This window comes from Meles meles, chromosome 3, assembly GCF_922984935.1.
Source record: "Meles meles chromosome 3, mMelMel3.1 paternal haplotype, whole genome shotgun sequence".
NCBI classification, from domain to species: domain Eukaryota; kingdom Metazoa; phylum Chordata; class Mammalia; order Carnivora; family Mustelidae; genus Meles; species Meles meles.
In genome coordinates this window covers 33,445,700-33,589,878 of record NC_060068.1, presented here as the reverse complement: position 1 = coordinate 33,589,878, position 144,179 = coordinate 33,445,700, and the positions used below count along the sequence as shown (strand labels likewise).

Here is a 144,179-nt window from a genome sequence, read left to right as displayed (position 1 = left end):
GAAGAAATCCACTCTGCTGACACTTTGATCTCTGAATTGTGAGCATAGAAATTTCCGTTTAAGCCAAAAAGCAGTAATGAAGTATTAATACATGCTATCGCATAGATGAACCTCTACCATATAGCTGAACCTCAAACACAGTGTTCTAAGTGAAGAAATGAGACACGGAAGAGCACATATTATAATCGTTTGTTTATAGGAAATGTCCAGAAAAAGCAAATTTATAGAGACAAAGAGAACAGTAGTGGTTGCCTGTGAGTAAGAATGGGGAGTGACTGCAAACAGGCACAAGTTTTCTTTTTGGGTTAACAGAAATGTTATAAAAATTAGATTTTGGTGGAAGTTACATACTTTATAAAGTTACCAAAAATTCTTGAAGCGTAATCTTAATATAGGTGAATTTTATGGTGTGTAAATTATATCTCAATAAAGCTGTTTGAAAACCCAATGGTTGAAAAGAGTTATTCATTATGATATTTGTTGGATCACAGAAACATGATTATGTTTTACTTTAATGTGTCTATACTTAAGATTTATTTCTTCAATAGAGTAGTGGGTTACCTTTAAACCCACTACTAAAATTGTCATTTTTGTAAAATGATTTTACTACTATCATTTTACTAAAATGATAATTTTATTCATATTGTGGTAGTATCATGAATTTTTCTCTTATTTCACTTTAAAAAGGGCTTTGAAGCACAATAGGCTGATTAAACATTGGGAGGGTGAGAGGTCAATATTGTCAAAATATTCTGCTTAAAAATGATAGTCTCCAGCTCCCGGATTTTAGGACCATTTGTGTATCTCATTAATGTACAGCCTTTTAGATATTGGTTATACAAAATCGTATTTCCTTCTGTTTGCTGAGAGCAGTACAGACTGTAATAATTACTTTGAATACTTAATTTATTTATTTGAGAGAGAGCACAAGGGGGAGGAGCAGCAGAGAAAGAGGAGGAAGCAGGCTCCCCTCTGAGCAGGGAACCCAATATGGGGCTTGATCCCAGAACCCTGGGATCATGACCTGAACTGAAGTTATATGCTTTTCCAACTGAGCCACCCAGGCATCCCTGTAGTAACTACTTTGAAAAACTACCTGGCCTAATAAAATGATTAATAATTTAATTATTAATAATTAATAATCCACTATGTGATAATTATCCAAATGAAGGCAAAAGATTGAAAACAACAATGACGAAGTGGGGGTAATTATGAGAACATCAAAAACTCTGCCGTAGTCTAAATATTCTAATGTGTTCACCACTGAACTAATCATAGTAACTTGAGTCAGAATGTCTGTAGGGACTTCAATTTGGAGTTCCACCTTGAATTGCCAGGTCATCTTTCTTACCTCACAGACATAGACTTATTGGAAAAGAATGACACAAAGGCCCACAGGATCTGTTAACGTGCAGACAACAAATATTAAAATTACGGTAGAGCATGACCTTGAAAACAGGAATCCGATTTTAGGTCCCAGATATACTGTTCTGGTTTTCTCAAAAGACATTAAGTTGCTACCTCTACGTTCTGATACTTTTTTAATCTAATGGATTTTTTTCCCAATGAGATATAAATGACATGCCACATTAGTTTCGGATGTACGACATAATGATTTGGTATTTGGGGATATTGCAAAATGATCACTACGGAAAGCCTAATTAATATCTATCTCCATACAGAGTAACAGAATTTTTTTTCTCGTGAAACAACTTTTAAGATTTGATTGCTTAGCAACCTTCAAATATGCAATGCAGCATCATTAACCACAGTCACCAGACTGTACACCCCATCTCCATGACTTAATAATTTCTTAACTGGAAGTTTGTGACTTTTGGCTTCCCTCAACCATTTTGCCCACCCCACATGTTCCATCTCCCGTAGCTACCTATCTAGTCTCAGTAACTATGAGCTTGGTGCTTTTAAATTTTATTTTTTATTATTTTAGATTTTACATTCCAAATGTGAGATCCTATACTCTCACTGACTTATTTCATTTAGCATAATGCTCTTAAGGTCCATCCATATCACAAATGATAGGATTTTATTCTTTTTTTATGGCTGAAAAATATTCCATTGTGTGTAGATACCCATTTTCTTTTTTTTTTTTTTTAAAGGGGGGATTTTTTTTTTTTTTAAATTTTAAAGATTTTCTTTGTCAGAGAGAGAGAGCACAACTAGGGGGAGTGGCAGGCAAAGGCAGAGGGAGAGGCAGGTTCCCCACTGAGTAAGGAGCCTGATGCAAGACTCCATCCCAGGACCCTGAGATCATGACCTGAGCTGAAGGCAGACGCTTAATTGACTGAGCCACCCAGGCGTCCTGTAGATACCTGTTTTCTTTATTCAATCGTCCACTGTTTGGGTTCTTTCCATATCTTGGCTATTATAAGTAATGCTGCAGAGAACACGGGGGTGTATAAATCTTTTTGAATTAGTGTTCTTGTTTTCTTCAGGTAAATACCCAGAAGTGGCACTGGATATGGCTGTTTTATTTTTAATTTTTAAAATTAAATTAAAATGGTTTCCATAGTGAATGCACCAATTTATATTTCCAGGAACAGTGCACAGTACTACTCCTATACAAGGTTCCCTTCTGTCCACATCCTTGCCAACACTTAGTATTTCTTGCCTTTTAATTCCAGCCATTCTAACCCATGGAGCCACACAGGTGCCCCAATTCCAGCCATTCTAATAGGTGTGATGTGATAGCTCACTGAAGTTTTGATTTGCATTTCCCTGATGATTAGTGACCTTGAACATGTTTTTACATACCTGTTGGCCATCTTTGTCTTTTTTTGAAAAATGTCTATTCAGATCTTCTGTCCATTTTTTTAATTGGATTTTTTTGACTGTTGAGTTGTATGAGTTCTTCATATATTTTGGATATTAACCTCTTATCAGATATATGATTTACAAATATTTTCAACCATTCAGTTTGTTGTCTTTTCATTTTGTTGATGTTTCCTTTGCTATGCAAAAGTTTTCTATTTTGATATAGTTCCACCTGTGTACTTTTGCTTTCCCATCCAAAAAATCATTGCCAAGGCAGACGTCAAGGAGCTTACCACCTATGTTTTCCTCTAGAAGTTCTGAGGTTTAAGGTTTTTAATGCACTTTGATATAATATTTGTGTATGGTGTAAGAAAGGGGTCCAGTTCCATTCTTTTGCATCTGGCTACCCCGTTTTCCCAACACCAGGTCCTTTGTTGTAAATTAATTGGCCCTATAGGCATGGGTTTATTTTTGGGCCCTCCATTCTGTACTTTGACTTGTCTCTCTTAGGCCAATACCACACTATTCTGATTACTATAGCTTTGTAATAATAGTTTGTAGTCATTATGCCTCCAGCTTTTTTCTTTCTCAGGATTGCCTTGGCTCTTTGGGGTCTATAAGTTCTGATTTTATAAAATGTATCTAGAATCCTTGCTTCCTAGGAAAGGGGAGATAGAGACAAGAAGGAATACCTGGAAAGTAAAATTCTAGAGAAAGGAAAGAGGGTAGATTGGCGACTGCGCTCTGGCATCTCAGCCCTAGCCAGTTCCCTCTTGGGGTCCTCCCGCCTCCTGAACATTCAGGGGGTTGTACCATCCCTCAGGATCTGGACAGCACAGGCTCTGAGGGGCTTGGCCTCTGGGTATCAAGCCAGAGAGGAAGTACAGGTGGTGGGCCCCGATGCTGACTCTGAATCCCTTGCTTGGAGTGGGCACTCCTGAGCCTGGAGCGATTCTTGGGCTCTGGAACCGCGGTACTGTACGGTCTCCTAACGGAGCAGCAGGCTGGTGGCGTGAAGGGTGGCTGTGGCCGCTATGAGCTGGTCTACCTCGTGCCAATACCTTCGATGGGAAACAGGGGTTGGGAAGCAGGGGTTGGGAAGCGCCTTGGGTGCGTGCACCCTTCCCTCGCGCAGTACTCACGCGCCCCTTTCTTCGCTCACGCGTTCCAAGCACGCGTCATAGGCGGCACTCCTACCAGTGCGCGCTTTGCCTGGGACCCCTTTGGCAGCTAACGGAAACCTCTCTGAGCCACTGACTCCATTTGAAGGACGCGACCTTGCAGAACTGCTCCTTATGGGCAGTTACCTGAGCCGGCCTCGCCCTCGGCTGGCTGCCTCTCCTCTGCTGGGTGGGGAGCAGCCCGAGGCAACTGAGAGCCTCGGGCCCGGGCCCGCGCACCCCGCCCACGGTGTTCCCCGGGCTGGCCGGGCTCACTCGGCGGCCTCGACCCTGGACGTAGCTCGCAGGCTGTCATACGAGGATCTTGTGGCTTCACCACGTCGGCGGCAGCGGCGACACCGTCGGCGGTTTGCCATAACCCATCGGCGGCAATATCCAATCCAGCAGGCCCGGTGTTTATTTCTGGGGGTCTTTTCCTCTGTGCCCCCGACCAGCCACCCAAAGCCAGCGCTGTCTGCTTGCAGCTCCAAGATGTTCTGCGCCTCCGTGATCCTGAAGATGGTATCCGCTAAAGGCAAACTGACGCTCCGTTTGGCTCTGAAGCAGACGGTCATTTGTATGTGGTCCTCACTTTCTGGTCACTTCCCAAATCTGTGCGTAAGGGAGACCTTGGTGAGGGCCCTCGAAGAGAACCGCCAGGTGAGCGCCGAGGCCGAGACGGAGCTGGCCTCCCTGGCTGAGAGCAGGGAAGGGCTGGCCAAGTCAGAGGAAGGACACCCAGTCCCCGAGAAGCAGGATAATCTGAGAAGGGGTGCCGAGGGCAGTCGGAGTGTGCCGTCCGCGTTCAGACGGCTGATGGTCAATGGAGTCCTCTCTTCCTTCGTGCCCAGGCCTGGGCCTTTGAAGAGAGACTTCTGCTCCACGAGCTTAGAAGACAGGCTGATTAAGAAATCCCACACCTGCTTTCTGAGCTCATGCAGCAAACGCAATGCCATCACCAGTTCTTACAGTTCCACTCGAGGTGTCCCTCCGCAGAGATGCTGCCAATGCGCCGCCGGGATCTGGGGCGCAGCCTCCTCCCAGCCCCAGCCGCCCATGAAGAAAGCCAGCGAGGAAAGCGGCCATTCTAGCTCTTCAGCCTCAGTAGAACCAGAAAGGGAGATCAGGAACGAAAAGGTTGCGGAGGGACCAGATGGGCAGAAGCAAAGTTTGAGCAATCACTCACCTCCCCCTGACAGTTCCAGGCCCCGGAGGCGCAAGATTCCTCTACTGCGGCCGTCAAGGCGAAATGACCCACTGATCCTGCCCCCACCGCTCCAGCTAGGTTATCGAGTCACCGCTGAAGACCTTGACTCAGAGAAGAGAGCTGCGATCCAGTGGATCAACAAGGTGTTGGAAGGGTAAGACCCCTGAGCCTTCCTGTTTGTCTGCGCTCCTCCTCCCCACCCCCAGCACGAATGAAGAGCGGGAGAGCTTCTGGCAGGTGCAGAACTCACCAGGCCAGGGGGCCTTCCCATAATGGGATGGCGGGGCACCTCCATGGGCTGTTTTTATTGGTTCTCCCTAAACCTCTGCCTTGCGTGGCTTGGCTGTAAAAAATTGATCCTTTCCCCCTGGCTCACCAGGGTCTGTTCCTCAGTACTTTGTGCGGGACCTCACTGGTTCTTTGGAGGAGAATTGTAGGAAACCACCCAAGTCCAGCTATGCCCAGGGCACTGTACCTCCGGGTCCAATACACCCATCAATAGGTTAGCTGTCTCCATGGAGACAATGTTCCATTCCCATCGTCATTCTGCCAGATGGTGTCCCTAGAAATTGGGCGGCTGGAGCTTGTTAGGCTGGTCCACCCAGGGGTCAGGACCCCTGCAACAGAAGAGGGAAGCTTTGGACTAGTTTTTCTTCAGGCAGGAGCAGGCAAGACACCCACTGCTGCCGTAACTGCCCTTTTTCCCTCCTTCCCCCTTTGCTTAATTAGACCCTTATCAGTCTTTCTCCTTTCTACATGTGAATGCTTGGTGCTGCATGAACATTTAGGAGATGAACAAAGTTGTATGTGTCGCACACATATATAGTCATATGTATTTATATGTCACGTATAGTCATGCATATACATAGTCATATATATGTATTATATATTATGTGTATATGTATTATCTATTATATAACATAATGTACATGTAATATATAGTACATATACTACATATGTATAATGGATATGAATAATGTATATGTATATATAACACAATACATATGTATAATATATGTGTACATAATACGTAATTATAATGTATAACAGTATATTATACACACATGTGTAATATATGATATGCATAATAACGCATACATATATGCAACATAATATGTATAATATATTACATATAGAATATAAAATGTGTATTATATTACATATAACAATAGATATTGAATATATATGTGGTGTTTGTTAATCTGCCGAATGTTCCATGTCTTTGCTCTTCGAACTAGTGGAGGAAAAATCGATTTGTGTAAGTAGTTAGCCTCAGCTGTTTTCTATGGCTTCTCAGCAGGTTTTCTGTGGCTCAGCTGATGGGAAAGTAGCACCACTTTTTGTCTCTAGAAGCTGATTCCTGATTTTTGTGTTCAAGTCCATGGGAAGGCAGTCCACACGCTAGCCTTTTCCCACTTCTGCTTCTCACCTGTCCACCTGACATCATCATGGCTGGATCATGCCTAGTATATGTTAGGAAATGACGTGTGACAATTAAGTCTTTATTTAATTCCTAAATTTGCTGCAATTTTAGACTTACAGGACAGTTTACACAGATAGTAGAATCTCCATCTAGTCTTCATTGAGCTTCTCCTAATGTTACCATCTTACCAAACAATTACCGAAACCAGGAAACTAACAATGATATGATGCTATTAGCTGAACTTCAGACTTTAGTTGGATTTTCCTTTCTAGTTAAGTTTTCTTTCTGTCCCAGAATCAGTCCAGAATCCCATGTTGCATTTAGTTGTCATGTGCCCTTAGTTTCCTCCAAACTGACCATTTCTGTCTTAATGCCTTGTGTAGCCTTGATATGTCTGAGGAATACTGATGAGGTATTTTGTAGAGTTTCCCTGGATTTGGATTTCTCTGTTTTCTCAGAAGAACACTGAAATTAGGAATTTTTAAGATAAATCTCAGAGATGATGTACTCTTCTCAGAATGTCATCTCAGGGGCACATAATATCCATATGTCTTATGGGAAACGTTAACCTTGATTACCTGGTTACGGTGGTGTCTGCCAGGGCTCTCCACTGTATATTTTTCCCTGTGTAATAAATACTGGGGGAGGGAATCATACTTTGATGATACAAAAGAATCTTGTTTATCCTTAAACTTTGCATCATCAGTAGATCTTGCCTACAGCAATTATTATTGTGCTGTTTTAATGGTGATTTTCTACTTCCTTTGTTTCTACATTTAATTAAAAATTCTTCTCTAGGGAAACGTTCTCTTGATTTATTTGTTTATTCAGTCATTTAAATCTGGATAGGCTCAGCAATGTTTATTTTGCTCTTTGGGCTATTATCTAATATTTTCACTATTTTTTTTTGTTGTTGTTCAAATTGTTCTAAATTTCACCATTGTGAACGTATTTCAGGTTAGCTGGTAAGTAATTTTTAACATGTCTGCACATGCATACATTCCCCCCTTCCCCTTTTCTGTAGGATTTCTTTATCTTCTAGCCCCATAAGATGCTCCAGGATCATCTTGCCCTTTACCTATCCCAGTTCTGGAGTCACCTACTGCTCCAAGGAGCTTTGGTTCCTTTTACTGGAGAATAAAAGTTAAAAAACAAGATGTGGGCGCTTAGATGTGCTCATTGCTACTAGGAAGTCTCTGCTTCTAGGTTCTCTCAGGAGACAGAATTAGGAGGTATATGTTTCTGTTTATAATACTTACCTATATTTCTATATTTCTTTGTGTGTGTGTGCATGTGTGTGCACAAATGAATCTACACTGATACCTCAGACTATAATTCAGAACTATAGGTTTCATTCTGGAAACGTCCCCCTTTGCTTATGTGTAACTTCTTTCTCCAACAATTTCTCCAGAGAGACCTGGTCTAATCTATCTATATTATACTTATTTTTCCAATTTAATATTTGTCCAAATTCAAAATTCATCCGGTTTAATAGGCTTACATAATATCTATAATATATTTATTTAATTGCCAAATCCTATAATACATGTATTGTAGTTTTGGAATTGCCAACCCTGTGGGCAACTTATCAAAGTGTTTGTGTACAACTATTTCTATTTAACCTTACAGTACCCACTGCTTTAACTAAAACATTACTTTTAAAAATCATTGGGTTCAGCTTTCAGCTTCCTTTCAGTGAGGTTATGTGATCCATTTGTACCACACCAAGATTCATTTCTCACAATCTGCATTCCACTTTGGGTTCCTCCAACAATCTAGTTGATTTTAATTTACGAGCAGGAAAACTCACTCTTTTGATATACAGTTTGCTTGTATTTTGTTGAGTACCTTTTTTTTAAAAAAAGATTTTTTATTTATTCATTTTTTTAGAGAGAGAGCAAGAGCAGGGGCAAGGAACAGATGGGGAGAGAGAGGAGGAAGAGTGAGAATCTCCAGCAGATTCCACACTGAGTGTGGAGCCCGACTTAGGGCTCAATCTCATGATTCTGAGATCATGACCTGAGCTGAAACCAAGAGTCAGAGGCTCAACCAACTTGAGGCATCCAGGTGCCTCTTATTGAGAATTTCTGTGTTTGTGTTCATGAGAGACATTGGTCTGAAATTTTATTTTCTTGTGGTGTTTTTGTCTGGTTTTGGTATCAGAATAATACTACCCACATAGAAAGAGTTGGGAAGGGTTCCCTCCTGTTGTACCTGGAAGGATTTGTACGATTGTTATAATTTCTTCTTGAAATGCTTGAGAGGGTTTACCAATGAAACCATGTGGGTCTGGTTTTCTATTTATGGGAAGACTTAAAATGACTAATTCAATATCTTGTAAGTCCACTAAGGTTTTCTAATTCTTGAATCATTTTCTGTAATTGGTGTCTTTCTGGAAATCTTCCCATTTTATATTAATTGTCTAATGTGTTGGCATAAAATTATTCATATTTCCTTATCATCCTAATAACTATCATTAAGGTAGAAAATGATACTCTCTCTTCCATTTCTAACTTTGTGTCTTTTCTCTGTATCTCCATCTGAATGTCTCCCATTCTACATTCTTGCTTTCCTTTTGGTCAGTGTGGTTAAAGGTTGATCAATTGTGTTGATTTTTAAAAGAAATCAAATTTCATGGTTTTTCTTCCTCTGCCATTTTGCTGTTTTCTATACTTGTTAATTTAGTTTCCAATATTTATTATTTAATTCTTTCTGCTTCCTTTGGGTTTGCTCTCCTTTACAAGTTACTTCTTTACAAGTTTCTTAAGATGGAAGATTAGGGATTTGAGACCTTTCTCTTTTCTAATTTAGGTATTTTAAGCTACAAATTCCCCCTTTATTGGCACTGGAAAAATGTTGATTCTATGTTTGGATGACACTCAGTTCATTATATGTTCTAATTTTTCTTTTGATTTTTTTCTTTGACCCATAGTTTATAAGTATGTTCTTGAATTTCCAAATATTTGAGGAGTTTTACACATTTCTATCTAGTTTTGATTTATAATTATATTCTACTGTGGCCTTAAGCCTACATTTAATGATTTCAATCCTTTTATATTTGTTGAGACATTTTTATGGGCAACCATATGCTCTATTTTGGAAAATGTTCCACAGGTCCTTAAAAAATGGTATATTCTGGGGGTGCCTGGGTGGCTCAGTGGATTAAAGCCTCTGCCTTCCGCTCAGGTCATGATCCCAGGGTCCTGGGATCAAGCCCCGCAATGGGCTTTCTGCTCTGCAGGGAGTCTGCTTCTGCCTCTCTCTCTGCCTGCCTCTCTGCCTAGTTGTGATTTCTGTCAAATAAATAAAATATTAAAAAAAAAAGGTATATTCTGCTATTGAGGGCAGTGTTCAATCAATGTCAAGTTAAGTTTTTGGACAGCATTGTTGAAGTCTTTTGATTCTTACTAATTTCCTATCAGCTATTGTGAATGGAGTTTTATGATACTTAACTATAGTTGTCTTATTGTCTATTTTCACTATGAAATGTCCCTCTTTCTCCCTTGTTTTTTTTTAAGATTTAATAATTTATTTTAGAGAGAGTACATGCACGTAAGTGGGGGGAAGGGCAGAGGGAGGGAATCTTCAAGTAGACTCCCCACTGAGTGCAGAGCCTGTCATGGGGCTCAACCCGTGAGATCATGACCTGAGCCCAAGCCAAGAGTTGGATGCTCAACTGACTGATCCATCCATGTGCCGCACCTCTTTCTCCCTGGTAATATTTTTAGTCTTAAGGTCAGCTTTGCCATATATTGCTACAGTTACTACAGCTCTTTTATGGATACTGTTTGCAATTAATATCTTTTTCCATTTTTAAAATTTTCACTTATTTGTATATCTGAATCTAAACTGTATATCTTAGAGTCAGCATATAATTGAGTATTGTTTTTAAAAATCCAGGCTCTGCCCTTTTATTTGGGCATTTTAATCTATTCACATTTATTGTAATTATTGTCATGGTTGGATTTACTTTTTCCATTTTGTGACTTACTTTCTATTTTTCTCATTTGTGTTTTTTTTTTTTTTTTGCTTCTCTGTTCCTCCTTTACTACCTTTGTTTAGTTAAATAGATTTTTTTTAAGTGTGTCACTTTAATCTCTCTCCCCCCTTTATTTTTACTATTTTTTAAAAAGTTATTTTCATAGTGGTTGCTCTAGGAATTACAATATGCATCTTAAATTTTCAAGTATCTACTTCAGGACATGCAGATGGCAAATAAACACATAAAAAGATGTTTCATGTCTTTAGCTAGTAGGGAAATGCAAACTAAAACCACAATGATCTATCACTACACACCTATCAGAATGCCTAAAGTAAGTAGTGATAATACCAAATGCTGGTGAGGATGCAGAGAAACTAGGTCATTCATACATTGCTAGTCAAAATCCAAAATGATACAGCCACCCCAGTATTAATGAGGGCACTTGTTGTGATGAGAACTGGGTGTTATATGTAAGTGAGGAATCACTAAATTCTACACCTAAAACCAATCTTACCATATATGCTAACTAACAAGAATTTAAATTAAAAAGTTGAAATGCAAAAACATGATACAGCCACTCTGGAAAACAGTTTGGCAGTTCTTTTGAAAACCAAAAGTGGACTTATCATTTGACTCAGCAATTGCACTTGTGGGCATTTGTCACAAAGAAATGTAAACTTATTTCCATGGGGAAGCTTGTTCACCAATGTTTACAGCAGATTTATTCCTGATATTCCCAAACTGGAAACTACCTAATAGTGAATAGTAAAGAACTATGTACAGCCATACTATGAAATACCATTCAGCAATAAGAAGAAATGAACTATTGATATGCACAATGTAGATGAACCTCAAGAGAATTATGATGAGAGAATAAAACCAATACCTAAATGTTACATAGCATATGATTCCATTTATGTAACATTCTTGAAATAACAAAAGTATAGAAATAGAGAACAGATTAATAGTTGACAAGGGTTAGGCATGAGAGAGGGGAATGGATATATATGGTTATGAAGAGATGTCACAAGGGAGGCTTTTGGTGTTGGATTAGTTCTGTATATTGCTTGTGGTGGTTACACAAATATGCATGTAATAGAACTGCACAGAAGTAAACACAAATAAATTCATGTAAAATAGTGAAATCTGAATAAACTCTGTAGATTGTACCAATAAAATTTTCCTTGTTTTTATGTTGTACTGTAGTTATAGAAGATATTATCATTGAGGGAAGCTGGCTGAAGGGTACTTTGCTCCCCAATTTCCTGCAGATAAAAAATTATATAAAAATAAAATTTAAGGGGGGGCGCCTGGGTGGCTCAGTGGGTTAAGCCTCTGCCTTCGGCTCAGGTCAAGATCTCAGGGTCCTGGGATCAAGCCCCGCATCGGGCTCTCTGCTCAGCAGGAAGCCTGCTTTCCCCCCTCTCTCTCTGTCTGCCTCTCTGCCTACTTGTGATCCCTCTCTGTCAAATAAAAAAAAATTAAAAAAAAAATTTAAGGGGCACTTGGGTGGCTCAATCAGTTAAGTGTCTGACTTTGGCTCAGGTCATGAACCCAGGGTACTGTGATCAAGCCCCTCATTGGGCTCCTCCCTGTCCCTCTGAATGTTACTTTCCCTGCTTTTGTTCTCTCTCTCAAATAAATAAAATCTTTAAACAATTTTTTGATTTTTAACTAATAATGTGCTACAGGAAATGTATAGGGAGATCCTGTGTACTTTTTACCCAGTGTTAGTGCTGTAAATAACTATACCACAATATAAAAAAAATATAAAACCGGTAAATCAACATTGGTACAATCCACAAAGCTTATTGATATTTCACCAGTTATACATGAATTAGTTGTGTGTGTATATAATATAGGTCTATGCAGTTATAGCACATGAGCTTTATGTAAATGGCACATCTAACATACAAACTGCACCATTACCACAAGACTATTGTGCTACACCTTTATAGTCACCTCACCTCATCTCTAACCCCTGTAAACCACTGATCTGTTCTCCATTTTTATAATTGTTATTTCCAAATATTAGATAAGTGGAGTCATGCACTATGTATCTTTGATACACCAGCACCACCAAACTATTAACTCAATTATGACACAAGCTACCTGGAGATAGGATTAGAGCCCACAGATTAAAAGTTTAGTACCACAAGACTGTCCCCACTTCAGAATCCACTCATAAGTCCAAATTGTTACTGACCCCCTCCTCAAGTTCAATTACTTTGCTAGAGTGGCTCACAGAACTCAGGGAAACATTTAGTTATTTTTACCATTTTGTTTTAAAGGATAAAGGATATAGATGAACATCTAGATGAAGTATATAGGGTTGGCTCCAGAAAGGTCCTGAGCTCAGTAGCTTCTGTCCCCTTGGAACTGGCATGTGCCACCTTCCAGGCATCGCCTGGATGTGTTCACCAAACTGGAAACTCTCCAAATCCTGCCCTCTTGGATTTTTAATGGAAACTTTATTACATTGGAATAACTGAGTAAATCATTGGCCATTAGTGATTGAACTCAATCTCTAGCCCCTCTCCCCTCCCTAGTGATCAGGGGATGAGGATGAAAGTTCTAATGCCCTGGCAGTCAGCCTCTATTCTTAGATTACTTAAGAGCTTTCCAAAAGTCACTTTCTTAACATACTAAGGTATGGTGGGAAGGGACTTGTTATGAATAACAAAACATTCCTTTCACCTTTATTGCCCTGATTCTATTTCAGGAACTGAAGACAAAAGATAAAACATAACAAAAGATGCTCCCATTACTCCTTTTACTTAGGAAACCCAAGGATTTTAGGAAATTTGTGCCAGAAGTAAGACAAAGATCAAACATGTTTCTTATAAGTCACATCACAATATCTTTTAGAGACTGGCTTTATTCACTTAGCATAATTTCTTGAGGTTTATTCAAATTGTGTATGCCAATAGTCATTCCTTTTTACTGCTAAATCATATTCCATTTTATGGATGTACCACAGTTTGACTATTCACCCATTGAAAAATCTTTGGATAAAAGAGGTAAAGGATCTGTACTAGAGGAACTACAGAACACTCATGAAAGAAATTGAAGAAGACACAAAAAGATGGAAGACCATTCCATGCTCAAGGATTGGAAGAATAAACACTGTTAAAATGTCTATACTGCCTAGAGCAATCTATTTCAATGCCATTCCAATAAAAGTTCCACCAGCATTTTTCAAAGGGCTGGAGCAAACAATCCTAAAATTGTATGGAATCAGAAGAGAGCCTGAATTCCTAAGGAAATGTTGAAAAAGAAAAACAAAATTGGGGGCATCACGTTGCCTGATTTCAAGCTTTACTACAAAGCTGTGATCACCAAGACAGCACGTTGCCAGCATAAAAACAGACACATAGACCAATGAAACAGAGTAGAGAGCCCAGATATGGACCCTCAACTCTATGGTCAAATAATCTTTGACAAAGCAAGAAAAAATATACAGCAATAAGAAGAAAAAAGAGAGTCTTTTCAATAAATGGTGCTGGGAAAATTGGACAGCTGTATGTAGAAGAATGAAACTCAACCATTCTCTTACACCATAAACAAAGATAAACTCGAAATGGATAAAAGACCTTAATGTGAGACAGGAATCCATCAGAATCCTAGAGGAGAACATAGGCAGTAACCTCTCCGACATTGGCCACAGCAACTTCTTTCAAGACATGTCTCCAAAGGCAAAGGAAACAAAAGTAAAAGTGAATTTTTGAGACTTTGTCAAGATCAAAAGTTTCTGCACAGCAAAGGAAACAGTCAGTAAAACAAAGAAGCGACCCATGGAATGGGAGAAAATATTCGCAAATGACAATACAGACAAAGGGCTTATATCGAGGATCTATAAAGAACTCCTCAAACTCAACACACACAAAACAGATAATCATGTCAAAAAATGGGCAGAAGACATGAACAGACACTTCCCAAGGAAGACATACAAAGGGCTAACAGACACATGAAAAAATGTTCATCATCACTAGCCATCAGGGAGATTCAAATCAAAACCACATTGAGATACCACCTTACACCAATTAGAATGGCCAAAATTAACAAGACAGTAAACAACACGTGTTGGAGAGGATGTGGAGAAAGGGGAACCCTCTTCCACTGTTGGTGGGAATGCAAGTTGGTGCAGCCACTTTGGAAAACAGTGTGGAGATTCCTTCAGAAATTAATAATAGAGCTTCTCTATTACCCTGCAATTGCACTATGGGTATTTACCCCAAAGATAGAGATTAGGTGAAAAGAAGGGCCATCTGTACCCCAATGTTCATAGCAGCAATGGCCACAGTCACCAAACTGTGGAAAGAACCAAGATGCCCTTCAAAGGATGAATGGATAAGGAAGATGTGGTCCATATACACTATAGAGTATTATGCCTCCCATCAGAAAGGATGAATACCCAACTTTTGTATCGACATGGGTGGGACTGGAAGAGATTATGCTGAGTGAAATTAGTCAAGCAGAGAAAGTCAATTATCATATGGTTTCATTTATTTGTGGAGCATAAGAAATAACATGGAGGACATGGGAAGATGGAGAGGAGAAGGGAATTGGGGGAAACTGGAAGGGGAGATGAACCATGAGAGACTGTGGACTCTGAAAAACAGAGTTTTGGAGAGTTTTGAGGGTTTTGGAGGGGCAGGGGGTAGGAGATTGGGTGAGCCTGGTGGTGGGTATTATGGAGGGTGTGTATTGCATGGATCACTGGGTGTGATGCATAAACAATGAATTCTGGAACACTGAAAGGAAATTAAAAAAATAAATAAAAATTAAAAAGTTAAAAAAAGAAAAATCTTTGGGTAGTTTCCAGTTTAAGGTTATCAGGAATAAAGCTGCTATAAGCATTTATATAAGCATTTATAAATAAGTTTCTTCATGAGAAGAGCTAAGATGGCAGAGTAGTAGCAGGACCCTATGCTTGTATCATCCCTGGAACATAGCTGGATGATGATAAAATCATTCTGAACAACCAAGAAATTGATCTGAGGGCTGACAGAGCAAAGTGCACAACTAGAGGGAGAAAGAAGGCCACACCATGGAAGGTAGGATGTATGGAAATATGATTTGGGGAAGAAAAGGCCTGTGGGTGCTGTGGAGGGGAGGGAGCCCTGATCACAGAGAGAGGTGAGAAAGGAGAGGAGAGAGAGGAGCACATAAAGATCACACAAGGAAAATAATTTCCCAATGCCACTGACTGGGAAAAGGACAGGGGCTGTTTATTATGAGTTTTTACCATCAGCAGAGCTCAAAGATTGGTTTTAGAGATCCACACTCTGGCTGGTGTTGAATCTGGTGGGTGCCGCAGTCTCCTGTGGAAAAAGAGTGTAGAGACCCAGAAGCAGATCTGGGGATCCCCTGGGACACACTGGGAGAGACAGTTCCCCGTTCTTGGAGTGCACCTGGGAGAGGTGTCATTGCTCTGAGGGGACGAAAGAACTGTCAGGTGCTATTGAATTCTCCCACCCCTTAGCACTGGGGCAGAGATACCAGCTCAGGGTGGCTAACCTGGACATTGGCTTTTTGATGTGCTTTACTCTAAATTCCAAGCTCCACTGTGTTGTTGCAATGTCCCTTCTGGGACAAACCTGCCCTAACATCAGAGTGGCAAGACTTTTTCCCAGAGGACTGGTGTGGGTCTGTGCCACAATGAGTCCCTAAAATTTAGATTTTTAAAACTCATCTGGTGAAGGCAGGGATCTGAGGGATGCCTGGGACATATGAGGGGAGATTGTTTGCTCTTCTGTTAGGGCTTCTGGACATCAACAGGAGCAAATTCCCCTCTCTGGGGACAAGGAAAGGGCTGGTACCATTTTTTTCTCCCCTCTCCATCAGAATGGACTGACTACAGTGAACAGCACAGCAACAACAATGGAGGTCTGAGCCTCTTACACAAAGCCATGTCTTCCTGCATTCAGCAGGTGCTTCTTTACTAGGGTAAGTTTGCCTGGGAACCAGAGCAGAGGTCCCCTCCCCCAGAAGACCAGTACAAACCCTCTGCATGCACCAAGTCTACTGACCATAGAGTGGTATAAAGCTTTAGCTTTAGTGGAACTAGCATCAGATCTCTATTAATAAGCAGACCAGACCTAGTTAAAACTCATCACACTCTGGACAAGGTCCCAAAACTTCCCACTGTAGACAAGGAGAAACTCTGCAGAGGGTTGACCTGAGGGAAAGAGCAGGCAAAACACAGTAGCAGAGTGCACATAGACTACACCAGAAACACTTCCCAAAGAACTATGCCCTGGACAGTATATGACCTCTCCTTAAAAATCCATTATTCTCTTGAGCAGGAAATATAACAGGCTTTCCTAACACAAAGACGGGAACAGAAACCTAGACAAAATGCCAAGATGGAAGAATTTATCCCAAAAGAAAGACCAAGAAAGGGTCAAGGCCAGGGATCTAATTGAACAGATATAAGTAATACGCCTGATCCAGATTTTAAAACAACAACCATAAGGATATTGGCTGGGTTTGAGAAAAGCATAGCAGCAAGGAGTTGCTTACCGCAGAGATGAGAGACTGAGAAATTAGTTAGGCCAAAATAAAAAATGCTGTAACTGAAATGTGAAACAGCTGGATGTAGGGATAAATGGATGGAAAAAACAGAATATGAATAAGTGATACAGAAGATAAAATTTGGAAAACAATGAAGCTTAAAAGAAGAGGAAAAATATTGGATCATGAATGTAGATTTATGGAACTCAGCAACTCCATAAAGCATAACATTCCTATCACAGGAGTCCCAGAAGAAGAAGAGAGGGGAAAAGGGGCAGAAGGATTATTTGAGCAAATTATAGCTAAAAACTTCCCTTATCTTATGGAGGAAACAGACATCAGATCTGGGAGGCACAGAGAATTCCCTCAAAATCAACAAGAGCAGGCCAATATGAAGACATATCATAGTAAAATTTGTAAAATATAGAGATAAGGAAAAAAGTCCTAAAAGCAGCAAGACAAAAGAAATCCCTAAATTACAAGGGAAGACAAGTAAGATTAGCGGTAGATCTCTCCACAGAAACTTGGCAGGCCAGATAGAAGTGGCATGATATATTCAACATGCTGAAGAGGAAAAATAAGCAACCAAGAATACTCTATCCTTTCATTCAGGACAGAAGGAGAGATAAAGAAGTTCCTAGACAAAAATTAAAGGCATTCATGACCACTAAACCAGCCCTGCAAAAAAATATTAAAGGGGACCATTTTAGTGGGAAAGAAAGACCAAAAGTGACGAAGACCAGAAAGGAACAGAGACAATCTACAGGAACAGTGAATTTACAGGAAATACAATGGTACTAAGTTCATATCTTTCAATAAGCACTCTAAATGTAAATGGATTAAACTGTACAATCAAAAGACACAGGGTATCATAATAGAGAAAGAAAAATGACCCATGTATATGCTGCCCACAAGAGGCTCATTTTAGACCTAAAGATACCAGCAGATTGAAAGTGAGGGGATGGAGAACCATCCATCATGGTAATGGATGTCAAAAGAAAGCCAGAGTAGCCAGACTTATATCAGACAAACTAGATTTTAAACCAAAGACTGCAACAAGAGATAAAGAAGGGCACTATATCATAATAAAGGGGACAATCAAACAGGACGATCTAACAATTATAAATATTCATGCCCCTAACTTGGGAGCACACAAACATGTAAAACAATAACAAGCACAAAGGAACTCTTTGACAACAATACAATGTTAGTAGGGGACTTTATCACCTTACTTATAGCAATGAGAAAACTCACCAAAGCAGAAAACCAACAAGGAAACAGTGGCTTTGAGTGACACACTGGATCAGAGAGACTTCACGGATATATTCAGAACACTTCATCCCAAAGCAGCAGAATACACATTTTTTTCCAGTGCACATGGGCATTCTCCAAAATAGATCACATACTGCGTCACCAATCAGGCCTCAGCAAGTACAAAAAGACTGAAATCTTACCATGCATCTTTTCCAACCAGATTGCTATGAAACTTAAAGTCAACCATAAGAAAAAACTTGGAAAGACCACAAATACATGGAGGTTAAAGGACAGCACACAACAGAATGATGGATTAACCAGGAAATTAGAGAGGAAATAAAAAAATGTGTGGAAACCAAACTTTGTAAGTTCTTAAAACCAAAGGGACTTAAGTCTGGAACATTAAAAATCAATAGGCTCACTCTGTGAGAGCCCAGAGGATGATAAAAAGCTGAGTCCCTTTTCTTAAGGAGATAGCACAACAGCTTGTAGAGATATAGCTTAGAAGCAGCAGGTTTGAAAAATGCCCGAGGGAGAGTAATTTATTAATCTCAGAGTTCACTGAGGGATTTCTCCAGGAACAAAGGATCTGGCAAGTGCAATTTATGTCCCCTCCACCCCAGCATACACACATGGCCACCTTTGGTCACCAGTATGGCCCTAGAATTCATTTACCTAACTTGCTAATTGGTATAAGCTAGTATAAGTATAACTTGCTTATACTTCCCCCACATAGTTGGGCCTGCCCGTGTTCTGGTGTTGCCAGTCCCCACACCCAGAAGACCATGTAAATCTTGCCAGCACTGTCTCCCTACTGCTTTCTTTGTGGGGCCTCAGTCACTGTGATGGTGGCTGGCCACCACCTGGAGAGGACATGTGCACCTTGCTAAAACTGCATCCCTTGCCCACTCATGCTTTGTGGAGTGAACCTGGCCTGCCTCTTTCAGGAAGAGTTGATTCCTATTCTTCTCAATGTTTTCCAAAACAGGAAGAGGAAGGAAAACCTCCAAATTCATTCTATGAGGCTAGCATTACCCTGATTCCAAAACCAGATAAAGACACCACATGAAAAAAGACCCATAGGCCAATATCCCTGATGAAAATAGATGCAAAATCCTTAACAAAATATTAGCAAACTGAATCCAACAATACATTTCAAAAGTTGACCATGATCAAGTGGGATTTATTCCTGGGACTCAAGGGGTGGTTCAATATTCACAAATCAGTCATGATATATCACATTAATAAGAGAAAGGATGAAAACCATATGATCATTACAATAGCTGCAGAAAAAGCATTTGACAAAGTACAACATCCATTCATGATAAAAACCCTGAACAAAGTAGGGTTAGAGGGAACATACCTCAACATAATGAAGGCCTTATATGAAAACCCACAGCAAGCATAATAGTACATTTCCTTTCAGGTCAGGAATAAGACAACAATGTCCACTTGTACAGCAATCAGAAAAGAGAAAGGGATAAAAGGCATACAAATTGGTTAAGGCAGAAGTAAAACCTTTACTATTTGCAGATGACCTGATATTATATATTTAGAAAACCATGAGGATTCCATGAAAAAACTACTAGAATTGATAAATCAATTCGGTAAGGTCACAGGATACAAAATCAGTGTACAGAAATCCATTGCATTTCTACACACCAATAATGAAGCAGCAGAAAGAGAAATTTAAAGAGCAATCCCATTTACAATTGCACTAAAAATAGTAAGATACCTAGGAATAAATTTAACCAAAGAGGTCAAAGACATGTACTCCAAAAACTATAACACATTGATGAAAGAAATTGAAGATGAACAAAGAAAGGGAAAGTCATTCAGTGTTCATGGATTGGGAGAACCAATATTATTAAAATGTCTATAGTACCTAAAGCAACATACACATTCAATGCAATCCATATAAAAATACCAACAGCATTGTTTAAAGAACTAGAACAAACAATCCTAAAATTTGAATGGAACTACAAAAGACCCTGAATACCAAAGCAATCTTGAAAAAGAAAAACAAAATTAGAGGTATCACAATTCCATACTTCCAAGTTACATGACAAAGCTGTAGTCACCAAGACAGCATGGTACTGGCACAAAAAATAGACACATAGGGGCGCCTGGGTGGCTCAGTGGGTTGATCTCGGGGTCCTGGGATCGAGTCCTGCGTCGGGCTCTCTGCTCGGCAGGGAGCCTGCTTCCCTCTCTCTCTCTCTCTGCCTGCCTCTCTGCCAACTTGTGATCTCTCTCTGCCAGATAAATAAATAAAATCTTAAAAAAAAAATAGACACATAGATCAATGGAACAAAATAGAAAGCCCAGAAGTAAACCCATAACTCTACGGCCAATTAATCTTCAACAACTGAGGCAAGACTATTCATTGGGAAAAAGACAATCTCTTGAACAATAGGTGTTGGGAAAACTGGACAGCTATATGCAAAAGAATGAAACTGGACCACTTTCTGACACCATACACAAAAGCAAACTCAGAATGGATTAAGAATTTAAATGTGAGACCTGAAACCATAAAAATCCTTGATGAGAACACAGGCAATAATTTCTCTGCCATTGGTCATAATGACATCTTTCTAGATGAGTCTCCCGAGCAAGGGAAATAAAAGCAAAAGTGAACTTTTGGGATTACATCAAAATAAAAATATTCTGTACAGCAAAGGAAACAACCAACAAAACTAAATGACAACCTATGGGATGGGAGAAGATATTGACAAATGACTTATCTGATAAAGGGTTAGATTATATTAAAAATATATAGAGAATGGATATAATCCAACACTCAGAAAACAAATAATCTAATTAAAAAATGGGCAGAAGACATAAAAAGACATTTTACCAAAGAAGATGTACAGAGTACAAGAAACCATGAAACCATGTTTGAAATCATGCATCATCTAGGAAATGGAAATCAAAACCACAATGATATCACCTTGCATCTGTCAGAATGGCTAAAATAAAAAACACAAGAAACAACAAGTGTTGGTGAGGATGTGCAGAAAAGGGAAGTCCCGTGCACTTGGTGGGAAGCTGATACAGCCACTGTGGATAATAGTATGGAGAGTCCTTAAAAATCTAAAACCAGAACCATCCTATGATCCAACAATCACATTATAGGGTTTACCCAAGGACTACAAAAACACTAATTCAAAGGGATACTTGCATCCCTATGTTTATTGCAGCATTATTTACAATAGTAAAACCATGGAAAACCTAATTGCCCACAGATAGATGAATGGATAAGAGAGATGTAGGTAGGAGAATGGGTGAAACAGGTAAAGGGATTAAGAGATACATCTCTCTTTTATTTTTTAAAGATTTATTTATTTATTGGAGAGAGCCAATTTGGGAGGGCCAGAAGGAACAGGAGAGAGAGAAAATCCCAAGCCGACTCCACACTGAGCCCTGAGCCTGATGCGGGGCTCCATCTCAGGACCCTGACCATGAATTGAGGTGAAATCATGAGTTGGAGAACCTTGCTGGAGGGGTAATGGTGCAGGACAAAGTGGACAGGATTTTGGATCTAGGGAACAGAAAATAATCCACTTTTGCCAGATGAATGACCTTGGGCAAATCAGTTTAATTCTGCCAGGCTACATTTTGGCATCCAAAAATTGGATATAAGTACCTGAATGCCTCATGTGAGGTGAATATGTATTCCTCTGTGGAAGGTTTGTTGGTTTTTAAATAGATAGCACTGTGTAAATGTAGGTTATTGTTTTGTACTGCCAATTGCCAAATATACTACTTAATTCTATCCAACTACACAAACCAGTATAGCCTGCCAATGGTCTTTTCAATAGTCAAAGATTTATGAATAAAGTGATTTTCCTAAAAAAAAAAAAAAAAGAGTTGAACGCTTTAATTGACTGAGCCACCCAGATGCCCTTAAGAGTACAAACTGAGCACTGAGTAGTATATGGAATTGTTGAATTACTATATTGTACACTTGAAACAAATGTAACACTGTATGTTATCTATACTGGAATTAAAAACAATTAAAAGAACCCAACAAACAAAACAACCTATAAATGAATTCAGGAAGAACTGACATCTTTATTATTTTGAGATTTTTGGTCCTTGCATGTGGTATGTCTCTCCAAGAACTTCAGTCATCTTTGTTTTCTTTCATTTGCATTTTGTAATTTTTATCACACAGATACTGTTCATATTTTGTTAGATTTATACGCGAGGATTTCATTTTCTCCAAAGCAATTACAAGTGGTACTGTGGCTTTGCTTTTGGTTTCTACCTATTCATCATTAGTATATAAAAATGCAATTCATCTTTGTGTGTTTATCTAGTATCTTGAGAGCAGGCCAAGCTCAATAATTTTGTTTAGGAGCATTTATTTTGCAGATTCTCCTGGGATTTTCTACATAGACCATCATGCCATTTGGAAATGGATTTATTTTTCTTTTTCAATCAATATCCCTTCTATTGCTTTTAAGTGCCTTATTACAGTGGTTAGACCTTTCCATGTTGAATAATAATGAGAGCCAAAATTCTTGCCTTGTTGCCAAACTTCAAGGAAAAGCATTCAGCCTTTTACCATTAATTATGATGTTGGTTGTAGATTTTTTTTTTTGTAAGCTATTCTTTATGAGGTTGGGGATGGCCATTTCTATTCCTACTGTAGTAAGATTTTTTTTAAAAATCAGGAATATGGCTGTTGAATTTTGTTAAATACTTTTTCATACAAGATTTTTCTTGTTTAGTCTGTGTAGATATGGTGGATTATATTGATTGGTGTTAGAATAATGAATCAGTCTTACATACCTAGAATAAATTAAATTCTACTTCTTCATGATGTATTATTATTATTATTAAAGAATTTATTTATTTATTTATCAGAGGGAGAGAGCACGCACAAGAGGTAAAGAGGAAGGCAGAGGTGGAGAGAGAAGCAGGCTCCCTGTGGAGCAAGGATCCCAGTGCAGGGCTCGATTCCAGGACCCTGGGATCATGGCCTGAGCCTAAGACAGCGGCCTAATTGACTGAGCCACCCAGGTGTCCCTTCATGATGTATTATTATTTATATACATTGTTGGATTTGATTTGCTAAAATTTTGTTGAAGATTTTTGTACCTACATCCATGAGAGATTTGGTCTTTTATGTACTGTATTTATCTGATTTTGGTATCATACTCACAACACTGGCTGCAAAAAATGATTTGAAAAATATTCCCTTCTTATATTTTATGGATAATATTGTACAAAATTGGCATTAATTCTTCCTCAAATATTTGGTAAAATACTTCGGTGAAACTATCTGGGCTCAAGGATTTCTCTTGGGGAGACTTATAGTTACAGATCCAATTTTTTAGTCGTTTTAGGAATAGTCATGTTACCTACTTCATCTTGGCTTAATTTTGGTAGTTTGTGATTTTGAAGAATTGCTCCATTCCTTTAGGTCGTCAATTTTATGAGCATAAATTTGTTCATAGTATTCCCTCATTATTCTTTTAATGACTGCAAGATCTGTTGTGATATTTTCTTTAATTACTGTCAATTGGTTAATTCCTTATATCAATCTTGATAACATTTGTTGATTTTTTTTCAGAAAAGTGAGTTTTGTTTAATTAATTTTATCTCTTTTCCTGTTACAATTTCATTGACTGCTGCTTTTATTTTTATTCATTCCCTTTGATTGCTTGGTCTTTAATTTTTGTTCTTTCTCTAATTTCTGGAGACAGGAACTTAGATTATTGAGTACTGAGTTTGTTTTTTTTTTTAAGATTTTATTTATTTATTTATTTATTTTTTTAAAATTTATTTATTTGACAGAGAGAAATCACAAGTAGGCAGAGAGTCAGGCAGAGAGAGAGGAGGAAGCAGGCTCCCCGCCAAGCAGAGAGCCCGATATGGGACTCGATCCCAGGACCCTGAGATCATGACCCGGGCCGAAGGCAGAGGCTTTAACCCACTGAGCCACCCAGGCGCCCCTATTTATTTATTTATTTATTTGACAGAGGGAGATCACAAGGAGAGAGGCAGTCAGAGAGAGAGAGAGAGGGGAAGCAGGCTCCCCGCCGAGCAGAGAGTCCGATGCGGGACTCGTTCCCAGGACCCTGAGATCATGACCTGAGCCGAAGGCAGCAGCCTAACCCACTGAGCCACCCAGGCGCCCCTGAGTTTTGTTTTCTAATATAAACATTTATTGCTTTAAGTACCTCTCTGAGCTCTGTGTTAGCTGCATGCCACAAATTTTGGTACCTTGTGTTTTCAGTTTTATTTTTTGTGGCACTCCCTCTTTGATGCATGCATTATTTAGAAGTAAGTTGCCTGATTTTAAAATATTCGGAGGTTTTTTTTTTTTTTTGGGTTGTCATTCTGTATTTGATTTCTTGTTTTCGTCTAGTATGGTCAGAGAACATACTCTATGATTTCTACCCTTTTACATTTGTTAAGGCTTGTTTTAGAACCCTAGATTAAGGGTTGTCTTGATAAATGTTCTATGGATGTCAGAAAAGAATATGTATTTTACTGTCTTGGAAGTGTTCTATAAATGTCAATCAAATTCTTTTTGTTGATAGCATTGCTGAGTTCTTCTGTTTTGCTGATTTTCTTTGTTAATTTTATCAATTGATAAATGAGGACCGAAGTCCCCAACTATACTTGTGACTTTGTCTATTTCTCCTTTTAACTTTCAGATTTTTAGGGCATGTATTCTGAAGCTTTATTGTTTGGCACATACACATTTAGAGTTGTATCTTCTTATTGGACAGATCCTTTTGTTATTATGTAACGTACCTCTTAGTGGATAGATCCTTTCGTTATTATGTCTTTGAGCCTACTAACAGATAAAGCCTACTTAATCTGATATTAATACAGCCTTTCCCAATGAAAAAAATGTTTGCACGCTTTCTTTTTTTTTTACTTTTCAGCCTATGTATGTCAGTCATTATGTTTGAAGTGAGATTTTGCAGGCAGCATACACTCAGGTCTGCCAAGCTCTTTCAGTTTGTGTATTCAGACCATAGGCATTTAAAGTAATTATTGGTATAACAGGGCACACTTCTGTCATTTTCTTGTTTGTTGTCTGCCCCCTATATTTCTCATTCTTCTATTTTTTCCCTTCTATTCTGTGAGTTACCTGAGCATTTAGAGTTCAATTTTGATTTATTTATAATGTTCTTCAGCACATTACTTTTTCTGTAGTTTTCTTAGTAGTTGCTTGGTATAATCTTACACATGTGCAACCACAGCCTACCAGTGTTGATGTCTTACCATTTTAAGTGAAGTGTAGAAACTTGACTTATCACCACTTTTAAAATACAAGTATTTCCACTATATACATTGAGCACCAGATTAGATGATGTTACGTTTGCTTCAACCATAAAATGTGATTAAAGAAACTCATGAGGTAAAGGATTGTGCATTATATTCACTTCTTTTATTTATTTATTTATTTGACAGAGAGAGAGATCACAAGTAGGCAGAGAGGCAGGCAGAGAGAGAGGAGGAAGCAGGCTCCCTGTGGAGCAGAGAGCCCAATGTGGGGCTCAATCCCAGGACCCTGAGATCATGACCTGAGCCGAAGGCAGCAGCTTAATCCACTGAGCCACCCAGGCACCCCTTCACTTCTATTTTTACCCATTCTGTTTCTTTTCTGAAGGTCTCAACCTCTCTCTGTTACTATTTTCTTTCTATTTGGAGATCTTCCTCTCTGTTAACAATAAATTCTCTTAGTTTTCTTTTGTCTTAGAATATCATTATTTCCCATTCATTCCTGAAGGAAGGACATGGGATTCAAAACTGACAGGTTTTTGCTTTCAGCACTTGAAAAATGCACCATTTCTTTTTGGACTCCATTGTTTTAGATGAGAAATCTGTTGTCGTTCAAATTGGCTCACCTTTCTATGCAATATCTTCTTTCTGGCTTTTAAAAAATTGTTTCCTTGTTAGTTTTCAAGAGTTTGTTAGCTTTTAGAAGTTTAATTATGTTGTGTGTTGGCATGGATTTTGGGATTTGCTCAGCTTCTTGAATCTGTAAGCTTATCTCTTTTGCCAGATTTGCCAATGGGCTTTTCTGCCATTATTTCTTCCAGTATATATTCATTTCCACACTTTGTCCTCTTCTACTTCTGGGGCTCTCCTAATATGAGTTCTGTGAATGCTAGACCTCCTTTTTCTATAGTCTTTTAGGTTCCTGAGGGTCCTTTGTTTGTGTCAACTCTGTTCTCCCTGCTCAGACAGGGTAAATTCTACTGATTTGTTTTCATGTTCATTGACGCTGTTCTCTGTCATCTTCACTTACTATTAAGTCTATCTAGCAAGTTTTAAAATTTTATCGCATTTCAGTTGTACAATCTCCACTTGGTTCTTTTTTCCCATTTTGTTCTTTATACGTTCTCTTTCATTCCTTAAAATTTTATTTTTTTATTTGTTTCAAGAGAGAATTTGTAATTGATTATTAAAGCATATTTATGACAACTGCTTTAAAATCCTTGTCCATTGGGGTTGCTGGGTGTCTTAGTTGGTTGAACGTCTGCCTTCAGCGCAGGTGATAATCCCAGAATCCTGAGACTGAGCCCAGCATCTGGCTTTCTGCACCCTGCTTCTCCCTCTTCCTCTGCTTCTCCCTTGCTTGTGCACTCTCTCTCATTCTGTCAAATAAATAAATAAAATCTTAAAAAAAAAAAACCCAGCACACAAACCAACCCAACAAAATCCTTGTCCGACAATCCATATTACTTGTCTTGGTATTGGTGTCAGCCAGTTGTCTTTTTTTTTTTAAGATTTTATTTATTTTATTTATTTATTTGTCAGAGAGAGAGCATGAGCAGGAGGGAGCGGCAGCAGAGGAAGAAGCAGGCTCCCTGCTGAGCAAGGACCCTAATACGGGACTTGATCCCAGGACCTTGGGATCATGACCTGAGCTGAAGGCAGACGTTTAACCGACTGAACCACCCAGGTGTCCCTAGATTTTATTTATTTTATTTGACAGAAAGAGATCACAAGTAGGCAGAGGCAGGCACAGAGAGAGGAAGGGAAGCAGGTTCCCCGCTGAGCAGAGAGCCTGATGCGGGGCTCGATTCCAGGACCCTGGGATCATAACCTGAGCTGAAGGCAGAGGATTTAACCCACTGAGCCACCCAGGTGCCCCCAGTTGTCTTTTCTTAACTAAATTGTGGTTTCATTGGTTTTTGGTATGAGGAATGATTTTTCTGTTATGTCCTCAGTGTTTTTGTCATGATGTTGAGATTTTTTAAAAAAAGATTTTATTTATTTATTTGATAGTCAGATCACAAGTAGGCAGAGAGGCAGGCAGAGAGAGAGAAGGGAGGAAGCAGGCTCCCTGCTGAGCAGAGAGCCCGATTGGGGGCTCGATCCCAGAACCCTGGGATCATGACCTGAGCCGAAGGCAGAGGCTTTAACCCACTGAGTCACCCAGGTGCCCTGATGTTGAGATTCTTTACCCTATTTTAGTCTTCTGTTTAGCAGGTGGTTTTGCTGTTTAGGGTTAGCCTTTAGATCCGACCTATTTTTCGTGAGCTTAACAGTGTAGCTTCAGTCTTGCAATGCTGTTCTGATCTGCTTCATTCTTCTGGGGCTCCAGGGACCCCTGCTCAGTTCCTGCTGGTGTTGTCTGTGGGGACAGGGAGTGTTCAACTGGATTATCTGGTGTCCCTGGGCTATCTTCTGTTGAAGAGGGGGGTTGGGTCAGAGGCCATTTCTTTTGGGTCTACTTATGCCATGGGTGAAGGGCAGGGAGACCCAGGGCTTTGCTGCTGCTGCTGCTGCTGCTGCCGCCATGGGCAGTTGGGGCTGCTCCCTGATGACTCAGCTGTGGAGTGAGGATTGAATTTCCTCAGTCTCTGTTGGGATTCTCCTTTCTTGTCCATTGGCCAGTGAAAGCAGGATTTTATTATTGTTACTGTTTTGTATACACCCATTGGTAGTTCCATGTTCTAAACCTCTCTGACACTAAGTCCTGGATATATATGAGAGATTAAGCACACACACACACAAGGAACTCACGTGTCACTCCTCAAATCATGAGGTTCCTAGTCAGTTCACTTTCATTTTTCCAGCCTTTAGAGTGTCTTTTTACTGCTGTCTGCATAATAATTTCTGAGGTATTTTGTTGCACTAGAAGGGAGAAGCAGGAAATAGTAAGTTTATATCATCTTGTTATGGTGCTGGTGTCTCTAACATTGCCTTTGAGGAGAGGCTTTGCTGACCACCTCACTCTGACATTCTGGAAGTCCCATCCCCAAATCAGTTTAATTGTACATTTTCTGACAAAAGTCTCATTTATCCCATACTTGTATCCTCTTCTCAAGGGTCCTAGCATAGTCCCAATACCCCTCAATTATTCCCATGAATTTTAACTGTTACTTAAAATCTGCTTTTTAAATGGGTAAAGAAATTAATTATATTACATAAACATTTGGGGGATCATTTTTTCCTGTATTCCTGGTCTGTTCTCTAGGTTCACCTTTGTTCTTGCTGAAATTATTCTTCAATAATTTCTTCAGTGAGGCTGTATGGGAGTAAGTTCTCTTGATTATTTTGTATCTTCAATGACTTTTTTTTTTTCAAAGATTTTATTTATTTATTTGACAGAGATCACAAGTAGGCAGAGAGGCAGGCAGAGAGAGGGGGAAGCAGGCTCCCAGGGAGCCTGATGCAGGGCTCGATCCCAGGACCCTGGGAAGAGGCTTTAACCCACTAAGCCACCCAGGCGCCCCTCTTCAATGACTTTTTTAGACCTTACTTTTGAAATATAGATAGGTATAAAGTTTTCAGGCTGATACATATATCCCCTTACCACACTGATATTAGGGCATGGTTATCTGAAGACACTGTAAGTTTGAGTCTTTGGGCAAGTACTTTCCCATGGACAAGATTTTGTATTCTGGTGCCACAGTCAGCAATCGAAATGTGGACTCCTATGTGTTGGGTAAGTTACTAATCCTGTTTCCTCAAAGATAAAAGGGGGTTAATCATAAGAGTTACAGAATGCTTCTATAAGTCTTCCATGATGTCAAGTGCTTTGCCATTATTACCCTTTTTTATTCCTCATGTAGTCACTATTATTTTTGTCTTTTATAGATGATGGAGCTAAGATCCAGAGCAAACTTGAGGACCATGACATCATGACTCATCCGCATATGAGCTAACCCTCAAATCTGAGTGTCTAGACTTTACTCTGTGCTTGTAGTGCAATATTACATCCCATGTAGGGTCATTTTGATACTTAAATAAGATAATCATCTAAAGTGCTAACTGTGGTATGTGCCTTTTACTTGTGTTCGGTACATTTTATCCCTTATGATTTCTTCCTCCTCTGCTGGCCACAACTGTGACCCCACACTCCCTTTGAAAATCCCCCCATTCCCCTTGGCTGTCATGGGAATGCTCATGTATTGGCCGAGGCTGACCAGATAGATGCTTCTTAACTTCTCATTCCTCAAGGTGCCAACAGAGGTGCTGGCCTTCAAGTAGAGCCCATGGGAAGCACTGCTTCCTCCTCCCAGATCTACAGTCTGTGTCATGACATGGAAGCATCTGCATTTATGTCCAGAGCATCATAAAATCTCTCTTCAGTAACACCATCAGCTTCTCCAAAGGTGCTCAGATCAGTATATGGGACCAAGTTGAGGAGAGATGTCAATCTGTTGTCCCCAGACACCCTCCTCCTCTCTTGCCTCTATCCCCTCCTCCAAATTTCCCTTGTCTTCTTATCCCATTGTCCCACTCCCAGCCACTCATCTTCTCCATTGGTAGCTTTTTTGAATCAAACTTGGTTTCCTGCTTGAGGATAGTGAGAGACGCAGGGCAGAGCTTCAGCAGTTCAAAATAAAGGAGAACAAGGTGCCTGAGACCTGAATCAGAGGTAATTCCTGAAAGACGAGGGGGGAAGTTGAGGCAAGGTGTGCCAACAACCCCAGAACAGAGAGCTCTGTGAGGGCAGTGCCAGAGGAGGGCTACATTGTTCTAGATTGGACACAGACAGATCTGCCGAGAGGAGAGCTTAGTGTTAGAGAGAGAAATGATCCCCCAAGTGCCTTTTAAGGGTATTAAGGAGGGGGAGGTCCCATAGCAGCATCTCTTGGGCTGTTCACTGTGGAATGACAGACATATGACAGGCACAGTAAGACCCTTACTGCATTTGTTTACTACAACCGATGCTGAGTCCCAGGGCGTGGCTGTATCAGGGGACTGGGAAGGTTGACTGTGTCCGGAACTCCTGGTCCTTCCCCTAGCAGTGATCAAATAGATACACAACAGACTGGCCCTCAGCTCAGGGCCTCCAGATATAATGGATGATTCAGAGAACATGCCAAATGCCACATGGCTTATGTGCAAAGGGCAGTGTCTAGCACAGCTTGAGAGATCCTGGGTTCCTGGAGGGGCAGAGGCTGACCTGAGGCAGGAGTCTCCCCTGCTGCCACTTCTGAATGGTCTCCTGAAAAAACACAATGCTCTGGCTTCTGCAGGTAGACACTCTCCCAGAGGCCTTAGGTTTATTATCTGAGATGCTGCATTTTGCCCTGAGAGGCAGGGCCTGGATCTTTCCTGAAGGATGTGGCTACCCCACATCTTATAAACCAAGATGTCCACGGACAAGTGGGTGGGTATAGAATGGTAGATGAGAGCCAGGCAAAGGAGGGAAGCCTGGGGACCAGCGCTTATTTCCCTGTTAAGTCAGTAGAGTCAAAAGAGGTAGGTATGCAGCTTTCAAAAAAAAAAACAAAAAAAAACAACTTCTTTTCCGCCTGCATTTATCCAATGTTAACAACATTGTCAAATGAACGTATATGTATATACATAAATGGCACACAGAAAAAGTTGGTCACCACCTATTTTACAAAAACGGGATTTTTAAAAAAAATTTTATTCATTTATTTGACACAGAGAGAGAGATCAACAAGTAGGCAGAGAGAGAGAGAAAGAGAGCGAGCAGCAGGAGAGGCTGATGCGGGGCTCCATCCCAGGACCCTGGGATCATGACCTGAGCTGAAAGCAGAGGCTTTAACCCACTGAGCCACCTAGGTGCCTCCCAAAATGGCATTATAATATATATATTTCTCTGCCTCTTAACACACCTAAGAGATCTGCACCAATCAGTTAATAGGGATCTAGCACATTCCTTTTAAGACCCTAATCCTGAGTGTCACCTTAACCCTAAAGGACCAACCCAAGTCCTAACCTTCAGATCTTAAATTTAAGGCCCTAACTCCAATCCTAACATTAAGGTCCTCACCAGAACCCTAATCCCCACACCCTAATCCTACCAACCCCAACGGTGCTAATCCAGGGGGGAGAGAAACTGCAACGTACCCCCTCACTATTAAGGAACACCAGGATTTTTGTAATAACTTCCTTGCATGTGATCTTAATTAGTTATTATTTCCTCAGAATAGATATCCAGGAATGAGATTGGAGGGCCCAAGGGTAGATATATTCTATGAGGCATTGTCAAATTGTTTTCAAGGGTCTGAAAATGTTTCCTCCTGTGATGTGTGAGAGGACCCATTTTTCCTCATCACCAACCAGATATAGGATTCATCACTTCCAACTTCTTCGCATTTGAAATAGCCATTGACCAGGGGAGCTGGGTGGGGAAACAGGTCGCACTCATTCATTCCTAAACCTAAAAGGCTTGGAGGTGCCCAGGACTCTGCTCCCTCCTACCCCTCTGGTCTGCTTTGGAAGAGGAGAAGCAGACTTGGGAAGAGGTGGCTCTGAGCCCTGTGCTAACGTTCTCAGAGCATCCCAGGGCCGCCCCCCCAGAAATGATTGAGGCCCTAGAAGACTGTCAGACCAGGACAGGCTGTGGGATCATTAAGGGAGAGTGATGGTGTCCTGGCCACCCAGGCCAGGGAGTGCTCACTGACAAACACCCCATGATTTCCGCGATGTGAGTTGGAAATGCCGGTCTGGGGGCACTGTCTGCTGCCCTGTTTCTTAAACATCGGTACAGATCTGTTTCATTGGGGGTGGGAAAGCCAAGGTGGGAGACTTTGGCAACTAAAAACGGGAGGGTGGGGGGCAGAGGGTGCAGAACAGGCAAAGCTGGAAAGAAACCAAAGGGAGCATGGAAGGGGACTCAAAGAGCGCTAATGGGGATTACAGGAGAGAGGAATGGGACAGACACAGAAGGAAGGAAGGTGGTTGGCAGAGCACCCCGAGCCTGGTCCGCATTCAATCTGGAGCCACCAGTCTGCCTGCGGGAGCTCCTCTCCAGCTGGACCTGGGGATGGAGAGGCACCAATCTGGCAGGCCATTTCCGAGCTCATTTGCATACACACTGACCCCTCAGGGGCGATTCCTGGGGGACCACCTCTGTGCTAACTGAACTGTAGTTGGGGAATTTCCTGTTATAGCGAAAGCCGAGCTCCCAGTCTGAGGTGCTCTCCCAGAAGGACCCAAGGACCCCAACAGGGCAGACCCAGGACAGCAACGCCCCTTGCATTAAGGCACAGAGCAAACCCATTTAAAAAGCCTTGTGAAAATGGAGAAAAGTGGAGAATTTCTAGAGAAGATGGGGGGAATAGGATAAAAGGAGGGTGAGATTGTGAACAGGGCAGGGAAAAAAAATAAAGGTCCCTGTCCAGGATGCAGTAACAGCCCTGGGGGGAGGGGTTGGGAGGCTTGGCCAGCTCATTGGTCCTGCTCTCTCTCGGGAGAAAGGAAGTCAAGGACAATAGCGAGTTGGGGTCTGGGACAGAGGGCCGGTTAGTCATTAGTCCTCAGCACTGGGGGTTTTAGGAGGTTGGGCTCAGCTCTAAGCGCAGAAGAGAGCTCGGGAAGCAGAGCAGGGGCAGTTCCAAGATGTGGACCCGAGGGGACTCTTGTCTAGTTCTGCTTGTCCAGAATGCAACCAGTCAACCCTGGAGGGAGATCCTGGAGAGGAAGGCACAACCCCCCAGGAATACTCTCCCACTCCCTCCCTGGTCCTTCATTGCAGCGTTACTCTCCTCTGGAAGGCTAAATAGTTCTAATGTATTGGCCAGTCCTGCACCATGGTACAGAGATTCTCTCCTGTTGTCCATAGCAGATTCCAAGGTGCTTCTAAGGTTTGGAAGCTGAACACTGTCTTACCCATCTTTAAACCAACACCCTCATCAGGAGACCTTGGTTTCCTGGCGGCTTGAATGCATTTCTGACCCCCTCCACCACCTCAAGTCCAGCTGGGTGTCCCACTGGCAAGGCAGCTGCGGACCAGCAGGCAGGGCCTGGCCAGTTTGCCAAGGCCTGGGGCTCTGCTGGTTCGGAGTGGAGAGAGAAGGGCAGTGACCACTCCTCCCTGAGCCCAGCTGCCAGGAACAGGGAGCTTTAGGGCAGATCAGAGGGACTGGCATCCGGGCACCTCGAGGGGAAGAACATTGCTCCCCCGGGGGAACGTGTGTTTCCTGTTGCCACTGGACCAAAGGGCCACCAGCTTAGTGGCTTCAAACAACACACATCATTTAGCTTTACAGAATGCTTGCTGAGCTTCCCCATCTCAGGAAACCATGAGATCCTGAGGCCCTGCTGGCTGGCGCACTGGGGGTGGGGTGGTGGTCTCTGTAACTGGAGTCCTGTGGAAAGCAGCCTTTGCAACCAAGGAGACCAGGGGGCAGAGGGCACAAGGCAGAGATGTCTCACAGGGGCACAGGTTAACAGAACGGCAGTTGACAGTCCCTTGGCCAGCACTGGTCTCACGGACTCTCTTTTTCTTCCCGGGCAGAGGGCAGTTAGCTGGGGCTCCAGTATCTGACTGCACCCACAGGCTGCACGTTTCTACCCCCAGCCAGAGAGAGGGCAGGAACGTAGCTCCCCCCACTCCCTCCTTTTCCATCTCCACTTATTCCTCTTTTCTTCCCCTTCTAGACATTCCCATCTGGACCTTCTCATCTTCTCCCTCCCCTGAGGCCTTGATCCTGCTCCTGGTCCCACCTCTATATAAAGCCCCTACCTGCTTCCACTACCAGGAGTGAAAACAGGGAGATCCAAGTCCCAGGGGAAGAACTGAAGGCTCTTGGACTCAAGGTCCCCAGGAACTCAGGAGGAACTTTTGCCACTCTCACCGCCAAACCGGACACCCTGCTTTTGCTTTCTCTTCTTTCAAGCACCACACAGACACACTCAGGCCCTGGGATCCTGAATCTCCATCTGGGGTCAGGCGCGGGCCCAGTCATTAGTCCTCATATGACCTACCAGGTAGAACTGCCGTGTCCCCTCCTATACCTTTAGTCTCTTCTCCTGCAGTATCACTATTGGGTTTGCACATTGGAATTCTTCTCCCACTGCCTTGAGGGCATGGACTCTGACTCATTCACTTTTGTATCCACAGTGCCTTGAGGACTCCATTAGAGGCATGGGGAAACTGAGGCAGGGGGTGGGGATCTCATGGCCCTTGGCAGTGTTCTGCAGGACACCCTTTCCTGAGATGTCTGTGGATCCCTTTATTCTGGGTAGTCAGGAGACTTTCTGCTTGGGGCAGAGGAAAGGGAGGGAGCATTGGACCTGCTCAGGCAGCAAGACCAAAGGCCTTGAACAGAGAGCATTGCCTGGAGATGAGACTTCTATGTGGGGCTGGTATTCAGGACCCACTCTGGTGGGATGGTCCTCCAGAGTATGGATACCAGGGGCTGCCTGGAAGACAAAGGGTGCCTCTCTTAAGCCTCACTGGAGCACTACTCAGTGGGACAGACCAGCTTGTAATAGGAGGCTTAGTTTCAGGCTTGACTTGGCTTTGAGTCTATCCCTCCTCAGTCTCTTCTGGTCCTTGGCCATCTCACTAGGTTTAACCTCCTGGGAGCAAAATGCTGCAGCTGCCAGGTACATTATGGGTGCCTCACTGAAGGATGAGTAATAATATTTGCTCCGTGGATGCCTGGGGTCTTGTATTAGGAGTCTCCAGAGAAACAGACCAACTGTGTGTGTGTGTGTGTGTGTGTGTGTGTGTGTGTGTGTGTGTAGCTGGTATTACAAGGAACTGGCTCACATCATTATGGAGTTTGAGAAATCCCACCATCTATCATCTGCAAATGGGAGACCAGGAAAAGCTGGTGGTGTAACTGAATTTGAGTCTCAAGGCCAGAGAACCAGGGAATCCAATGGTGCAGAGTCTAGTCTAGGTCTGAAGGTCTGTGACCCAGGAGTCCCAGGGGCGGGGAGCAGAAGACAGATGTCCTAGCTTAAGCAATGAGGTGGAAAAGGGGTGAATTCTACCTTCCCTTACCTTTTGTTCTATCCAGGCCCTCAAGGGACTGGGTGATACCCACACTGGGGAGGGCAATCTACTTTACTGGGTCCTCTGATTCCAATGTTAGTCTCATCCAGAAACACAGCCATTCACAGCCACACCCAGACACAATGTTTGATCTGCCTACTCCATTGATCAGGGACCAGAAGGCGAGCTGAGGGCAGAGCACAAGCTGACACCACACTCCAACGTCCTCCCCCCCCCCCCCCCCCAGGTTGGCTGTGTGTGGCTGGCATTCCTCAGGCACTTCCGGCTGCCAGAAAGCTAAGGGAAAGGAAAAACAAACGGTGAACTGATAAAAATTAGAGGACCCAAGTCTTCATCAGTTTACCAATGTCTTAGAGATTTACAAGGAAGAAGATTTCTTAACCAATCACCTAACTTCCAGAGACCCATAACTCAATTTCCTGGAGCCCTAACATCACCCTCCCCTCCACTGGGATGTGGGAAACAGAGGCAAAGGGAATGTAAACAAAATTACTTTATATCCTGCAGCCTATTGACAAGGACTTGTAATACAGTATAGCATTCCTCAGACATTTCCCAGCTGTCCTATTAATGCCTTACGGAAGGAAAAAAACCCGTAACTTGGCAAGAGCAACACCTCTGTAACTGAGTCTTCAGCATATGAAAGTCCTTTTGGACACCTCCCTTTTTCTTTCCTAAAGATCTGGCCACCGTGTGTTGACCTAGCCAGCTCTCATGGGTCGTGCTTGTTCCGGAACCCCTGTTGGCCGGCTGAGCTTCTGCTGAGCCGGCATTACCGTATCACGTCCCCCTCTGCCCAAGCCTGCTTCGCTGACTTCTTCCATAGATGTGTATCCCTAATTGCTGCTTCTCCTCCCACCCACGGTCTCTCCATCATCTGCTCTGAGTAATCCGACCTGAGTAAACCCTGTTTTCAGTTAATTTAGCAACGTTTGTAGTCAATTCAATGACAAAATAGTCACAGTATCATTTTTAATAACTGCACAGTGGCTTAAACAATTGCATATTTTTTCTTAATGTTGCTATGATAAGCAATGCTTCTGTGTAATCCTTTCACTTACTACCCCCTTTCCTACTTCAAGATTAATCCCTAAAAAAGGAACAGCTAGATCAAAGCAAACGCACTTTTTTTTTTTTTTTAAAGATTTTCTTTATTTATTAGAGAGAGAGAGAGAGCAAGCACAGGCAGAGGCAGAGGGCAAAGCAGGCTCCCTGCCAAACAAGGAGCCCGATGTGGGACTCGATCCCAGGACGCTGGGATCATGACCTGAGCCGAAGGCAGCCGCTTAACCAACTGAGCCACCCAGGTGTCCCAAAGCAGACGCACTTTTAAGAAAGCCTTTGGATTCCTTGATCCTAAAGGCTCCCGGGGAGGGCATCTCATTTTTAATTTCCCACCTGGCAGCTTACGACGGCCATAACGTTTCCCGGTCTGGTGGGAGAAACAATGTTTCCGGCTCGAATTCACTGGTCCCGCCATCTCTGTGATTCGCCCATTACAGACTTTCACCGATTTGGGAGGGTTTCTCATCATCCTCGAAGACACCACACATTGACCACAAAGGGGCGCTGCTCCCCTGTCCATGTTCCGGGGCGGCACACTCTCCAGCTGCCTTTCCGGGCCAGGAATACAAAGTTCCAAGCAGGGTTTACAGAGAATAAGGAACAGCCTCGATCCCAGGACGCGGGGACTCCGGCCTCTTACGTCGTTTTCCCGCAACTCGTTTTCAACCCCAGTCAGTTGCAGCTCCGGCGGGGACCCCGAGCCGGCAGAAGGGGGATGTCCGCGCCTCCCGCTCGGGATCCCTGGGGCACCTGTAGGGCAAGCCTCCAGAGAGAACCCCAGAACACCACCCGCCAGATGCGAGGGCGCCCCCAGGGGTCGTGTGTAGGTGGCAGAACCAGGAGCAGCAACTACAGATAATTTGCCATCGGCAGAAAAAGTATTTTTTATCTATGGAATATTTTGTGCAAACCTCATGGGAACCACAGAACCACACTCCAGCGCAAAGAACAACAGCCTAAAACCAGCAGGAGGGAGGGAATGGTCAAGCTGAGAGCACGGAACAGCGGTTCGGAGAGAAGTCTTCGGAGAAGCGGGCCAACCGCAGCTCCAAGTGGACACTTCCCGTGATTAAATACTGAACATTCAAATACAAACCACAGGCCAAACCCGGTGGAGAGGGTCGGCATCCTCCGTGCCACACACACACAGAAAGGGCTTTGGGCATTACAAAGCCCCACTTTGGGGGCGCCTGGGTGGCTCAGTGGGTTAAGCCTCTGCCTTGGGCTCAGGTCATTATCTCGGGGTCCTAAGATCGAGCCCCACATCCGACTCTCCGCTCAGCAGGGAGCCTGCTTCCCCCTCTCTCTGCCTACTTGTGATTGATCTCTGTCAAATAAACAAAATCTTTAAAACAAACCCACTTCGTGGCCAGGGCCCAGCCCCCTACTGGGACCGTGGGGGACCGTGGGTTTCCTGCCGGAGAGCTTCTCCTGCTCTATCCCAGGAATCCAGGCACGGCTGAACTGAAGTCCCATGACCTTAGGATGTCCCCTGACCTTCGCCTAACCTGTCCTTGCGTGGGCTGGTTGCAGCTCGCTGCTGGGTGTGTCACGTGGGGATTAGAGCAGGTGGTCCAGGGAGGCGCGGGAGAAGACAGATGACCCCTCCAGGGCTGTCTTCGCCCGGGGCCCAGCAGGGCTGCCTCCAGGCTGAGGGCGCAATGGGTCTATTTATTGTGAGACAGGCGTGAAGCGAAGGCGTTCAGGGACGTTGGCCCTCGGAGGCCCTAGGGTCACTTCCCTGCTCTTCCCAGGAGAGGGAGGACCCCGGGTGCCTGGATGGGTCGCCCTCCCAATGCACCGAAGAGCGGCCCAGTCTCCAGCCCCGGAATCCGGGACAGGGTGGCGGAGGGTGGCGGAGGGCGCCGGCGTAGCCCAGTTTCAGGAAGACTGAGACCCGCTCCCAGAAGCTGGGCTGAGTGTTCGGCACTAACTGTGGGTCTTTCCAAAAGAGGCCACGCGCCCCCAGACTGCAGGCTCTGCGTCCTGGGTCTAACTTGTCATGGCTGACCTCGGCGAGGTGGCTATACCTCTTACAACCCCAAAAGCAACGTGGAAAGCGGCGGAGCTGAGCGGGAGAACCAAGCCCCGCCTGGACCGAACCCAGAGCCGCAGAACCCACCACCACCGAGGAAAACGCCGCGCAGGCTTGCTACATACTTCCGCCAGAAGGGCCGGGAAGGCGGAAGTGGCCGCAAAGGCCTCTGGGGAGTGTAGTCTTTGCGACGGAGGAGTCAGAAGAGGATGGGCTTCCCTTGAGAGCCCGCCGGCGGCTTCGTTTTGAGAAAACAGCAAGTGAGCCACCAGGGGCTGTAGTTCAGGAGGCGGGGCCTCGTCCTCTCAGGGGCGGGCCGAGCCCTCAAAAGTTTCTGGGGACTGTAGTCCTGGTGTCTCCGTTAGTGGGTCCGTGAAGGGTGCTGGCCTGCTCACTGTCCTTCAGGCGTGGGGCGTGAGCGACGTGGGGGTGGAAGAGAGTCAAGAGAGGCTGCGTTGGGGCGGGGGGTCTCTGGCAAGGCTTAGGGTGGCGATCTCGATTGTTTCTCGTTTTGGGAGAGAATGGGGGTGAACAACTCGCAGCTCGAGGAGTGAATTAGAGGAAGGAATTAGAGGTGGCGAGGCTTGGTGGTCAGTCCTTGGGTTGCGGGGCGTGCCTCGAGCAGGGCCCCCAGGACTGCCAGGCCACGATTTCTCTTTTGGGGGGCGGTGCGAGACTGTTCTGTACTGCTGGTAGTGGTGGCCCGGCTCTAGTTTTCTCTTCACGTGGTGTGTGGGGCTTAGAATGGAAGACCCCAGGTTTTTTGTGGGGTTGTCATAGTCTAGGTGGTGGTGAGCGGGGGGTAGGACTCCCCAGAGTTTTTAATGGGAGAGGAGGGGCCTGAAGCCTAGGCGGGGTGGTGGTGGGTTGGAGCTACAACCTGGATGAAGTCAAGGTGTTTGCTAGCTTGGTGCTAGGAACCATTCCCCAATTGTGGGGCATTTTGGAAAGTGGGACAAGATTTAGCTTAGAAATCTGCGAAACATTCCAATGTGTGAATGGGTTGGGGTGGGAGTCGTTGGGGAGTATGTAGTGTGTTTCTGCGTGGTTAGGGCAACTTACCTTCTACAGGTTTGCTGTCCTCCTCTTTGCTTCCGGTGGGGAATATTGGCTTGGTTCAGAGGTCTTTGGGTTTGGCTGGAAACCCGAGTGACCAGTTTTGTTTGCCTGGTTCCCTTTTAGACAGTGGGTGTTAATTGGCTACTTTCAGGGTTGGGCCTGAGGACTGTGAATTCAGGGGTGGGTGAGGGGGGCAGTTACGGTGGGAGCCACTGGGTCTAGGTGTCTTTGTCACAGCCCCTGGTGGCTGTTAGTTGACACCTGATTCACTGATAGAGGCATCTCTGGTGGACCTTAGGCTTTGGGACATTTATTTTGAACTTTATATTATGACCTTTTTTTTTTTTTTTTTAAAGTAGGCTCCACACCCATCTTGGGGCTTGAACTCCATACTCTGAGATCAAGAATGGTGTGCTCTACCCACTGAACCAGACAGGTGCCCCTGAACTTTATATTATGGAAAAAATTCAAGCATTCACTTTAGTAGAGAAAATAATGCAAGGTACCCTTGTGAATCTATCTCCCAGATCCCACACTTACTGACTCACGGCCCGTGGTGCTGTATCTAAGCCCCCAACCTCAGCTGACTGGCTTACAGCTAGGCTGACTGGTTAAGTGCATGACCTTCTACAGCCAGAATTTAAAGCCAGGTTAAGCCACTTTCTAGTCTAGCTACTTTGAACAAGATACTTGGCCTTACTGTGGCTTGGTTTCTTCATCTGTAAAGAGATTGGATGATACAAAGAGCAGTTGAGAGGCCTAGATGAGGCAACTCATACAGCAACTGAACAGTCTTTGGTATATAGTAAGTCCTCAAAGAGTGTTAACTCCTATTATTAATAATAAACCTTGAATTCCTGGAGCCACAAAGAGAATGGATTCTACTCTGTAGCACATCCAAGAAGGCTGTGTTTCACGGTGCCTAGTCCTAACTAGTCTAGAAGCTTTGAAGGGCTTTATCCTTCTGTTGTAGAAGGATCCCTTGTGTTCCCCCAAACCCCTCACTTTCCCCAAGGTTTCGCTTGGAGATTTCCAGCCTGGAGTCTAGAAAGCCAGTGGCGATCCTGGGGCTAGCACCATGTATCTCTTCCCCAGGACAGCTTCTCGGCCTCCTGCCTTCCTGGAAAGAATGGCTTGTTGGGAGGGAAGAGCCCAACAACCCACTCTAAGGTATGTATTTGTGGTCCTCTAGTGTCTTTTTTGCTCCAAAGAGTAGTTGGACTGCTTTTGTTAGTCCTCGACTTCTTGGGCCATGCAATGCTCTATTTGGAATTTGGAGCCCTAGGTGATCTGCAAGAAAGAAGACCATTCAAAGACAAAGGCCTTCACAGGATATGGTTCCCCAAACCTGTGGCCCTTGCATGGGGTTCCTCCATCCCCCAGCCCTTCTCCCACTCCCTCCAGGTGGCTGCATTCCCAGGCTCACTGGTGATGTGAAGCGTGTGTCTGTCTGTGTGACAGTACCATGCTGTTTTGATTACTACAGTTTTGTAATGTAACTTGAAGCCTGGAATTGGGATGCCTCCAGCTTTGCTTTTCTTTTTCAAGGTTGCTTTGAAACTTGACTTCAAGTTTCAAGCATTGTGGTTAGAAAAGATGCATGGTGTGATCTCATTCTGTTTGTATTTCCTGAGGTCTGATTTCTGACTAGTATGTGATCTTTTCTGGAGAATGTTCCATATATAGTGGAAAGGAATGTGTATTCTGTTGTTTTAGGATGAAATGCACTGAATATATCTGTTATGTCAACTGGTCCAGTGTGTCATTCAAAGCCATTGTTTCTTTGTTGATTTTCTGCTTAGATAATCTGTCCATTGATGTAAGTGGGAGTGTTAAAGGCCCCTACTATTATTATTATTATTATCATTACTATTATTATTGTATTATTATCAATGAGTTCCTTTCTGTTCAATTATTTTATATATTTGGGTGCTTCCATGTTTGGTGCATAAATATTTACAATTGTTAGATCTTTTGTTGTATAGTCCCTTCAATTATGCTATAATACCCTTTTTTCATCTCTTGTTACAGTCTTTGTTTTAAAGTCTAGTTTGTCTGATATAAGTATGGCAACACCAGCTTTCTTTTGATGTCCTTTTGCATGATAAATGCTTCTCCATCCTCTCACTTTCCATCTGCAGGTGTCTTTAGGTCTAAAATGAGCCTCTTGTAGGCAGCATCTAGATGATTTTTGTTTTTTTAAATCCATTTTGATGCCCTATGTCTTTTGATGGGAGCATTTAGTCAATTTACATTCAGAGTAATTACTGATAGATATGTATTTATTGCCATTTTGTTACTTATTTTGTGGTTGTTTCTGGAGATTTTCTGTGATCCTTTCTTGTCTTTGTCACTTTTGGTCTTTCCTTTCCACTCAAAGTCCCCTTTAGTATTTTTTGCCTAGCTGTTTTAGTGTCATGAGCTCCTTTAGTTTTTGTTTGTCTGGGAAACTCTCTCTATCTGTTCTGAAGGATAGCCTTGCTGGATAGAGTATTCTTGGCTGCAGATTTTTCCATTTCAGCATGCTCAATATATCTTGCCATTCTCTTCTGGCTTGCCAAGTTTCTGTTGAGAAATCTGGGTCTTCCCTTGTAAATTAAGGACTTCTTTTGTCTTGTTGCTTTTAAGATTTTTTTCATTATCACTATAGTTTGCAAATTTAATTACAATATGTTTTGGTATTGGCCTGGGTTTGTTGATTTTGATGGGAGTTCTCCGTTTATTGGACCTGAATGTAGGTTTATTTCCCCGATTAGGGAATTTTCAGCTAGGATTTCCTCAAATCAATTTTCTGCCATCTTTTCCCTCTCTTCTTTTCCTGGGTTTTCTATGACATGAATGTTATTACATTGGATAATAAAACATCACTGAGTTCCTTAAGTCTATTCATGACATGTTCCATAATTTTGTTCAGCTTACTATTTTCCATTATTTTATGTTCTGTATCACTTATTCTTTTGTTTCTTCCAGCTTTTTATTCATGCATCAAGCCTGTTTCCAATCTCAGTTACTGTATTTTTCATCTTTTTTTAACTCTTTTATCTCAGTGATCAGGGTCTCCCTGATGTCTTCTACTGTTATGCCTGAGTTTTTGCATCCGAGAGACCACCAAGGAGCCAACACCGATGTAATCACACGAGGGTTTATTTGACAAGCTTAAGCTTGGGCCCAAGTATACCCGACACAGCGGAGTAGGGACTTGGCCCCCAAACCAGACTACAGTCAGAGTTTTTAAAGGCAGAGTAGGGGTGGACTTAGTGGTGGTGAGGACAAAGGGGATTATGGATGATGTAAGTCTCTAAGGAATCAAGGTCTCCAGGACCTTTAGGGACTAGCTATTGTTGTTTTATTACCAATAATAAAAATCTTCTCATGAGACCCTTTAGATGTATATCAGTGGGCCATATACTTGGGAATGATCCTCGACACTATCTTGGAGGTTTAGAGAGAAAGTTTCCTAAAGGAATTGTTAAAGTAGACTTACAGGATCCTGGTTGGACCTGTCAGGGTAGGGGGTCAGTCAGGCTAGGATTGTCCTTAGCAAAACCTCAAGGTGAGGACAGTTGAGTCCCCAGGGGAGAGCCACTCTGTCTGTTTCAAGGGTTTGTCAGTAGGTAAGGAATTTTAATGATTTTCTTCTGCCTGTGTTTCCCACATCAGCTAAACTTGAGATGGGATGGCCTTAATTTTCTTGGCCTCCACACTACTCTTTTCTTAAGCCCAGTGAACATCCTTATGATTGATGCTTTAAATTCTCTATCAGGCATATTATTTAAATCTGTTCCACTTAGATCTCTGGCTATGTCCTTATCTGGTTCTTTCATTTGGGATGAATTCCTCTGTCTTGGCATTTTGTCTAATTCTCAGCCTTTTTCTGTGCTAGAAAAGCTCATTATGTTTCCTGATCTTAGAATGATGGCTTCCTGAAGAACAGGCCATATAGTGTCCAGGGTCTGGCACTTAAGGAAGGGTCTCTGGTGTGTGCTGAGTGCCTTCTGCTGTTGTGTTTTGGCTGCTCTGTCCTTCAGACCCCATTGTCTGTAGAGGATCTCCTTGCCTGAAGTGCACAATGTCTGGTCCTCTGCCAGAATTTGGTGTTAAGTGGTTTGCTTTGGTCTGCTTGTGAAATGAGACGCTGAAGCCCTGCAGAACACTGTGGTTGGGCTATGTGGTGTGGGCAGGGTTTTGGCTTGTCTTCTGGGGAAGGACCCGTGGCTCTAGGACTATCGAGAGCTTGACTGAGAGGGGCAGTCCCACGAGAGCTCAGGCATGTGGGACTTGGTGTAAGCAGGTTAGGCAGCCAGTGTTGGCACTGCACTGCTTACATCTGGGAGCTCTGGGTTTTTGCTGAGTGGCAAGGGAGGGAAATGGCACCAGCTGGCTCTTTTGTCCCGGGAGAGGAATCTCCCTGATTGCTTTCCCTCTGGGAAGCACTCTGAGCTAAGTGAATAATCTTCCTTCCCTCTGTGTGTCCCAGGTGTTTTTCAGATTGCTGTTTCCACACTGCCTGCCTCTGGGTTGTTTGCCTGATTGTCCCCAGGAACGCTAACTTTTAAAACTCCAGGTTTTAGGGACATGGTGTTGCTGAGAGTCTGTGCAGGACTTCTGGGGGAGGGGCCCACTGTGCTGAGCCTTAGGCAAGCTTGTCTGAGAAAGGCACTCTTGGGGCAGTAAGCAGCCAGTGTCATGCTGAGCTATTTCCAGTAGGTGGCTCTGTGTTTATGCTGAATGGTTGGGGAGGGAAATGGTGGCTGCTGGCTCTCTTGTCCCCAGAGATGCATCTCTGTGAAACTTGACTCTCTGGGAGGCACTCCAAGACAAGCGAACAATCTCCTCTCTGTGTGCCCCAGGCATTCTTCAGATTGTTTCCAAGCCATCTGCCCACGTCTGCCTGCCTTCACTCCAGGAGCAGGATAGCACTCTTGAGGCTCTATCCTGGCAAAGCCAACTGACCAGTGTTTAAGTCCTGGTGGTCGTAAGAACTCATGGAAATTAGCTCTTCATATTTTCCCAGCTGGTGGGTCCGGGGAAACGTTCTTTGTGCATTCCACCGTGTGCTTCTCTCTCTCTCTCGGTTTCTCTCTCTCCCCTGTCTCTGCAGCTTTGACTTTCTCCCCTCCACAGCGCCAGGGATCCATTTCTCCCCCAAACCAAGGCTCTGCCGTTAACATCTTGGATGTGGTGACTTCTCTCCCTTTAGTTTGGAATTTCAGTCTTGATTTCTGGGGTATTTAGAATGATTTGCTAGTTATCTCTTTGTGTTTGAGTGAGGAGAGGAACCTAGGGTCCTCCTACTCACTCACCATCTTGGCTTCTTCCCCCATTCTTTTTTTTTTTTTTTTTTTAGAATTGTTGTGGCTATTTTTAATTTTTTTGTGGTTCCACACATATTTTAGGATTGTTTCCCAAAAGGGTAGCCCCCTTCTACTTCTCCTGGTAGGTATGATGTGGGAAACAAAAGCAGAAGAAAAATTATTAAATTTCCTTACTACTTACAGCCCACTGACAAGTTCTTGAAACAAGCAGAGTGACATTCCTTTAGGTACTCAACTATCTAGATGTTGACACTTGGCTAAGGGCAAAAGGCATTCCTAGCCTGAACCCCTCCCTTCTTCCTGTGAGTCTACTTTAACATATAAAAATTCTTTTAGAAATTTCCTTTATCTCTAAACCTGGGAAGATATATGTTGGCAATCATCTCCCAAGCATATGGCCCACTGATACACATCTTTTTTTTTTTTTTTATTTCTTTTCAGCATAACAGTATTCATTGTTTTTGCACCACACCCAGTCTCCATGCAATATGTGCCCTCCCTAATACCCACCACCTGGTTCCCCCAACCTCCCTCCCCCCCGCCCTTCAAAACCCTCAGGTTGTATTTCAGAGTCCATGGTCTCTCATGGTTCACCTCCCCTTCCAATTTCCGCAACTCCCTTCTACTCTCCATCTCCCCATGTCCTCCATGTTATTTGTTATGCTCCACAAATAAGTGAAACCATATGATAATTGACTCTCTCTGCTTGACTTATTTCGCTCAGCATAATCTCTTCCAGTCTCGTCCATGTTGATACAAAAGTTGGGTATTCATGCCTTCTGATGGAGGCGTAATACTCCATCCACTGATATACATCTAAAGGGTCTCATGCCTAAGGTTTTATTAGCAGTAATTAATGACCTTTTCCCAACAATAGCTAGGCCCCTCAAGGTCCTGGAAACCTTGCTTCCAAAATTCCTTAGAAACTTATGCCATCCCTAACCCCGTCCCAACTTGAAAGTATATAATGGGCCATTCCTCATGACCCCAGTGCAGCTTTCTGCCCATGGATCCTGTCCCCATACTTTAATAAAACCACCTGTTTGCACCAAAGACATCTCAGGAATTCTTTTTTGGTCATGGGCTTCGAACCCTAATGTCTTTCCTACATCACTCATAATATCAAGTGCCCTCCTTAATGCCTGTCACTCAGTTACCCCATCTCCCCATTCTCCTCCCCTCCACCACCTTCTAATGTATATATGTGGATATCTCCAAGGTCCTGGCATGTTATGCAGAAGAATCTTTGTTGGGTTATGTATGACTTAGTAGTTATAAATTGAAGAAGAAAGACACACAAGGCGATTCACACTGCCATGGTGCTGTCACTCATCATCCTAAGTGGTGGCCCAGGAGAGACATCCAACACTATATTAAAGCCCATTGGCCAAAATTAGTCACATGACCAGGCTGGCTGCAGGGGGCTTTGGGTGTGGTCTCCTGTGTTCCCAGGAGGAGACTCATAGAAGCCGGTGAGTGGTGATTGGCGGTCTGCTGAGGATTAATGCTGGGAGTTCTTTTAAAATTTTTAAAAATTTACTTATTTATGAGAGAGTGGGGGAAGGGAGAAGGGCAGAGGGAGAGAATCTCAAGTGGACTTCCCACTGATCATGGAGTCCCATGCAGGGCTAGATCCCACAACCCTGAGATCATGACCTGAGCCAAAATCAGAGTCAGAAGTTAACTGACTGAGACACCCACGTGCCCCTGCTGAGAGTTCTTATAGCTGATGTGGTCAGAGGAGGAAAGCCCTGACAGGTGTATTTTCTTACCTTCTGCCTCTCCAACATGTTTGGACAAAGGCCAGAATTAGGCCTGTAATCAAGATGTTACAAAAATATAATTTCAGGGATGGCAGATGCTAAATTTTTATCTGAAAGAAGTGTTCAGTTGCACCAAGCACACTGGTCTGATTGGGATAAAGCAAGTTGCTGAGCCATAGCTGAGGGCATTGTCCACAGGGTGGGACCTTGGTCCTAGGCCAAGGAGGTCAGGACTCTGAGCACAGTATTCAGGAACCAAGGTCTACCAGAGTGCTAAGCTATTGGGTATTAGCAGACACTGTGCTGGAGTTAATAGGTGGTTATACGAAAAGATGCTGTAAGATAATGGAAAGATGCAGGCTATGGCCAAAGTGGGCTGGTCAGATGCAATGCTGTGTCCGGGAGATCAGCAGACCTTTAGCTGGTAGCTGAAAGTGGTGACAAGACATGAGTCTGTGAGCTAATGGTGAGTCAGCACTGGGAGACTGGTCCTGCCCCACTTTGAGCTCTGTCTTCAAAATATAGAGAGGCCAGGTTTGAAGCAAGAAGTCCTGGATTCAAAGGGCTCAGGTAGTGACTTGTCTCTCCAGGTGGGGTCTTTATGTCTCCAGGGACCCTCATCAGTGCCCTCTGGCCCCCCAGGTAATTCCACCTTTGGCCAAAGCCACACTGCCCCATCACTGGAGTGTAGGTGGGATACTCCATGATGCTCAAGTTGGATCAACATGGCCTGGGAGCCAAGAACCTGGGTTCCAGGTAGGGCTTCTCCCTCTGTGGAACTCAGTCTCCCCACCTGAGTTATAACCAGGGGATGGCAGATCCAAGCTTCTTCAGACACCATCTGATATTACAAGAGGCACCTGGGTCTTCATCAGCTGTCCTTTTCAACTTCTGAACCTTATCATTTTTATTTGTAATAAGAATAGTAATACCCCTTTTGGTAAAGCGTTGTTAGGAGAATAAGATGGATAAAACACAGAAAAAGTACCATGTTATATGTCAGTTATATTTCAATAAAAATAAAATAAATGGGTTACTAAAAATGATGAATATTCTGAAAATGTAGATAAATTGAAGGAAATGTTTTATTTTAATGTTTATTAATCACAAAATATTTCAGACTGACAAAAGTTATAAGGAAGAAATACCTGTGATGGTTAATTTTATGTAACAACTTAAGTGGGCTTAGGGATGCCCAGATATCTGGTTAAATATTATTTCTGGGTGTGTTCATGAGGGTATTCCTGGAAGAGATTAGCATTTGAATTGGTTGTAAAGTTGATAGCCCTTCCCAGGGTGGGTGGATATCATCCAATACACTAAGACCCTGAATAGAACAAAAAGGTGGAAAATGTTGAATTTGTTCTGCCTGACTACTGAGCTGGGATATCAATTTTTTTTTGCACTTAGTTCTCCTGATTCACTTGCCTTCAGACTTGGATAGATACCTATGCTATTAACTCTCAGTCTTTCAGGTCTTCAAACTATACCACTAGTTTCCTGGGTCTCCAGCTTGCAGACAGTAGATCATGGGACTTCTCAGCCTCCGTAATCATGTGATATTATACCTTATAATCTTTTTATATAGGAATGTACACACACATACACACAATAAATATCCTATAAATTCTGTTTCTCTAGAGAACTCTAACTAATGAAACAACTAGACATCATGATCTAACTATTTAGATGAAAAACATGCAGTTCCAGATGAAACACCCATTATTAACCTTCTGATCATATCCTCTTTCCATCCCAACTCTAAAGCCCACTCCCAAAAGCAACCACTCTCCTGAATTTTGTGTTTATCTTACCTATGTTTTTCTTTATTTTTAAATTTTCTTTTTCTTCCAAGTTTTTATTTAAATTCATTAGTTAATACACAGCTAGTTTCATGTGTAGGATTTAGTGATTCATTACATAAAACACCCAGTGCTTATCACAAGTGCACTCTTTACTGCATACCTCAACCATCTAACCCTTCCCCTCAACACCCTGACCCACCTCCCCTCTAGCAACCCTCAGTTTGTTCTTTATAGTTAAGAGTCAGCTTTATGGTTTTTCTGGTTTTTTCCCCCGTATGTTCATCTGTTATGTTTCTTAAATTCAAGATACAATTGAAATCATATGGTATTTGTCTTTCTGTGACTGATTTATTTCCCTTGCATAATACTCTCTAGCTCCATCTACATCATTGCAAATGGCAAGATTTCATTCCTTTTTATGATTAGGTATATATGTGTATCATATATATATATACACACCACATCTTCTTTATCGACTCATCAGTCAATGGACACTTAATTTGGCTATTGCTGAAAATGCTGCTATAAACATTGGGGTACATGTGTCCCTTTGAATCAGAATTTTTGTATCCTTTGGGGAAATACCTAGTAGTACAACTGCTAAATCATAGGGTTGTTTTATTATATTTATTTTTGTGATAGCTTATGTTTCCATATTTTACAAAAGTATAATTTATACCTTAAATTTTATAAATATGTTGTACCATATGTATTCTTTTTTGTCTATTCTATGCCTTCAAAAAGTTTGTAGATTACTTCTATGTTGATTTCAGAATGTTATTCTAGTAAAATAGGGGTCATAAATAAACTCAAAACATTTCCAATAATTTGTTCTTTTTTTTCCTATAAATTATTGCCAAGATTCTTTAGGCGCAGAAGAAAACTGTTCCTTCAAAAGGGGAATTCTGACTTTTGAATGGGCATAGATGGAGATCCTACTTTTCAGTTTTGATCAGCAAGTTTTGATCATCAGGCTGTTTTGATCATCTGTCCAAGGGCAGATATTTGGGTAGCAAGATGAGAGAAAAACCATGATATTCTCTAGTCTCAGGCTTTTCTATGCTGGACTACCTTGTGCTGTTTGTAAAAGAGCATTAACATGTAGACACTGATCTAAAACATGAAGAACACACATAGGAAATCTCATAGGAATATGGCATTTAGGAATGTATTGCATGGTCAGGTCCAAACTACTTGGTTTTATAAGTACTGTGATATCCAGGAGCAATATTAGTAGTGCTGCTATAGTTACTGTTGTTTTAATCATCTTGATTTAGATCAGCATGTTGATGATTCAGAAGAAAAGGGAAGAGGGCCGAATCCATGTTAAGATTTTCAGTTTGAGGGGGCGCCTGGGTGGCTTAGTGGGTTGAAGCCTCTGCCTTCGGCTCAGGTCATGATCCCGGGGTCCAGGGATCGAGCCCCGTGTCAGAGCCTGCTTCCCTTCCTCTCTCTCTGCCTGCCTCCCTGCCTACTTGTGATCTCTCTCTGTCAAATAAATAAATAAAATCTTAAAAAAAAAAGATTTTCAGTTTGAGCTATCCCCACTTACAGTTACTGGGACTGATACCAATGGCCTGAAAGCTACATAGAAAATAAGTTCTTCACAGGAAAAGACCCCAGGAAATGGAAAGAACATGACAACCTCATAACCGAAATTATTAACAATGTGTCTAATTTTGAAGACCGACATTCTTTCTGTCATGACAGAAATGTCATGGCATTTGTCTGTCTGACAAAGTTAGTGGCTGAGATCATGTCTGCAGGCCTCCTTTGTATGGCTGACTTAACAAAAGTTAATATGTATCACAAGAAGTGCAATGAGTTTCCCAGGAACCCAAGGTCAATTTTAGAGATGGAGAAAATCTTCAGAAACACATTCATTGAAAACATTGTCCTCATGGCTTCCTTAGATCTTTAGAATGCAGGCAGCACAACCTAAAAAGTCATTTAAAGATTTTTTTTTATTTTTTATTTTTATTTTTTATTTATTTGACAGTGAGAGAGAGAGAGATCATAAGTAGGCAGAGAGGCAGGCAGAGAGAGAGGAGGAAGCAGGCTCCCTGCGGAGCAGAGAGCCCGATGTGGGGCTCGATCTCAGGACCCTGAGATCATGACCTGAGCCGAAGGCAGCGGCTTAATCCACTGAGCCACCCAGGCGCCCCTAAAAAGTCATTTAAAATGAAAAGTTAGAAGTAACTAAACCTTGGGAAAAAAAAAATGAGACTTCTTTAGTGCTTCATTATTCATGCAAGATTTCTGCAAGATTTCATGCAAGATTATTCATGCAAGATTTCTGTACATTGACTTTGTATTCTACAACTTTACCAAATTTGTTTATCAGTTCTAGCAGTCTATTTGTTTATCAGTTTGTCTATCAGTTTATTGTTTATTTGTTTATCAGTTTATTTGTTTATCAGTTCTAGCAGTTTTTGTTTGTTTGTTTGGGTGGAGTCTACTGGGTTTTCTACATAGAATATCATGTCATCTGCAAACAGTGAAAGTTTTACTTCTTCCTTGCTCATTTGGATGCCTTTTATTTCTTCCTGCTGTTGGATTTCTGAGGCTAGGACTTCCAGGTCTATGTTACCTAACAATGGTGAGGCTGTTCTGTTTGTGACCATAAAGGAAAATCTCTCAGTTTTTCCCAACTGGGGGAAAACCATATTAGCTATGGTATTTTTGTATATGGCCTTTATTATGTTGAGGTATGGTCTCTCTATCCCTACTTTGCTGAGGCTTTTTATTAAGAATGGATACTATGCTTGGTCAAATGCTTTTTCTGCATCCACTGAAATGATAAGGTTCTTCCTTTTTTATTTAAGAATTACTTAACTTCTTGATAGTTCACATGTGATATTAGTTCAGGTGTACAATTCAGTGATTCAGCATTTCCATACAACACAATTTACTGATTACAATAAGTGAATTCCTTAATCCTTATCAACTATTTAACCCATCTCCTGGCCCACCTCCCTTCTGATAACCATCAGTTTGTTTTCTGTAAGTAAGAGTCTATTTCTTGGTTTGCTTCTCTCATTTTCCCCCTTTGCTCATTTGTTTTGTTTCTTAAATCCCACATATGAGTGAAATCATGTGGTATTTGTCTTTCTCTGACTGACTTCTTTCACTTAGCGTAACACTCTCCAGATCCACCCACATCATGGCACCCACATCATGGCAAATGTCCAGATTTCATTAACTTTTCATGGCTTAGTAATGTTCCACTATATCTATCTATCATCTATCTATCTATCTATCTATCTATCTATCTATCTATCATCTATCTATCATCTATGTATCTATCTAATCTATCTATCTATCTAGATATCTATCTGTCTCACATCTTCTTTATCCTTTCATCCATTGATGGGCACTTAGGCTATTTCCATAGTTTGGCTGTTGTAGATAATGCTGCTATAAACATTGGAGTGCATGTATCCCTTTGAATTAGTATTTTTGTATTCTTTGGGTAAATACCAGTAATACAATTTCTGGAGCATAAGGTAGTTCTATTTTTAACTTTTTGAGAGACCTCCATAATGTTTTCCAGAGTGACTGCACTAGTTTACATTCCTAGCATAGTGCAAGAAGGGTTCCTTTTTCTCCACATCCTTGCCAACACCTGATGTTTCTTGTGCTGTTGATTTGGAAAACTGTCTATTTGTGTCTTATGCCCTTTTTAAGTTGGATTATTCATTTTGGGGGTTAGATTTTATAAGTTATTTTTAATAAATTTTGGATACTAACCCTTTGTCAGATATGCCATTTGTAAATATCTTCACCCATTCCATAGGTTGCCTTTTGGTTTTGTTGATTTTTTCTTTTGCTGTGGAGAAGTTTTTTATTTTGATGCTGTTGCAATAGTTTATTTTTGCTTTTGTTTCCCTTGCCTCAGGAGACCTAGCTATAAAGAAGTTTGATGTCAGAGAAATTACTGCCTATTTTATTTTCTAGGGTTTTTATAGTTTCAGACCTCACATTTAGCTCTTTAGTCAACTTTGAATATATTTTTGTGTATGGTGTCAGAATGTGGTCCAGTTTCATTCTTTTGCATATTGTTGTCCAGTTTTCCCAACAGCATTTGTTGAAGAGACATCCCCCCACCCACCACTGGATATTCTTTCCTGCTTTGTTGAAGATTATTTGACCATATAGTTGTGGGTTCATTTTTGAGTTTTCTATTGATTCCATTGATCTATGTGTCTGTTTTGGTGCCAGTACCATACTGTTTTGACCACTACAGCTTTGTAACATGAAGTCTGGAAGAAAAGAAAAGCTTTGCTTTCTTTTTTTCCAGGTTGATTTGGCTTTTTAGGGTCTTTTGGGGTTCCATACAAATTTTGGGATTGTTTGTTCTGGCTCTAAAAAAAAATGTTGTTGGTATTTTGATAGGGATTGCATAAATATGTATATTGCTTTTGGGCAGTAGAGATTTTAACAGATGCAAAAAAAGCATTTGACAAAGGACAACATCCATTCATGATAAAAGTCTTCAACAAAGCAGGGCTAAAGGGAACATATTTCAACATAATAAAGGCCATCTATGGAAAGCACTCAGTAACATCAAACTCAATAGGGCAAAACTGACAGCTTTCCCTCTATGGTCAGAAAAAAAGACAGGGAGGTCCACTCTCACCATTGTTATTTAGCACAGTACTGGAAGTCCTAGCCTCAGAAACCAGACAACACAAAGACATAAAAGGCATCCAAAATGGCAAGGGAGAAGTAAAACTTTCACTATTTCTAGGTGACATGATACTCTATATAGAAAACCTGAAAAACTCCACCAAAATTTTGCTAGATGATACACAAATTTAGTGCAGTCACAGGATACAAAATCAGCATACGGAAATCTCTTGCCTTTCTATAAAACAATAATGAAGGAGTAGAAAAGAAATTAAGGAATCAATCCCATTTACAATTGCACCAAAAACAATAAGATACTTACAAATAAACTTAACTAAAGAGGTGACAAGCATGTACTCTGAAAAATATAAAACAATGATGAAAGAAATTGAAGACACTAAGAAATGGAATGATGTTCCATGCTCATGAAGAACAGACTTCTTTTGGTCATTTTAAAATATATTGGCATAAAGTTGTATTTTTTTATTAACATATAATATATTATTTGTTTCAGGGGTACAGGTCTTACAGGTCTATGATTAATCAGTCTTACACAATTCACAGCACTCAGCATAGCACATACCCTCCCCAATGCCCCATCACTCAGCCACCCATCCCTCTCACACCCTTCTCCTCTAGCAACCCTCATTTTGTTTCCTGAGATTAAGAGTCTATTCTGGTGGGATGCCTGGGTAGCTCAGTCGGTAGGTTCCTGGGATCAAATCCCTCATTGGGTTCCTTGTTCAGCAGGGAGCCTGCTTTTCTCTCTGACAAATAAATAAATAAAACCTTAAAAAAAAAAAAGGAATCTCCTATGGTTTTTCTGAAGAACAAACTGTTAAAATGCCTATTTTACCCAAAGCAATCTACACATTTAATGCAATTCCCATCTTCTTTTTTAATAGGACAAAATTTTTAATTCATTTTTTCACGTGTAGATTTTCCAAATTTTGCACCATCTTGCCTTAGTAAGTAGTACAATTAAAGGGCTTTCTATGGTCAAGTATTGTGGAGAAGCTTCAAGTAAGGTAACGTTACAGATGTTTACTTACTGAATCAGTTGGGATAACTAAGTTGTTTAAGGTTATAACAATCAAAATAAGGTATTTTACATGCAGAGAAAATGATATATTTTATTCTCCAAAAATTTCTGTTAATTACCTTTGACCATCATAGTTCAATATGCTTTGGATAAACTAGTTAAAACCAGATCAACAGGGTTTTCCCATTCCTAGGTTTGAAACTAAGTGTTTTGTTGTTTTTTTTTTTTTTAACAACATGATAGTGTAAGTGAAGTAAGTCAGTCAAAGAGAGGTGAATACCATATGTTTTCCCTCATATGTAGAATTTAAGAAAGAGAACAAATGAGCAAAGAGAGGGACAAGCAAAAAATCAGACTCTTAAAGTAAGCGCCTTCTCTTTAACAAATATTGAACTGAAAATCTGATTCCTGAGGTACCATAGAAATTCAAACATTATTCTCAATTGTTTGGTTACTTTCTACTTAGCTTCCTAGTCTCTTTCCTTAAACATTGCAAGGACTGATTGATTCCTTAGGAGAAATATGAATTACTTTTCATGGCCTTCCTACTCTTTGGAACCTGTCACTAAAATCCTGAATTTCTTAGGAGCTTGACCTCCACTTTGTCTCTTTGGTCCTATGAAGTCTCCAAAAGCTCTCCTGGCTTCTCTATTCCTTGGAAAAATGTTTTCAGTGCATCCATAGTTTTTGTTTCATGTCAATGGTTGGAATAAGTCCCATGGGGAATTTTTCTTATATATTATTAGACCACAACCATGCAGTTTTTCCTACTCTATGATCTTGGTTTTTCAAATCTTGGTCATGAACAGTTTCCTCAAAGATTTGTTTTGTTTTCCTTAAATTTTAGCTTTCCTGGATTATAGTTTTGTTCTTCTAAAATTTCTCTTATCACAGCCAGAAACAGAAACCTGTATTCATTATTTCTGATGAACAAATACTTATTCTGTTTTAGGTATTTAGTTATTTTTCAGTTTTTTACTTCCTTTCTAATAACAGTACAACAAAATTGATTTTCGGTGATGTGATATTCAGAATTTTCTTCTAAAATTACATAGTTTTGGTTTTGGGGTAACTCATTGAGGCTTATGACCTATACTGATATCTTATTTGTGTTTAACAAAGAATTTGTGTTTAACAAAGAACTCCACAGGTGAGATTATGTGAATTTTGGCTAATGTGTTAATTAAAATTTTTAGGAGAACACACAGATAAAGTATTCTTTTAGACTAAAAAATATTCCAGATGGTGGCTATAATGTAAATTTCCCAAGAGGCAAAGGAATTTTCTATCTGCCCAATATATTTATTGAACATCTTGCAATCCCAGTAACTCCCATTGAGCACAGATCAAACCAAAGCATCTGTGTTTATTTTTATTTTCCCCTTGTTTCTCTTGTTTTGGATTATCAACATGCTAAATAATATCCCAGACATACAAAATAGCATGAATATAAACATCTCTTGTTGGGTGTAGTTATCTAGGAAATATTATATACCAGCAGGGAATAATGTTCAATTATGAGAAGCATAGTTATTTGTAATTTCCTCTTTGTGTTCTTCATGGTCTGGGCCAGTTTCTATGGGGTGATTTTTTTGTACAAACACTGAAAGAAAATTCAAGACATGAGCAAGAACAAGCACACACAGATATCCCCCTCAAAGTAGAAAGCCTCCCAAACTATCCTCTGCCTTGTGGTTCTGTTTTTATTTCTTTAGGCAATTCTTTCTTAATTGAACTTTTGGTATTTACACAAGAATCTTACTTGGCAGGGCATCAGCATCTTCTCTGCAGTTACCCAACCCTCTGCCCTTTGATACTGATCCACAGTAACAGGATCATTCCTAAATTCTGAGCTGCTCTTACTCAGATTAAAGCCTCTCTGCTTATAAAGCAATTTTGGATGCCATCCCCAGAGTTTTTTTTGCATCTGAAGATCCCATAAGGAGAAGACTTCCATTTCAAAGTGAGAGCCTGCTTTGAGAATTTAATGTAGACTGGCTTCTTTTACTTACAAAATATGAACTTCAGCTTCATCCATTTCTTTGCATGGGTTGATAGCCCTTTAAAAAAATTGCTAAACAGTATTCAACTGTATGGATGTACCACTTTATTTATTTATTATTCATCTATTGAAGGATATCTTGTGCACTTCTCATTTTGGATGGTTGTCCATAAAGCTGGTAGCAATAGGGATGCCTGGGTGGCTCAGTCAGTTAAGCATCTGCCCTGGGATCAAGTCCTACAACAGGCCCCTTGCTCAGTGGGGAGCCTGCTTCTCCTCCTACCTGCTGGTCCCCCTGCTTGTGCTCTCTTTCTGTCAAATGAATAAATAAAATCTTAAAAATATAAAGCTGGTATCAACAATCACATGCAAGTTTTTGTGTGGGGCATAAAGTTTGAAACCTGTCAGGTAAATACCTAGTACATGATTGCTGGGTCATATAGTAAGTCAATGTTTAGCTGGGACTTTTATGTTTTAAGCTGAATATATTAATTTACTGAATTCAACTGAATTTTTAAAAACCAGATGTCTACATAGTGAATGAAAACTATGTCCCTAGTCTCAATCCAGAGGAATTTACTGTATGGGAATGAAGAGTATGCTAATTTTTATTGGGTAAATTGAAGGATGTAACAGAAAACATTTTGTAGCCTAGCTTTATTTTATTGTTTATCTCTCAAACTGTTTTATTGGTGTAAATTCAGCCAAAATCACTGCTATAAATACCATATACCTTAATCATAGTAGTAAGAAAATGATGAGCTATTATGAATAGGGAGTCTGCTCCTTCGTTTTTCGGTTCTTCCTTTTATTCTGTTCCCCAAGAGTATCTAGTTTATTCTTCTTTCTATTCAGACCAATAAAAAGCTGGGGACTATATAAATACTCCTAAGCATTTAATAACACATTTATTAACCTAGATATTTTTAAACTTCAGAGGAGATGTGGAGAAACAGGCTTTGGTGCCTCAGTAAGTTCATCCTCCTTGCTACTTATTCCTTCTCCCCAGGCTCCTCACCATTTCATAATAATTGATCACTTAGGGGCCCTTCCTTCAGAGACGTTTTTGCAGAGTAAACAAGTGAAGATTGCAGTGGATGTGAAACACGGGGTCATCACACTTCTCAAAGCTCCCTGGGCACTTACTATAAAAGTTGCCTGCAACCATGAACTAAGTCTTTTGGAGGGGAAGAAAGAAATCCCAGCCACTAGGTTAAATCAACCTCTTGGGGGTCGTTGGGCACAATGGACAGGCTCTCAGCTGACAGGTGCCAGAAATTGACATAGCTTATAGAAACCTAGGTGTACTAGATATTACCCTTGATCCATTACAAACTCTTTTGTTTGTTTGTTTGTTTGTTTTTAAAAGATTCAGGATCATGTCTTTGCCTGCTTCTGGGAGGAAAATGAGAAGAGGATGAGGACACGATTCGGGGGCATATAATCATTTCTGAGAGTGGGACACGGTCAAATAGTTCATGAGTTAAAGCAGAAAAGAATGGTAAGAAGAGAAGCAAAAGGAGGTGCTGGCAGGTTTTGCTAAATCCCACCTTGTGTTCTTGGTCCCACTATGCTGTTGTGGCGGATAGGTTTTATTCACTCTGAAGGCTTGATAGCCTTGGCAAGGAGAAAACTCAGTTCTGTATCTTGCTGCTTGGGCAATTACTTTGGTTGTGGTAGGGAGATGAGACCTGTGTGTCTGAGAGAGCCCTAGCATAGCTTCCCTTCTCTACCCAAGTGTTTAGATTTCTCTACCCACACTAGGACTTCACGTGGATGATAAATAGTGTGACAGGAACATGACTTTTAACACATCAGATGGAAAAATGTGTGTGAAGGTGAGTATTGTTTCTTCACCCTCAATCTCTCTAGATGCAGGGTTGTAGCTGGGAGGGAATGAAAAGCGAGGACATAGTTCTCATGAGTGCCCAAATTAGACTTTCCACACTGGCATAAAACTGGGTCATTAATGCCTTTAAGGTTCTACAAAGTTTTTTTTTTTTTTAAATTAAAAGGTCACTTCTCTATAATAAAGATGACTCCTGGGGTTGAACGCTTGATCTTTCCTCCCTTCTTTTTACAGTCCTGAGTGGTCAGGACTGGCGATGGTTTTTGTTGAATAACTGGCAGCTCCTCCTCTACTCCTTACCCTTTACTCAATAAACAATTACCAATTGCCTAGTATGTGCCAGGCACTAGGAGCGATAACTACAAGGGGGTTATATGCATAGTCACCTACAATAATACAGGCACCATTGTATTACAGTTTAGTGATCATGAACTTTGGAACCAGTTAACAGTTTAACTTTCATGTATATAATCTATAATTTTCAAGATAACCCTATGAAAAAATATTATGATATTGTCATTTTTAAAAATTTTTTAAAAGATTTTATTTATTTATTTGACAGAGAGAGATCACAAGTAAGCAGCGAGGCAGGCAGAGAGAGAGGGGAAGCAGGCTCCCCGCTGAGTAGAGAGCCCGATGCGGCGCTCGATCCCAGGACCCTGAGATCATGACCTGAGCCGAAGGCAGAGGCTTAACTTCACTTATAAACTGGCTCTCCCATTACATCCTGTATGTATTCCCATTGCTTCTGTGCAATCCCAAATTACTCCCAATCAATTTTCCTTCCCCTGTCTCCTCACCTTGTTTTAATTCATTGTGAGTTTTTAAATTTAAGGGTAAATTTGTAGAAAATTATTTGCTCTTACAGTATATAAAACCTTCCTTGTTAAATTTGTTTAATCATTAGTTCTAATGAAGCAAACTGTGGACAAAGACACAAAGAATATTTTATATACACCATTGCCCCACCCTTATCATCTCAATACTCTCAGTCCAAAGGCATGAAGAGTGCAGTTAATAACCTGCATACTGATAGAGAGATAAGATACTGTTGCAAGGAGGGAGGCCAGAAGCTCTAAGAAAAAGTCTTTCTTAATTCAATATGAGTAGTGAAGGGGAAAATACAGTTTGAAAGACCCAAATATCTCAAAACTTATTGAAGTCAGTGGCACTCTATCTTCAAGGCAATTCTAGGAAGTATTTCTGTTTAACAGAAGAGGGACAACTGGAAAAGTCAAGAGAAAGAATCGAGGTAGACATTTTTAATGATACAGATGGAGATAACCTTTTGCTTCACTGTCTGATTTCTCCTTTAACTTCTGTTCCAATAGAGTGAATTTGTTATCTAATTTTGCTTTCTTTCTTTGTACCTTTATTTATAATTCCTATTCAAAGTACTTAAATTACTTTGCCTTCTAGCAGATTTATTTGAGAACTATTGCCTTACGATCATTCAGTTTTCCCAAAGGTATGGACAGGAGCTACTCCAAAAAAGTGGGTGTCCCACAAAATTTTGTCCCACAAAACTGAGTGTCCCACTGCCTCTGGTACATAAGAATAAAAGGAATCTGGTTGCCTTATATTTGACTCAAATTAAAAAGGGTGTGAAACATACAATCATCTGTATAATTTATAAGAAAATAATTTTTTAAGTGATTTTATGATTCTCAGACTAGTCATCCAGAATAGTTTCATCTACATGAAAAATTAAATATGTCAAGAGCGTAGAGAGGAGGGGTGACCTGGGTGGCTCAGTCAGTTAAGCGTCTGTCTTTGAGTCAGATCATGATCTCAGGGTCCTGGGATGGAGCCCTGCATTGCTCTCTGCACAGCAGGGAGTCTTCTTCTCCCTTTCTCTCTGCCCCTCACACCTACTTGTTCTCTCTCTAAAATAAATAAATAAATAAAATCATTTTTAAAAGGGAGAGTAGAGAATTAGAGAATTTGTGAAGAATCATTTGGAATGAACAATAGTCTGAGTCTGAAACCATCCCCTTCAAACAGGAAAGGGTGTTTTGAAGAACTTGCCCCATCACATCAATAGGTATGATGGTGGGAGACTTCAAAAGAGCTACTTGGGGATTTCAGTTAAGTGCATAATTTAGTTGGGAGAGAGCAGAGTGGACTAGGTCAGAAATTCTGGGGGATGAGAAAAGAGCCAACAGATACTACAGTGTGGATTCAAAAACATCTTGGCTGCTGCAATGGTTTTGAGACAAATGATGAAAGGGACCTTCCTCTGTGTTGGAGAAGGGCCACAGGAAAAGGGAGAGCTAGTACAGGGTTGTCCCAAGTCTCAACCAATAGGGCCATCAAAGGGACAAAGGGATCAAATAGCATGATGCTGGGAGAGAATGCTGGATCTCCAGAGGCTGCAGAAGTTGATGGAAGCTTCATAGGAGGAGATGCACCAGCCCAGGCTGGGAACCTGCCAACTTCTTGTCCCAGTAAGGAAGCTTCTAAGAACCTGAACTTTTCCCATGAGAGAAGTGTCAGCTCGTTAAACACCTCCCAGGCTCAGATTTGGAGAGTGAGAACTGTTTTGTAACTCCTTCCCTTTCCCCATGCACTGCCCAAACAAGAGGACCCTGTGGTCAGGAGCAGGGAAAGGGGCAGGGAGAGAGAGAAGCTACCCAGATCCTTTCCCTCAAGCACAAGGGGAGCACCAGGAAGGAGTCCAACCCGGGGAGAGGATAAGACTGAATGTTAAATCAGATTATGAATTTTTAGTATTCATGAGATCGGGCTTTCAAATTAGTGAATTTAGATACTGTTTATGTTTATAACAGAAATTGGTTGTGATGCATTTATTATTGTGGAGGTCATGTACCTACAGGAGTTTTCATCCAATTGCTGGGAGAAATAAGATAGAAAGGAAAATAAGAAACAAAAATGCAGAATTTAGGTCACATCTAAGGACCATCCTTAAATCCATTATGTGTATTAATTACCCACTTATTCTTAAATCCCACTGCAGAGGGTGTGGGATCTCCTGCAGTGATAGGGCTGAAGAGGAGATGGAAACAGCTAATGACAGCACAGGTGGGGATTTCATCTTAGTGGGCTTCTCTGAGCGTCCCGAGTTAGAGCTGATTCTCTCCCTCTTTGTCCTGACATTCTACACGATAACCCTTGTGGGCAACGTGGCCATCATCTTGCTCTCGATCCTGGACACTGGACTCCACACACCCATGTACTTCTTCCTTAGAAACCTCTCTGTTCTTGACCTCTGCTTCACCACCAGCATTGTCCCTCAGATGCTGGTGAACATGTGGGGAAGCAACAAGAAGATTAGCTATGCTGGCTGCATGGTCCAGTACTGGGTGGCCTTGGCACTTGGCTCCACTGAGTGTGTTCTCCTTGCAGTGATGGCAATAGACCGCTATGTTGCAGTTTGCTGGCCTCTGCGCTATGCCTCTATCATGCACCCCAGGCTGTGCCACCTCCTGGCAGCAGCTTCCTGGTGTTCTGGTTTTGCCAACTCCTTTTTACAGTCCTCAATGGCCATGGTGCTGCCTCGATGTGGAAACCGGCGTGTGGACCATTTCTTTTGTGAACTGTTGATCATTGTTAAACTCTCCTGTGTGGATACTGGCCCGACAGAATCTAAAATGTTTATCGCCCGGCTAATCATCCTAGGCATGCCTGTCTCCATCATCCTGACCACTTATGTGTGCATCACCAGAGCAGTAGTAAAAATGCACTCAGCAGAAGGAAGGAAAAAGGCCTTTGGGACCTGTGCCTCCCATCTAATGGTAGTCTCACTCTTCTATGGGACCATTATGTTTTTGTATCTGCAGCCCAAGGACAACTACTCCCAGGACCAGAGCAAAGCACTGGCAGTGCTCTACATGATCCTTGCTCCCACACTCAACCCACTGATCTACACACTGAGGAATAAGGATGTGAAGAAAGCAGTCAGGAGGTTGATAGGGAAGGAGCAGGTATAGGGAATCAAGAGTGGGAAGAACAGGTGAGGCAACCACTGGAGACGTATGTGGGGTGTACCTGTTTTAACTGCACTTCATCTTTCTGTGAGGCGGTTGGAAAATCTGCTGTGTTCTAACCACTAGCTATTCCTGGGATCCTTATAGGGTGGGCACTCACCAGAAGGAAACTTGACCATTCCTTAAAGTAACCTCTGGCCAAGGCAATCCTCACTGGCAAGTAATTCTGTGACCCACTGTTGATGCTTTCCACTAACTTATTTCCACTAACTTATTCAAATGCCACCAAATATACATTTAGATATTATAATAATACCAGTGATAATTCTACTACATTTATTAAGCTGCTACATGGCCATAGAAGCTTCTTAATTTTCTCCATCACCACCTTCACTGCAACATTATCAGAACAGTCAGGCATATGATTTAGTCAGTAACATACAGTGCAGTACTTGTCCATCATGAATAAATATATGAGAACAAGAACAAAAGAATATAAGATGAGTAGACAGAGTTTACACAGTGTACCAAGGATTCCTGTTTCTCAGAACTGGAAGGAATACCATGACTATTCAAGGCCAGGTTGTAGAACATGTTAAATTCCATCCAGTTTAGGACAGTTTTAAAGATGTTTGAATAATAGGAATAAACATATTTGCTGGCTGGATATGTAGAGAGTCTATAAATTTCAAAATTACAAAAATTATAAATGAACAAGGGGACTGTTATTATTTATTAAATGGAGATAAGTTAACTGATATCAATGAGATTCTAAAGGGAATCTCTGCTTACCTTCATAGAAAGAGAGAAGAGGAAAATCCAAGTGACCACAAAGGGAGTCAGGGGACTTGATCTGCATTGCTACATCTACATGGTTTTCAGATGACCGTGATCCCATGGTTTCTAATCCACATTGCCATTAACAGGTTGCTCAGTCATTCATTCTGTGGCCCAATATGGGACCCAAGTGCATCCTATCTTTCTGACATTTGGCTCAGCCTATAATGACATATCCTTGTAAGAGGAGGTCTCCATTAATTAAAGCAGGACTTGAGAAGAACAACCTCTGACTTCCAGAAAAGCGGTCTCATCTTATATGGCAGCTCTTGATGACATGAAATTATGCCCTGCTAGGACAGACTGAAAGCATTACTTCTGAACTTCTTAAATTGCCAATCTATGTGCTTAGAAAAGAGCTAACACTCTGTAAATAATCAATAAATATGGGTTGAATGAATGAATGAACATGGCACGGTATCCATACAAGATGGCAGCACAGTTCAGAATATCTCTGAGACATATTTGTGGAGTCATATGCAACATTTCATTCTATAGGATGGACACTTTGTATTGGCAAGTGACTGAAGGTACAGACTGAAAAAAATAAAATTATCATACATATAATGGGCTACAGCCATGTCTATTGAACTCTACTGTAATAACCACACTGAAACACAATAGTCAGGCATTACTCAAAATATAAATCATTGCTTTAAAGGAGAAAAAGAAATAACTGCAGTGTTTTTCATCAGTTTTTCGATTAAAGCAGTGGTTCTCAACATGAGGCAATTTTGCCCCACATCCTCACTGCGGGAGACACTTGACAATGTCTGGAGACAGTTTTGGTGATCATAGCCTAGGAGAGAGGGACTACTGGCATCCAGTAAGTAGAGACCAGGTATTTTTCTAAATATTATATGATGCACAGTATAGTCTCCTTCAACAAAGGATTATCCAGCCCAAAATGTCAACAGTGCTGAGGTTGGAAGCCCTGAATTAGAGAAATAAATATTATGGATGTTCTGATCAAAGGTATAACATTTATGAAGGCAACAATAATCATAACAGTGAAATAAATTGATATTATCTAGATTTTTATGAAGTCATTGATCACCCTGTGTCAGAAAGGATCTAATTATGAAAACAGAAACAACTTATTGCTATTTATAAGGGAGGCTATTTAATGCAGAGCATTGGTGTCCCAAGTGATAAATGGGTTGCAAATCCAAACAGGAGATATTGAAGAAACCCTGAGATTTGTAACAGTATGAAGCTGCTAACATCCCTACACTTGAGATAAAAGAAGTTGGTGTTAGTAGAACCCAAGGAGTAGGATTATCTGGAAGAAATGGCAGCCAGGATGGCAGACTGGTCTTGCAGGAACTCGAGCAGCTGTCCACTGCTACTCCCTGAGGTGACACCTGAAACAGTATGGGAGACAGTACTAGCTTGCCTTATCCCTTCATTCTTTATTCCAATATTCTGTGGATATGGGAACCAAGAAGATGCAGCCTGCAGGGTCATTAGCGCCTCATTGTACTCCCTCAAAATGACTAGATGAGGGGCACCTGGGTGGCTCAGTGGGTTAAAGCCTCTGCCTTCAGCCCAGGTCATGGTCCCAGGGTCCTGGGATGGAGCCCCACATCGGGCTCTCTGCTCAGCAGGGAGCCTGCTTCCCCTCCTCTCTCTCTCTGGCTGCCTCTCTGCCTACCTGTGATCTCTGTCTGTCAAATAAATAAATAAAATCTTTAAAAAAAGTGACTAGATGAGGAAGGGCAATAAATGTTTCCAGAGCCTAACAAATATCATATTATATTTGTCTTTGTCTGACTGACTTATTTCACTTGGCGTAATACCCTCTAGTTCCAGCCACATCATTGCAAATGGCAGATTTCATTCTTTTTGATACCTGAGTAACATTCCAATATATATATATAATATATACTTATCATATATAATTATTTTATATTATATATTTATATATTACATTACATATATTATATATATATTTATCACATTTTCTTTGTCCATTCATTTGACTATGGATATCTGGACTCTTTCCATTTTTGGATATTATGGACATTGCTGCTATGCATGTGCCCCTATTTTCACTACATCTGCATCTTTGGGGTAAATACCTAGTAGTTCAATTGCTGGGTCACAGGGTAGCTCTATTTTTAGCATCTTAAGGGACCTCTATACTGTTTTCCAGAGTGGATGTATCAGCTTGCTTTCCCATGAACAGTGTAAGAGGGTTCCCCTTTCTCCACATTCTCACCAACATTTGTTGTTCCCCATCTTCTTAATTTTTGCCATTCTAACTGGTGTAGGATGGTATCTCATTGTGGTTTTGATCTGTATTTCCCTGATGGCTAGTGATGCTGAACATTTTTTCATGTGTCTGTTAGCCATTTGAATGTCTTGTTTGGAGAAATGTCTGTTCATGTCTTCTGCCGATTTCTTGACTGGAATATTAGCTTTTGGCTGTTGAGTTGGTAAGTTGTTTATCGATTTTGGATATTAGCCCTTTGTCTGATGAGACACCTGCAAATATTTTTTTTAGGTTTGTCAACCATTTTCTTTGTTGTGAAAAAGTTTTTGATCCTGATGAAGTCCCAATAGTTGATTTTTGCTTTTGTTTCCCTGGCCTTTGGAGACACGTCTTGCAAGAAGTTACTGCAGCTGAGGTCTGTTGTTCTCCTCTAGGATTGTGATGAATTCCTGTGTCACATTTTGGTCTTTCATCTATTTTTAATTTATCTTTGTGTATGGCCTAAGAATGTGATATAGTTTTGTTTTTCTGCATGTGGCTGTCCAATTTTCCCAACCCCATTTGTTGAAGAGACTGTGTTTTTCCTGCTTTGTTGAAGATTAGTTGGCCATAGAGTTGAGAGTCCACTTCTGTGGTCTCTATTCTGTTCCATTGATCTATGATCTGTTTTTTGTGCCAGTATCCTACTGTCTTGATTTTTATAGCTTTTAATAGAGCTTGAAGTCGGGCATTGTGATGCCACCAGCTTTGATTTTCTTTTTCAACATTCCTTTGGCTATTTGGGGTCTTTTTTTGATTCCATACAAGTTTTAGGATTGTTTGTTCCAGCTCAGTGAAAAATGTTCATTGTATTTTGATAGGGATTGCATTGAATGTGCGGATTGATTGAGTAACATAGACATTTTAATAATATTTGTTCTCATCTGTGGGCATGAAATGTTTTTCCATTTCTTTGTGTCTTCCTCAATTTCTTTCATGAGTACTTTATAGTTTTCTGAGTATGGATCTTTTCCTTCTTTTGTTATATTTATTTCTAGGTATCTTATGGTTTTTGGTGCAATTGTAAATGGAATTGATTCTTTGATTTCTGTTTTTCTGCCTCATCTGCCTCATGTTAGTGTGTAGAAATGCAGCTGACTTCTGAACATTGATTTTATATCCTGCCACTTTGTTGAATTCCTGTATAAGTTCTAGTGATTTTGGGGTGGGATCTTTTGGGTTTTCCACGTAGAATGTCATGTCATCTGGGAAGAGCAAAAGATTTATTTCTTCTTTGCTGATTTGGATGCCTCTTATTTCTTTTGTTGTTGATTGCTGAGGCTAGGACTTCTAGTACTGTTTTGAACAACAGTGGTGAAAGTGGACATCCTTGTTGTGTTGCTGATCTTAGAGGAAAAGCTCTCCATTTCCCCCTCATTGAGAATGATATTGGTTGTTGGGGTTTTGTATATGGCTTTTTTTTTTAAAAGATTTTATTTATTTATTTGACAGAGAAAGATCACAAGTAGGCAGAGAAGCAGGCAGAGAGAGAGAGAGAGAGGGAAGCAGGCTTCCTGCTGAGCAGAGAGCCTGATGCAGGGCTCAATCCCAGGACCCTGAGATCATGACCTGAGCCAAAGGCAGAGGCTTTAATCCACCGAGCCACCCAGGCACCCCTGTATATGGCTTTTGATATTGAATTTTGTTCCCTCTGTCCCTACACTGAAGAGAGATTTAATCAAGAAAAGATGCTGTATATTGTCACGTTTTTTTTTAATTTAATTTTTTTTTATTCGTTTATTTGTTTATTTACAGCATAACAGTGTTCATTGTTTTGGCTTCACACCCAGTGCTCCATGCAGTACGTGCCCTCCCTATTACCCACCACCTGGTTCCTCAACCACCCCCCCCCCCCACCCCTTCAAAACCCTCTGGTTGTTTTTCAGAGTCCATAGTCTCTCATGGTTCATCTCCCCTTCCAGTTTCCCTCAACTCCCTCTCCTCTCCATCTCCCCATGTCCTCCATGTTATTTGTTATGCTCCACAAATAAGTGAGACCATATAATACTTGACTCTCTCTGCTTGACTTATTTCGCTCAGCATAATTTCTTCCAGTCCCGTCCATGTTGCTACAAAAGTTGGGTATTCATCCTTTCTGATGGAGGCATAATACTCCATTGTGTATATGGACCACATCTTCCTTATCCATTCATCCGTTGAAGGGCATCTTGGTTCTTTCCACAGTTTGGCGACCGTAGCCATTGCTGCAATAAACATTGGGGTACAGATGGCCCTTCTTTTCACTACATCTGTATCTTTGGGGTAAATACCCAGTAGTGCAATTGCAGGGTCATAGGGAAGCTCTATTCTTAATTTCTTCAGGAGTCTCCACACTGTTCTCCAAAGTGGCTGCACTAACTTGCAATCCCACCAACAGTGTAAGAGGGTTCCCCTTTCTCCACATCCTCTCCAACACACGTTGTTTCCTGTCTTGCTAATTTTGGCCATTCTAACTGGTGTCAGGTGGTATCTCAATGTTGTTTTAATTTGAATCTCCCTGATGGCTAGTGATGATGAACATTTTTTCATGTGTCTGATAGCCATTTGTATGTCTTCATTGGAGAAGTGTCTGTTCATATCTTCTGCCCATTTTTCGATATGAGTATCTGTTTTGTGTGTGTTGAGTTTGAGAAGTTCTTTATAGATCCTGGATATCAACCTTTTGTCTGTACTGTCATTTGCAAATATCTTCTCCCACTCCGTGGGTTGCCTTTTTGTTTTGTTGACTGTTTCCTTTGCTGTGCAGAAGCTTTTGATCTTGATGAAGTCCCAAAAGTTCATTTTTGCTTTTGTTTCCTTGGCCTTTGGAGACATATCTTGAAAGAAGTTGTTGAGGCTGATATAGAAGAGGTTACTGCCTATGTTCTCCTCTAGGATTCTGATAGATTCCTGTCTCACGTTGAGGTCTTTTATCCATTTCGAGTTTATCTTTGTGTACCGTGTCAGAGAATGGTCAAGTTTCATTCTTCTACATATCGCTGTCCAGTTTTCCCAGCACCATTTATTGAAGAGACTGTCTTTTTTCCATTGAATATTTTTTCCTGTTTTATCGAAGATTATTTCACCATAGAGTTGAGGGTCCATATCTGGGCTCTCCACTCTGTTCCACTGGTCTATGTGTCTGTTTTTATGCCAGTACCATGCTGTCTTGGTGATCATAGCTTTGTAGTAAAGCTTGAAATCGGGTAACGTGATGCTGCCAGTTTTGTTTTTGTTTTTCAACATTTCCTTAGCAATTCGGGGTCTCTTCTGATTCCATACAAATTTTAGGATTATTTGCTCCAGCTCTTTGAAAAATACTGGTGGAATTTTGATTGGAATGGCATTAAAAGTATAGATTGCTCTAGGCAGTATAGACATTTTAACAATGTTTATTCTTCCAATCCAAGAGCATGGAACAGTCTTCCATCTTTTTGTGTCTTCTTCAATTTCTTTCATGAGTGTTCTGTAGTTCCTCGAGTACAGGTCCTTTACTTCTTTGGTTAGGTTTATTCCCAGGTATCTTATGGTTCTTGGTGCTCTAGTAAATGGAATCGATTCTCTAATTTCCCTTTCTGTATTTTCATTGTTAGTGTATAAGAAAGCCACTGATTTCTGTACATTAACTTTGTATCCTGCCACGTTACTGAATTGTTGTATGAGTTCTAGTAGTTTGGGGGTGGAGTCTTTGGGGTTTTCCATATAAAGAATCATGTCATCTGCGAAGAGAGAGAGTTTGACTTCTTCCTTGCCAATTTGGATACCTGTTATTTCTCTTTGTTGTCTGATTGCCATTGCTAGGACTTCTAATACTATGTTGAACAAGAGTGGTGAGAGTGGGCATCCTTGTCGTGTTCCTGATCTCAACGGGAAGGCTGCAAGCTTTTTGCCATTGAGGATGATATTTGCTGTGGGTCTTTCATAGATCGATTTTATGAAGTTCAGGAATGTTCCCTCTATCCCTATACTTTGAAGCGTTTTCATCAGGAACGGATGCTGGATTTTGTCAAATGCTTTTTCTGCATCAATTGAGAGGACCACGTGGTTCTTCTCTTTTCTCTTATTGATTTGTTCTATCACATTGATTGATTTGTGAATGTTGAACCAACCTTGCAACCCAGGGATGAATCCCACCTGGTCATGGTGGATAATCTTTTGAATGTGCTGCTGGATCCTGTTTGCTAGGATCTTGTTGAGAATCTTTGCATCCATATTCATCAGTGATATTGGTCTGAAATTCTCTTTTTTGGTAGGGTCTTTGCCTGGTTTGGGGATCAGGGTAATGCTGGCTTCATAAAAAGAGTCTGGAAGTTTTCCTTCTGCTTCGATTTTTTGGAACAGCTTCAGGAGAATTGGTGTTAATTCTTCTTGAAAAGTTTGGTTGAATTCCCCAGGGAATCCGTCAGGTCCTGGGCTCTTGTTTTTAGGGAGGTTTTTGATCACTGCTTCAATCTCATTACTAGATATCAGTCTATTCAGGTTGTCAATTTCTTCCTGGTTCAATTTTGGGAGTTTGTAGTTTTCCAGGAATGCATCCATTTCATCTAGGTTGCTTAGCTTATTGGCATATAAGTGTTGGTAATAATTTCTGATGATTGTTTCTATTTCCTTGGTGTTCGTTGTGATCTCTCCCTCTTCATTCATAATTTTATTAATTTGGGCTTTCTCTCTTTTCTTCTGGATTAGTGTGGCCAATGGTTTATCGATCTTATTGATTCTTTCAAAAAACCAGCTTCTAGTTTCATTGATATGTTCTACTGTATCTCTCGTTTCTACCTCATTGATCTCTGCTCTAATCTTGATTATTTCCCTTCTTGCATGTGGAGTTGGTTTGATTTGTTGTTGATTCTCCAGTTCTTTAAGGTGTAGAGACAGCTGGTGTACTCTGGATTTTTCAATGTTTTTGAGGGAGGCTTGGATGGCTATGTATTTCCCCCTTAGAACCGCCTTTGCTGTATCCCATAGGTTTTGGACCGAGGCGTCTTCATTCTCATTGGTTTCCATGAATTGTTTAAGTTCATCTTTGATCTCCTGGTTGATCCAAGCATTCTTAAGCAAGGTGGTCTTTAGCTTCCAGGTGTTTGAGTTCCTTCTGAACTTTTCCTTGTGATTGAGTTCCAGTTTCAAAGCATTGTGATCTGAGAATATGCAGGGAATAATGTCAGTCTTTTGGTATCGGTTGAGTCCTGCTTTGTGACCCAGTATGTGGTCTATTCTGGAGAAGGTTCCATGTGCACTTGAGAAGAATGAGTATTCTGTTGTTTTAGGGTGGAATGTTCTGTATATGTCGATGAAGTCCATCTGGTCCAATGTTTCATTCAATGCTCTTATTTTTTTATTAATTTTCAGCTTCGATGATCTGTCTATTTCTGAGAGAGGTGTATTAAGATCTCCTACTATTATTGTATTCATATCAATATGACTCTTTATCTTGCTTAATAGTTTTCTTATGTAATTGGGTGCTCCCATATTGGGGGCATAGATATTCACAATTGTTAGATCATCTTGGCAGATAGTCCCTTTAAGAATTATGTAGTGTCCTTCTGTATCTCTGACTACAGTCTTTAATTTAAAATCTAATTTATCTGATATGAGAATCGCTACTCCGGCCTTCTTTTGAGGCCCATTGGCATGAAAGATGCTTCTCCATCCCTTCACTTTCAGTCTGGGTGTATCCTTAGGTTCAAAATGGGTCTCTTGTAGGCAACATATGGATGGGTCCTGTCGTTTTATCCAATCTGCAACCCTGTGTCGTTTTATGGGCGCATTTAGGCCATTCACATTGAGAGTGATTATTGAGAGATAGGTTTTTATTTGTCATCGTGTTGCCTTTGAAGTCTTTCTGTCTGTAGATTGTTTCTATATTTCTGTTCAATGATATTCTTAGGATTTTTTCTCTTTTATTGGACCCCCCTTAATATTTCCTGCAGTGTCGGCTTGGTGGTTGCATAGTCTTTTAAGCCTTGCTGGTCTTGGAAACTCTTTATCTCTCCATCCATTTTAAATGTCAGTCTTGCTGGATAGAGCATTCTTGGTTGCATGTTCTTCTCATTTAGTACTCTGAATATATTTTGCCAGCCCTTCCTGGCTTGCCAGGTCTCTGTGGAAAGGTCTGACGTTATTCTAATGGGCTTTCCTCTGTACGTAAGGAGCTTTTTTGTCCTAGCTGCTTTTAAGAGGGTCTCTCTTGAAACATAATTCCTCATTCTAACTATAAGGTGTCGTGAGGAATTTCGAGAATTTAAAATCTTGGGAGGAGATCTCTCTGCCTCTAGTACATGAACGTTGTTTCCATTCGTGAGATTGGGAAAATTTTCATAGACAACTTCTTCCACTATATCTTCTAGACTTTTTTCTTTTTCCTCCCCTTCAGGGATTCCAATAATTCTGACATTGGAACGTTTCATGGAATCGTTTATTTCCCTGATTCTGTTTTCGTGGCTTCTGATCTGTTTGTTCCAGGCTTCCTCCTGATCCTTTCTCTCTATCTGTTTGTCCTCCAGATCACTAATTCTATCTTCTGTCTCAGTTACCCTAGCTTTTAGAGCATTTAGATTAGATTGGAACTCATTGAGAGCATTTTGAACATCATCCCTGGTGGCTTTCAGTTCTGCCCTAATCAATTCTGTTTGGTCATCCATGGCTTTCTCCAGCCTAGCTATTGCCTGGATAATTGTTAGTCTGAATTCCTTTTCTGACATATTGTCTATGTCGATAGCCATTAGCTCTGTTGCAGAAGGCCCATCCCCTGTATTTTTCTTCTGTTGGGTATTCCTCCTCCTAGTCATTTTGGAAAGAGATGACTGAACAGATGCAGCTGGACTTATCGATTGTGGTGCAGTCAATGTGCACCCTGGAACGCTTCTGTGCAATCAGGATTCCCCACCCAAATGAGAGAAAAAAGAAAAGAAAAGAAATAGAGAAGAAGAAAGAAAAGAAAGGGGAAAGAAAAAAGGAAAAAAAAAAGAGAGAGAGAGAGAGAGAGAGATAGAAAAAAAAGGGAAGATAAAAGAGAGGGCTCAGCCCAAATGGGCCACAAGGTAAGATTTATGAAGTATACAAACAAAAACAGACAAACAAAAACACTGATAAATGTATATGACAAGAGAAAAAAAAATATATATATAAGCAAAAAAAAGGGAAGAACCTCATCAGAGAGAACCCCAAGTATAAGATTTATATATTATCAGGACAAACACAAATTCACAGAAACACTGACAGAAGGAAAAATTGGGAGAGTGGTTATAAATTCTCAGTGTGGGTGAGGAAGTTTATTTTGATTCTTCCTGAAGGTATCTTGATGTTTTTGTTAAGGGACTCAACTTTCCTAAGTTACATGGGGATTAGAAACTGGTTTGCCTATAGGGGTAGCATTGATTGGGGAAAGGGGATTACCTTGAAGTTTAACTCTATATGTATAGTAGAAAATAAAAATTAAAAAAGAATAAACTAGACTAAACTAAGTTAAAATTAAAAAAGAATTAAAAAAATAGAAAAGCAAAAGAAAAACACGGGTGTATGTATCAAAAAGTTCAGGTTAGAAGGTTATTAAAGAATTTGATGTACTGGACATCTCAGTGTGGTGGTAAATAGGTTAAAAAATTATCTGTATGTATAAAAAAAAAAAAGAACCAGAATATTGGTAAAGAGTTAAAGATAAAAGTTGTATTTATGAAGTAGTGGTGGTGGTTCTCTTGTAGTCTTTTTTTTTTTTCTTCCTTCCTGGTTGATTTTCTGGGGGAGGGGCCTGCCACGTGGGTTTTCAGACAATGATGTTCCCTGAGTTAGGTCCTCTCGCTCCCCTCAAGGGGGTGAGCTCTGAGGAAAGTGTTTTTTTTTTTTTTTCAGCCTTTTGTTCTCTGGGGGTTTTTATGTTCTTTCATCTGCTTTCTCTCGCCTTGACAGCTTTTGATGGTTTTTGGAGGTTTAGAGGAGAGCAAACTGCACCCCGACCTCCCTCTCAGAGAGAAGCCCCAGAATGTTTTGGAAAAGCTGCTGGCTGAGTCGGTTCTGAGTCACTGTCCCTGGGGATGCCGGAGCTCCTCGTTGTACCCAAAACCAGGGCAGCAGTGGCTGTCTAGGCAGCTCCAGACCGCCAGAGAGGTTCTGAGCAGAGATCGCACACTGAGATTTTCCCGCTGTCCCGGGCTGGGAATGTCAGGTTTTTCCGGATGTCAGAGCTCCAGGCTAGCGCCTACGAGCACGTATCCCAAGGGAGGGTGTGGAATGCGCGCGTTTCAGGATTGCCATCTGGCCAGGCTCCCAGCCCCTCACGGGAGCCAGACCCCACTCGTTCTCGGGTGCGCTGGCATTCAGGCGCACTGGTGGCTCAGGGATGGAGACCTGATTTCTCCGCCTCACTCTCTCTGGCTCAGCGCCAGGGGAAGCTGTCCTGGGTCCGGGGACTTAGGTCCCTGACCCTAACCGCTCAGGTTCCCACTATTACCCCCCGTGATCCTTTGCTCTTTGTTTTTTGAGTGCTTTCAACCAGACTCCAAGTTAATGCTGGTCCCCAGAGGCAGAGCACTCTTGTGCTGGGGTATTACTTTCCAATTGGTCACCTCTGGTGGCTCCCTCCCCCTTTTGTTTATCTTCCGATATCAGTCTGACGCTCCCAGTCTGCTTTACCTGCCACTGGCGTCTTCTGCTCCTGTAGAGATCCAGACGTGTATAATTCTGATCTCAGGCTGATTTCATGGGTGGTCGGAGTTCTTTGGTAGGTAATCAGCTCACTTTAGGGTACAGGTTGAAATCGTGCCTCCTCGTACTTCCCCGCCATCTTGACTCCCCTGACACTCATAATTTTTACTGTCATTCACCAGAAGACTTCATCCCCAGAGATGCATACAATCATTAGGCTCTGTAAATACCTTTTCCTGACCCTACTCCTCATGCTTCCCCAACTCCAAGACTCTACCAATCACACACTGAATATATTTCATTTTAGCACATGGGCAGTTCATTGGATTCCTTACCTAAGTTCTGAAAATTTGCTTCATTTCTTTATTCTACTCTGAAACCACTGCTTCACTTGAGATTCTTTCAGGTAGTGGGATCTTTGTCTCTCCTCTCCCCTGTTTCACCAGGCTTATATGAGAAAATGTTCTCTTTGATCCTGAGTGCTTGCAGATAATTTTCCATCTCTCCAGCTTTGAAAGATTTGCTATCAATCTATATCCATAAGTGTCCTCGTGGAAATAATCACTGACCCAAGTCACTCACCTCCCTAGCTTCTGACTACTATAAGGACCTATTTAGAAACTGTCCCTGCTCCCCTTCCCCCAGGGAATTTACTTGGAAACAAGTCCTGGAAACCAGTTACAGGTAACAAAAGCCCAGATACAAGGGTGGGTCAGGCCAGGTGGAGACATCCGATCAGTGGGGGAGTTGCATACTCTCAAGGAGTAGGGACCCCCGCCCTCTGGGAGCCTTTTTGGCGCCAATCCTAATCAAAGTGTATAGGCTGGTTCTAATGTCTACTAGGGTAAATTGTAATTCAGTTGGTCACCTAGCGTCACTGTGGAGTTTCCTGTGTGTGTTACAACTTCATTGGCCACTGTGCATGGCCAGGCCCAACTGCATGGCCTTTGCCCTTAAAAGCCAGTCCGTATTTAAGCTCTATTACAAAGCTGTCATCATCAAGACAGCATGGTCCTGGCACAAAAACAGACACATAGATCAATGGAACAGAATAGAGAGCCCAGAAATAGACCCTCAACTCTATGGTCAACTAATCTTCGACAAAGCAGGAAAGAATGTCCAATGGAAAAAAGACAGCCTCTTCAATAAATGGTGCTGGGAAAATTGGACAGCCACATGCAGAAAAATGAAATTGGACCACTTCCTTACACCACACATGAAAATAGACTCCAAACGGATGAAGGACCTCAATGTGAGAAAGGAATCCATCCAAATCCTTGAGGAGAATGCAGGTAGCAACCTCTTCAACCTCAGCCACAGCAACATCTTCCTAGGAACATCGGCAAAGGCAAGGGAAACAAGGGCAAAAATGAACTATTGGGATTTCATCAAGATCAAAAGCTTTTGCACAGCAAAGGAAACAGTTAACAAAACCAAAGACAACTGACAGAATGGGAGAAGATATTTGCAAACGACATATCAGATAAAGGGCTAGTATCCAAAATCTATAAGGAACTTAGCAAACTCAACACCCAAAGAACAAATAATCCAATGAAGAAATGGGCAGAGGACATGAACAGACATTTCTACAAAGAAGACATCCAGATGGCCAACAGACACATGAAAAAGTGCTCCACATCACTTGGCATCAGGGAAATACGAATCAAAACCACAATGAGATATCACCTCACACCAGTCAGAATGGCTAAAATTAACAAGTCAGGAAATGACAGATGCTGGCGAGGATGCGGAGAAAGGGGAACCCTCCTCCACTGTTGGTGGGAATGCAAGCTGGTGCAACCACTCTGGAAAACAGCATGGAGGTTCTTCAAAATGTTGAAAATAGAACTACCCTATGACCCAGCAATTGCACTACTGGGTATTTACCCTAAAGATACAAACGCAGTGATCCGAAGGTGCAGATGTCCCCGAATGTTTATAGCAGCAATGTCTACAATAGCCAAACTATGGAAAGAACGTAGATATCCATCAACAGATGAATGGATAAAGAAGAGGTGGTATATATACACAATGGAATACTATGCAGCCATCAAGAGAAATGAAATCTGGCCATTTGCGATGACGTGGATGGAACTAGAGGGTATCATGCTTAGTGAAATAAGTCAATCGGAAAAAGACAACTATCATATGATCTCCCTGATATGAGGACATGGAGATGCAACATGGAGGGTTAGGGAGATAGGAGAAGAATAAATGAAACAAGATGGGATTGGGAGGGAGACAAAGCATAAATGACTCTTAATCTCACAAAACAAGCTGGGGGTTGCTGGGGGGAGGTGGGTTTGGGAGAGGGGGAGTGGAGTTATGGACATTGGGGAGGGTATGTGCTATGGTGAGTGCTGTGAAGTGTGTAAACCTGGCGATTCACAGACCTGTACCCCTGGGAATAAAAATACATTATATGTTTATTAAAAAAAAATTGGAAGGGGAGGCAAACCATAAGAGACTATGGATTCTGAAAAACAACCTGAGGGTTTTGAAGGGGCAGGGGTGGGAGGTTGGGGGAACCAGGTGGTGGGTAATAGGGAGGGCACGTATTGCATGGAGCACTGGGTGTTTTGCAAAAACAATGAATACTGAATGCTGAAAAAGTAAATAAAGCCAAAAAAAAAATAAATAAAAGCCAGTCCGTAAAGGAGAGCAGGGTCGTCCTCTCTTGTAAGAGGTGCATCCCCGAATGTTCGGTTAGATTCTTGATGCTTGGCATGAAATAAAGCTTTGCTTGACCTTCGCTTTATATCAGTCTCGCTCCTTTAATCACGGACCCATTATTGGGGCATAACTACCACATTCCCTAACTCAACTCATGCTATGTATTAGTGCTTGTAGATCCATGCCAATGGATTAGCACAATAACCTCAGCCTCTTACATTTGTGAACTCTCTTCCAGCACTCCTATCCCACTCCCAACCTCATCCACTCTCTCCTGCTTACGCATTAGCTGTTGTCATTATCAATGTCGTTTTCAAGCATCTCACGTTCTATTACCACTTATTTCCAGCTTATTCTACCTAGCCTCTAACTTTAATATTACTTTGTCATCATCAGGATGTGAAAATTTGTACTCTCCATAACGTTTTCAGAGCTTTTCCTCCTTGCCTAAACTTCCACAATCCAGCATCATCACACCTGCAAAAATATGTGATTACATCACTTTTTTCCTAATTCATACTCCTCATCACATAAAGACAACCCATGTTAAATCTACTATTTTGCTTCATCCATGGCATCCTGGTCAGATAAACAAAGCTGGAGAAAAACATAAAAAAGTGTATATGAATTTATATCAAATTCCTCAATAGTAAGTCCAGTGAGTTCTACCTCAGTCTAGAAATAATAGTAATTTTCTAAACCATTTACATTGTGTTCACTTTCCCACTTCTCTTGATGACTACTTCATAACATTTTCTCTAGTCTCAAACCATCAACATATACTCTGTCAGTGTTATATTGATGCCACGCTGCATATTTTTATTGACATATAATTGATGTGTAATATTGTGTCAGATGTACAATATGAAATTTGATATTTGTATATTTTGCAAAATGATTACAATAGGTCTAGTTAGCATCCACCACCACACATAGTTACAAATTTTCCTTCTTGTCATGACATTTAAGTTCTTTTCTTTTAGCAACTTTCAAATATATAGTACAGTATTATTAATTATAGTCACCAGTTTACATACTAGAGCTCCATAATTTATTTCTTTTATAACAGGAAAATTTACCCTTTGACCATGTCACCTATTTCTCCAAACCCCTGACCCCAACTTAGGCAAACACCAATCTATTCTTTTTATCTATGGGTTCAGTTTATTTTTTTTTTTCTGATTGAACATATATATGAAATCATACATACCTGTTTTTCACTGTCTGACTTATTTTACATAGTGTTACACCAAGTTTCATCATTATATATATGTGTATACATACACATATTTTACATATATAAAATATAATATGTATATATATTTCAGGCATTATGCCTTTCATCTTGCTCATCCTCTAATAAGTGAGGGTGTTTCATGTGCATTATGCCTGAAATATATATACTATTATATTTTATATATGTAAAATCACTTCATTTTCTTTATTCACCCATCAATGAACTCCATATTTCACTTAGAAAACTAAGCAATAAAAAGACTAGTTCACAAGATCCCACCACTACATCAATCCCTTTTAATATCCTTGCTCAGAAATGTGCCCTTCTCCCTGGGTATTATGAATAAATTGTCTATGTTTCTAATCATAACTAATCCATCCACCATGCAATAAGTCTGGAACTCTCCTTCTTGCTCAAGACCCTCTCTTCTGTTATCCTTTCCCTCATGCATTATAAAAAATTTCTCCATAAACATGCAAATATACTGTCTTTCTTCCACATTTCTTGAGTCATTGCTTTCTAGAGGGGCAATACTCCTCTATGTAATTTTCTCTACTCTCTGTCTCCAGTTGCTCACATCTCAATGGCTCTTGATCCCAGAAGTGCTGGACTATAAAAATGCCCATAAATTCTTCCCTTCCTTGTATACATTATAAAGGCACTTTGTAGCTCCACTCGAGAGATGGCCCTTTTGTCCATACATTGAATATACGTTGGCCTTTGACATGCTTTGGCAAGTCAGTGTGGAGCAAGTATGACATGAACAGCCTCCTGATCAAAGCCTTGGGTCAAGCCTTGCCTTTTGCTTTGCTGTGAACCCACCATACCAGTACATGAAACACCCTCACCTATTAGAGGATGAGCAAGATGAAAGGTCCATGATTAAAGGAGTGAGACTGATACAAAGTGAAGGTCAAGCAAAGCTTTGTTTTGCACCAAGCATCAAGAATCAAACTGACCATTCGGGGCTGCCTCTTGCAAAGAGGCAACCTCTCTCTGCCTTACAGACTAGCCTTTAAGGGCAAAGGCCATGTGGTTGGGCTTGGCCACGCACAGGTGGCCAATGAGATTGTAACACACAGAGAAAGCTGCACAGTCATGCTAGGTCACACATAAGTGACCAACTGAATTATAATTTGCCCTATAGTAGATATTTGAACTAGCCTATCACATTGGTCAGAATTGGTGCCCAAAAGGCACCCAAAGGGCAGGGCCCACACTCCTTGGTAGCTAGGGAGACAGTATGCACCCCAACTGATTGGATACCTCCACCTGGTCTGACCCACCCTTGTATTTGGGCTTTGTTACTGGGACTAGTTTTTGGGACTTGTTTTTAAGTAAGTCCCCTGGGGGGAAGGGGGGCAGGGACAGTTTAAGTTTTACTGTATAAACAACAAAGTCATTGTTTAACCAGATGGAATCACTCTGGCTAAATAGGCCCTTACACAAGGCACATGGAAGAAGTTTTCAGCCAATTTCCAGAATTTTATGTGAGCCTATTGCATCCTAAGCAAAATTTGACCCATATGGGACACCAGCCTTTTTCTAGACAACTCCTAACATGACCACACTTGCATGACTGCACACTTGAGAGAGTCCAGCAAAGGGAAAAAGTCTAGACTCAAAAATCACAGATCATCTGACTCTATATAGGAAATATCCCCAAATGCATTAATCTGTAGACAGAAAGCAGACATTTGTTGCCAGGGAATGGAGAGAGGGACAGAGGAGTGATTGGGGATTCTGTGGTTTTCTTTGGGGGTGATGAAATGTTCTGAAGCTTAATAGGATTTGTGATTGCACAACATTGCAAATGTTAGTTCCATTGAATGACACAAAATAAGATGGTGAATTTTATGTTCTATTAATTTCATCTCAATAATAGATGTAAATATACATATAAATAAGGTAGACTATATGCACCAAGGTCTAAAAAAGGGTAAAATATTATAAGCAAGATAAATTTTCCCAGAAATGCTAAGATAGCTCATCTTTAAGAAATCTCTTTACATAGTTATCTATACTAATATCTAGAAGACAAAAGGCACATAACATTTTAGTAAATGAGAAATCTACATTCATATATATTTAACATGCATTTATGATAAAACAAAACCCTACAGTGTATTATAGATACAAAGGAGATTTTAAATTCATGAAAGGTAACTAGCTAATGTAAACATAGACAAACCAATAAATTATGAAACTCAACTAATTCTCTTTTAAGTGAGAAATGTAAAAAGTGTATCACTACCATGTCCCCATTTTTAATTGCCTTTTAGCTCCTAACATGTGGTAAAGAATTAAAAGAAGGATAAGCATTCCCAAAACCAAAAGTGTGACTGTTATTATTCACTGATGATGATGATGAGGGAACAGAAAGCAAGCTGAGGACAAAGCAGAAGCTGACACCCCATAATGCCCCCCCCCCCGGCCACCCCCGGCATATATGTGACATACCTCATGTATTCCTGGCTGCCCTAAAGCTAAGAAAAGGAAAAAAAAATAGTTAACTTTTAGAAATCACAATCCTGCAAGACCTGAGTCAGGTTAAAAATGTCTTACTAATCCATAAGAACAAAGCATTTCTATCAAGGGCCTAGCTTCCAAGAGGAAAGGTAAATACAATTAAATGTCCTTATAACCTGCAGCCCATTGCAGATACTTGAAGTGGGCAGAGCGTAATATTCCTCCAGGAAGTTCCCAACTATATTCATGTTAATGCCTTTCTAGATGGAAAACAACCTTAACTTGACAAGAGCAAGACTTCTGGTATCCTGTGAACCTTCTTTAACATATGAAAGCTCTTTCTCAAAACCTCCCTTTTTCCTTGCCTCCCCCAATCCTGTAGTATATAACCAGTCACCCCTTACAATGCCAGTGCAGCAGCTCTTTCTCCCATGGGTCCTGTCCCTGTGTGATGAGGAAATGGAAGGCAAGCTGAGGACAAAGCAGAAGCTGACACCCTGCAACCCCCCCTCCCCCCCAACTCCTGGGTAGGACACGTGTGATATTCTTCCAGGAATCTCCCAACTATCTTTTTTAAAAATTTAATTTCAGGGGGAATGATGAGGGAGCAGGAGGCTGGCTGAGGACAAAGCAAAAGCTGGCCCCTTGCACCCCCTCTCCACTCACCCCCCTCGGTAATATGTGTAGCATTCCTCAGGTACCCTGACCACCATAAACAAGAAACAAATAGTTCCCCTTGGTTTACAAATGTCCTAGAGATCTACAAACAAAGAAGTTACCTTGTGCTATTGATAATTTCCAGAGGCAAGCCCTAGGGCTGCCCTCCCCTCCATACACAAAACTGAAGGAGGATGAGTAGAAGGAAATGTAAATAAAGTTAAATCTCTTCTGAACCTAAATCTCACTAACAAAGATGCTTGATAGCAGGATTGTGACATCCCACCAGGAATCTCCCAACTATCTTGATATTAATGGCTTGCCAAAAGACAACATTGATCAAGCTGGAAGACCTCCGGGTATCCCCAACCTCTGGGATACTCTGGGATACTCCCTGCACCTTGTAGGCCCTCTTTAGCATATGAAAACACCTTTGAAACCTCCCTTCCCTTCACCTTCCCCCTACCCCAGGGTACATAACCTGCCATCCCTCACAACCTGGAGCAGAAGCTCTTTCTGCCCACGGGTCCTGTCCCCTTGCTTTAATAAACCACCATTTTGCACCAAAGATGTCTCAAGAAATTCTTTCTTGGTCATCGGCTCCTCAGCTCACCTAGGTTCTAGAACTTCATCACCAACTATCTTTTTTTTAAATTAAATTTTTTCAGTGTTCCAAGATTCATTGTATATGCACCTCATCCTGTACTCCATGCAATATGTGCTTCCTTAATACCTACCACCAGGCTCACCCAACCCTCCATCCTTCCCCTCTAAAACCCTCAGTTTGTTTCTTGGAGTCCACAGTCTCTCATGGTTCATCTCCCCCTCCGATTTCCCCCAATTTACTTTTCATTTCCTTCTCCTAATGTCCTTCATGTTATTCCTTATGCTCCCCAAGTAAGTAAACCATATGCTAATTCACTCTCTGTTTGACAGATTTCACTCAGCATAACATCCTGCAGTCCCATCCATGTTGATAGAAAAGTTGGGTAATCATCCTTTCTGATGGGAGCATAATATTCCTTTGTGTATATGGACCATATCTTCTTTATCCATTCATCTGTTGAAGGGCATCTTGGCTCTTTCCATAGGTTGGCGATTGTGGCCATTAATGCTATGAGCATTGGGGTACAGATGGCCCTTCTTTTCACTACATCTGTATCTTTGGGGTAAATACCAAGTAGTGCAATTGCAGGGTCATAGGGAAGCTCTATTTTTAATTACTTGAGGAATCTCCACACTGTTCTCCATCAAAGAGGTTTTTGCCTGTGTTTTTCTCTAGGATTATTATGGATTCCTGTCTCACATTTAGGTCTTTCATTTGTTTTTAGTTTATTTTTGTGTATAATGTGAGAACATGTCTAGTTTCATTCTTCATCATATGGTTGTCCATTTTTCCCAACACCATTTGTTGAAGACATTGTCTTGTTTTCACTGGATATTCCTTCCTGCTTTGTCGAAGATTAATTGACTATTGAGTTGAGGGTCCATTTCTGAGTTCTCTATTCTGTTCCATTGATCTATGTGTCTGTATTTGTGTCAGTCCCATATTATTTTGATGATTACAGCTTTGTAAAACAGCTTGAAGCTGTATTTTGATGCCCTCAGCTTTGGTTTTCTTTTTCAACATTCATTTGGCTACTTGGGCTCTTCTGTTTCCATATAAATTTTGGATTGTTTGTTCCAGCTCTGTGGAAAATGTTAATGGCATTTAGATAGAAATTACACTGAATGTGTAGGTTGATTGGGTAGCATAGACATTTTAACAATATTTTTCTTGCTTCTTTTAAGATATTTTCCTTATTGCTATATTTTGCAAATTTAATTACAATTAAATGGGGTTGATCTGTTTTTGTTGAATTTGGTGGGAGTTCTCTGTGCCTCCTGGATTTGGATGTCTATTTCCTTTCCTAGATTTGGGAAGTTTTAAGCTATGATTTCTTCAAATAAATTATCTGTCCCCTTTTCTCTCTCTTCTTCTTCTGGGACTCTTATAATACAAATGTTACTATGTTTGATGGAGTTATTGAGTTCCCTAAATCTCTTCTTGTGTTACATATTTCTTTTTTTAATTTTTGTTCAACTTCATTTTTTAATCTTCCTCTTAAAAATCTTTTGCCATTTTCACTTCTTTTTAAAAATTTTTTATTTTATTTTTTTCAGTGTTCCAAAATTCATTCTTATGCACCACACCCAGTGTTCCAAGCAATACGTGCCCTCCACAATACCCACTACCAGGCTCACCCCTCCCCTCCAAACACTCAGTTTTTCTCTCAGAGATCAGTGTCTCACAGTTTATCTCCCCCTCTGATTTCCCCCAACTCACTTCTCCTCTCCATCTCCCAATGCCCTCTGTGTTATTCCTTATGCTCCATAATTTTGTTTTATCCTCTTTATCCCTTATTCATTCCTATCTTTCTTCTACCCTTGTATTCACTGCATCCAGTCTGTTTTGAATGTCAATTATTGCATTTTTCATTTCTGTTTTTTAACTCCTTTATCTCTTTGGTATGGGCTTCCCTGAAGTCTTCCACTCTTTTCTCAAGCCCAGTATGTTTGTGATTGTCGCTTTAAATTATCCATAAGGCATATTACTTATATGTTTTGATTAGATCTCTGGATGTGACCTCCTCTTGTTATTTCAGGTAGGATGAATTATTCTGCCTGGTATTTTGTCTAAGTCGCTGTGTTCTTCTTCTCTGTGTTAGAAAAGCCTGTTATGTTTCTGCTCCTGAGAGTAATGGCTTTTTGAAGTGTCTATGGCCTGGTGCTTTTTGGTATTCTCTGGTGTGTGCTGCATACACTCAGCTACTGTGTTTTGGCTACTTTGTCCTTCCAGGCCTGTCATCTGCAGAGGCTCTCCTTTCCTACAGTGAGCAGTGATGAACCTTTTCCAGAGTGTGGTGAGCTTTAACTAGGTGTGCTCTGGTCTATTTGCTAAATGAGACCTGATGCTACTTCAATGAGAACTTGTAAAAGTCTCTGGTCTAGAGATGCAGTGTGTGTGGTGGTTTCTGTTTGTCTTCTGGGGGAGTGGTGTGCTGTATTGGGGCCAAGGCAAACTTCACCAAGATGGGCCGTTCTGGTAGAACATGGGTTTGTGGGACCCATGTAAGTAGGTTAGGCAGCCAGTGTTGATGCTCAGTTGTTTAATGCAAGTGATTCTGTGTTTATGCTGGGGGCCAGGGCTAGGGAAATGGCTCCATCTAGCTCATTGTCCTCAGAAAGGATTCTTCATGCTACTGTTCTCAGGGAAGTACTCTCAGTAGAGTGATGTCTCTCCCATTTGTGTGTCCTAGGCATCTTTCAGATCACTGTTTTCCTTTTTTTTTTAAGATTTTATTTATTTATTTATTTATTTATTTGACAGAGCGAGAGAAGAGAGATCACAAGTAGGCAGAGAGGCAGACAGAGAGAGAGGGGGAAGCAGGCTCCCCACCAGCAGAGAGCCTGACTCCAGGCTCAATCACAGAAACTTGAGATCATGACCTGAGCCAAAGGCAGAGGCCCAACCCACTGAGTCACACAGGCACCCCCAGATCACTTTTAACTCTATTTCTGGGTCATTTGCCTGCCCTCCTTACAGGAGAAATTCAGTTTCCTCCCAACTCTATCCCAACCAAGCCACCAATCTTAAGCTCCAGTCTTTGAGCCCCACCAATTAAAAACTTTACAAAAATCAGCCAATGGCTTTGGGGCAGTGTCTTCCTTATGCATCCCCCTGTGTGTTCCTCTCTTTGTTGCCTTTCTCTGTGACCAGAGAGACCAAAATGGTAAATATAATTCTAAGTTGTAAATCTCCCTGAGAGCTGGCAGCAGTTTGGTAGGACCCTGATTACAAATGGAGTTTAACACACATTTCTCTCCAACCATATCTAGTAGAAAATAGGGGGCAACTCACATTTTTGTTTGGCATTATTTTGTGGCTCCCAACCTCACATAACCAAGTCAAGTTATTCAGGACACACAAAATAGTCTTGTAATTTTTATAGCTTCCAGAACCATAGTTCTTTTTCCCCAAGTATGTGTGTATGTATGTATGTCTATATTATCTATTCCTTTGTTAAGTGTCTTTTTTTCCATTAATTTCAGTTAGCCAACATCTAATACTTCATGGTTTTTGATGTAGTGTTCAATGATTCACTAGTTGTACGTAACACCAAGTGCTTATATTCCAGTTAGATACCATACTATATAATATTAGTTTCAGGTGTACAAGTAAGTAATTCAACACTTACATACGGTACCCATGCTCCTCATGACAAGTACACTCCATAAACCCCACTGCCTATTTATTCCACCCCCATCCATGCTTCCCCTCTGATAACCATCCATTTGTTCTCTATAATTAAAAGCCTTTTCCTGATTTTCTTCTCTATTTTTTCCTCCATGATCATTTGTTTTGTTTCCTAAATTCTACATGAGGTTGAAATAATATAGTACTTTTCTTTGAAGGATACATATAGCATATGTGTCACATAGCTATACTACTGTCTCCATCCACTTCCTTGCAAATGGCAAGATTTCATTCTTTCTTTATGGTTGAATAGTATTTCATTATATATATATATATATATATATATATATATATATATATATATATATATATAAAAGCAGGTTCCCTTAATGAAGACTGCAGGCAGGAAATGGGGGAACATACTAAGCCAGCAAAGATCAGTAAATACAGACTGTGGGCTGGAACTGGGGAAGGGATTCCAATGTGGACTTCTGGATTGAACTAAGGGTGAAGGATGGAAGTTCTGTCAGAGCCTTCTGTCAGTGATAGATTGATCCATTAACCCTAAAGTCAACTCAGTCAGGAGCTCTAAGGCAAAAGAGATCATAGTTCAAAGCAAGATGGACTTACAATGGTCCTTGGAAATGTTGAAAAAGACAGTGAACTCAAAAGGATTCATGGGACTCCACACCTGTGTTTCTTGTAGTCTCCAAATACAGTCAGAAATTTGCTTTGGATCTAGACACTGCCACCAAATTTGTTTAAAAAAATTGAAACAATAAATTCTAAAGACTTCATTAGCTTTATTAAATAAGTTTTGAATTGGGTAGTATCCCAGCTAGCAAAAAGAAAGGATCTCCACTGAGCTGCAAAAATGAAAAGGTTCTTAGGTAAAGAAGATAAGAAAAAAATTATTAGCAGAGAATCCATTGCTCTAGGCAATGTTGTCCTTCTAAGAGAAGAGGAGGAGGGAATCTGTCAGTATAGGTTTTAGTGCTGACCAGGATATGACCATGCTGACTGCTGAGAGATTACATTCCTGGGGGTTAGGTACCAAACGTGCTGTTAGGTACTATTTCTTGGTTTACCAGCTTGGAGCTTTGAATTAAGTAGATCCATTATGGCCCTGTGGCTTTCTTTTTAACACATCTCTTCATGGAAATTAAATCTTGTGTGTTTCACACTGACTTCATTTTAAGTCCTCTGCTCACCATAATGTGTGTTCTGTCTTTCCTTCCTGAGACAGAACTCTGCCCTTGGCAGAGGGCCCTCACCTTGAATCCTAGCTCTGAGCTTTGCTAATGGTGGGATCCTCATTGTCTGTCCCCCAACCTCATCATTTATTTGATGCTCAATTCATGGTGGAAATGATTATAATGTCTGTGTAGGGTTGTAAAGAGAATGACATGAGAAATATATGTACAGGTGCACATCTAAGGTTTGTTGGCATGGATTTCTCACATTTCCTTCCATTTCTATCCCAGCTGCAGAGGACACACTGCCAGAGGATGGAATACAAGTTCCCAGGGATTCCATCGACTATTCTGCACCTGCTACCCCTGCATGGCTTTTGCAGCAGAAAAGAATCAATAACAGAACTTCACATGCAACATCAGGTAAATTATGGAACCTTAAAAATAGGGCATGGGTGTGTGTGGTTGAAATTGGCTCAGCACACAGAATTTTGTTGTCCATATCTGCTTACCCTCTAATCCTGTCATTTGGTTCCCTTTCTCTTTATTTGTGCCATTCCTTAGGACCTGTCTCAGTCAGATTTCTTCAACCTCCTGTGTATTCTCCCCCACCCTTGAGAATGCACAGGCTTCCTGGCCTAAAAACTGGTCTCAAACTCTTTAGGGGGCAGTATGCAAGTCTTTCACATTATTTTTTAATCCTGGGTATGTGATTTCTTCTGTTGCACCATCTCAAAGTATAAGACCCCAGGGATCAGATAGATTCAAGATTCCAGATCATGCTGTTTGATCATCAGAGAAGGTGACAGAGGAACCTCTTTATCATGGCTGCCTTACATCCTAGTCAGCTCCTGCTTCAGTCTTTGCTAACACCATCTTTTGTTCCAATGACACGTTATACATCAGTCAGTCCCCTAGTGGATTATCTTCCTGACTTGATATCTGTCCCCTTTTATGCACATGCATGAAGCAGGTGATGGGTGGAGTCTCAGGACAGTTGGGGTGGCTCATAGCAAGTCCCAGGTGGATAGTCCAGCATATTTTTTTAAAACATGGGAATCCATGCCCCCTGCTGTTTCTGCTCTAGGGAAAATAAAAAGAGTCCTTTTAACACTTTGTTTCATGAGCCAACATACTTTCTAGATAAAAGAAAAGACATTTGCAGTCATTAAAAGTTTCTACCTCCGAATGTAGATGTACAGTATCTTTTCTGAGAAAGAAAGGAGCCACTCATCTTTATTTAGCTGCTCCTTATGAGAACCAAAATTTATGACATGAAGTTGGAGGTGATAAGAAGTGGATCTTCTAAAGGGTCTCACACCACAGGTGGGAAGGGTTGTGGGCATAAATGCTGGTTTTGTCTCCTTAGGTTTCCAAGAAGAAGTACTATTTTCATAACATTACAGATAAAGAAAACTGAAGCAAGATAAGGAAAGAATAATGTAGGCAGGAAAGTTTGGAAAGAAGAGTCAGGCTTTGAAATAGGTCTGGAAGAATGAAAAGTCTCTTAAAGAAGAAGGGCTTTCCAAGATAAGGGAAGAGACTAAGCAAGGACAAATGTTATATCCAGGTCAGAAGTTCACACAATGCCTGGACAGAAAGAGAAGGGCACCTGACTATAATATTATGGCCAGGACTGAGGTTCTCCCTACCCATAATAGTATATCTCAAGCCACCCCTCTTTGTGGTAACTCTTTTTCCTTCCTTCTTCTCTCCTCCCCGTAGTGTCTTCGGTTCCAGCCATGGGTCAGGCGTCTTCTTCCACACCCTCTCATAGAAAGGGTGGTGATTTGTCCTCCAACTTCGAGGATTTTTTTAAGGAATTCAAGATGGAAAGAAAAATCCTCTCTCAGGAAACCATCACCTCGATTCAATCATACCTGGTGAACGGGGACCTTCGGAGAGCAGTTTCTGTAATCAGTGATGCATTGAGAGACATGGAGGATGTCCCAGTAAACACTGCTGTGACTGGGGAGTCTGGGACAGGGAAGTCAAGCTTTATCAATGCCCTGCGGAGGGTGGATCATGAGGATGTTGGGGCTGCCCCCACTGGGGTAGTGGAGACAACCTTTGTGAGAACTCCATACAAACACCCAAAGTTTCCCAATGTGACACTCTGGGACCTTCCTGGTGTGGGGACCACTACCTTTCCACCACAGACATATCTAAAGAAAATGAAATTTGGCGAATATGATTTCTTTATTATCATCTCCGCTACACGCTTTAAGGACAATGATGTATTTCTGGCCACAGAAATTAGAAAAATGAAGAAGAATTTCTGTTTTGTCCGAAGTAAAGTGGACAGTGATTTGCATAACCTAGAAATTAGTAAATCGAGCACATTTGATAAGCATGAAATCCTGCAACAGATCCGCGATGACTGTGTGACACATCTGCAGGAGGCCAACGTGGGTGATCCTCAGATCTTCTTAGTTTCCAGCTTTGAGTTGTCTGGCTATGATCTCCAAAGCCTGGAGACCGCCATGCTGAGGGGGCTCCCCGCCCACAAGCGCCACATCTTCATGCAATACCTGCCGAACGTTACCGAGGCCGATATTGACTGGAAGAGGGATGTTCTGAGACAGAAGATATGGTTGGAGGCCCTGAAGGCTGGACCATCGGCCCTGATGCCTTTCCTGATCTTTTTCAGTGATAAAGATGTGAAAAAGCTGGAAGAGACTTTAACCCTCTACAGATCTTACTTTGGACTGGATGATGCATCCCTGGAAACCATAGCCAAGGACTTGCATGTGTCAGTGGAGAAACTCAAGGCAAACCTCACGTCTCCCCATTTGTTATCAGTTGAGAAGGTTGATGAGTCATTAGAGGAAAAACTGTTCAGTTATGTGGAAAAATTCTGCTCTGTTAATGGAGGGCCTATTGCCCGTGGTATTTACTTTAGGGAGAATTTCTACATGCAAAATTATTTCCTTGAGACTGTGGTGAGTGATGCAAAAGTTCTTCTTTAAAAAGAAGAGATTTTTAAGGATTCGGTGGGCTCTGGGAAAACCTGTCTACATCAGGATGTTGAGAATGATGATCGGAAAAGTGAAACAGCCAGCTCCTGAATTATTCTCAGTGCTGACATGGCACTGATGCCTGGAAAGTTGACTTAGGGCTCCCCTGAAGCAATACTGACCACTGCTCCCATGGATTGTCGCAGAGAGTTCCATAATTTACTCTTGAACAAACCATGAACTTAGTGACTATAATTTGACAGTGAAAACAATGAGCTCTAAAGAGTCCTTCCTTCATATGATCCTTCTTGGGAAAATGAAGGACAGGAATCTGGAATTATTCTGTTTAGTGGGGAGTATAACACTTTGTGTGATGGTTACTTTTTACTCAGCACTGGTCTTTCTACTGCCATAGTAGGAATAAAATGGCTGTACACACAGTAGGTCCTCAAAAATGATTTTTTAAGTCAATGAATACGTAGTCTGTTTTTTGTGCTCCTGACATTCTGTGGTGAATCCATAAATTGTGATCATTAGTAGATCAATTAATGTTGACTGAGAACCTCCTTGTCCTTTCTAGGTTTATTATTTTAGTTAAAAACACAAAAGATGGTGAGCTGAACATGAGTCACAGGAAATGAAAGAGAAACATTAGCTAAGGAAAAACTTTATCTGGAGTACACTGTGAGAAGGACACATGTATAAGATGGTTTGCAAATTGTCCAAGGTTTGCAAATTGCAAGTCTAGGCACCCCTTGGCTGCTATCAGTATATTTTCTGTCTGAACTTGAGAGTTTAGGGAATAAGAGAAAAGTGGATTGTGATGGACCTATGTGGAAATTTTTAAAAAATGCAAAAGGTACTTGAACATATCCAACCTCTCATCTAATAAGGGGAATGCAAATTCATGTCAAGAAATGTCATGTATACTAAGGTATCATTTATTTCCTATTAGATTGGGCAAATTGCATAGTTTGACATTCTGTGGGTGAAACTGTAGAAAAACAGTTGCTGTCATACAATGCTGGTATTCCCAGAAAATGATCTAGTCTAATGTGGCATATTAGGTCATCCCTAGGAACATTGCACACACATTTACACTTTGCCCCTGTGATCTCACTTTGAAGAATCTGGGCCATAAAATTGAGAGTAGATTAATGGCTGGAAGGTGGGGATAATGTGTAATGCCGTTAAAGAGCACATCTTTCAGTTATAAGGTGAATGTATATTATGGTGACTATAGTTAATCAAACTGTGTAATAACACTATACAACAACAGAACTTGAAATTTGCTAAGACAGTAGATTCTAAGCCTGTTCAACACACACATACACACACACACACACACACACAGATGGCAAATATGTGAGGGGATGGATGTATGAATCGACTTGAATGCAGTAGTCATTCCACCATACGTAAATATCTATCAAATCGTCAGATTGTATACTTTAAATATATATGATTTTATTTCCAGTTTCACATAAATAAAGCTGGGGGTGGGGAGAAAAACAAGAACTCTGGGAAAAATTCCAAAATGTATATGATTAAAGTTATTAATTGCAGCACTATTTGAAATGGTAAAACATAAAATTGAAATGTTCTTCAATAAAAAATGTTACAACCACAAAATAAATGACTCTAGAATTATATGGAACGAGTAATACTCTATATATTACTGTAATCTCATCTCCAGGATGTATTGTTCATTGTTTAAGGCAAAGAATGAGGTGGAGAATTATGTGTATAATGTGTTCATGATAATCTAAGACAGTGTAAAATATGAGAATATATTTGCACATATTTTTCAGTTAACTATGAGATAACTTCAGTAATAAAATTCAATTATATGTACTGTGAAATGTACTGTGTGGAGAGGCAGCGTAAGGGCTAGATTTTACTCAATGCAACTTAATTTTATTATTTTTTAAAGATTTTATTTATTTTTTTGATAGGGAGAGAGAGCCTGCATGTGCACAGGGTGGGGAGGGGCAGAGGAAGGGGGAGAAGAAGACTCCCCTCTGAGCAGGTAGCCAGATACTGGGCTGGATCTCAGGACCCTGAGATCACGACCTAAGCTGAAGGCAGATGTTTAAATGGCTGAGCCACCCAGGCGCCCCAATGCAACTTATTTTACATTGGAACATGCAAATATTTTACAAAGATATGTAACTGTATAATAAAACAAAAAGACCTAACACTTTCACTTATGTGTGGAACATAAGGAATAACATGGAGGACATTAGGAGAAGGAAAGGAAAAGTGAAAGGGGGGAATTGGAGGGGGAGATGAACGATGAGTGACTGTGGACCCTGAGAAACAAACTGAGCGTTTTAGAAGGGAGGAGGGTGGAAGGATGGTTGAGCCTGGTGGTGGGTATTGAGGAAGGCATGGATTGCATGGAGCACTGGTTGTTATATGTAAACAATGAATCTTAGAATACTACACCAAAAACTAATGATGTATTGTATAGTGACTAACATAACACAATAAAAGAAATACAAAGCAATTGAAACAAATTAGTCTAAACTTATTGTTGCTTTGAGAAAACTGAAGTTATTTCAAGATTTTATCTGTCACTTTATCTGTTTATCTATTTACCATCTATCTATTTTTAATTTTTGATTTTTAAAATTCCAGTAGAGTTAACATACAGTGCTATGTAAGTCTCAGGTGTACTTCTAACCATTACTCTGGGCTCTACATGATAAGTATTTTCTTCATCCCATTCCACCCATTCCTCCCTCCCCCACCTTCCCTCTGGCAACCATAAGTTGTTCTTTATATTTATGTGTCTGGATTTTTTTGGTCTCTTTTTTCTTTGTTTATTTCTGTGTTTTGTTTCTTAAATTTAAATATGAGTGAAATCATATGGCATTTGTTTTTCTCTGAGAGGCTTAATTCACTTAGCACAAAACCCTCGAGGTCCATCCATGTGATTGAAAAATGGCAAAATTCCTTTCATTTTTATGGCTCAGTAACATTCCATATAATAAACCACAACTTCTCTGGATGGATGCCTGGATTGCTTCTACATCTTGGCTAATGTAAATAATGATGCAATAAAACTAGGGGTGTATGTGTTTTTTGAATTAGTGTTTTCATTTTCTTAGGGTAAATACACACTAGTGGAGTCATTGGCTTATATAGTAATTTTTTTAAACATTTTGTTTATTTGACAGAGATCACAAGTGGGCAGAGAGGCAGGCAGGGGGAGGGGGGCCGAAGTAGGTGCCCCACTGAGCAGAGAGCCTGTTGCGGGGCTCAATCCCAGGACCCTGAGATAACGACTCCAGCTGAAGGCAGAGGCCCACCCACTGAGCCACCCAGGAGCCCCTTATGTAGTAATTCTATGTTTAATTACTTGAGGAAACAACCATACCGTTTTTCACAATCACTACACCAGTTTGCATTTCTGCCAGCAATGTACCTGGGGTCCTTTTCTCCACATCTTCACCAGTATAACTTGTTTCTTCTGTTTTGTATTTTAACTCTTCTGAAAGGTATGAGGTAATATCTCATTGTAATTTTGATTTGCATTTCCCTGATGATTTATGATGTCGAGCATCTTTTCATGTGTCTGTTGGCCATCTATATATCTTCTTTGGGGGAAATATCTGTTCATGTCTTCAGCTAATTTTTAAATTAGCTGAATTTATGAATTAATGATTTTTGGTGTTATATCTGTTCCTTATATGTTTGGATATTAACCCCTCTTTGGATACATCATCTGGGTTTTCTGTTTTTTTTTTTTTTTTTTTTTTTTTTCATGAGGACAATTTCCATTTATTTGCTGATGACTCTGACTAAACAGACTTCAAACACAGCAGAAGTTAAAGAGTCTGTCAGGTGAAGCCGCTTCTTGCCAACAGCTACAGGTGGTCAATGAAGAGTAATCTGAGCGTCATCTTCAGGCTAAGGCCCTGGTTCTGGGCAAACAGCTGATGGGTGGACCTGGTTCTTTCCGCGTGGGGAGAGATCTCTGAGGAACTACTCCTTATTCTCATACTTGTGCTTGATGTGTTTCCACAGCTTCCCCTGGTTGATGTGTTCGTAGATCGCGTCCGCGCCTTGATCGAAAGCGCGCTCGAAGAATAAGGCGCCCACGGCGATGGTGAGAGCGAAGGTGGAGGTCCTGCGGAACAGCAGGGAATACAACCTGGCAGTAAACGTCGGGGCCGCCATGTTTCTCCGTTGTCCTGGGTTTTCTGTTTTGTTTCATTGCTCTTGTGTCTACTTTTGTGCCCATACCACATTGTTTTGATTAAACATTTCTAGTATATCTTGAAATCTGCAATTGTGATTTTCTTTCTTTCTTTCCTTTCTTTCTTTTCTTTCTTCCTTTCTTTCTTTCTTTATTTTTTCCCCCAAGTTTGCTTTGGCAAACTTTGGGTCTTTTGTTGTTCCAATTTTTGGATTTTAGTACTATTTTAGGATTTCTTGTTAGAACTGTTTTTTACTATTTTGATAGGGTTTCCTCTGAATCTGTAGATTGCTTTGGCTAGTATGGGTGTTTTAATTGTATTAATTTTTCCAACCGAACAGTGAGGTATATTTTTCCATTAGTTTGTGTCACCTTCCATTTTCTTTCATTAGTGTCTTAAGTTTTCAGAGTATAGGTCTTTTGCCTCCTATTTCTAGTTACTTTATACTGTTGGGTGCACTTGTAATTGGAATAGTTTTAAATTCCCTGCTACTTTATTATTAGTGGGTAGAAATGGGGCAGATTTCTGTATATTAATTTTGAATCCTGAGACTTCAATGAATTCATATTAGTTTTAGTAGGTCCTTGGTGGATTCTTGGGGGGGGGTGTTATATATAGTATCATATAGTCTGCACATTGTGGAAGTTTTATTTCTTCTTTACCAATTTGGATGCCTTTTATTTACATTTCTGGTGGGATTGCTGTGGCTAGGATTTCCAATACTATGTTGATTAAAAGTGGTGTGAGTAAGCATCCTTGTTTTTTTTCTGATTTTAGAGGGAAAGCTCTGGAATTTTCATAGATGTCCTTTACTATGTTGAGATATGTTCCCTTTAAGCCTATTTTGTTGAGAGTTGGTTTGGGTTTTTTTTGTGTGTGTGTATTTTTGTTGTTGTTGTTGTTGTTGTTGTTTATCATGATGGATGTTGTAGTTTGTCAAATGTTTTTCCTACATCTATGGAGAGGGTCATAGGGTTTTATCCTTTCTCTTGTACATGTGATGTAACATATTAATCTGTGAATATTGAACTATTTCTGCATCTCCGGAATAAATCCCACTTTATTGCAGAATTTATTTATTTTTATTTTTATTCTTTTGAGAGAGGGAGTGAGTGCAAGCTGGGGGAAAGGGGCAGAGGAAGAGGGAGATAATCTTAAGCAGATTCCACACTCAGTGCAGAGTCCGATGTGGGGCTTAATCTCATGACCTGAGATCATGACCTGAGCTGCAATCAAGAGTTGGAGGCTTAACTGACTGAACCAACCAAATGCCCTGTATTGTGGTGATTTATTTCTCAATGCACTTTTGGATTGGGTTTGTTAATATTTTTGAGGGTTTTGAATCTATAGTCATCAGAGATATTGCCCTGTAGTTTTCTTTAAAAAAAAAAAAAATAGTGTCTTTTGAGGCACCTGGGTGGCTCCATGGGTTAAGCCTCTGCCTTTGGCTCAGGTCATGATCTCAGGGTCCTGGGATGGAGGCCCTCCCCTCCTCCCGGATCCAGCTCTGTGCTCAGCAGGGAGTGTGCTTCCTCCTCTCTCTCTGCCTGCCTCTCTGCCTACTTGTGATCTCTGTTTGTCAAATAAATAAATAAAATCTTATAAAAAAAAGTGTCTTTTTTTTAAAGATTTTATTTATCTGACAGATCACAAGTAGGCAGAGAGGCAGGCAGAGAGAGGAAGGGAAGCAGGCCCCCCCACTGAGCAGAAAGCCCAATGCGGGGCTCCATCCCAAGATCCTGGGATCAGGGCCCAAGCCAAAGGCAGAGGCTTTAACCCACTGAGCCACCCAGGTGCCCCCCAAAATAGTGTCTTTTTAAACTTTTGGTCTCAAGGTAATGCTAGTCTCTTAGAATGAGTTGAGATATTTTTCTTCCTCTTCTAATTTTTGGAATTGATTCAGAATAGGTATTAACTCTTCTTTAACTGTATAATTCATGAATGAAGCCATCCAGTCCCGGACTTTGTAGGGAATTTTCTGATCACTGATCCCATTTCATTGCTGGTATCAGTCTGTTCATATTTTCTATTTCTTCCTGAACCAGGTTTGGGAGGTTGTATGTTTCTAGGCATTTATCCAATTTTTCTAGGTTGTCTAATTTGTTGGTCAATAATTTCTCATAATATTGTCTTACAGTCGGGTGCCTGGGTGGCTCAGTGGGTTAAGCTTCTGCTTTCGGCTCAGGTCATAATCTCAGGTCCTGGGATTGAGCCCTGCATCAGGCTCTCTGCTCAGCAGCGAGCCTGCTTTCTCCTCTCTCTCTCTCTGCCTGCCTCTCTGTCTACTTGTGATCTCTGTCTGTCAAATAAATAAAATCTTTAAAAAAAAAATATTGTCTTACGGTCCCTTTGTGTTTATGTGGTGTTACTGTTATTTCTCTTCTTTCATTTCTGATTTTGATTATTGGAATCCTCTCTGTATCTCTCTCTTCCTCTGATGAGTCTCGCTAAACATCTATTAATGTTGTTGATCTTTTTAAAAAATTTTTCGCCTTGTTTCATTGATCTTTTCTATTGTTTTTTGTTTCTTTGTTTATATTTTATTTCCATTCTAGTCTTCATTATTTCCTTCCTTGTACTAGTGTTAGGTCTTGTTTATTGTTCTTTTTTTAGCTCTCTTATGTGTAAGCTTATGTTGTTTACTTGAGATTTTTTTTGGTTCTTGACATAGGCCTGTATTGCTAAATCTTCCCTCTTAGAACAGCTTTGGTTCATCCCAAAGGTTCTGGACAGTTGTGTTTTCATTCTCATTTCTCTCCATGTATTTTTTTAATCTTCTCTTTGATTTCTTGTGACCCATCCACTGTTTTGTAGCTTGTTATTTAACCTTCATGTGTTTGTGTTGTTTTAGATGTCTCGTAGTTGATTTCTAGTTTCATGGTGTTGTGGTCAGAAAAGACGTGTAGCGTGACTTCAATTTTTTTTTAATATGTTGAAACTTGTTCGTGACCTAACATGTTCTATTCAGGGAAGTGTTCCATGGATACTTAAAAAGAATGTGTATTCTGCTGTTTTGGAGGCAGGCTTCTGTATATATCCATTAAGTCCCTCTGGTCCAGTGTGTCATCAAAACCACAGTTTCCTTGTGGATGATATATTTATTGATGTCAATAAGGTGTTCAAGTCCCCTATAAATACTGTAGTCCTTTTGATTATTTCCTTCATGTGTGTTAACAGATGATTTGCATATCTGGGTGCTCCCCTGTTGGGTGCATACAAATTGTGTGCAATTGCTATACCTTCTTGCTGGAGTGTTTTCTCTATGATATGTATGTCCTTCTTTGTTTTTTGGTACAGTCGTAGTTTTAAAGTCTACTTTGTCCAATATAAGTATTGCTACAATCTCATTTAGCTCACTTCTATTTGCATGATAAATATTTCTCCATCCCTTTCATGTTCAGTCTGCATGAATCTTTAGGTCTGAAATGAGTAGACAGCACATGGATAGGTCTTGCTTTTATATCTAACCAGTCACCTATGTCTTTTCTTTGGAGCATTTAGTCATTTTATATTCAAAGTAGTTTTTGATAGTGTGTACTTATTATTATTTTCTCACAGTTTTATTCTTGTTTTTGCAGTTCTTCTTTGATTCTGTTTTCTCATGCTCTCTTCCATTATAGCTTGATAGCTGTTCTTAATAATATACTTGGATTCTTTCTCTTTATTTTTTGCATATGTATTATAGGTTTTAGATATACGGTTACCATTAAGTTTACATATGTTGTCTTCTACATAGAACAGTCTGTATTGATGGTCACACAGATTTGAATTGATTCTTTACTCCTATTCCATGTTTTACATATATGGAGTCATACTTTAAATTTTTTTGTTTTATGGTACCCTTGACTGTTTTTTTTCCTACTTGCTTTATTTTTTTTTAAGATTTTATTTATTTATTTGAGAGAGAAAGAGCAAAAGAAAGGCAGAAGAAGAAGCAGATCCCCCGCTGAGAGCCTGATGCAGGACTTGATCCCAGGACTCTAAGACTCTTCTTTTTGAGAAGAGTTAATACTGTTTTTAAGACTGGGGGCGCCTGGGTGGCTCAGTGGGTTAAGCCGCTGCCTTCGGCTCAGGTCATGATCTCGGGGTCCTGGGATCGAGTCCCACATCGGGCTCTCTGCTCAGCAGGGAGCCTCCTTCCCTCTCTCTCTCTCTCTGCCTGCCTCTCTATCTACTTGTGATCTCTCTCTGTTAAATAAATAAAATAAAATCTTAAAAAAAAAAAAAAAAAAGACCGAACCAAAGGCAGACACTCAACCATGCTCAGCCGACTGAGCAACCCAGTTGCACCCTAAGGTAATTTATTTTTATTTTTATTTATTTATTTTTTTAAATTTATTTATTTTTTTCATCGTAACAGTATTCATTGTTTTTGCACAACACCCAGTGCTCCATGCAATACGTGCCCTCCTTATAACCCACCACCTGGTTCCCCCAACCTCCCACCCCACGCCCCAGCAAAACCCTCAGATTGATTTTCAGAGTCCATAGCCTCTCATGGTTCATTTCCCTTTCCAATTTCCCTCAACTCCCTTCTCTTCTCCATCTCCCCATGTCCTCCATGTTCTTTGGTATGCTCCACAAATAAGTGAAACCATATGATACTTGACTCCCTCTGCTTGACTTATTTCATTTGGCATAATCTCTTCCAGTCCCATCCATGTTGCTAAAAAAGTTGGGTATTCATCCTTTCTGATGGAGGCATAATACCCTATAGTGTATATGGACCACATCTTCCTTATCCATTTGTCCATTGAAGGGCATCTTGGTTCTTTCCACAGTTTGGTGACCGTGGCCATTGCTGCTATAAACATTGGGGTACAAATGGCTCTTCGTTTCACTACATCTCTATCCTTGGGGTAGATACCCAGCAGTGCAATTTCAGGGTCATAGGGAAGCTCTATTTTTAATTTCTTGAGGAATCTCCACACTGTTCTCCAAAGTGGCTGCACCAACTTGCATTCCCACCAACAGTAGAAAAGGGTTCCCCTTTCTCCACATCCTCTCCAACACATGATGTTTCCTGTCTTGCTAATTTTGGCCATTCTAATTGGCATGAGGTGGTATCTCAATATGGTTTTAATTTGAATCTCCCTGATAGCTAGTGATGATGAACATTTTTTTGTGTGTCTGATAGCCATTTGTATGTCTTCATTGGAGAAATGTCTGTTCATATCTTCTGCCCATTTTTTGATATGATTATCTGTTTTGTGTGTGTTGAGTTTGAGGAGTTCTTTATAGATCCTGGATATCAACCTTTTGTCTGTACTGTCATTTGTGAATATCTTCTCCCATTCCGTGGGTTGCCTCTTTGTTTTGTTGACTGTTTCCTTTGCTGTGCAGAAGCTTTTGATCTTGATGAAGTCCCAAAAGTTCATTTTCACTTTTGTTTCCTTTGCCTTTGGAGACATATCTTGAAAGAAGTTGCTGTGACTGATATCGAAGAGGTTACTGCCTATGTTCTCCTCTAGGATTCTGATGGATTCCTGTCTCACGTTGAGGTCTTTTATCCATTTCGAGTTTATCTTTGTGTACAGTGTAAGAGAATGGTCGAGTTTCAATCTTCTACATATCACTGTACAGATTTCCCAGCACCATTTATTGAAGAGAATGTCTTTTTTCCATTGTATATTTTTGCCTGTTTTGTCGAAGATTATTTGACCATAGAGTTGAGGGTCCATATCTGGGCTCTCTACTCTGTTCTATATGTCTGTTTTTATGCCAGTACCACGCTGTCTTGGTGATCACGGCATTGTAGTAAAGCTTGAAATCAGGTAATGTGATGCCGCCAGTTTTGTTTTTGTTTTTCAACATTTCCTTAGCAATTCAGGGTCTCTTCTGATTCCATACAAATTTTAGGATTATTTGCTCCAGGTCTTTGAGGGATACCGGTGGAATTTTGATTGGAATGGCATTAACAGTATAGATTGCTCTAGGCAGCATAGACATTTTAACAATGTTTATACTGTCAATCCAAGAGCATGTAATGGTCTTCCATCTTTTTGTGTCTTCTTCAACTTCTATCATGAGTGTTCTGTAGTTCCTTGAGTACAGATCCTTTACCTCTTTGGTTAGGTTTATTCCCAGGTATCTTATGGTTCTTGGTGTTATAGTAAATGGAATAAAGTCTCTCACTTCCCTTTCTGTATTTTCATTGTTAGTGTATAAGAAAGCCACTGATTTCTGTACATTGACTTTGTATCCTGCCACGTTACTGAATTGCTGTATGAGTTCTAGTAGTTTGGGGGTGGAGTCTTTGGGGTTTTCCATATAAAGAATCATGTCATCTGCAAAGAGAGAGAGTTTGACTTCTTCCTTGCCAATTTGGATACCTTTTATTTCTCTTTGTTGTCTGATTGCCATTGCTAGGACTTCTAATTCTATGTTGAACAAGAGTGGTGAGAGTGGGCATCCTTGTCGTGTTCCTGATCTCAACGGGAAGGCTGCAAGCTTTTTTCCATTGAAGATGATATTTGCTGTGGGTTTTTCATAGATCGATTTTAGGAAGTTCAGGAATGTTCCCTCTATCCCTATACTTTGAAGTGTTTTATGAGGAATGAATGCTGGATTTTGTCAAATGCTTATTCTGCATCAATTGAGAGGACCATGTGGTTCTTCTCTCTTCTCTTATTGATTTGTTCTATCACATTGATTGATTTGCAAATCTTGAAAAAACCTTGTAACCCAGGGACGAATCCCACCTGGTCATGGTGGATAATGTTTTTAATTTGCTGCTGGATCCTGTTTGCTAGGATCTTGTTGAGAATCTTAGCATCCATATTCATCAGTGATATTGGTCTGAAATTCTCCTTTTTGGTAGGGTCTTTGCCTGGTTTGGGGATCAGGGTGATGCTGGCTTCAAAAAAGAGTCTGGAAGTTTTCCTTCTGCTTCAATTTTTTAAAACAGCTGTATTCCAATGTTTATAGCAGCAATGGCCACGGTCACCAAACTGTGGAAAGAACCAAGATGCCCTTCCGTGGACAAATAGATAAGGAAGATGTGATCCATATACACTAGAGAGTATTATGCCTCTATCAGAAAGGATGAATAGCCAACTTTTGTAGCAACATGGACGGGACTGGAAGTGATTATGCTGAGTGAAATAAGTCAAGCAGAGAGAGTCAAGTATCATATGTTTTCACTTATTTGTGGAGCATAACAAATGACATGGAAGACATTGGGAGATGGAGAGGAGAAGGAAGTTGAGGGAAATTGGAAGAGGAGGCGAACCATAAGAGACTATGGACTCTGAAAGACAACCAGAGGGTTTGAAGGGGCAGGGGTAGGAGGTTGGGGGAACCAGGTGGGGGGTAATAGGGAGGGCACGTATTGCATGGAGCACTGGGTGTTGTGCAGAAACAATGAATACTGTTACACTGAAAAAATAAAAAAATAAAATTCAAAAAAAATCTGAAAAAAAAAATTAAATTAAATTAAAAAAAAAACCACAATGGTTCAAAACCTTTGGGATGAAGAAACTGTGGTCCTAGGAGGGAAGTATATAGCAATACAGGTCTACCATAAGGAGCAAGAAAAATCCAAATAATAACCTAAACTTACACATAAATGACCTAGAAACAGAACAACAAATGAAACCTGAATTCAGCAGAAGAAAGGAAATAATAACGATAGAGCAGAAATGAATGATATAGAAACTAAAACAAAATAAGACAAAACAAAACAAAACAAAAAACCCATAATAGGACAGATCAATGAATCCTGGAGCTGGATCTTTGAAAAGCTTAATAAAACTCATAAAACTCCAGCCAGAGGTATCAAAAAGAAGAGAGAAAAGACACAAATAAATAAAATCACAAATAAGAGAGGAGAAATAACAACCAAAGCCACAGAAATGCAAACACTTATAAAACAATATTATGAAAACTATATGACAAAAAATTGGACAACCTGGAAGAGATGGATAAATTCCTATACATGTAAATTACCAAAACTGAAACAGGAAGAAACAGAATACTTGAACAGATGAATAACTAGAAAATAAACTGAATCTGTAGTAAAAAATTTCCCAAGAAAGAGAAGTACAGGGCCAGAGGGCTTCACCTGTGAATTCTACCACATATTTAAGAAGAGTTAATACCAATTCTTCTCAAACCATTTCAAAAAATATAAAGGGAAGGGGAACTGCCAAACTCATTCTATGAGGCCAACATTATTCTGATACCAAACTAGATAAAGACTCCACTAACAAAAGAGAAGTACAGGCCAGTATGCCTGACAAACGTGTATTCAAAACTTCTCAATAAAATACTAGCAAATCAAATTCAACAGTACATTAAAAGAATCATTCACCACAATCAAATGAAATTTATTCCTGGGCTGCAGGTATGGCTTAATATTCTCAAATTCATCAATGTGACATACTGCATTAACAAAAGGAAGGACAAGAACCGTAAAATTCTTTCAATAGATACAGAAAAAACATTTGACAAAGTACAACATCCATTCATGATAAAAAACCCTCATCAAAGTAGGGTTAGACAGAATATACCTCAATATAATAAAGGCCATATAAAAAACCCCCACAGCTAATGTCATTCTCAATGGGGGAAGACCTGAGAACTTTTCCTGTATGGTGAAGAACAAGACACAGATGTTCATTCTCAACACTATTATTTAACATAGTCCTGGAAATCCTAGCCACAGCAATCAGACAACACAAAGAAATAAAAGGCATCCAAACGGGCAAGGAAGAAGTCAAACTTTCCTTTTCAGACTTATTTGCATAAAATATTGTACTCTATGTAGAAAACCCAAAAGACTCTACCAAATCTTGTTAGAACTGATACACAATACAGTAAAGTCACAGGATATAAAATCAACATACAGAAATCTGTTGCATTTCCATACATCAATAATGAAGCAGGAGAAAGAGAAGTCAAGGAATCACTCCCACCTATAATTACGCCAAAACTCATAATATACCTCCGAACAAACTTGACCAAAGGGGTAAACTACATGTACTCCAAAAAGCATAAAACACTGAGGAAAGAAATTGAAGTTGTCACAAAGAAAAGGAAAGACATTCCACGCTCATGAATTAAAAGAACAAATATTGTTAAAATGTCTATACTACTGGAAGCAATCTACACATTTAATGGAATCTTTATCAAAATACCATTAATATTTTTTACAGAGTCAGAACAAACAATCCTAAAATTTCTGTGGAAACATGGAAGATACTGAATAGTCAAAGGAAGCTTGAAAAAAAAAATCAAAGCTGGAGGTATTAGAATTCCGGGCTCCAAGTTATATTAAAAAGCTCTACAGATCAAGACAGTATGGTACTGTCATGGAAACAGACACATTGATTGATGGCACAGAATAAAAAACCCAGAGATGATCCCACAATTAAATGGTCAATGAATCTTGACAAAGCAGGGAAGAATATCCAATAGATATTGGATTGAAGACAGTCTCTTCAACAAATGGTGTTGGGAGAACAGGACAGCTACATGCAAAAGAATGAAACTGGACCACTTTCTTGCACCATACACAAAATTAAAAATGGATGAAATATCTAAATGTGAGACCTCAAACTATTAAACACCTGGAGGAGAACACAGGCAGTAACCTCTTTGATATTGACCGTAACAACTTCTTACTAGATAGGTCTCCTGAGGCAAGGGAAACAAAATAAATAAATAAATAATCTACTGGGATTTCATCAAAGTAAGAAGCTTTTGCACAGTGAAGGAAACGGTCAACAAAACTAAAAGGCAACCTTCAGAGTGGGAGAAGATATCTGCAAATGACATGGCTGATGACGGATTAGTATCCAAAAGGTATAAAGAGGTTATAACTCAACACCGAAAAAACAAATAATCCAGTCAATGAATGGACTTCTTTAGAAAAACGTTTTTCTAAAGAAGACATATGGATGGTCGGCAGATACATGAAAAGATTCTCAACATCACTCATCATTGGGGAAATACAAATCAAAACTACAATGAGCTATTACCTCACACCAGTTAGAATGACTAAAATTAACAACACAAGAAACAAAAGGGGTTGGTGAGGATTTAGAGAGAGGGGAACCCTCTTACACTTTTGGTGGGAATGCAAACTGTGCAGCCATTCCGGAAAACGGTATGGAGAGTCCTCAAAAACTTTAAAATAGAATTGTACTATTAAGGTATGTATGCACCCAAAGAATTCAAAAATACTAATTCAAAGGGTCATATGTACCCGGATGTTTATAGCAGTATTATCAACCATAGCCCAATTATGGAAGAAGCCCCAATGTCCATCAACTGATGAATGGACAAAGAAATCGTGTATGTGTGTATACATATATATGTGTATATAGACACATATATAATATTCTATATAATGTATTATTAATGTAATTAATATTGCATAATAAAATAAGTTAATATCAAAATATAAAAATAAATATTATATAATATATAATAGAATAATAGAAAATATATTATCTAATAAAATGATATATAAAATATAATAAAATATAAAATAATACTTCATATATAATATTAGTCCAATTACACTATATATGAGTATTACTCAGGTAACAAAGTATGATATCTTTTCATTTGTAATGTCATGGATGAAGCTGAAAATTATTTTGCTAAGTGAAGTAAGTCAGAAAAAGACAATTACAATTTTATTCACATGTGGATTTTAAGAAACAAAGCACAGGAACGTAAGGGGGAAAGAAAAGAAAGGCAACCAAGAAACAGATTCCTAACTATAGAGAGCAAAATGGTAGTTTCGGGGTGGGGGGTAGAAGGATGTGTTAAATATGTGATATAGATTAAGGAGTGCCCTCGTGATGAGCACCAGGTCTTGTATGTAAGTCTTGCATCACTAAATCCCACATCTGAAGGTAATATTAGAGTCTTATGTTTACTAATCGGATGTAAGTAACACTTGGAAGAAACAAAAGGAAACACATAGGAATGGCCACATGCTTAACTCATTGAAACTGTAATGTATATCAATGGTCTTTATTTTATTTTTTTTTAAGATTTTATCTGTTCACCTGACAGAGAGAGATCACAAGTAGGCAGAGAAGCAGGCAGAGAGAGAGGAGGAAGCAGGCTCCCTGCTGAGCAGAGAACCCCATGCAGGGCTCCATCCCGGAACCCCGGGATCATGACCCTTGCCAAAGGCAGAGGCTTTAACCGCCAAGCCACGCAGGTGCCCCATAAATGGTCTATAAATAATATCTTCTTTCATTTAAAAAAAAAAAGTGTCTGGAGTGTAATCCCACTTTCCTCGTGACCCAGCTCTGTGACCTTAGGCAAATGACTCAACAATCTCAGCAGCATTTGAAAGAAGTGAGTGATAAAAGTGCCACGCCTTATACTCGTGAAGAGGCAACTATGATAGCAGCGACTTGACCGCAGTTAGTGTTCCATTAGAGTCCTCTGTCATCCCACCTCACAATTATGCAGGAGAAAAGGCATCCCAACAAAGATCACTAAAGATTACCTCTTTTTTTTTTTTGGGACGCTAACTTCCAAGAATTGATTTCATTTGTCCCTTGCTGTGTTGATTTAGGGCTGCTACCATAGGAGAGAGGCCCCGCTGACCTGGGAGTTGGACTTTTCACATCACCTGTTTCAACAGTGTCCGAATTCTCACAGCCCCTGAGCTGGACAGAAGGTAGGAGAGGGGCTGTTTTACCACTGACCCAGCTGGTGAGAAGATCGTAAGATGCCTTCAGGCAGGAGCACCAAGGATCAGGGTTGGGAGGTTTCCCTCTCACCAACACCAACCCTCTGGTAGTCCAAGTCACTATACCCAAAGTCAGGCCATGAGAGGAGTTTTGTCCTCATGGCGAACAAAGAGATTAAGGCACTGTGAGATGGTCGGGCTGCTGAATGACAGGGCTCACCCCAGATGCCCATAGTGATGGCCAACCATCATGGCACCCCCTTGAGAAATTTAAGTCCCCTCAGACAGATTCTAGCTGAGTCTTCAATGCTGAGTTGATAAAGACCCAAAATGTCTCACAGTTGTTGACTGGCTGGGCGCACAGGTCTTGGTTTACAGACACCTCACAGCTCCATCTCCTGCTCGCAGACCCCTCTCTCTCCTCTTAACTGCTACCTCCTTTCACACTTTTCACTGCCAGGGAAATCATGAATGCCCGCTAGGTACATGAACACTCTTATTCACCCTGGGAGAAGGCTGATAAAACCAAAGCACTGTATCTTATTTCCTTACTCTCATCTTCTTCTGAGTTCTTTCTTCCCACAGTGAAAGAAAGACACACATAGGTGGGACAGTTGCAATTCTGCTGATGGCTTGGGGTGGTGAATGTCCCTCAGGTAGGTGGGGCCATCTGGGGCTCCTTCACACTGTTGGCCACCTACCTCCTCAGTGTCAGACAAAGAATGGGAGTCCAGCCTCTTTCCCTGGAGATCATCTGGGGTAGGAAGACCATCCCAGTCCTTATTTTTTTCCCAGAGGGAAAACACATCCCCTTGCAACAGGCTTGCCTTCTCGTCCACAAACTGATAGCTGTGCTTTCCCCCCAGCCCCGACTTTTTTTTTTTTTTTTAAGATTTTATCTATTTATTTGAGAGAGAGAGAGAACAGAGGGAGAAAGGGAGTAGCAGACTCCTGCTGAGCAGAGAGCCTGACATGGGGTTTGATCCCAGGACCCTGACATCATGACCTGAGCCAAAGGCAGACACTTAACTCATCTGCCCAGGCATCCCTAACTGTGCTTTTCTAACACAGAAGAAGGATCAAGGGTTGTGATGCCATGTTGAGAGTCTCTTGACTGTCTAAGAGTTGTACACCTTGTTGTAGATATTTGCAATCTTGGCAGACACTTTGCAAAGCAAACCATTTCTATCACCCTGTTACAGTCATAAGACACCTCCCTGGGTCCTCTTTCCTGTCCACAAAGACTCTGGGGAGCTTTCCTTTCTGCTTCCACATGAGAATGAGAAAGCGACAATCACTGAGAGTTGAAGAGCTGCCCAGAGTTACCCAGTCAGTAGTGAGCAGCGTGGGACTCAGTCCCGAAACTGGTTGGGGCTGGTGCCTTGACGCCAGGAGAGGCCACAGCTGGAGTCAGAAAGGACACTCAATGGTGGATGTAGCATCTGCATCTGCTCTCAGCAGATGGAAGCCAGGGAGATACTGAGGTGGACATGTTGGGAAATCCCAGGGAACAATTTTATGGGCAATGTGTGCACCCATCTGAGGCGCTACCCCCACAGGGGCTAAATGTGGACTTCTTAGTGGTCTGGGCCCAGTATGGAGTTCATGCAGCCTCTGAATTGTCCCTGCCCTCTGGAACTGAAGTGGCCTTGGAGCATTTCTATTTTGGGGAACTGGAGTCCTTTCCAGGAATAGAAACCGAAACTGACCTTTCCTGACCTCCTTCTTGCTGGATCTGGGGTCCTGCCAACTGCTTTATCTAGAAATGATAGAGCTCTGAGTATGAGAGGTGCTAGAGCAGAAAAACCTACAAAATTGCACTGTCCTTCCCAGCTCCTCTTCCCTCCTTCTCTCTAGGCTCTTCCTAGGAAAATCTGAGCCCAACATAACTCCCTTCCTTCCTTCTGGAAGGTAGTTTGGACAGTCCCAAAGGGGACTGCCTCTGCCTGAGGGCTAGACCCTTTCTCAAGGAGAGGTAACTTTGAAAGAGGACCACTGACATCTTCCTGATCATGATTGCCCCCTGCTTCCTGGAGCAGGTAACTGAGAGAGCTCCTACAACCCAACTTGGTTACTAAGTCTGCTGGTATGAAGACATGGAAGGTAGAGTCTGACAGCAGGGCAAGAGAACTTGGGGACTGGCCTATCCATTTCAGTGAGTATTCACAACAGGGCCTCCCTCTGACATTCTTCAATGACAAAGTTCAGCATCCAAATTCTGGATCCCCTAGATCCACCCAGCCCTCCCATATGGAGGCAATGTACCTCTTGTCATCTTTCCAAGTTAGTTCTGGTCTGTTCAAGAGCATGCCCACTGAGCATGTGGAGTTGTTCAACTTTCCTGGAAGAAATTGGGGTATTGGTTTCCCATTAGACTTTCCCTGTGATGATCAGATAAAGAACACATCTGGGGCTTGACTCACACTGAGTTTTGAACTGACAAAAGTCCTTGATGTTTCAGGTTCTACATCTGGTATAAGGTGGTTCCACTTCTCCATGAATTTCCCTAGTTGGTGCTCAGGATAAATAGGCATGGTGCAACCTGAATGGGAAATTCCCTAACAAGTGTCCTCATTGTATGTCTTAGGTGGTGAAATCTGTTTTATGAATATGACTAGCATTATATTTTATTTTATTTTTCACTTTTATGTATTCATTTACTAAAACTTGCATAAGCCTTACCTTGTTCACCAACACAAAACATACAAGCAGGACAATGCATATGCACAAGGCCTTGGAGGAGGCTGAATATGACCAGCATTTTTAAAAAAGGTTAACTGATCAGAATAGATGTGAGTAGAACACCAACTGTGTGGTGAAACATAGTTTTGGATGAGTGAGTGTGTGTGTGTGCATAAGTGTTGAATGTGTGTGTGCACTATAGTGTCTGGAAGAGACTGGGGCATTAACCTGGGTCCCTAATACTTGAGGCTAGCCAGCATAGATAATTCCCATGGCCAGAGCCAATGCTGTGGCTGGACTGGCCCTTGCACTTCTTATTATGATTAGAAGAAACACCTCAGCAAAACCCATCAGGGAACTTTGAAAAGTAAGATGTATTACTCACAGGTGTTGGAGGACACACGGTATGCAAGGGGCCACACGGTGAAGTAAGGGGAGAGAGAGAGAGAGAGAGGTGGACTTGAGGTTCTGTCTTCGTTGGGGCTAAATGTGGAATGCCTAGGGCTTGGGGCTCACTCTTTATGAATGAATTTAAAACATGAGAGTGGTAATTTAAACATGGGAAGGGAACAGTCGAGTGACATGGGTGGCCCGTTATCTAAGACATCCAGGGCTTTCTAAGGAGAGCTTCATGGGTAGAGTGACCAGGTTCTTTATCCAGTTGTGTAGTTGGTAACATGTTTATCTGAATGGATTTCTTGGAAGGGATGCTTTGGCATCGATGTAGGTTATGCACTTTACAAGCTAATAAGCTAATTGCCAAGCACTTACTGAGGAGACAGGGTATTTTCAGTGATCTGATAGAGCAGTCAGGGTGATATGGGTACCTGGAAGGTAATGATGGGATTGAGACAAACCAGAGCAAGGATTCAAGGGCTCCTGCCCAATTCTTGTCCTTTCTGGCTTGCCTGGCCCAGGGCACTGCTGATAAGAGCACTGAGCCTCTCCCAGTCCATATTAGGGATAAGCTTAGAAGCAAGCAGAATCCATAGCATGCTCAGGGTCAGAAGAAAGCTGTTCATATGACCTTGTCAGTGAGCCTGAAACTCACCCAGGGGATTGACTCCCTGGGGCCAGGATGACAGGTGAGGCCTCCTGGAGACTTCATGTCCCCCATAAGCAAGGGACTAAAGAGATCTTAAAGAAGGTTTTGGTGCAAAGGTAGGGAAAGGGTGCTCTTTGAAAACTGAGATAAAAGAGACTTTATATCCACTACCACCGCTGACCATTCCTTCCTCATCCTCCACTACTGCCCTTGTGAGCAAACCATACTGTGTCCAGTTATATGGCAAACACATTTTCACCTTGGTGGATAAGAGGTTGAGGGGAGGAGAATTGGAATAGGGCCTGAGAATAAGATGGTTATCTTGGCACCACAGAGTTTTCTTCCACCGGTCACTTCTCCCAATCTAGGAGGTTCCCCTCTCCCCCAACCCAACCCAGAGCTCCATCTTTCTGGATTCTAGCCAGATTTGCTCATGCTCTGCCTGACCGTCACATTGCTCACCTCTCACCAAGCTCAGGGCAGCTCCACTCCCTGCAAGAGAAACCATCCTTGCTGACCTATTGCAGCTCAAGCTTGTCACAGGAGCTCCTGGTGGAGAATGCTGAAGACTTTGTTGTTACCAGAAGCAGGGGTTTGTGGTCTCCAAGAAGATGGGATGGTGATCACATGATATTTCCATCTTTTTTTTTTTTTTTCTGTGTGTACTCGCATAAACTTCTGATCCTTTTTTTAGGAATTTCTATCTCCCCTTGGGTGTGTAGGTCCCAAGAAGAGATTCTGAGAAGTGGGGACACTTTTTTGGGATTTTCTCTCATGCTACTGCCCCTTGGAACAATTTGTTCCTTAAACTATAGCCCCTGGAGGATTTTACTAGTTGCCAAGCACATTTAGATATGGCCTTAAGAAAAACATATACTGGCAACAGGTCTTTGGGGAGAAGGACGATATACGACCCTGAAGCTGGGCAGCTGGGGATGCCTGCTCGCTCAGGACAGAAGGCCGCCCCTTCACAGAAGCCAGGCAGCCAGGAACGCCTGGCCCGCCTGGAATGCCGCCTGCTTCAGGGAAGCCAAGCAGCCTGGAACACCCGGTCAGCTCAGGGTGGAACGAAATACTTCCCTTTTCCATTGTCGCTCCTTTCTCTTTCCAGAGGCGCCAGTTGTTAGTTAGATGAGTCCTTTGAATGTGCTTGGTTAACTATAAACTTTATCCTCCTTCTTGTTTGTCCACAAGACCTGTGACTAGCATTTGACCTTCAGCAATTCTTCTGTCGGCTATTCTTTCTATCCAATAAAAGTGAGACTGTGGAGTTGCTCGGTGCAGCAGTCTTTTCTGACTATTGTCCCCTGCTCCAAATCTGTTGCAGCTGACTTGTTTGTGCCTAATTCTTCTCCTGTCGCAGACTGGAAATGGCACTCTCATACTTCCAAAAGTGGGGAGTGCCAAATTTCAGTGAGTTTTCTTTAATGTGGAGTGAGTATGGGAGCTTATAGAGAACTATGATTTCCATTCTCTTCCCATATTAGGAAGGGCACCTCCAGGAAGGGGGATAAAGACAGTTGATAGCAGTAAGTGGACCCACATCCCCAAGGGAAGCATCTCAGCATCCAGCCTCCCTTCAGTCCATAGGGCTGCAGATTCAGCATTAACTAGGATTATCCTCCCTTCCTGTCTAGAAAGAAACAGAATCACGCTATGGGTTCAAAGCTTGGATTTGAGATTTGTTTCTTTTCTGTAAGACATCTGTCTTCATCTATAGCCAGAGATAATAATATCACTTTTCTAATAGAACTTGTGAAAGATTAACTAAGAAGAGGCTTTCAAAAGGCCCAGCCTCAACAGACTTACAGAGATAGTACCATCATACGCTGTGGTAAGAGTTGGAGTGTGTTAGAACCAGAGAAAAGTCTTCCTCAAAGATCCTAATAAGATGAGAGAGGATTTACTGAAAGGTGCTGGGAGCCCTGCTGAGAGAGCTTCACCTGGATGATACCATGTAACTTTCTCTGGAGTCCTGAGAGGTAGGGGACATGGCGGCCCTGCTGCACGGGGAAGAATATTGGGCAGATTTCACATTGTCTTGGGCAGAGCTTGTCCCTTGGCTCTTTCCTTCAATGGGCAGGGTGAGTCCATGTTTTGGAGCTGGTTGCAACCAGAGAAGTCTGGGGAGTAATGAAGCAAACAGGCCCCACCCCAGGAGAAGTGAACTTGGCTGTCCAGAGCATAAAAGCAAGAAGCTGTACCATGCGGGCTACCAACGGGTGTGGAACTTATTTCGCAGTGGGGACTGTGGGCTCTCTGGGACAGAAACATTGCAGGTGGGTGTGAGCATGGGTCTCTAGCAGCTTCACAGGGCCCCATAGGTTGGTCTGGTAGGCAGCACTTCATGGACTAGAATTTTCAGGGCTTCTCTGCCAAAAAGTCAGGCTTGAATTAAAAAAAAAAATGCATTCATGCATATAGAAGTAGTAGATTTTTAAAAAAATTTTTATTGTGTTATGTTAGTCACCATACTATACATCATTAGGTTTTTTTTTTTTTTTCATCATTAGGTTTTGATGTAGTGTTCCATGATTCATTGTCTACATATAACACCTGGTGCTCCATGAATATGTGCCCTCCTTAATACCCACCAACTGGCAAGTGCACTACTGGGTATTTACCCCAAAGATACAGGTGTAGTGAAAAGAAGGACCATCTGTACCCCAATGTTTACAACAGCAATGTCCACAATAGCCAAACTGTGGAAAGAGCTGAGATGCCCTTCAATAGATGAATGGATAAAGAAGATGAGGTCCATATAGACAATGGGATATTACTCAACCATCAGGATGAATGCCCAAACTTTACATCAACATGGATGGGCCTGGAGGGGATTATGCTGAGAAGTCGTGGATTTTTAAGAGAACAGCAAGTAGGCACTCGTTACTTGTGGGATTGTGAAAGCACACCAGCCAAAAGCACTGTGTGTGCAGGATGTAAGAGGAGACTCCACTAGTTAATCCCAGTCAATTCTTTTTCCTAATCCTGTTTTACAAAATACTGTCATCTCGCTGTAGGTTTCATCCTACAAGAGAAATCTACTCTCAAGGAAGAGCTTAAATACTTATGATAACAACCAGACAATGGTAAACAATCATGTGCAAATATAAGTGCTGACTTAAAATCAGTAAGAAATTATTTGGAAAGTTTGTGATGACTTAGATGTTCACGTTGCAAAGACACAAGCGTTTCTTAGGTATGCCCTTGCTGTTAAAAGATAACCATTTTTTTCTTTATTTTTTAATTTAAATTCAATTAGCCAAGGTATCATACATCATTCGTTTTTTATACAGTGTTCAGTGATTCATTAGTTGAGTATAACAGAATTGGTTTTTTGCATAGATGTAAAAAGGAAACTGTTATATATAACAGTATTAGACAAAATAGACTTTAAAACAAAGATTGTAATAGACAAAGTAGAATATTATATAGTCATAGACAAAAGAATTCAACAACATGTAAGAATTATAAATATTCATGCAATAAACATGACAGAACCCAAATACATAAAGCAGCTGAAAACAAACATAAAGGAAATAATCAATAGCAATACAATAATAATAGACTTTATTACTTTATTTTTTTTAAGTTAACGTATAATGTATTATTTGTTTCAGGGTACAGGTCTGTGAATCATCAGGCTTACACAATTGCCAGCAATTACTATAGCACATACCTTCCCCAATGTCCATCACCCAGCCACCACATCCCTCCCACCTACCTCCACTCCAGGAACCCTCAGTCTGTTTCCTGAGACCAAGAGTCCCTTAAGTTTTATCTCCCTCACTGGTTTCACCTTATTTCATTTTCCCCTCCCTTCCCCTATGATCCTCCATCCTTTTTCTCAAATTCTTCAAATCAGTGAGATCATATGATAACTGTCCCTCTCTGATTGAATTATTTTGCTCAGCATAATACCCTCTAGCTCCATCCAAGTCATTCCAAATGGCAAGATTTCATTTCTCTTGATGGCTGCATAGTATTCCATTGTATATATATATACACCATCATCTTTATCCATTCATCTGCTGATGGATATCTAGGTTCTTTCCATAGTTTGGCTATTGTGGACATTGCTGCTATAAACATTGTTGTGCATGTGCCAATAAGGGACCCCATTTGCCTCAACAGACAGATTATCAAAACAGAATATCAATAAGGAAACCATAGTTTTGGATGACAAGCAGGACCAGGTGGATTTAAGTGACATATCCAGAACATTCTATCTTAAAACAGCAGAATACACATTCTTTCCCAGTGCACATGGAACATTCTCCAGATTAGATCACATATTAGGCCACAAAACAAGTCTCAACAAGTTTCAAAAGGTCTAAGTCATATCATGCACCTTTTCTGATCGTGGTGCTGTGAAACTAGAAATCAACCACAAGACAAAATCTGGAAAGAGCACAAGTACATGGGGGATAAAAAACTTGGTTCTACACAATGAGTGGGTTAGCCAAGAAATGAGAGAGAAAATAAAAAAATACAGAGAGGCACTTGAAAACAATACACAGTGGTTCAAAATCTTTGGGATGCAGGAAAAGTAATTCTTTTTTTTTTTTTTTTTGCTTTTTAAAAGATTTTATTTATTTATTTGTCAGAGAAATAGAGAGAGTACAGGCATGCAGAGTGGCAGGTAGAGGCAGAGGGAGAAGCAGGGTCGTTGCAGAGCAAGGAGCCTGATGTGGGACTCGATCCAGGATCCTGGGATCATGACCTGAGCTGAAGGCAGCTGCTTAACCAACTGAGCCACCCAGGCAACCCCAGAAAAAGCAATTCTAAGACTTAAGTTAGCATTGGTACAGGTCTACTTCAAGAAGCAAGAAAAATCTCAAATAAACAACCTCACCTTACACCTAAAAGAGATAGAAAAAGAAGAACAAACAAAGCTCTAAAACAGTAGAAGATAGGAAATAATATAAATTACAAATGGAATAAATGAAATGAAAGAACAAAACCAATAGAAAAGAGCAACGAAACCAGGAGCAGTTGCTTTGGAAAGATCAACAAAAGTGATAAACCTCTACCAGACTCATCAAAAAAGAAAGAGAGAGAGAGAGAAATGAGCTCACATAAACAAAACAAGAAATGAAAGAGGATACATAGAAAGTGACACAACAGAAATACAAAAGATTATCAGAGGATATTACAAAAAATTATTTGCCAAGAAATTGGATAATATAGAAGAAATGGATAAATTCCTAGAAACACGTAACCTCCCAAAATTCAATCAGGAAGAAATAGAAAATCCAAACGACTGATTATCAGCAATGAAATTGAATCGGTATTCAAAATACTCCCAACAAACAAATGTCGGGACCAGATGGCTTCCCAGGTTAATTTTTGCAAATATTTATGGAAGAGAAAGTTCCTGTTTTTATCAGATCATTCCAAAAAATAGAAGAGGAAGGAAAACTTCCAAAATCGTTCTATAAAGCCAGCATTACCCTAATATGAAATTCAGATAAAGACACTAAGAAAGAGAGGGAGAGAGAGAACTGCAGGCCATAATCTCTGATGAACATAGATGCAAAATTCCTCATTAAATATTAGCAAGCCAAATCCAACAATACATTAAAATATCACCCGCCACCATCAAGTGGGACTTGTTTCCAAATGCAAATGTGATTCAATAGATGCAAATTGTCAAAAAAAAAAAAATCAATGTGGTACAACATATGAAAAAGAGAAAGAAGAAAAACCATATGATCCTTTCAATTGATGCAGAAAAAAACAATGACAAAGTACAACATCCATTCATTAAAAAAATTGCTATAGAGTTAGAGGGAACAAATCTCAACATAATAAAGCCCATGTTTGGAAAACCTACAGTGAACATCATACTTAATGGTGAAAAGCTGAGAGCCTTTCCCCTAAGATCAGGAACAACAGAAGGATGTTCACTCCCACTACATTTATTCAAGATAATACAAGAAGTCTAGCCACAGCAATCAGACAAGAAAAAAAAAAAAAGAATAAAATGCATCCAAATTAAATGAAGATGTAAAAGTTTCACTATTTGCAAATGACATGAAACTAGACAGAGAAAAACATCAAGACTCCAACAAAAACCTCCTAGAACTGATCAATAAAATCAATAACATCACAGGATACACAATAAATTGTGCAGAAATCCATTGCATTTTTATAAACTAATAATAAAGCAGCAGAAAGAGAAATCATAAAAAACCCCATTTACCATTGAACCAAAAACATGACATATCTGGGAATAAATTTAACCAATGCAGTGAAAGCTCTGTACCCTGAAAACTATAAAGCCTTGATGAAAGACTGAAGATGATGCAAACAAATGGAAACATATTCCATGTCATGCATTGGAAGAACATATACTGTTAAAATGTCCACGCAAAACATAGCACTATACAGATTTAATGCAATCACTCTCAAAATACCAACAGCATTTTTCACGGAACTAGAACAAGCAATCCTAAAATTAGCATGGAATTTCAAAGACCCCAAATAGCCAAAGCAATCTTGAGAAAGAAAAATAAAGGTAGTGGTATCACAATTCCAGATTTCAAGTGATACTTCAAACTGGTAGTAATTAAAGCAGGGATGAAAATATATACAAGATCAATGGAATAAAACTGAAAGCCCAGAAATAAATCTAAATGCATAGGGTCAACTAATGCATAATAAAGAAGATAAGAATAAGCAAAGGGAGAAAAGCAGTTTTTTCAATAAATGGTTTTAGGAAAACTGGACAGCCAGATGTAAAAGACTGTAGCTGGGCCACTTTTTACACCATACCCCAAAGAAAACTCAAAATGGATTAATGACTTAAATGTGAGACCTGAAACCATGAAACTATTTTGTTGTGGTGGTTCTTTAGAGTTCTCTACCTTACTTGCTAATCCCTCATTAATTCAACCCCCAATCATAGTTAAATGTACAATTCATTGGGAAGCTCTATTTTTAATTTCTTAAGGCATCTCCACACTGTTTTCCAAAGTGGCTGCACCAACTGCTGGGTATTTACCTCGAAGATAAGGAGGTAGTGAAAAGAAGGGCCATCTGTACCCCAATGTTCATAGCAGCAATGGCCACGGTCACCAAACTGTGGAAAGAACCAAGATGCCCTTCAAAGAACAAATGCATAAGGAAGATGTGGTCCATATACACGATGGAGTATTATGCCTCCATCAGAAAGGATGACTACCCAACTTTTGCATCAACGTAGACAGGACTGGAGGAGATTATGCTGAGCGAAATAAGTCAAGCAGAGAGAGTCAAGTATCATATGGTCTCACTTACTTGTGGAGCATAAGAAATAACACAGAGGACATGGGGAGATGGAGAGGAGGACGAAGTTGGGGGAAATTTGAGGGGGAGACGAACCATGTGAGACTGTGGACTCTGAAAAACAATCTGAGAGTTTTGAAGGGGCGGGGGGACGGGAGGTTGGGGAACCAGGTGGAGGGTAATAGAGAGGGCACATATTGCATGGAGCACTGCGTGTGGTACATAAACGAAGAATTCTGGAACACTGAAAAGAAATTAAAAAAAATAAGAATGTACAATTCATTGGTTTTTGGTTTTGTTTTAAATTTAACTTTATTTAAATGCAACTAATTAACATATAATGTATTATTATTTTCAGTGGTAGAGTTCAGTTATTCATCAGTTGCATATAATACCCAGTGCTTATTTCATAATGTGTCCCCCCTTAATGCCCATCACCCAGTTATCTTAATCCCCACACCCATCTCCCCTCCAGCCACCTTCGGTTTGTTTCCTAGTTGAGTCTCTTATAGTTGGGGCACCTGGGTGGCTCAGTCAGTTGAACATCTGCCTTTGATTGGATCATGATCTCAGGGTCCTGGATCAAGCCCAATGTCTGGTTCCCTGCTCAGTGGGGTACCTGCTTCTCCCTCTCCCTCTGTCCCCGCCGCTGTGCTCTCTCTCTCAAAAAAATAAATAAAATCTTTAAAAATTTATTTAAAAATGGTGTCTGGGTGGCTCAATCCCTTAAGTATTTGCCTTCAGCTCAGGTCATGATCTTGAGGTCCAGGGATGGAGCCTGGTGTAGGGCTCCCTGCTCCTCAAGGAGTCTGATTCTCTCTTTCTCCCTCTGCCTTCCACTCGCCTGCTTGTGCACTCTCTCTCTGTCAAATAAATAAATAAAATCTTTTAAAAAAATTTAAAAATTTAAAAAATAATAAAATTTATTTTAAAAAAAGCGTCTCTATGGTTTGTCTCCCTGTCTAATTTCATCTTATTTTATTCATCCTTCCCCTCCCCTATGATCTTCTGTTTTGTGAAACCACAAATCTCTTAAAAAATATATGCGATAATCTCTTGCATGTCTCCCTCAGCAACATATTCACAAAAATGTCTCTCCAGGCAGGGCAAACAAAAGCAAAGATAAATTATTGTGATGAGAAGAAAATAAAAAGCTTTTCCACAGGGAAGGAAACTAAACACAAAACAGAAGGCAAGCCATAAATGAGAATATATTTGCAAATAATATATCTGATAAGGGATTATTATAGAAAAGGTATAAAGAACTTATACAACTCAACACACACACACACACACACACACACACACACGAATGTGATTTAAAAATGGGCAGATGACCTGAGTAGACATTACTTCTGCCCAAGAAATTCCCAAGCAAAAGCATGCAGATTACCAATACCAATACCAATCATAGAAAAGATGATCAACATTGCTAATTATCAGGGAATGCAAATCAAAGCCACAGTGAGATAGCGCACATCAGTTAGAATGACTGCTATTAAAAAGAAAGAACACCAAGTGTTGGAGAGGATGTGGAACAAAGGAAACTATCAGGCACTGTTGTGAGAATGTAAATTGGTGCAACCACTGTGGGCAACAGTATGGCCTTTCATCAAAAGATTAAAAATATATAGCAGATGAAATCTAGTAAAACATAAAATCCAGTAATGCCACTATTGTGCATTTAGGCAAAGAAAACAAAACCACTAGTTCCAGAAAAGTATCTGCACCTCTGTGTTTATTGCAACATTATTTACTATGGTCGAGACATGGAAGCAATGCAGGTGTGCACTGATAGATGAATAGATACAGAAGATGAAGAGTGTCTATATAAATATACGTGTGTATATACACACACACACAATGGATTACTCAGCCATAAAAAATGAGAGCTTGCCATTTGCAACAACATGGATCACTTCGAAGGTGTTATACTAAGTGAAATAATTCAGAAAGAGAAAGACAAATACCATGTAATTTTACTTATGAGTGGAATCTGAACAAGCAAACAAGTGAGAACAAAACAGACTGGTAAATAATACAGAGAACAAACTGGTAGTTGCCAGAGGGGAGGTGGGTGAGGGGAAGGTAAAAACAGATAAAGGAGATTAGGAAGTACCCACTTCCAGTTATAAAGTAAGTCACAGAGATGAACAGTACAACATGTTCATGAACAGACAACATGAATGTAGTCAATAATATAGTCACAGTGTCGTATGGTGACAGATGGCGACTGTACTTACTGTGGAGAGATTTGAGTAATGTATAGAGTTGTCGAATCAGTGTTGTGCACCTAAAACTAACGTAATGTTTTATGTTAATTATTCTTTAATGAAAGCTGATGGGTGTGTGAGGGATATAAATTCCAGGTTAGAGGAGAGAGCTGCTGTTTGCAGGGATCACAACAGTTTACTGGGCGGATGGTTCATTCCATTTCTTCTTCTTTTTTAGAATGACAGCTTCATTGAGCTATAGCTCACATAAGTCTTATTTCTTCAGCTATTTTTCTTACCAGATGTTTGTTTGAAAAGACATTAATAAAAATATTTTTAACAGGTGGAGCCTCGAGTGTGCTCATCTAGAACAATTACCAAATAGCAAGTGGAGAACCTGGGGTACAGGACACTGTGTAGGGAGTGCTGCCATTTTTGTAAAGAGGAGAAAACAGATCTGCAGATTTCTTCTGATGTTCCTTAAATGGACCTGAAAAGATGACAGGGTCCCCTCTGGTACAGAAACTTGAAGAATGCCCATTGTGTGCATTGTATACATCTTACAGCTCTTGGTTTATAAACTACATAGCTGATGTCTTTTTGACAAATAAATGAAAAACAAAACCAAACAAAAAAACCAAAAGCCAGACTATGGCTCCCCAGGACACAGGGTTACTCCCTATTCAGTTTCCACCCCAACTGGGTATACCGTCTTTTAATTCCTGCACTAACCATGCAGAGTTAGCAAAGACTCCCCAGGTTTCAGGTCTCAGTCCTTCAGAAGACTATTCTCACTTCAGACACCAGCTGCACTGGGGGGTGGGGGAGGGGATCCCTAGGTCACCTGGATCTCCAACTGTCTACAAATTAGAGGGTCCTGTAACCCCCTCAGGCTTGCTAATTGATCAGAATGATTCACATGAGTCAGGCAAGTGTTATACTTACAAGTCCAGTTTTATTTAAAAGGATACAAGTAGGGTGGGTTCTGGTGGGAAGTACTCAGCTTCCGTGCCTCTGTCCATGGAGCCAGAGTATGCAAACTTCCAGAACATCAATGCAAACATAACTAAGAAGCCTACTGAGCCTTGGCGTCTAGGGTTTTGGTTGATGTTTCATTACAAAGACAGGCTTGCTTAAATCACTGGCTACTTAATTGAACTCAGTGTCTACCCTCTTCTCCTCCCCAGAGGTTCAGCTGGCCCAGAGCCTCTGCTCTCTGTTCACATGGTTGGTTTCCTGGTGACCAGCCACTGACCTGAAGCAATTTAGGATCCTGCCTGGAATCACTTCATTAGCAAAACAAAGTCAGCTTCCAACAGTCAGGATATCCCGAGGGATTTTTTTTTTTAATTAAAAAGAGTGTTAATTGGGAAGAGATACAAGAGAGCATTTTACACCACTAAAGAGAGGATACATAATATTTTCAAATACAAAAAATATTTTTTTTTCTAAGGGCAAGGTTTTAGGTCTCTGTTGCAACTAACTTCGTGAAAGTAGAAATCCAATAGGCTGTCTAGTCTTGATACTGTAAAATAAAAGTAGAAACTGCCAGTTGTTCCCAGGGATTCTGAAGCTCTGTGCCAGAACCAGGCACAAGGCTAGATAGACTCTTCATTAGATTCACTCCCTGTACAGTTTGGGCTGTCCAAGGTTAACAGGTGAGGCATGAGTGTCATTGTCCTAGGACGCAGTCCTGTGTTCTCTGAACGTGGATTCGGGTTCTGCCTGGCTTGGAACCTGGGGCTGGTTAGGGTGTCCTTTGGGGTCACTGAGAAGCCTGCTGACCGGTATCCCGTGTCTTTCTCTCACTCACAGTGCCAGAACACATCATATCAACGGCCACGGTGCCTTTCAGTTTCTCTTCCCAACAATGGCTGTGTTTCTCGGAAAAGGAGCCCTCAACTTTGATTTCACTTTCTATTTCTGGAAATGCAGGGCTCTGCAATGTGATGGCTGCTTCTTACTATTGGGCAGGTTCCTGTGGGGGTGGAACAGAGGCCACAGATGATTTAAGTCCCGCCAGCTCCTCACACAAAGTGGAGACATTCCAGACGACAATCAGCTGTTTAATTTCTGCAGTGACCACACCAGCACACAGGACCTGTTCCAGTGCAAGGCCAGTCTGAGGAGAGCAGTGTTCCTGCTGTGGGCTGCAGGGAGCAATTCCACCAGGCTCAGCATCTCCTGAGCTGCCCGGGGACACGTTCAGAGCTCAACGCTGACACCAGGAGTCTCTTACCCTCCAGGAGCTGGTAAGCAAGAAATCACAGATTTGTATGTCTCAGCTTGGGAGAGCCTGGATGCTTGATCTTGGGAGCTGTGGACTTGAAAGGCTGAGGGGCAGGATGTCTGGTGGATGGCTGTGAGCCATTTAGAGCATTTAACTATTTGGGACATTTTCAGAGGGAGGTTGGAGGACAAACTTTATTCCTGTGAACTGCAGAAGGATCATGTGAATGTCTGGGGTGTCAGTGGATGGGGCTTTTTCCCAAGAGCTTCCTGATCAGACACCCCCTAATCCCCATCTCATGCCCAACTGCCTTTCTGTGGGGGAGACAATGCATGTATTATCTATTAATGACACAATTCAAATAAATAACTTTTTAAAAGATTTTATTTATTTATTTGACAAACAGAAATCACAAGTAGGCAGAGAGGCAGGCAGAGAGAGAGGAGGAAGCAGGCTCCCTGCTGAGCAGAAAGCCCCATGCGGGGTTTGATCCCAGGACCCTGGGATCATGACCTGAGCTGAAGGCGGAGGCTTTAACCCACGGAGCCACCCAGGTGCCCCTCAAATAAATAAATTTTAAAGGATGATTAGCTTTATTATATAATTCATGAATTAGGCAGCATCTTATGTAGCAAACAGAAAGGGGCTCCATTGAGCTGTAGGAAGGGAAATGTTTTTAAAGGAAGAGAGGAAGAGAAAAAGAAAGAAATCATTGACAGTTCCTTTCCCACTGTGAGGGCATCTGCTTTGCAGCAGGGCAAACTTCACCTGAACTGGAAAACACACGTACAGTAAGAAGAACACATTGATGACTCAGGCTAGGTGACAGCTGCATAAAGACCAGCTCTGGGTGTTCAAATGTCTCTCAAAAGAGTCCTCTGAGGGCAAAAATAATTTTTCCAGGATAATGGGCCTGACAAGTCAGACATTGCTGGTAGACTTCCACAATTTTATAGAAGTCTTCCCTCCAATATGTATCCATAGTTTGCGTCATCTTAAATATATATAATGGGTGAAGAAATAAAAAAACAACAAAGAATGTGTTTGCTAGTGAGTCAGGAGAATCCGGCCACTGTCTTGTGTTCCATAAATCCCTGACTGTTCATTCAACTTACAACCATTGGTTACCCATGTTATATTTCTCTGGTTTGGAAGCAGAGGGTTGCCATGTTACCCTGGCATTAGAATGGCAAAAATCTCACAACGAGGGGACATTTTTGCAGAGAGGCAGAATGGACGTTGGCCACATGTGTCATGTTTTTATAGATTCTTTTGTTGGAGGCCTTTGCATGAGAGTCAGCTGGGGGCAGTTTCCCGGTACTCTGTTTCAGTCCTTTTAGTGTGAGCCTCAGTTTTGATGACTGCAATTTCAGAAGGTAAGAGAGTAATTACAAGCAATAACATTAGACCAGGATGTATCAAATTCCCAGGAATTTCACATAATTTCTAAAATACATATACCCATGGAAATGCAACATAAAACACAGGATCTTTGTTTTCTAGGAAGATCTCTTAAAACATAAGTGTAACATTCTCAACCTACTACCAAAAGTAGATCAAATGTTTAAAATAACCATCAAATCTTTGTCCTTTTAACAGATAGGAATCCAAATTCTAATTTTGCACCAGTTTACTTTTCTACGAGAACATATTCATTGCAATGTTGGTCAGTCCCAACCATGAATAAATTCCTTTCTAAAGGTTCCTTTTTTATAATATTTCTACAGCTTTCTTTTACCTCAAAAAAAGTGTTTCTCTAGTCCATATACATTTTTTTCCATATACATTTTTTTAACCAGAAGCACATAACCTAGTTTTCTTTCTTTCAGAGATGTTTCCTTTTTTAATTTTTAGTATCTTTAATCACACACATTAGAGGTCTGAACACTTAAAAGCTTTAATTTCTAGTGAAAATAAAGTAGTAAGCACTTGTTATCTGTGTGATAGACCAGTCTTCTGTTCTTGAGATGGAAAGTTTATAAATACACTTTTTTTTTCCTAGAAACATATTTTTTTTTAATACTAATGGTCTTCCCATACAATACATCAAAAAGGTGTACCAACAGACTTACATTTATCTTTAGTTTCTCAGTAATAAAGGAGCCACAATTAGAGACATGTATGTTTAGTAATTAATGTTTCATGATTTTAATTTATTTGGATGTGATCTAGAAATACAATGAATTTTTTTTCCCTTTTTATTAATTTTTTCAGCGTAACAGTATTCATTCTTTTTGCACAACACCCAGTGCTCCATGCAAAACGTGCCCTCCCCATCACCCACCACCTGTTCCCCCAACCTCCCACCCCTGACCCTTCAAAACCCTCAGGTTGTTTTTCAGAGTCCATAGTCTCTTATGGTTCGCCTCCCCTCCCCAATGTCCATAGCCCGCTCCCCCTCTCCCAATCCCACCTCCCCCCAGCAACCCCCAGTTTGTTTTGTGAGATTAAGAGTCATTTATGGTTTGTCTCCCTCCCAATCCCATCTTGTTTCATTTATTCTTCTCCTATCCCCCTACCCCCCCATGTTGCTTCTCCATGTCCTCATATCAGGGAGATCATATGATAGTTGTCTTTCTCCGATTGACTTATTTCACTAAGCATGATACGCTCTAGTTCCATCCACGTCGTCGCAAATGGCAAGATTTCATTTCTTTTGATGGCTGCATAGTATTCCATTGTGTATATATACCACATCTTCTTGATCCATTCATCTGTTGATGGACATCTAGGTTCTTTCCATAGTCTGGCTATTGTAGACATTGCTGCTATAAACATTCGGGTACACGTGCCCCTTCGGATCACTATGTTTGTATCTTTAGGGTAAATACCCAGTAGTGCAATTGCTGGGTCATAGGGTAGTTCTATTTTCAACATTTTGAGGAACCTCCATGCTGTTTTCCAGAGTGGTTGGACCAGCTTGCATTCCCACCAACAGTGGAGGAGGGTTCTCCTTTCTCCACATCCTCTCCAGCATCTGTCATTTCCTGACTTGTTAATTTTAGCCATTCTGACTGGTGTGAGGTGATATCTCATTGTGGTTTTGATTTGTATTTCCCTGATGCCGAGTGACGTGGAGCACTTTTTCATGTGTCTGTTGGCCATCTGGATGTCTTCTTTGCAGAAATGTCTGTTCATGTCCTCTGCCCATTTCTTGATTGGATTGTTTGTTCTTTGGGTGTTGAGTTTGCTAAGTTCCTTATAGATTTTGGATACTAGCCCTTTATCTGATATGTCGTTTGCAAATATCTTCTCCCATTCTGTCAGCTGTCTTTTGGTTTTGTTAACTGTTTCCTTTGCTGTGCAAAAGCTTTTGATCTTGAAGAAATCCCAATAGTTCATTTTCGCCCTTGCTTCCCTTGCCTTTGCCGTTGTTCCTAGGAAGATGTTGCTGCAGCTGAGGTCGAAGAGGTTGCTGCCTGCGTTCTCCTCAAGGATTTTGATGGATTCCTTTCTCACATTGAGGTCCTTCATCCATTTGGAGTCTATTTTCGTGTGTGGTGTAAGGAAGTGGTCCAATTTCATTTTTCTGCATGTGGCTGTCCAATTTTCCCAGCACCATTTATTGAAGAGGCTGTCTTTTTTCCATTGGACATTCTTTCCTGCTTTGTCGAAGATTAGTTGACCATAGAGTTGAGGGTCGATTTCTGGGCTCTCTATTCTGTTCCACTGGTCTATGTGTCTGTTTTTGTGCCAGTACCATGCTGTCTTGATGATGACAGCTTTGTAATAGAGCTTGAAGTCCGGAATTGTGATGCCACCAACTTTGGCTTTGTTCTTCAATATTCCTTTGGCTATTCGAGGTCTTTTCTGGTTCCATATAAATTTTAGGATTATTTGTTCCATTTCTTTGAAAAAAATGGATGGTATTTTGATAGGGATTGCATTAAATGTGTAGATTGCTTTAGGTAGCATAGACATTTTCACAATATTTATTCTTCCAATCCAGGAGCATGGAACATTTTTCCATTTTTTGGTGTCTTCCTCAATTTCTTTCATGAGTACTTTATAATTTTCTGTGTATAGATTCTTAGTCTCTTTGGTTAGGTTTATTCCTAGGTATCTTATAGTTTTGGGTACAATTGTGAATGGGATTGACTCCTTAATTTCTCTTTCTTCAGTCTTGTTGTTGGTGTACAGAAATGCAACTGATTTCTGTGCATTGATTTTATATCCTGACACTTTACTGAATTCCTGTACAAGTTCTAGCAGTTTGGGAGTGGAGTCTTTTGGGTTTTCCACATATAGTATCATATCATCTGCGAAGAGTGATAGTTTGACTTCTTCTTTACCAATTTGGATGCCTTTAATTTCTTTTTGTTGTCTGATTGCTGAGGCTAGGACTTCTAATACTATGTTGAATAGCAGTGGTGATAATGGACATCCCTGCCGTGTTCCTGACCTTAACGGAAAAGCTTTCAGTTTTTCTCCATTGAGAATGATATTTGCGGTGGGTTTTTCATAGATGGCTTTGATAATATTGAGGTATGTGCCCTCTATCCCTACACTTTGAAGAGTTTTGATCAGGAAGGGATGCTGTACTTTGTCAAATGCTTTTTCAGCATCTATTGAGAGTATCATATGGTTCTTGTTCTTTCTTTTATTAATGTGTTCTATCACATGGATTGATTTGCGGATGTTGAACCAACCCTGCAGCCCTGGAATAAATCCCACTTGATCGTGGTGAATAATCCTTTTAATGTACTGTTGAATCCTATTGGCTAGTATTTTGGCGAGAATTTTTGCGTCTGTGTTCATCAAGGATATTGGTCTGTAGTTCTCTTTTTTGGTGGGATCCTTGTCTGGTTTTGGGATCAAGGTGATGCTGGCCTCATAGAATGAGTTTGGAAGTTTTCCTTCCATTTCTATTTTTTGGAACAGTTTCAGGAGAATAGGAATGAGTTCTTCTTTAAATGTTTGGTAGAATTCCCCTGGGAAGCCGTCTGGCCCTGGGCTTTTGTTTGTTTGGAGATTTTTGATGACTGTTTCAATCTCCTTACTGGTTATGGGCCTGTTCAGGTTTTCTATTTCTTCCTGGTTCAGTTGTGGTAGTTTATATGTCTCTAGGAATGCATCCATTTCTTCCAGATTGTCCAATTTGTTGGCGTAGAGTTGCTCATAGTATGTTCTTATAATTGTCTGTAGAAATACAATGAATTTGACTTAAATCATTCAGAGAAGACCTAGGAGCTTGAGCCTGAAGATCCTGCAGAGCTTAAAGGACCTGACTCAGGAAGCAGCTTCAGAGGCAGATGTGGTCTGACACCATGTAACCTTCTGAAGGGAGGAATGGTGGTCACAGGCACCAACTTGTAAGTGTACTCTGCATTTGAGTATAAGGGTAGGCAGGTCCTTCTCAACTCTCCAGCAGTGACAGACATACAGAAAACACTTGAATGATGGGAAATTTGATGTTGTTTGTTAAGCAATGCATTCTCTTCCTTTTGTGCGATGTGTAAGCATTGGAATGTTAAGACCCACCAATTCCTCTCCTATTTCTGGAGAAGGCTCTACACAGGTATACAAGAAACATGTGTAACATGTTTGTAGCAGAACTGTGTTGAATAGAAAGAAACAACTGTAAAGAACCCAATCCAAAGTGCCCACTGAGAGAAAATAGATAATATGTTTTATCTTTGCAAAATGGAAAACACATGTGATAGAAACAATTGTAAATGAAAAGTTTTCTAAGACACCCACCAAGGACTAATTTTCTGAGGAACCACACATAGTGGTAAAAATGGAAGGAAGTAAAAAATGATAAACTTAAAATTTACGGTGCTGTATGTCTGAGAAGAGATATGGAGAGACAGGATATGGATTAATTGTGTAGGAATATTCACTTATATAAGAAACATTCCTGTTCTTAATTTTGGAAGTTGAGTTCACAGGTATTTATATTTAGATCTTTTTATGTTGCATGATTATATTTTTTTGGAAAAAGTTATTTACTTATTTTAGACTGAGAAAGAGTGCCTGCAATCAGGGGAGGGGCAAGGAAGAGGGAAAGTATCTTTAAGCAGACTCCCTGCTGAGCAGGGAGCCCAATGTTGGGTTCCATCTCAGGACCCTGAGATCTTGACCTAAGCGGAAGCCAATAGTCAGACACCTGATGGAGCCACCCTGGCATTCCTTTATATCTTGCTGTATTCTGTGTGTATGTATGTATGAGATATCATATTTCTGTTCCCGAGTTTTCACGTCCAAGAGACCACCAAGGAGCCAAGCACTGATGCAATCACACAAGGGTTTATTTGACAAGCTTAAGCTTGGGCCCAAGTACACCCGATACAGCAGAGTAGGGACTTGGACCCCGAACCGGATTACAGTCAGAGTTTTTAAAGGCAGAGTGGGGGTGGACTTGGCAGTAGATAATTGGGCCACGACTGCTGGCTCAGCAGTAAGTGAGGACAAAGGGGATGTTCAGAAAGGCTATCAGGATAAAAAAGACTGTCAGGATATCGGGGGCCTGGTTATTATCAAATCAAGGCCATTTCTCCCTCTGATGAGGCACTAACATGACGACAATTGGGAGTTTCCTGGTGGAATGTCACATTCCTGCTATCGAGTGTTCTTGTTAGTGAGATTTAGTTTTAACTTTGTTTCCATTTTCTTCCGCCTCAGCCTCAGCCTCCTTCAGTTTTTATGCTGGGGAGGGTGATGTTAGGGCTTGAGGAGCTGAGTTATGTGTGCCTCTGGAAATTGGGCTATTGATAAGGTAACTTCTTTGTTGTAAATCTCAAGGACATTTGTAAACCTAGGGAGACTCCTGCCTTTCAGGATTGTGATCTCTGCAAGTTAACTCTTTGTTTTTCTTTTAGGGCAGTCAGGGATGCTTGGGGAATGTCACACATAAGGCCGAGGGGAGGGGAGCGGGTGGAGAGGGGGTGCAAAGTGCCAGCTTTTGCTTTGCCAAGATGGCTGTACTTATGCTAAAGCTAAACCTGAGGTGGTATGGCCTTAATTTTCTTGGCCTCCACATTTCCCCCTGAACAATTCTGACCCTTAAATCTTTAAGGTTGTTGAAGGTGGAAGGTCTCATCTTCTGTAACTTCTTCCTGCTGAGTAAGGGCGTAGAGTTGTCCCTACCTACTCGGGTCAGCAGTTGGGGAACGTATTGGGGAGTTATGAAAGACTGAGGTAGCTGAGTCCAGGGGTTTAAATTAATCATTAAAGGAGAGAGGGACTGTTTAAAGCGTTAACCTGAGTAGGTCAGAGCCCAAGAGATATTTTGTAATAATCTGGAACATCAAGATGGCTGCACTTATGTCAGGGCTAGACTCAAGGTGGGCACAGCCTTGTTTTTCTTGGCCTCCACAATATACATCCTACTGTAGCTAACTGCTGAACACATAGTACACTTGGTCCTTTGCCCTTTGTCCTTAACACTTTGTCCTTAACAAAGGACAATGTCAAAACTAAAGAACAATGTCAACAGCCATCATCTTTTTCATTAGACTGTATTTTAGAGCAGTTTGGGGTAAATAGCAAAATTGATCCAAAGGTTCAGAGGGTTCCCATGTACCCCCTGCCCTCACACAAGTAAGCCTCCCCACTGTCAACACCTCACACCATCCTACAGTTCATGAACCCAAACTGACCCATCTTTCTCCCTCCACGTCCATAGTCCATAGTTTACATTGGGTTCCCTCTTGAGGTGGTGTATTCTATGGGATTTGACAAAAGTATAATTTGTCTGCCATTAACCCACCATTACCACATCACATAGAGTGGTTTCACTGCTCTAAACAGCCTCTGTGCTCCACCGGCTTGTCCCTCCCTCCCCTAAACCCTTGGGAACCACTGATCTTTTTACTGAATCTGTAGTTTTGCCTTTTCCAGAATGTTACACAGTTGGAAATGTGCAGTACGTAGCCTTTCCTGATGGGTTTCTCCCACTTGGTAATGTGCATCTCCTTACCTTTTCACATCAACTATCATTTAAGGAGTTTTCTGAATGCTGAGTGTGGATGGAAGTGCTCTAGGTCGTCAGTCCCTGGTGACATTCCTGACATAGTCCCCAGGGGTGAAGAGTTCCTACGATTTTCCATGGAGGCAACCAGGTGACCATCCAAGGAATGCGAATGGAATTGGTATTGGGCTTTTTACTGGCAACATGGCATGCTGGAAGGAGATAGATCTTCAGAGTTCTAAGATGAAATGATGTTGTATCCAGAATCCTACACTCAGTTAAGCTATTTATTGAAAGTGAGCTCTAAATAAAGGCACTAATTGGAAATCCAAAGACTCAGAAAGTTTACTTCCTAGAGAACATTTTCTGTTCTCTTTAGCCAGGATCTCATTGTTTTAGGGTTTTTTGTTTGTTTTGCTTTTTAGATTCCACAAATAGTGAGATCATATGGTATCATATGGTATTTGTCAGTCTCTGAAATATTTCATTTAGCTAAAGCCTGCAAGATACCCCTATGTTGTTGCAAGTAGAAAGATTTTATTTTTTCATAACTGAATATATTACATTATATATATATGTATATATATCACTATTAAATATATATGTTTATGCACACACAAACATACCACGCTTAAACCACAAGTTATATATAGATAGATATATTATAGATAGATATAGAGATAGATATATTAAACCACAAGTTACATATAGATAGATAGATATAGATCAGATATCTGGGATATCTCCTCCCCTATGGGAACCACCAGTTTGTGTTCTGTGTTTCAGGGTCTTTCCCTCTCTCTCTCTTTTTCTATTTTTTTTCTTTGTTTCTTTTGTTTCTTAAATTCCAGGTATTGTTGCTGCCCAAGGGCACACGGGAGAGGGATGAAGCACAAACAAGCCAGCTGTAAGAGAAAGGGAGCAGGGGACAACAGTAGAAAAGACCATTGACCCGAACAAATTTTCAGCTCCGTTTTTATTAGATATAGACAGTAATTAACAGAAGAGCGGAAGAAGGCTGAACATTGTCATATGTCTTGTAGAGAAACAAGAAGGAAGGCAAAATATGTTCAGTCAAGCAGTATAAAGTTTACAGTTGAGCAAGCACATTCAAAGGGCTTACCTAATTAGCCACAGGTGCTCTCAGTGGGGGGAAAGGGGAGATAAGGGGAAAATGAAGCAGGAGGCGTTCCTAGGCTTCAAGGCCGTATATCGTCCTCTCCCCCAAAGGCCTGTTGCCAGTATGTGTTTTTCTTGAGGCTATAATAAACATGCTTGGTAACTAGTAGAATTTCCCATGGGTTATATTTTAAGTAATACATTGTTCTGAAGGACAGTTACAACGTATAAGTCAAGTCTTATGGTATATATCTTACTTCAATTAGCATTTTATTCTCTAGGTCTATTCATGTTGTTGTTGGAAAGCAAGATCTTAGTCTTTTTTTAAATTTAAATTTAATATAATTTATATTTGTCAGAGAGAGAGAGAGCACAAGTGAGGGGGGCAGGTGGGAGAGGGAGAAGCAGGCTCCGGGCTGATCAAGGAGCCCGGTGCAGGACTCGATCCCAGGGCCCTGGGATAATGACCTCAGCTGAAGGCAGATGCTTAACCAACTGAGCCACCCAGGTGTCCCCAGCAACATCTTATTCGTTTTTAATGGCTGAGTAGTATTTACTTTATATATACAGATTTTATGTTTTACATATACATATACACTGTATGTTTTGTATATACAGATATATAATCACATCTTCTGTATTCATTCCCTTATGGATGGAATTTTATTTTATTTTTTGATACTGTTGTAATTTTTTTTTTTAAGATTTTATTTATTTGCCAGAGAGAGAGTGAGTACAAGCAGGGGGAATGGCAGGCAGTGGGAGAAGCAGACTCCCTGCTGAGCAAGAAGCCCAGTGCAGGACTCGATCCCAGCACCCTGTGATCATGGTCTGAGCTGCAGGCAAACGCTTAACCGACTCAACCACTCAGGCATCCCTCATTCTGTGTAATTCTAATTGTTTTCTTAATTGGTCTTTCAGCTAGTTGATTTTCAGTGTACAGAAAAGCAACAGATTTTTGTATACTCATTTTGTATCTTGAAATGTTGTTAACTTTGCTCATTACTTTGAACACGTTTTTGGGGAAATCTTTGGGTTTACCTCTTCCTTTGTGGTGTGGATGACTTTTATATCTTTTTTTTCCTGATAGTTATGACCAGAACTTCCAGGACTATTTTGCATAGAATGGTGTGGCAAGGCATCCTTGTCTTTTTCCTGATCTTAGAGGAAAGATTTCTTCCTTTCACTTTTGAGTATGATGTTAGCTGGGGGCCTGCCTATATGGCTTTTATTATGCACAATTTGCTGAACATTTATTTATGAAAAGACATTTAATTTTGTCTTTTCTTTTTTTTCCTTGAACTGAGTTGACCATCTAATTTTTATCCTTTATTCCATTTATGTGGTATATTATATACATTGATTTGCTCATGTGAAATTAAGCTTCCATCCCCTGGGACACAAATAAAATAAATCCCACCGACCCTGATGTATGACTCTTTTCATATGATGTTGAATTTTGTTTGCTAGTATTTTGTTGAACAAATTTGCATCTATTCTTATTAAGGATACTGGTTTGGGGAGAGGAAGCATGCAGTGAGCAGGAGGACCGTAGGCTCCCCTCGTCCCATGAACCCAATGAGATAACCATCAAGTCATCCTGAATATCCCAGGAATTGACCTGACGACGGACAGACAAACTCCACAACTAAAGGGAGAGAAGAGGCCAGGTTGCAGAAGGTAGGAAGTGTGGAGTCATGGTTTAGGGGAGAAAGGGATGTTGGGTGCTGCATACCGGGGGCGGGGGGTGGCATGGATGTGGAGAACATGTGTGAGAGAGTGAGAGAGAGAGAAGTAGAGGAGCACATGGGGGAACACAGCAGGAGAATATTCTCCCACAGCCACTGACTTGGAAAACAAGAGGGGCTATATATTATGAGTTCTTGCAACCAGCTTGGCTTAAAGCCTGCAGTTTTAAGCAGCACAGCAGGCTTGGCTTTAACACAGCAGGTGTGGCTGTGCTGCTTCTGGAAAGAAGGCAGGCAAACAACCCAGGTCAGACAGCTTGGAAACAGGGATCCGAAGAATGCTTGGGGCACACAAGGGAGAGATTGTTTACTTTCCTTGGAGCGTGACCTTGAAGTGTTCACACAGATGCCTCTCCTGAAACAATTCACAGCCCCCCTTCTTTGCACCATTTCCCTCCCACCCACCTCAGCTCCAACTGCTGGAAGCACCACAAGGCAGATATTGGCAGCCTAACTTGTTTACACCAAGCCCTACCCCGCTGCACTCTGGTGAGACTGACCTTCTCCATCCCTCATAGCTAGGCTCGGTCCCAGTACGGAGGCCCTACCCCATGAAGACAAGCACACACCTCCACCCCAACACTATGTGACCAGACCAAAGTGTTTTTTAAAAAATTTCATTTTATTTTGAAAGAGAGACAGTGTGTGCACATGTAAGTGGTGGGGAGAGAAGAAATCTCAAGCAGGCTCAACGTTTAGTGCAGAGTCCATCCAGGGCTCAATCTCATGACCCTAAGATCATGATCTGAGCTGAAATCAAGAGTTGGACACTTAACCAAGTGAGTCACTCAAGTGTCCCCAGACCAAAGAGTTTTGAGTGCAAAGGAGAGACCAAAACTGACAAAAGCAAGAAAGGACAGAAAATCACCAGAACTAACGACAAACAGTTATAAAATGGTACTAAATACATATGTATCAATAATTCCTTTGAATGTTAATGGACTAAACACTCCAATCAAAAGACATTGGGTATCAGAATGGATTAAAAAATATTTTTGATGCCTATAAGAGTCTCATTTTATTCTACTATTTAAAAAAAGATTTTCTTTCTTTCTTTCTTTCTTTCTTTCTTTCCTTCTTTCTTTCAGAGAGAAAGGGAGCACAAGTGAGAGAGCACAAGCAGGGGGAGCAGCAGCGAGAGAGGGAAGCAGAGTCCTCACTGAGCTGAGAGCCCGATGTGGGGCTCAATCTCAGGACCCTGAGATCATGACCTGAGCCAAAGGCAGCTGGTTAACTGACTGAGCCACTTAGGCACTCCAAGAGACTCATTTTAGACGTAAAGGCACTTGCTGATCAAAAGTGAAGGAATGGATGGGGAAATCCAAATCAAAACTATAATGAGGTATTACCATCTGTCAGAATGACTAAAATCTTTTTGTGTCTTTTTTAATTTACACAAAAAGATGGAAAAACATTCCATGCTCATGGATTGGAAGAGTAAGCATTGTTAAAATGTTTATCCTGCCCAGAGCAAGCTACACTTTCAATGCCATCCCTACACCATATAAAAATGCCATCTTTTTTCAAATCCTAAAATTTGTATGGAACCAGAAAAGACCCCGAATCACTAAGGGAATGTTAAAAGCTGGGCACATCATGTTGCCTGACTTCAAGCCATATTACAAAGCTGTGATCAAGACAGTTTGGTATTGGCATAGAAACAGACACATAGATCAATGGCACAGAATAGAGAACCCAGAAATGGACCCTCAACTCTATGGTCAACTAATCTTTGATAAATCAGGAAAAAAATACCCAATGGAAAAAAGACAGTCTCTTCAATAAGTGGTGCTGGGAACATTGAACAGCTTCATGTAGAAGAATAAAACTTGACCATTCTCTTATACCATACACAAAGATAAACTCAAAATGGATGAAAGACCTCAATGTGAGACAGGAATCCATCAGAATCCTAGAGAAGAACATAAGCAGTGACCTCGTGGGGCTGGTCACAGAGTACTCCTACCCTTCCCTGGGTGTCTCTGCTGAAGGTGCTCAAATAATCCTGACATGCCTCAGGTTAATGCTGTAGGAGTCTCACACTCCAGAATAGAGAAAGTGAAACTGGTTCTCCCCCTTTTTGAGAACTGGTGTGATTTCCAGGAATAGAAACTGAAAGCAGCCATCCCTGATTTCCCTGCACTTGGGCTGAGGTTCTGCCAGGACCATTAACCAGAAATTACACAGCTCTGAGCAGGTTAGGCACCGGAACAGAAAACCCTGCACTTTCACTTTCATAACTCCTTTTCTTTCCTCTCCAGGCTCTTCCTAGGACACCCCAATCCAACACAATTCTCTTCTTCCCTTACAGAGCATCCTGAGCATTGAACAAGTTTTGGGTGGTCTCAGAGGGAATGGTCTCTGCTTCAGGGCTGGACTCTTCCCTAGCGAGGGGTAACTTCCAGGAAGACCACCGATACCTTCTTGATAGTAGTCACACAATGCTTCCTGGAGCAGGTAAGTGAGAGGGCTCCTACAACCCAACTTGGCTAATAACCCTCCTACTGTGACGTGAAAGATAGAGTCTGACACCCGAGCAGAAGAGCTTAGGGACTGGATTACCCATTTCAGTGAGTAGTCACCATTGGGACCCTCTCTGATATTCTTCAGGGACAAAACAGCCCCCAGTCTCTTTGGCTGCTGCAAACCTATCCAGCCCTCCAGTGTGGAGGTAACGGGGTTATCGCCTCCATGTTCACAGCACTGGGGTTGGAAAAGGACAGGAAGATTTCTCATTCATATTCTCTTAGGGTCTAAGGAGTATGTAAGACAATGACAATTTCAGGGGTTAGCCTGGAGTTGGGCGAGTCTATCTGGAACACTGCCTTGACCTCCTGTGGATTAGGGAGTGGGGATGGGGTTTCAGGGACAAAGGGTCTAACAGACCTTAGACAATGTATAACAGTGTACATGTGTATCTGCATTGGAGACACTATCCCCATTGGTGGACACCAACTCCATCCTTCACCTCAGTGAGGTGGACTCTTGAAATACTCTTTCCCAGACCAGGTCCTTTTGTTCTTCATGCCCACTGATGATGCAGATGTTTATTATACTTTCCTAGAATAAATCAGTATGTTGATTTTTTCCCCTCACCCCTTCCCTATGATGATAAAATGGGGGAAATATGGGCTTGTCCCATGTTGGGTTCAAACTACAAAAGTCCTTGGTGCCTGAGATTTCCAGTTTGGTGGTCATTGGGCATGGTATGAACTATATAGGACCCTGCATTGGAAGTCCACTAATGAGTGTTTTCCTTCCTGGTTCTTAGGTCATGAAATCTATCTGGTGCATTATAACAAGAGTTCAAAATAAAATGTACCCAGTGCAGTAGAATCCGGTAGGTTAAAGTAAAGGGTAGAGAGACTGTTGGTAAACTCCTTCTTCAGGTATATGCATATGTGTGCATGCTTGTGTGTTGAGTGTGTACTTAGTTCTCACGTGAAATGCATCTCTCCCTGCTGATCTCATTCAGAAGGCGGAGAGATCTGCTCACGGGGTCTGGTTCTTTTGCAAGCGCAGCTCCCCCCTCTAGTTGAATCTGCTACCTGGGCTCCTTCCATAAAGGCCTATGTCTCTTTACTCAGAGACCCTCAAACTCTCTTTAGAGAGGGGAATCAGAGGTTTAGCATGAGTAGGATCTACAAGAAGGAAGCGGGGAGAGGCACTTGTACCTGCACTTGTCTATGATGGCTTCTAGGGGTCAGTAATCTGAGCCTCAGTGTCCTGCAGACACATATGCACTGACCACTCCTGGAATAATTTACAGCTTGTCATGGAGTTACCCTTGTCCCATCCTGCATTGGTAGTGACACATGGGCACAGTACTGCCTAAAAGGATCCTGAGATGGTCCCATGTGCAGGGTTGTCTAGCAGCAGGTGCAGGGCAGAGACCAGATGAGCAGGTAGTGGGGAATAGGAGAGCTGTGGCTGGTGCTTCGTAAATTCAATCACCCCCCTTCAGTAGGGTCCAGGACAGGGGCTCAGCTGAGAAGACATGTGAAAAGTCCATGGTCAGACATAGTCATAGAAATGGTCTGGAAAAATGTAGGTTTGTGCTCACCTCCCACATCCACCTTGTGGTGGGGGGATGGTCATACTCTGTCCCAGCCCTTACTTGCTTTCCGAAGGGCTGTGGCAGAACTGGCTTCAACATTTCAGATGACAGATTTAGGAAGCAAAGTTAAATTATCTACCAACCAATAAGTAGAGGATATACAATGGTATATTGTGTTTCATTCATCTAACAGAAGTATGTCCCATACCTGCTGGGGACTAAGGGTACTAGAATCTAGGGAATTACTTACTGTAAGTGCAAAGACTTGCATGTGTATTTTTATGATACTAATCATCTAACATGGGATGAAAGATTGCTTTCTGGGACTTCAAACTTTTTCGACTGATCTAACAGTTGGGACGTCAAGGTGAGGTGGGTACATGTGGAAGTTGTGATGGGATTTAGAGAAACCAGGGAAAGAATTCAAGGGCTGTAGCCCAGGTCTTATGTTCTGGCTGGCTTGGGCACCACAGGAACACTGATAATGACATCCAGTCTTTTCCATCCCATACTAGGGCAAATTTACAGGCACGCAGAATACATAGCATGCTGAGGGGCAGCAGAAAGCCCTTCACGCAACCAAGTCAGTGAGCCTGGAACTCACCCAAGAGATTGTCTCCCTGGAGCCACGAAGGCAGTTTAAGCCTCCAGGGACTTCTCTGTACCCCATAAACAAGAATCGAGGTTATTCTGGATAATAGTCAAGAGAGGTCTTAAAGAAGGCTTTGGGTACAAGGGCAAGGGCTACTCTTCTTATTATTCCAGAATGTTCTTTCAGCCTGAGCCAGCCCAGAGCTCCATCTTTTTGACTTCTAGCCAGCTTTAGCCATGCGTGCCTGCCCACCACCATTTCATTCACCCCTCACCGAGCTCAGGGCACCTCCACTCCCTGCAGGAAGAGGCACCATTTTTGCTGACCTATTGCAACTCTCCTGATGGAGAACCCTGAAAACTTTGTAGGCACAGGCCTCAGGAGATTCTAATCCCCAAGCAGATGGGATCATGATCACATCATAATCCATCAGCTTCCCTCCCTCTGAACTCCCAGTATCTCCTGATCATTTCACTGGGCATCTCTAACTCCCAGTGGGGGTTAGGTTCCCTGCAACATTTTCTGAGAAGTGGGGACACATTTTGGGATTTCTCTTCGCACTTGGAAATCAGTCAGTTTAATAGGGAGTGAGGATGGGAGTTGAGAGAGAACTGTGATTTCCATTCTCTCCCCCAAATTAGTAAGGGTGCATCCAGGTAAAGTAGATGGTAATTGACAGCAATAATTGGACCCACATCCCCGGGAGAAGCATCTCAGAATCCAGCCTCCCCTAGCCCCTGGGGCTGGAGATTCAGCATTTACTAGGATTATCCTCCTCTCCTGTACAGACAGAAACAGAAATTCACACTGTGAATTTATATCTTGGATCCTGGGTCATTGCTATGCAATTTGAGGCTTGTTTCTCATCTGTGAGACACTGTTTCTTGATCTGTGACCAGGAATAATACTATCGCTGGTTTAATAGAGCTCAGAGAAGATCAATCAAGAAAAGGCATGCAGAACATCCTGCCCACACAGACTCACAGATCAAAATCTTCATACACTGCAATAAGAGGTGGAGGGAATAAGAAGAACCAGAGAAAAGCCTTCCTCAGAGGTCATAATACGAAAGAGAATTCACCAAGCAGTTGCTGGCAGGCCTTCCCAGGCCTTCACTTGGATCTTGGCATGAAGCCCTCCCTGAAGTCCTCTGAGGTGGGTACATTCCCTGCTGCACAAGACAGAACATTGGGGCTCAGTTTTCAATGTTAAAACATTCACATTACTACAGGCCAAGCCTGTCTGAAAACTCAGCCAGAGCTCTTGGCAATTTCCTCATTGGAAGAAAGCACTCAGAGAACTCTGGGGGGCAATCATGCAAGGAGGACACACCGTTGGAGAGGAAAGCCAGTGTGATGGGTAACAAGCTGCACCATAGCTCCTACAGCTCAACATGAAATTTGTCCTACAGACAGGACTGCAGTCCTTTTCAGCAGAAACTCGAGTGTTTGGATGTGAGGTCTCATATCCAGGAGCACCAGGAGAGCCCTGATGTACAATGATGTACAATGAGGTTATACAAGAAAACTCCTCAGCAAAGAGCCAGTCTTGAATTAGAAAGTGTTTTAAAATTTGCATTTGTGCACACAGAGATAGTAGATGTCTTAAGGGAAATTACCACAGCAAGCAGCCATAACTTGTGGGATTGTGAAAGCCCACCAGCCAGCACTGTGCATGTAGCCCCCAGGAGGAGAGTCCAGTGGGTAATTCCAACCAGTTCTCTTTCCCAATTCTGCCATATGAAATGCTTGTAATCTTTCTTTTTTTTTTTTAAGATTTTATTTATTTGACAGACAGAGATCACAATTAGGCAGAGAGACAGGCAGAGAGAGAGAGGAGGAAGCAGGTTCCCCTCTGAGCAGAGAGCCCGATGTGGGGCTTGATCCCAGGACCCTGGGATCATGACCTGAGCCGAAGGCAGAGGCTTTAACCCACTGAGTCACCCAGGCGCCCCAAATGCTTGCAATCTTACTGCAGGGTTCAGCTTACAAGAGAAAGCTCATTGGAAAGCTTAAATACTTATAGAAATGATCACAGCAAATATAAATAATCAACTACAAACATTAAGTACTGACTTAAAATTCAGTAGGATATTATTTGGAAAGCTTGTGTAACTTAAATGTTGCAGTGGATGAGGGACAGGGATTTTTTAGGTATGCAGTCAGTGGTGAAAGATAAGGAAAATGGGGGAAAACGCACATTTCACTGCTGTTAAAATAATTAAATTGTTCTTGACTTTGAAGACATATGTATTGAGGATTTGTCGGTCCTCGGGATTGAATAGTATGGAGAGTTGGCACAAGGCATTGGGTGTGGATCTGATGCCCTCGGTTTGGGTTACCAAATCTGATGATTCCTCTGCCACCCTATGTGCCGGGCTCTCTTAACTCCCCTGCTTTTCCTATTTCTGCAGGTCACTCCACTGCTCAGTGATGTGACAGAGCCCACCCACTCTCTTCACACCCCATTACTTGCATCCTCCACCTCTGATATGCCGTACAATATGGGCTGGAGTGCCCTACCCAAGGAGATTGCCATAAACATGGAAAAGGCCTTGGGAGGAGGGAAGTTGCTGGAGGTAGTCTCTGTGGTCAAGGAGACCCTGAAGACAGCATCCAGTGCCCCAGTGAACATTGCAGTGACTGGGGACTCCGGCAATGGCATGTCCTCCTTCATCAACGCACTGCGGGGAATTGGGCAAGAGGAGGAGGACTCAGCTCCCACTGGGGTGGTGAGGACCACCCAGACTCCCACTCGCTACTTTTCCTCCCACTTTCCCAACGTGGTGCTGTGGGACCTACCCGGAATAGGGGCAGATACCCAAAGCCTGGGGAACTACCTGCAGGAGATGCAGGTTAGTCTGTATGACCTCGTCATCATCATTGCATCAGAACAGTTCAGCATGAATCTCGTGAAGCTTGCCAAAATCATCCAGGGCCTGGAAAAGAAGTTCTATATCGTCTGGACCAAGCTGGACAGGGACATCAACACAAGTGCCCACTTGAAGGAACGACTCCTGAAGAATATTCAGGAGAATATCCAGGAAAATCTGCAAAAAGAGGGAGTGTGTAAACCCAACATATTCCTGGTCTCTAGCTTTGACCCCTTCTTGCATGACTTCCCCAAGCTTAGGAGCACCTTGCACAGGGACATTTCTGACACCAGGTACCATGGTCCCCTAGAGAATCTGTCCCACACTTATAAGAAGGCCATTAATGACAAAGTGATCACTTGCAGGAAGAAAATAGCCTCAAAGTCTTTTGACACCCTTGGTATCTGGAATGCAGATGATCTGGAGGAAAGTCTGATGGCCTATCGCTTGCTCTTTGGTATAGACGATGAATCTCTCCAGCAGATGGCTCAGAGTATGGGGAAACCCATAGAGGAGTACAGGGCCATTATGAAGTCTCGAGATCTAAACACTGTCCGCAGAGGGGACTGGCTATTTTCTTGCATGAATTGTGATGTAATCTCTTGCTTATGTTTCATTCTGAGATGTATCCCACTGTTAGGTGGCTTTGTTTTCAACTCCCTTAGAAAGTGGAAACACAGACGCCTCCTTGAAATAGTTGCCAAGGATACAAAGGACATCCTGAAGAAAATCCTGACAGACTCCATCATCTGAAGAAGTGATGTCTCAGCAGCCTCCTTCTGAAGGGAAGTCAGGACATCTGAGGTCCTGTCCTCACACGGTCTCCTTTCTGAATTCTTAATCAAACTCAATTACTTTCATTTTCATTGATTGTAAGTTCCTTGAGGTATATGAGATGACTTGCTCATTTTGAACTCCTGTCAGGAAATCCCCAAATATGTTGTACTTTTGTCATTTATTAAGTGAGCCTGCATCCAAAGGTGGAAGAAAATATCCACTCAATGTGACATACAGTCTCATTCTGACATCCATTTCTCACATAACTTTAACATCATTTCTCTGATGTCTATGTTCTTTCACTTCTCATCTCACACTCTGTGGACTCACACAACCTTGACCTCCCTGTAGTCAGTGGTAGACACTTTAACATGACCTCTAACATTTCCTCCTGTTTTCATGACTGTGTTTAAACCCTTTCCCTGGAGTGACTAATAGAATATGGCAGCAACAAATGAGTGTCCCCAAATCCCAGAACTTTGTTATTAAAAGTTATCTCTGTCTTATAAATATTCTGTTCACTGGCTCTGTCTTGCTCCTGCTCCAGCTCTGTCTTCCCCTCTCTCTCCATCTCCCTCTCTTCTTTCCTCTCTCAGCCTAGTTACCATAAAAATTTTGGAGAGGTCCTGAGGAATCAGAGGCCATGTGGAGGATAGCAGAGGCAGCCTACATTAACTGCTGGTCATGTAAATGTGTCGTCTTGAGAGTAAATCCTCCAACCCAAGCAAGACTTCAGGAGATGCAGCCCAGCTGATAGCTTGACTGCCATCTCAGGAGAGACCCATATCCAAAAAAACACAATTAAAACTGATCCTGAATTTCTGGCCCTCAGAAACTATAAGCAAATAAACACTCATTTTAAGCCACTAAGTTTCAGGATAATTTGATCCACAACAACAGATACCAGATAATACCATCAAGAAGCTCCTTACAAAATGGCCAGTTGTGAGTGACCTCCTCTCTCTGTGAGAGTCATTCCTGCCTGTACCCAGCATGAAGGAGCTGCACCCTCTCCAATCACAGCTCTTTCCTCCTTGGCCCCTGGACATGTCCTTCCTTGCTACCTACTGAAGGACCAGCCTCTACCAACATTTTCAGGTCATTTCATCTAGCCTCGGGCCACACAGAGTTAATCCAGTTTGGGGATCTATATTTAACAAGAAAAAAGCAGAAAAAAGAAAAGAGATAGATAGCTAGATACAGCCATGCTCAGTAGTTGGAGGGAGAGTATCAATGACAGTAGAATGTGAGCACTTCCCTGAAGAAGAACAGGCGAGGGTTCTCCCTGAAGGTGTTCTCTGAAACACCTCTAATTCCTGCTCTCACTTGGACCACTTTCTCTCCCAGCCTGGAGCAGAGGCCTTGCTCACAGCTGTCCATTAACTTAGTGGCATTGGTGCTTCTGGATTCCCTGTCCCTGTTGATTGACATCGCATCCATTCTCAAAGTGAGAGAAAAGTTCTCTGTGCGGTAAGCTCTCTAGTCTTTGCATTTCAAATTAATGCCATTGTTTTGTGATCACTTTCAATAGTTTAACTGAGTAGAGAATTCTGGACACAACATCATATTCTCTTAGAACTATGAAGATCTATGTCCTTCTAGCATGCCATGTTGCCAGTAAAAAGCCCAATGCCAATTCCTTGCACATTCCTTGGATGACCACCTCGTTGTCTCCAAGGAAAATTGTAGGAACTCTTCATCCCTGGTTTCAGAAATGTCAGCGGGAACTAGTAACCTAGAGCACTTCCATCAACACTCAGCATTCAGAAGGTTACATAAATTCATCTGTAATGTCAACATTATACCAAAAGATTCATTACTCTCCATATATCTGTGGTTCAGTCCTTTCCACACCATGTAGGTAAACTTAATTATCTGTTCTCTGTCAATGCCTATCTTCTCTTTTTCCACAATTATGAAGACTGCTGCTAGGAGCACATGTCCATGCCTTCTGCACATATTTGCAGAGTGACCCTTAAGTATAGTGTTACGAGTGGAAATGCTGAATCCTGAGGCACATGCATCTGATATTTTATGATTTAGCCATACTGTTTTTTTTTTTTTCAAAAAGATTGTATTGATTTACAGTCCCAGCAGCCATGTTTCAGAGAGTCTATCAATGTACATTCTCACCAATACCTGAATTTGTCCAACTTTTCAAATTTTGCAGTCAAACTAATTAATGATGTCACATCATAGTGCACAGAGATGAATTTCTCTCACTACTTAGCTTGTGGTAGTTTCTCTATTTTTCTCTATACATGTTTCTTTTTCTATGAATATTCTGTACATGTCATTTGCCCACCTCCATGCTGGATTGTTTCAGGTTTTCTTAGTGACTTCTGGAATTTTTAAAATACTTTCCCTCCATTGATCATTAGTTGACTACATTTATACAAAAATCTCCAGATTTGTGGAGATTTCTAAACTTTCTTTTTGCATTTGTTTTCATGAAGAGAAGCTTTTCACTTTAATGTAGTCAAAGGTATCACATTGGTCAGTCTGTGTTATACAGCTGCCATCTTGGTATCTTTATACCAGTATCATCTCATTTAAGAAAACTTTCTCTAGAAGAAAAAGGAGGCGTTAAGATGGCAGAGGAATAGGGGAGTCTAATTTCATCTTGTCCCTGGAATTCAGCTTGATAGTTATCAAATCATTCTGAACACTTGCCAAATTAACTGGAGATCTTAGAAAAGAGTTGCTGAAATTCTACAAATAGGAAAGTAACCGTTTGCAAGGTAGGAGGTGCAGAGACATGAATCTGGAGATATATATCAGAAGATAAACTGCTGGGGAAGAGTCTGGCTTAAGGAGGCTACCAGAAATTATTTAAGCAGTGGAAACACAAGATCAGAACTTTTGAAGTCTGCGTGGGTGGGAGACATACTCCCTGGAAAGCTCAGGTAGTGGAAAAGGGCAGAATATCAGGTGGGACAGCATTGTCTCAGGATCCCCATGGCCACAAAAAGAATGAGCCTGAGTGTGACAGAGTTCCCAAACATCAGAGTAGGGAAGTCTGCTGCAAACAGTGAGTTTAGAAGCTGGCTTTCTACACAGTGTTGCCATAAACCACAAACTGCTGCTTGGTTGGGTGACCACTCTCCAAGCAGGGGCCAAGCAAAGGGCAGAAGCCCAGTGAGACGCCCCTTCCTCCCCTGAGGAGGGGTGGGGGACTGCTCCACAGGATCTGATAATTTGGAGACTTGAACCAGGGTTGCATGCCTGAGTTAAAAAATGTTCTGTCACAGGATGGGTGAGCATAGAGTTCAGATGGAAACCAGGGAGACAAGAGTGATTGACTGCTTTTCTGTGAGTGGGGTGTGACCTTTCAGCTCTGGGGCTAGGGTTTGGGGTGCTACCATTTTTATCCTCCCCATTGGTGCTGAAAGCCTTCAGGTAGTAATACAGCACCACATAGTGCAATCCACAGCTGCTTGCACTGAACCCAGCACACTGGCAAGGGTGGGTGGTACATTTCACCCAGGAAAGACCCCTGAGAATCAGTGCAACAGGCCCCTGCCCCAGAAGACCAGTAGGTACATGAGGCTAATACCTAGTTTACTGATTATACAGAACTGCAAAACTTGAACTCTAGGGTGAAACAGTATATAACATTCATAATTTTTTTTCTTATTCCATAGTCTTTAAATTTTAAATTTTTTTCCTTTCTAGCTATTTTTTATTTTATCAATTAACTTTTTAAGTCTTTTTTAATTTTTATATTTAGATTATACATACATTTACATATATATAAATAAATTTTTGGTTTCCTTTCATTGTATTCAATTTTATTTTTTGTATATATAAATGTTTTTCTTTCTTTCTTATTTTGGAACATAATTTCCTCAAACAAACACCTCAAAATACACCCAGGATCTAGTTTATTTTGTGTTCTGTTCTCCTTTCTTGCTTGATTATTTCTTTCTCTCTGTCTCTCCATCTCTCTTTCTCTCTCTCTCTCTTTTTTTTTTTTAGATTGTGCTCTCTTCTGATTTCCTTAGTGCATACATTTATTGTGTTATTACTAGTTTTACATTTTTCTCTCTCTTTCATCTATTATTTTCTGGACATAATTATGAGATGGAAAAACTCACCCCAAAAAAGAACAAGAAGCAGTTCTCACTGACAGAGATTTAATTTATATGGATATAAGTAAGATGTCAGAAATAGAATTCAAAACAATTATAAAGATGGTAGCTGGGCTTGAAAAAATCATAGAAGACAGTAAAGAATCCCTAACCAAAAAAAATAAAAGAACTAAAATCTAATCAGGCCAAAATCAAAATAGCTATTACCAAGATGCAATAAAAAATGGAGCCTCCAACTGCTAAGATAAATGAGGCAGAAGAAAGAGTTAGTGATACAGAAGACAAAATGATGGAGAATAAGGAAACTGAGAAAAAGAGATAAAAAAACTACTAGATCACAAAAGGAAGATTTGAGAGATCAGTGTTAACATAAAGCAAAAACAATGCTAGAAGGGTCTCAGAGGAAGAGGAAAGACGGGTGCTGAAGGTTTATTTGAACAGATTATAACCAAGAACTTTCTTAATCTGGGGGAAGGAAAATGGCCTTCAAGTCCTGGAGGCACAGAGAATTCCCTTTAAATCAATAAAAATAGGTAAA

The 144,179-nt window shown here is 41.1% G+C and overlaps 4 protein-coding genes across 12 annotated transcripts; 3 read left to right on the top strand and 1 right to left on the bottom strand.

Annotated features, from left to right (window-relative positions):
* Positions 1-40,085: 40,085 nt before the first annotated feature.
* On the top strand, positions 40,086-89,194 carry LOC123937944 (T-cell-specific guanine nucleotide triphosphate-binding protein 2-like). Its single transcript, XM_045998821.1, has 4 exons — positions 40,086-40,121; positions 40,781-40,855; positions 86,505-86,636; positions 87,939-89,194. The coding sequence occupies exon 4, from the start codon at positions 87,956-87,958 to the stop codon at positions 89,180-89,182; it is 1,227 nt and encodes a 408-aa protein (XP_045854777.1). The 5' UTR covers positions 40,086-40,121; positions 40,781-40,855; positions 86,505-86,636; positions 87,939-87,955; the 3' UTR covers positions 89,183-89,194.
* On the top strand, positions 61,108-62,040 carry LOC123937945 (putative olfactory receptor 2W6). Its single transcript, XM_045998822.1, has one exon. It carries the CDS (start codon positions 61,108-61,110, stop codon positions 62,038-62,040), a length of 933 nt encoding a protein of 310 aa, XP_045854778.1.
* Positions 89,195-92,940: 3,746 nt separating the features above from the next.
* Positions 92,941-93,366, bottom strand: LOC123938895 (cytochrome b-c1 complex subunit 9). Its single transcript, XM_046000673.1, has one exon. The coding sequence runs from the start codon at positions 93,353-93,355 to the stop codon at positions 93,161-93,163; it is 195 nt and encodes a 64-aa protein (XP_045856629.1). The 5' UTR covers positions 93,356-93,366; the 3' UTR covers positions 92,941-93,160.
* Positions 93,367-120,177: 26,811 nt separating this feature from the next.
* Positions 120,178-140,416, top strand: LOC123938252 (immunity-related GTPase family M protein 1-like). Of its 9 annotated transcripts, XM_045999463.1 has the most exons (5): positions 120,178-120,495; positions 131,012-131,184; positions 133,564-133,709; positions 136,827-137,056; positions 138,315-140,416. In XM_045999463.1, exons 3-5 carry the CDS (start codon positions 133,607-133,609, stop codon positions 139,524-139,526), a joined length of 1,545 nt encoding a protein of 514 aa, XP_045855419.1. In that variant the 5' UTR covers positions 120,178-120,495; positions 131,012-131,184; positions 133,564-133,606; the 3' UTR covers positions 139,527-140,416. The 9 variants fall into 9 exon arrangements, with proteins under 9 accessions (XP_045855419.1, XP_045855420.1, XP_045855421.1 ...); XM_045999464.1 differs by lacking the exon at positions 131,012-131,184; XM_045999465.1 differs by lacking the exons at positions 120,178-120,495; positions 131,012-131,184 and adding an exon at positions 132,381-132,414 and having other exon boundaries at positions 133,562-133,709.
* The last annotated feature ends 3,763 nt before the right edge of the window (positions 140,417-144,179 follow it).

Bases quoted from the DNA above. Each gene is read 5' to 3' on its own strand.
- LOC123937945 (XM_045998822.1), top strand. From the start codon at position 61,108: ATGGAAACAGCTAATGACAGCACAGGTGGGGATTTCATCTTAGTGGGC.
- LOC123937944 (XM_045998821.1), top strand. From the start codon at position 87,956: ATGGGTCAGGCGTCTTCTTCCACACCCTCTCATAGAAAGGGTGGTGAT.
- LOC123938895 (XM_046000673.1), bottom strand. From the start codon at position 93,355: ATGGCGGCCCCGACGTTTACTGCCAGGTTGTATTCCCTGCTGTTCCGC.
- LOC123938252 (XM_045999464.1), top strand. From the start codon at position 133,607: ATGGTCTCTGCTTCAGGGCTGGACTCTTCCCTAGCGAGGGGTAACTTC. The intron at 133,710-136,826 runs GTAAGTGAGAGG...CTGGTTTAATAG, and splicing joins CACAATGCTTCCTGGAGCAG to AGCTCAGAGAAGATCAATCA. The intron at 137,057-138,314 runs GTGGGTACATTC...CTATTTCTGCAG, and splicing joins CCTCCCTGAAGTCCTCTGAG to GTCACTCCACTGCTCAGTGA.